We start from the raw sequence: 144,179 nt of genomic DNA on the forward strand, positions 1-144,179 counted from the left end.
GTAAAAAGACTTGTGGAGTATTACTCAGAATGGTTCAATTTAAAGAAAGCAATAGCTTGATTCTTAAGTTCAAAGAAGTGCAACTGCGTCTGAAAGGAGAAAGGCAATTCAATATACGGTCAGTCAATCTGGACACAACTCAGAAAGACAAAATACACAAATCACAGAACATATGAAGGAATACAAATCATCAATGAGGCTGAAGATACTGTCTCTAAATGACTTGTCTAAAGCAGAAAAGGAACTTATTCACCTCACTCAACTATAAGCTTACCCAGAGGAGGTAAAAGCCTTGCACAAAAAACAGCATGTAAAGAAAGGTAGCAAACTTGACCCAGTCATACAAGTTGGAGGAAGACTCAGCAAATCTGCTATGCCAGAAGACGCAAAACACCCTGCAATCATTCATAAGAATTCACATATTGCTACTCTCATTATCTGACACAGTCACAAAGAGCATAGACATTGTGGACGTAGCTACATGTTAGTTATCTCAGTTACGCCAGAAATACTGGATACCTCAGGCAAACTCAACTACCAGAAAAATAGTTTCAAAGTAAACAACATGCAGAAGATACAATGCGAAAACAGGAGAGCTAAAAAATGAAGTTTTTTTGGAGTTGATTATTTCAGACCCTTTCAAGTCAAAAGAGGACAAAGTTAGGTCAAGAGGTACAGAGTAATCTTCACTTGTTTAACAACCAGAGCTGCGCACATAGAGATTGCACATAGCTTCAACACTGATTCTTGTATACAAGCCATACTCAGATTTATTTGTACAAGAGGACAAGTTAAAATCTTGCGCTCAGATAATGGAAAATCTTTATCGGAGCAGAAAGAGAGCTACGAGAAACAGCTAAAACTCTTGAACAAGAAAATATTTGCAATGCTATGATGAAAAAAGAAATCAAATGGATTTTCAATCCACCATCAGCCTCTCATCAAGGTGGAGTATAGGAAAGACAAATCAGAAGCATAAGAAAAATTTTAAACTCAACACTAAACCAAAAAACACTTGATGATCAAAGTATTCATACAATGATGTGTGAAGTGGACTCAATAATCAATAACAGACCCCTCACAAAAACATCTGACGACCCAAATGATTTGGAACCACTCACACTTAATCACTTGCTGTTAATGAAGACACAACCTGATATACAATACAATACAATACAATTTATTTTTGTATAGCCCAAAAATCACACAAGAAGTGACGCAATGGGCTTTAATAGACCCTGGCTCTCGACAGAAGGCCTTGACTCTCTAAGAAGACAAAGAAAAAACTCCCAAAAAAAAACCTTGTAGGGAAAAAAATGGAAGAAACCTTGGGAAAGGCAGTTCAAAGAGAGACCCCTTTATAGGTAGGCTGGGCGTGCAGTGGGTGTCAAAAGAAGGGGGTCAATACAATACACAGAACAGAACAGAACAAAACAAAACCTCAATACAGTATAAAAATAAAAATTTTAGAAGTACGTAGCAGAATTTAACAGTAGATGATATCACATAATATGATTTGGATTTGTTTATAGTCCTGGAGACCCCATCCATGAAGCTACCTCCCCCATTTGGCCATTCCACAGCTGAGACAGCGCTGGGCCAACCAATCAGATGAAGGACCCCTCTTTCCCATGATTCCTGTGATCCTCCATCAGGGATGACTTTATCTTAGGCAGGCAAAGCAACTTGGCAGGTGGGCCATGGCACCAAGTGCCACATCTGAGTACCGAGAAGAGAAACAGAATAGGTGAGGGTGAGTAACAAATTCTAACTATCATGTTACTTCTGTTTTAGTGCTAATGACTGACAACAGTGATGCAGTCTATACAGGTAATCAGCAGCTCTAGGCAGGGTGTGCTAAACTGAAGTAGTGAGTCTTCAGCCAGGATTTGAAAGCTGAGACCGAAGGGGCATCTCTTATTGTAGCAGGCAGACCAGTAAACAGTTTAGGGGTCCTGTAACTAAAAGCTCGACCTCCCACTGAGCCCTGCGGCACATCATATTGAACTTCTGTGTATAATGGTGGAGTACTGTCAGCACATTTCTGTACATATTGGAATCGATTTGATAAATAAGAACTAAACCAAGCAAGCATGGTACCTGTGAGCCCAACATAATTTTCTAGCCTGTGCAGTAAAATCGAATGGTCAATGGTGTCAAACGCTGCACTTAAGTCCTACAACATAATTACAGTGGAGTTTCCTAAATCAGAGGATATCAGAATGTCGTTTACAACCCACGTTAGTGCCGTTTCTGTACTATGACCAGTGTGGAAACCAGACTGGAATTTCTCAAATAAATTGTAATGAATAAGGTGTGACTGAAGCTGATTGGCAACTACTTTTTCTAGTATTTTAGAGAGAAATGGTAAATTTGAAATAGGCCTATAATTATTAAGTATGTGTGGGTCTAGGTCTGACTTTTTAAGTAATGGTTTAATGACTGACACTTTTAGTGCTTCTGGTACTGTGCCATGCAATAATGAACTATTGATAATGTTTAAAATTGGCGCTGCAAGAACATCCATGGCACTTTTTACTAGTTTTGTTGGCACTGGATCTAGGGAGCAAGTAGTGGGCTTCATTTTAGAAATTAAATTTAAGACTTCATGCTTATTTACAGGATTACAATTACTAAAGTGCTGAATGCAATGTGCGGCAGGGTCTGCTAAGCTATTATGTGGTTTGTACTGTGATGCTGAGATCTGGGATCTTCTTTTTTTAATTTTCCCATTAAAGAAGTTCATAAAGTCTGTACTGCTAATATCTGTTGGTATTTTGCACTGTAGATCTGAATTTCAATTTGTTAATTTAGCCAATGTTCTAAACAGTACCCAAGGATTTTTATTATTGCTATCTATTATTGTAGAATAGTATTCTGAGCGAGCTTTAAAGAGAGCTTTTTTATATTTATTAACACTCTCTGTCCATGCAATTTGAAAGACATGTAGCTTTGTTGTTCTCCATCTGCAGTCCAGTTTTTGACACTCTAATTTAAGAGTGCGAGTATTTTCATTAAACCAGGAGAGTTTCTGTGCACTTTGATCACTTTTGTTTTAAGGGGAGCCACTGTGCCCAGAGCATCTCTCAAGGTCACATTATAATGTGATGTTAGCTGATCTAAATTGTTTTCCACAGTCGACTTACGCAAAGTATCTACAAATGTTGAAGCAGAATTACAATCTAGATGTGGCACTGTCTTTGTTTCAATCTGTGAGTGCGTTGGTAAGGGCATAACTAAATCAAATGTAATTATGTAGTGATCAGAAATAACTTCATTTAATGGAGTAATATATAAATTTTGAATTTCAACTTTGTAAGATAATTAAATCTAATGTGTGGTTATGATTATGAGTTGGACCTTTGACAATCTGACAAAATCCTACTGAATTTAACAAATAAGTAAAACATTTGCTAAAAGTGTCAGTTTCCACATCAATGTGTACATTAAAATCCCCCATCAGTACTACGTGATCATAATTTATTAGCCAAATCAGATAAATGGTTGCTAAATTCAGTCATGAACAATGAATATGGCCCTGGTGGTCTGTATACTAGCACTTTAATTGTTTGGCAATCTGTTTTAATATTTAAAATGAATGCCTCAAAGAATGTGAAGTCGCCTACATTTTTAAACGTGATTTGCATTTTGTTACAATGAATTATTCCAAGGCCTCCTCCTAGACCAGAATCTCTAGACTTATGAAGGAACGAGTATCCACCTGGTGACACAGATTCACTAAGCTGCCGACAAGTGAGACACCTATGGCGCACGCAGGAAGGAGCCACGGCCACCAACTCCAAGATCATTGGATACGACGACAACTCGCAGAGCCACGCCCACCAACTCGCACACGACGACGCAGAAAAAGTGGTTTCATTTATATTTGTCTGTCGTAGAGGCCACATGCACCTCCGACCCACGCTGACTGTTCATAGAGGCATGTTTCTCGTGGAGGTGAATCACCATATGCAGCGTGTAAAACGGTTTGCGAGGGGTATCCCATGGGATCCTTAAAACATTCCTTTACAACTGAGGTTAAAACACAATGAAGTAAGCAGTCTTTAAAACCGAGTTTTCGGTTACGACGCACGACAGCGTGCACCATAGCAAACTGTTTTACACGCTACATACAGCAATTCGCTTCCGCGACAAACATGCGTCTTCTTAGATGCTCCTGCACTTTGTACACACCCCCCTCCCACCAAAACCAAAACCGCACAGAACAATGAAAAGTCTACGTGAGTCACAGGTGCATCTGGACTGTGCAAAGACGACAATGACTCGAGTGAGAAGTTGGAGGTGGGCACATGAGCAGGCAGTGCATACTGAATGAGAAATCAGCACACTAGCATGACGGAGGGAGCGGAATGGACGTCCTTCTCCTCTCCTCCCGTTCCACCCTCCGCACCTGAGCGCTGCAGGACGATTGTTTGTTGGTTCGTTCCGTGCATTGTTACAATGTTGCTTTTCTTGCTGATTTATTACATTACCGATTTTTCAAATGTTAATTTTCTCCCTGTGCTTAAAATCATTAAAAAAACGGCCTGATTATGCGGCGTATGGTATGCCGCAGGTTGTCTAGTACACCTTATTTTTTGGTTATCAAGTAATTTAAGGTTTGTATCAAGACTAGATTTACTGGATGCCCCAAAACAATGATTTTGGGTAACAGCTTCAGGATAGTAACAGGTGGGATAAACAACAGCCTGTGATTTAAGATCGCATTACTGCGGCGTTGATGGTGCTCTACTCAGTCTGCCAGGCAATTTTGCTGCCATATTTTGGGATAATACATAAGATCCCCTCCAGTTAGAATGAAGACCATCTCTTTTGAAAAATCCAGGCCTTTCCCAAAAATCATCCCAATTGTTCACAAACACTATACTTTTATTTGCACACCAGGTTTCTAGCCAGCAGTGAAGGGAATGCAATCTGCTATAAATCACATCCCCTCTGTATAATCTTGGTAAGGGACCAGATACAACTAAATTCTTACATTTTCTTTTAGCTTTGGTGCATAGAGAGATGAAGTTCCTCTTTAATACCTCAGATTGCTGTGAATAAATATCATCAATGCCGACATGCAGCAGTAAGGTAGATACTTCATCGTCGGCGACATGGTCCAATGTGGCCTCTATTTCAGGAATCTTGGCCCCTGCGAGGCATTTAACATTAACTCCTGGTTTAACATAGTTTGGAATTCTAACATTCCGCACTATGGAATCGACAATTATGAGCACTTTATTGTGCTCAGGTTCCACAGGCGCACTGCAGAGTTCTGAGAATCTGTTCTGGGTCCGAATTGGTGACCTGGGTGCTAGGGGACTAAAATTTGGCTTTTTAGACCCCCATCTTACAGTTACCCACCTGAAGTCATTTCCGAAAATGAACAATACTCTCGAAGATGCTGTAAGCAAGTTCTATATATGGCAGACTTGTTTTGGAAAATATGGTGTAAAGAGTATTTACCAATACTTCAAGAACATCAAAAATGGCTTGCATTAAGAAGAAATTTTGAACCAGGGGATCTTGTTTTAATTGTAGATAAAGCTGCATCCCGCAATTCTTGGGTAATGGGGAGAGTCATCAAGAGAACCAGCACACTGGACAGACCCATGAATGAACTGTGCGGCACAGATCTACCGGGGTGGCACGGGGTGGCAATTGCCACCCTGAGAAAAAGCCTTGCCACCCCATTTGCCACCCCAGCACTAGTATCTCAGTGTTCTAAAAATAAAAGAGTTTCCTCGACCGATTCACAGCAGCAACGCTCTATTATGATGACATAAACATAGCATATACCCGTAAATAATAGAACAAAATCGTCTTTCTATTAAAGCGTAGTCCGAACAAACGACTCTTATGAACTGCTTCGTTTTAGTGAATCAAAGACATTTAGTGCAACCAGCGGGATCATCACAGACAAATTCCGGCATTTTTAACAAACCGAAGCAGTTAATTTTGATATCTTCGCGTATATCAATGACTAACAGTTTAACTGTAAACTATTTTCAAAAGTATGTTGTTCAGTAGCTTGCATCTTCAAGTCCGAACCTTTGATAAGTGGCGTCACGTGACAACAACGCCGTGTCCAGTCCATCGATATGCTGGAGTTGAGCAACAAAACCAGGTACTGAATTACTTTCATACTTAACAAATGAATGTTTAATTAAACATGTCTTAGTGTTGCCTGAGGTAGATGCTTTCTAGTTATATGACAACTAAACAGCAAGTATGTCTAATCAGTTCTATTTAACGTTAACCTGTATTACCTTGTTAGCTAGCGCAGCAATCAAAATATTCAATAGGAGCACATGAATTTACTGAGTTATTGTATAGTTTAATGTTTTCATATGTATTCATTAGGGAGGTGAAATTGTTCAGTGTAGTGTATGTTTAGAAAGCTATAAAGTCTAAACTTCATACTTGTTGCATCTCCCAGGATACTATGAAAAGAAAGGCTGACATCCAGAGTTTTTTTAAACCAAAAAGAAAAGGAAAATTAGAATCAGATACTGTGGGAGTGGAAGGGGAAGATAAGATAGAAAAGAAGTTGTGGAAGACAGAGGAGGTGATGGAGTGTTGGATGAAAGAAATATAGAAATGGATGACAAAGAGCTAGAACGAAGTGAAGAAGCAGAAGATATCCAGCATGAAGTGAGTGAAGAGGTGGAAGAAAGAGGGTTAAGAGAGGAAGAGAGCTCAGACATTGAAAGAGAGGAGAGAGCTTGAAATGCCAGCACCCTGTTTGTCAGGTGTCCATGGTATGTTGTTCATTGTGCTTTTCAAATATTTCTTTACATAAATAAAAAGTAAGCACAACCTATTTGATTTATTTAACCTATAATCATTTAAAGAACCATAGCTCAATGTATGTTTAACCTTGCTTATCGTGATTACAGTCAGTGTTCTTTATTAGATATTGTTGAGATATATGCCTAAAAAAAAAAAAACCTTTAGACAAAGGTTGCTGCAGTAGTAGCTGTACATGAATGATTAGGTGTTAAATGTTTCATACTGTAACATTTAAATATAAGTGATTTTTATTTTACTTTACTTCTAGGTATATCAAAATTTAGGTCAGAAGGCCCGACCCAGCCAAAACTTTGTTTTTGACTTAATGATCCATTGAGCTTTTGTATCAATGTGCAGTCTGCATTGTTTGTCATGCTTAGTAAATTAAACTTGGCATAGACTTTGCGTAAAACGCATAGGTTTGCGTAAAACACAAGGAAAGCCAAGCAAAATGACACCTTTTATTGGCTAACTAAAAAGATTACAATATGCAAGCTTTCGAGGCAACTCAGGCCCCTTCTTCAGGCAAGATGTAATACAGAAACTGAAGTTTCCTGTGTTTATATCCACACACTAGGACAAGAAACAACAATGGTAAATTTTTGAATGAAAACTCTTAAATGTAAAAAATTAATAGGTTCATTCAGGCTAAGATTAATTTAACAGGAGATAGAAGAACAATGTATGGTCAAGATCTTTAGATAAGATAACTGTCCAATAAAGTCCTTTGAAGTTTGTGAAGTTTTTCAAAACAATGCAGATCTGTAGTCAGGTTGTCTGTGTCAGTCTGAGAGATGCAAACAGTCTTCATATCTGGCTATAAAACTCTTGTCTCTGTTCAAGCCATGCTGTAATGTATTAAATTTTAACATGAGCTTAACTTCCCATTCTTTTCTCTCTTGCTGCGTTTTGAAGTTGCCCATAAGCACTGTGACTTTAAAGTCCCTCTCACAGTGTCCATGGCTGTTGAAGTGGGCCGCTACAGGAACATCTGTGTTGCCATGTTTAAAGTGTCACCTGTGTAAATTCATTCTCTCGCGGAGTGTTTGTCCAGTTTCTCCCACATAGAGTGTAGTGTCAGGACATTTCATGCATAGAATTAGGTGGGAAACATTCGATGATCTGCAGGAAAATGATCCCTTTATGTGATGTTCAAGTCGGGAGTTTGGTATAATTATATGGTCTGTATTGTAGATGTGGGAACACGTTTTACATCTTTTCTGTAGGCAGGGAGATGTGCCATTTTCTGTTGGTTCATTTAGGGAGCTTCGGACAATTAGTTGCTGAAGGTTTGGTGGTTGTCTGTATGCCAGGAGAGGAGGTTCAGGAAATACATTTTTTAGTGTTTGGTAAGGAATCCGACCATACACACTTACAGTACTCGGTTTGCAGAGCAACTTTGTTTTAGAACATCTGCAAGGATAAGAAACCACTTAATCCAAATTTTCTACAACATCAAGAAGAACACACAAAGAGAGATCCAAGACCTCATCCTGCTCCTTGGAAATGACAGTCAGGAGATGGTAAAGGAGCTCCATCGCTATTACAAAAGAATCCAGAAACTCCTTATTGTCAACAAAAAGAAAAAGCTACATAGATTACGAGAGAAAGCTGGACACTTAATAACAAAAAACAAAGAGCAACAGACCTGCATTGTTAATCTCTCCTCATACACACCAAATGAAGCAGAGATTTCAGTACTCACAAAGGGACTCTCATATTGTCCTGCAAAGCCCATTGACAACATCAGACTCTGCAGTGATATGGAAGAATTCTTCAGAAAACTCAGACTAAAAGAATTTTTCCACAACAAAGAGAACAGTAACACACAGGAACCAACAACAAGCAGTTACAACAACCCCACCAGTAAATCCACATGGACACCAGAAGCTGGCAGAAACCCCTCCCTGGATAATTATATAGACTGCTTCCGACAGAGAGTAAAAACAGGGATCTTAAACAGGCAGCAAAATCGGATAGAAAGCATCACTGGGGAAGAGCGGAGAGCTATACATTCACTAAGAGATAATACATAAATCATTATCAAACCAGCAGACAAAGGGGGTGCTTTAGTCATCATGAACACATCAGACTATATACAGGAGGCACAAAGACAATTGTCGAATACTATGCATTATTATAAACTGCAAGAAGACCCAACAGATCTCTACAAAAGGAACTAAAAAGATAGTAAGTAGCTTTCCTCTTGACATCAGGGATCAGGTAAACAGTTTAATTCCTGAGAACCCCAAAATGGGTTACTTCTACATGCTTCCTAAAATCCACAAAGAAGGGAACCCAGGAAGGCCCATCATCTCAGGAATTGGCTCCCTGACAGAAAAGGTTTCAGGTTGGGTGGAACACATTCTTAAACCTCTCGCCTGCAACACAACCAGCTACATCCAGGACACCACTGACGTCTTAAAAAAACTGTCTGCTTTGGGCCCCTTACCTGAGGGAACCTTACTGGCCACAATGGATGTTGAGGCCCTGTATACAAACATCCCCCATGATGATGGCATACTGGCATGTGAAACGTACCTCGGACAACATGATTTACCCACAAAGTCAGTAATAGAAATGATAAAATTCACTCTGACACATAATCTATTCTCTTTTGGACAAGATTGCTACTTGCAACAAATGGGGACTGCAATGGGCTGTCGGTTTGCACCTCACTATGCAAACCTATTTATGGCAAAATTGGAGGAAGATTTCATGTCAATGTGCATCTTAAAACCAATGTTATATCTCCGTTACATAGATGACATCTTCATAATCTGGACTGCCAGTGAGAAGGACCTCCTCCATTTTCATAATGAATACAATTCTTTTCACCCCAACATAAAGCTGAAGCTGAATTACTCAGAAACAGAAGTCAGCTTCCTTGACACCACAGTTCAACTGAAAAACAACACCCTTGTAACTTCTGTTTTTCACAAACCAACAGACAGACGGACCTACCTAAGAAGTGATAGCTTTCACCCCAAACATATAAGGCGCTCCATTATTTTTAGCCAAGCAATACGGTACAATCGTATTTGCTCAGACCCGACAGACCGGGATCAACAACTGCAGGAGCTCAGACAAGAATTCATCAAACAAGGTTATACCCCAAAACAACAGACACTCAAATACGAAGAGCTACTGCCATACCCAGAGAGAACCTTCTGGAATATAAAACAAAGACAACAAGAACGCATTCCCCTTGTTGTCACCTACAACCCACATCTTGAAACACTCGAAAAACTATAAAGGAACTTCAGCCAATACTAAACAACGACCAAACACTAAAAAATGTATTTCCTGAACCTCCTCTCCTGGCATACAGACAACCACCAAACCTTCAGCAACTAATTGTCCAAGCTCCCTAAATGAACCAACAGAAAATGGCACATCTCCTGCCTACAGAAAAGATGTAAAACGTGTGCCCACATCTACAATACAGACCGTATAATTATACCAAACTCCGACTTGAACATCACATAAAGGGATCATTTTCCTGCAGATCATCGAATGTTGTCTACCTAATTCTCTGCATGAAATGTCCTGACACTACACTCTATGTGGGAGAAACTGGACAAACACTCCGCCAGAGAATGAATTTACACAGGTTCCACATTAAACATGGCAACACAGATGTTCCTGTAGCGGCCCACTTCAACAGCCATGGACACTGTGAGAGGGACTTTAAAGTCACAGTGCTTATGGGCAACTTCAAAACGCAGCAAGAGAGAAAAGAATGGGAAGTTAAGCTCATGTTAAAATTTAATACATTACAGCATGGCTTGAACAGAGACAAGAGTTTTATAGCCAGATATGAAGACTGTTTGCATCTCTCAGACTGACACAGACAACCTGACTACAGATCTGCATTGTTTTGAAAAACTTCACAAACTTCAAAGGACTTTATTGGACAGTTATCTTATCCAAAGATCTTCACCATACATTGTTCTTCTATCTCCTGTTAAATTAATCTTAGCCTGAATGAACCTATTAATTTTTTACATTTAAGATTTTTCATTTAAAGATTTACCATTGTTGTTTCTTGTCCTAGTGTGTGGATATAAACACAGGAAACTTCAGTTTCTGTATTACATCTTGCCTGAAGAAGGGGCCTGAGTTGCCTCGAAAGCTTGCATATTGTAATCTTTTTAGTTAGCCAATAAAAGGTGTCATTTTGCTTGGCTTTTCTCTACATTCATAATGGCTAACACGGTACAACAACCTAGTACTACGTAAAACACAATAAAGAGAAGTTAAATATACCGTACCATCTCATTTAATTTATCTGACTTTCCAATCCAGATATCAGATTCAAGTCAATCACAAATCAGCCTTTATTTCATTTTTATAGAACAATGTAAAAATTTGCACCCTAGTGTATACACCGAATAAAGAATAGCATTCCTTGAATCCACAAAAACCATGCAAGGATGCTTGCTTCAGTGTTGCCACCCCTCATAATTTTAATGCCACCCCCTTGCCACCCCATGAATAATTTCCTAGATCCGCCCCTGACTGTGCCTGCTCCAGGAAGCAACAAATAATTAAAATGATTAATTTTACTTTTTGCATGCTTAATTTACATAATTGTGTTTGTGCTGTTAAAGTAGAACTTAAGCTTTAAGTTTCATAAGTTTGGTTTAAGTTCATTAAAATAGTGAAGGCTCTTAGTAAGTAATGTTAAAGTAATTGATTTCTGCCCTAACATAAATAATTAGGGGCCGGATGTATAAGAGCCATTTTCCTAGTTACATAAGAATCATAAATGTTTTACTAAATGATAGTGCATAATTTATGGGAGGTTCCTATAATCCCCATAAATAGAATTGAATTGGTATATTCTAGCTATTTCTAACTGCTCTGACTAAACATTATTCTTCAGTTAGTAACCAGCCTTGCCATATGTAAGGTGTAGAGGGCACATGGTTTTAAACTGTGCCCTTTGAGCTCTGCCTACCTTGTGTGCGTGTTTTGTGTGCCAAGTAAAATGTAAGGCAATGCGCTTAATTGAAAGTGCTGCGCCGTACATTTAAAGCGTACAGAAGAAGAAGTTAAGGACTTTTAAGTATAGAAATAACTAAAGGTTTACAAGAAGAGTTAAGTTTAGAGAAGATACATTTTTCCTTTTTTTTGTCTTTTATTCTATGTGTGTAACAACTTTTTTCTTTATACTTGTGTGGATTATTTGCTTTGAATTTTCACTAAATATTTTAAAATGAACTTTTGGACTTAGAGATTTCTTTTGGCACGCGCTTTACCCATGCTTGAACTCGCCTTACACCCTGGCAGCTACACCTTTAGTATTTGCACTTTGTGTCATTATAAGTAAATCACATAACCAACCTGTGCTGTCAGAGTGTCAGTGGGGGGTCATTGTCAAGGTTTGTAAACGTCTGTTTATGTTAGGCAACTTCAAACATTTGAAGATGAAAATAATGCAGTAGGGAAACTTGGTCAGCAGCTCAGACACTTCCACTCCTCATAATTCAAGTCTCACCTGGGTTTGTCTTTCTCTAGTTTATTCTAGTTTATTATTTATTTATCTAGTTGATTTTAGGAGGCCCAGGCCCCTCATGGACCCCGTGATCATCAGAGGTGACTGTGCAGAGGGTACAGACCTATAAATATCTGGGAGTGCAGCTGGATGATAAATTGGACTGGACTGCCAATACTGATGATCTGTGTAAGAAAGCTCAGAGCCGACTATACTTTCTTAGAAGGTTGGCATCCTTCAACATCTGCAATAAGATGCTGCAGATGTTCTACCAGACGGTTGTGGCGAGTGCCCTCTTCTACGCGGTGGTGTGCTGGGGAGACAGCATAAAGATGAAAGACGCCTCACACCTGGACAAACTTGTTAAGAAGGCAGGCTCTATTGTAGGAGTAAAGTTGGACAGTTTAACATCTGTGGCAGACCGACGGGCATTAAGCAAACTCCTGTCAATCATGAAGAATCCACTGCATCCATTGAACAGGATCATCTCCAGGCAGAGGAGCAGCTTCAGTGACAGACTTTTGTCACCATCCTGCTCCACTGACAGACTGAGGAGATCGTTCCTCCCCCACACTATGCGACTCTTCAATTCCATCCGGGGGAGTAAATGGTAACATTATTTAAAATTATTGTCTGGTTTACATGCATTTTTATTACTATTTAATTTAATATTGTTTTTTGTACCAGTATACTGCTGCTGGATTATGTAAATTTACCCTTGGGATTAATAAAGTATCTATCTATCTATCTATCTATCTATCTATCTATCTATCTATCTATCTATTCTTTCTTATCATGATGTCACAATCAGTTCACCCTTTTTTTCTGTTTTGTTTGCAGATCTCTCAGCTTGGGCAGATGCTGGGTGTTCCTGTCTCCTCCATCTCCCCAGTTAAGAACTACTCAACAGAGACGGAGCTCAGTCTTAATGTGGACATTTTGCTCCTGAAGGCCCTGCAGCAGATGCTGAGAGCCGCTGATGTCTGCTTTGATGATATGAAGCTAAAAGGCCTCACTCAGTGGAGCAGATCCTGATATTTTTATTCTGCAGTGCTTCAACTATTTGATTCCATTTGTCCATTTTTATTTTATAAATTGACTTAATCCATGACAGACTTGGGTAATTGGAACTTCCGTCCATACGCACACACACACACTGACTCACACAACGCCATTTCAGACACACAGCAATGAATCTAAGGGTTTGGGAGGATCTGGAGAAACCCAAAGAGACATGCAGAGGTAAAGTAAAGTCCACCTGTCCTTTCACAGACATTCAATAGCGTGTAGTAGTAATGTGGAGGTGCAGGGAATTCTATGATGCTGGTTCTCTGATTTAGGGTGGCACGGTGGCACAGTGGTAGCGCTGCTGCCTCGCAGTTAAGAGACCCGGATTCGCTTCCTAGGTCCTCCCCGCGTGGAGCTTGCATGTTCTTTCTCTGTCTGTGTGGGTTTCTTCCAGGTACTCTGGTTTCCTCCCACAGTCCAAAGACTTGCAGGTTAGGTGGAGTGGCGATTCTAAATTGGTCCTAGTGTGTGCTTGGTGTGTGTGTCCTGAGCTGCCCGTAGCACTTCTCTCTTTCATACCTACTACCCTGCTCTCTAATTGTTCCTCCTTCCTTTTCATATAATCAGTAAAACATTATTGACACTGTAGTAGGAATGTCTGCTTACATTTATTATCTTATCATGTATGTGCATTTCTAAGTACCTTACCAGGACCAAATTGCCAGGACAACATGGGGAGGCTTGCACCATTTATACTGTAGCAGTAAGATCTGTTCCCAGGGCAGAAAAAGTGCTGCCTAAAGACTGAAGTCACGTCTGGTCTCACCTCACCACACCCTCCCTTTAAGGTGAAGATGAGAAAAGAGTAGATGACTGGAGGTATAATTTGATACAGAAATCCTGAAGAACATCATATGCCATTTATGAGAAGCACTGAAGGGCTCCTGCATTTAACGCAGTGTAGAAAGTCTTCTATTAAATGGTGTTTACTCTGCCAAACCTGATTACATCTTATTTTGTACTTTATGACACTCTGTATCTATAAAGCTCGATTGTTTGTCTCTTTCTTTTTATATCCTGCTTTGTTCTTAAACACACATTCTTGAACTTTGTCACACAGGTACATGTCACAGATTTTGACATCCAACCATTGGCATTCACGTCCATGAAATGCCAAAAAGGCCACTTTCTATCTTGACAATTTCAGTTTTGCCCTTGAAATAAGGCATGTGGAAGTACTGTACATTGATATATTGGTCTCTTACTTAAATGTTTTTAAAAAACTGTTTTCTCAGTCAAAGAAATGAGTTTAATCCACACGCAAGGTGATGTATTATTTGTTGATGTCTTCTCCCTTCCCACATTCTGCCCCAGGCAATGCTAGGCAACTGTTATTAAATGAATACGGGCCACCTAATCAGTTGGACAAATCAGGTGATTTACAAGAAACAACAACTTAAATTCGGCTCCTGTAACACAAAAAACACTCTGGCGTGAAGTGTGCAGGTCACTTTCACATTACATTCTCTCTACTGGCAGACTATCAGGTAACAGACCTCGTCCCACCCACAACTCTCAGAGGTGTGTAAAAAGAGAGCAGCTCAGTGTCTGAGGGAGAACGTCCAGGAGAGTCAGAAGAGGTAAGTTCTGGTGACCGATCAGCTCCACGTTTCAAAGGGAGTAGCAGTGGCTGGGAATTCAAACAGAAGTCTGTACCTGGCGACTCACAGGCCTTTGGTTCATTGATAGTAATAATCTTCTTCTTCTTCTTCTTCTTCTTCTTCTTTCGGCTGCTTCTGTTAGGGGTTGCCACAGCAGATCATCTTCTTCCATAACTTTCTGTCCTCTGCATCTTGTTCTGTTATGATTGATAATAATAATAATAATAATTCTTTACATTTATAAAGTGCTTTTCTCACTACTCAAAATGCTTTCAGTGCTTGGATATCCTGGGAAGTGAACTCCCAACCTTATTACACATTGACAGAAACAGGACACGTAACAGAGAGACACATACAGCACTTTACTTGCTTTCATATTTAGTTTTAAGTTTACTGAGATTGCAGTCAGTGAAGAGGACCTTCTTACAGCAAAGCTGTTTTATATCATAGAGGTGATATTTATATACATACACTATATACTGTATATATTTAACACTCATGAGCCGACATGTCATTTGTTTGCAGAGTAACCGTCAGCTGTCTACTGAGCTCAAGGTAACATGGGAGGTGGCGGATCTAAAGGTAGGAAAATGATTTTAAAAATGGCCACTGCCATCTGCTTTACTTTATTCATTTGTTGTTTGAAAAACTGAACAGAAATGTATGAAAGTGACTGATCCTACATGGCCACTATCCCAACTGCTCTGTTATTTAGGACTATGGGGGACTTGACAAAAAACCTTATCTATAAGTGAAAGCTCTGTGGCCTCCTTTTTGGCTTTAAAAGATAAGCCGACTGGTTGAAATCACACAGCTGACCGACTCTTCTGACCTAAACAAGTGACTTCTGAAGCTTGTAGTCAAACTGTTGAAAAGCAGCAACAAAGGCAGTGTTCACATAATAGATAATTAGCACTTTATTTGTCTCTAGGGGAAAACAGCTTTTCGAGACACTCTAGAAATAAATGCACAAATATTATTATATTATAGCAAAAACAATATGAATAAACATCAAGAAAACTAAAAAGAAAGCAAACCTCGTATTTGGCTAAAGATAAAAGAGCAGTCCCAGTCCCAGTGAGACTCTATACAGGTGTGTTGCCATTGGTATAAAGGAGCCCAGTTGAGTTTCCTGACACACAGCTGAATAGTTCACTGGCTGAAAGTCCTCACACAGATGATGCACAGCACGGTACATAATGGCACTCAGTTTTGTCTTCTTTTCTCTCAGCTACAACCTCCAGGGGGTCCAGAGTGTGTCCCATAACTGAGCCTGCCTTACTAATCAACTTATTAATTTGGAGGGCATCTCTTTTGGTGATGTTACAGTATAGAAAATGGCACTGCCTATCACAAAGTTGTAGAACATGTAATGGATGTCAACATCCACAGTCTCCTAAGAAAAACAGGTCTGCTCTGATCTTTCTTCTCTAAATCCTCTGTCTCCCAAGACCAGTTCATCCAGTCATTGATGAGGATGAGTTCCAATAATGGTGCACCACCTCAACATGCAGTCCCTGAATTGTGACCAGGCATAGAGGCTGTTTAGTGCAGCCATTTCTTGGTGTTGCTGATGTTAAGTTGCAGACGATTCTCAAATTTCTCCCCCTGACTCCTCTCCTCTGTCTCATCCCCCTCATCAATACACCCCATAAGTGCAGAGTCATCTGAGAATTTCTACAGGTGACATGACCATCAGCAGTGTCTCTGTTTGCAAAGAGAGTGTTGACCTTGTTGAGAGGTTTACTTACCTTGGCAGTGACATTCACGTCTCTGGTGACTCTTCCTATGAAGTCAGTAGATGGATTGGGAGAGCATGGGGGTCATGAGGTCGCTGTAAAAGGGTGTGTGGCACTCCCGATATCTGCAAAAGGACAACTCTTTAGAGTCATGGTGTTTCCTGTCTTGCTATATGGTTGTGAGACATGGACGATATCCAGTGACCTGAGATGAAGACTGGTCTCCTTTGGTACTGTGTCTCTCTGGAAAATCCTTGGGTAGTGTTGGTTTGACTTTGTGTCGAATGAGTGGTTGCTCATGGAGTCCTGAATGAGGCACATTACCTGCATTGTTAGGGAGCATCAGTTACAGCACTACGGCCATGTGGCACGTTTCCCAGAGGGTGATCCGGATTGTAAGATCCTCATTGTTGGGGACCCAAGTGGCTGAACCAGACCAAGGGGTTGCCCACGTAACACCTGGCTGCGGCAGATAGAGGGTCATTTCCGGAGGGTGGGACTGGACCGTGAGTCTGCCTGGGGGGTTGCAAACTGGGATCCTGAGTTGTTCCGTTATGTAGTGGGTGCGGCAACATGCTGTACCAGTGCATGCTCCCCAACCTGACCTGACCTGACATGACCTGCTCTTATATTTATAGTCTGAGGTTTACAGAGGGAAGAGGGAAGCAGACAGGCCTGTTACTTGTGGTGCTCCAGTGCTGCTCACACAGTTCTTGAGTATCACAAACTACTGTCTGCCTCACAGATAGTCCATCATCCAGGACACCGTAGACTAATCCAACCACATTTTTACCCCTTAACAGGGATGGCTGGATGGAACTGAAGGCACTGGAGAAATCAAAAAGCATAATCCTCACAGTGTGGTCAGCTTTGTCAGCCTTGTGGAGCTGACAGATAATTGCATCCTCAACTCCAGTCTTGAATATTGAGATGGTGTTTGTGATAGAAGAGCGCTATATGAAAATCCCACCTTGTGACACCAGTGCAAGTGAAGTTTGATTTGCTTGCAAAGAGATTTATAGTAATGGTTTCAATAGATAGATAGATAGATTTACAGATTTATTTATTTTTCCACACTTACTTTGTTATTGGACAATCTGAACATAGGCTACCAATGTAGATATAATGAAAAGTTGAACTTATCCTAAATATTAGATTTTAGCCTTAACAATATGGTTCTATTAAATGCCAACTAGATGACACTTCTTGATTAATTTGAAATTCTTACCTGTCTTAATGTGCTTAAACATACAAATTGAACGTGCTCCAACATAATATACATACATACAGAGTATACAGTGCAATGTACAGTATAGTATACAGTATATAACATTTTTTAGGAATATGTACCTATATGAATGTGTATATACAGTGTATAAACAAAAATATATAATTAAGTTTTGTCCACTGACTGCACAGAAAGCAATTAAAGGTGCATTCCTCCGATGGCACTGCTTATACAACACTTGCACTAGTGTTTCCGTAATGCTCTCTGTTACATTTTTCATGTAAATAAACCCTATATGTATACAAAATGTATCTTAACTAATTTTCTAAATAAATAAATGAACACAGTCCAATAAAGACATCTACTGTATGGTTTCAGGCAACTTTACCTTTACCTTATTCTTTGAAATTTTGTTTGACATTATAAACACAAACACAGTAGAGTCTCGCTTATCCGACATAAACGGGCCGGCAGAACGTTAGATAAGCAGAAATGTTGGATAATGGCAGGTGTTAAGAAAAAGCCTATTAAATGTCAAACTATGTTATAATTTTACACATTGCGAACCTAATAATCATGTTTTACAACAAAACAACAGAATAAATTAACTGAAAAAATGAACTTACAGTTACAGAATTGTCTGAAGTTAAATACAGTATGTACTGTACTTAAACAGTTCAGTCCTGTGATGATTTAAAGACATTTTTGATTGTAGTCTGCTTTCCTGACGAGTGCCGCTTCTTCACTGTCAAGTCTCGCCATCTTTGCAGCATCATTATGTCGATTCCTGTAGCTTCTTCTTGTTGCTCAATGTAATTAATTGCAGTTTCTAGAGCCTCAACTCCGTCACTCATATAGTCAAAATCCGTATGAGCGTATATACTGTTTACTACAGCACTGTGACTGCGTGTGTGTGTGTTTGTGCTGTGACATGCGAGTCCCCGTCTTGCACCCGAAAACATGAAGCTGAGTCTCAGTACTTTTAGCAACACCAGCTTTATTCAGCTTGAAACAGCAACAGGGCGGTTATTTATTGTAGTGGGATCTGCCATTCTCCTATACACAGACACAGCAGTCAGGCAGGGTCGGGGGAAAGTAATACTGTGCCCTGCGCATTTATAATGTTCCTTGTATCACCCATTGACAGCAGGCGCTTATAGCATGTCCGCAATCTTTTCAGATTTGCTTTTATTGCGAACTTCTACAGCGCTGGGAGACTGTGATTGCTTAGGGATGCTCTTCCGCGTGTCGTCCCATTGGGTGGAATCCCACAAGGGTTTAGAAACTCACTCACACCAGCCATGATTCTTTTCAAAGGTAAAGTGCAGGTTAATTTGCTTTATGTATTTTTACTTTATATTTTGTGTTAATCATTTTTATATGAATAGTTTTGGGTTGTGAAACAAATCATCTGAGTTTCCATTATTTCTTATGGGGAAATTCGCATTGATATACTGTACTGTATGAGTGCTTTGGACTGCGAGCACATTTCCAGAACAAATTATGCTCGCAAACTGAGGTTCCACTGTAATTAGCTGCGGTAGAGTTGGGAGCAACAAAAAATAGACTACCCTCGTGCTCGCAACTTGCAGTTCTTGTTGCCGATTGATGTGTTTTTTTTTTGTTTTTTTTTTGTGGTGGGACGTCGGATAATACAGAATGTTGGATAAGCGAGACTCTACTATATAAGCATTCTAACAATTCCACCTTATCGTGGTGGAGGGGTTTGCGGTCCCAATGATCCTAGGAGCTATGTTGTCCGGGGCTTTATGCCCCTGGTAGGGCCACCCAAGGCAAACTGGTCCTAGGTGAGGGATGAGACAAAGAGCGGTTCAACAAACCTCCAATGAAGAATAAAACTTGGACAACGCTTTCCCTTGCCCGACGCTGGTCACCGGGCCCCTCTGGAGCCAGGCCTGGAGGTGGGGCTCGATGGCGAGAGCCTGGTGGCCGGGCCTGCACCCATGGGCTGCCGGGCACAGCCCAAGAGGTAACGTGGGTCCTCCTCCCCATGGGCTCACCACCTATGGGAGGGGCCAAGGAGGTTGGGTGCAGTGTGAGTTGGGTGGTGGCCAAGGCGGGACCTTGGCGGTCTGATCCTCGCTACAGAAACTGGCTCTTGGGACGGAATGTCACCTCTGAAGGGGAAGGAGCCTGAGCTAGTGCGCGAGGTCGAGAGGTTCCGCTAGATATAGTCGGACTCACCTCGACGCACAGCTTGGACTCTGGAACCAATCTCCTTGAGAGGGGCTGGACTCTCTACCACTCTGGAGTTGCCCCGTGAGAGGCCGAGCAGGTGTGGGCATACTTATTGCCCCCACTGGAGCCTGTGCATTGGGGTTTACCCCGTGGACTAGAGGGTGGCCTCCTCCGCCTTCGGGTGGGGAAGGGTCCTGACTGTTGTTTGTGCGTATGCCAACAGCAGTTTGGAGTATCCACCCTTTTGGAGTCTCTGAGGGGTTGCTAGAGGGCATACCTTCTGGGATTCCCTCGCTTTGCTGGGAGACTTCAATGCTCACGGGCAATGACAGTGAGACCTGGAAGGGCGTGATTGGGAGGAATGGCCCCGATCTGAACCCGAGCGGTGTTTTGTTATTGACTTCTGTGCTCGCCATGGATTGTCCATAACAACACCATGTTCAAGCATAAGGGTGTTCATATGTGCACTTGGCACCAGGACACCCTAGGCCTCAGGTCGATGATCGACTTTGTGGTCGTGTCGCCGGACTTGCGCCATATGTCTTGGACACTCGGGTGAAGAGAGGGGCGGAGCTGTCAACTGATCACCACCTGGTGGTGAGTTGGCTTCATGGTGGGGAAGATGCCGGTCAGACCTGGTAGGCCCAAACGTGTTGTGAGGGTCTGCTGGGAACGGCTGGCAGAGTCCCCTGTCAGAAGTAGCTTCAACTCCCACCTCCGCAGAACTTCAACCACGCCCCGAGGGAGGTGGGGACATTGAGTCCAATGGGCCATGTTCCGCGGCTCTATTGTTGAGGCGGCTGACCGGAGCTGTGGCCGCAAGGTGGTCGGTGCCTGTCGTGGCGGCAATCCCCAACCCGCTGGTGGACACCGCGTGAGGGATGCCGCCAAGCTGAAGAAGGAGTCCTATAGGACTTTTTGTCCTGTGGGTCTCTGGAGGCAGCTGATAGGTACCGCAGGCCAAGCGAACGCTGCTTCGTTGTTGCTGAGGCAAAACTCGGGCATGGGAGGAGTTTGGAGAGGCCATGGAGAACACTTCGGACGGCTTCGAGGAGATTCTGGTCCACCGTCCGCGCCTCAGGAGGGGAAGCAGTGCAGTGTCAACACCGTGATATGGTGGGATGGTGCTGCTGACCTCACTGACGCTAGGGTCGGTGGGAGGAGTACTTCAAGACCTCCTCAATCCCACTAACATGCCTTCCACGAGGAAGCAGAGCCTGGGGACTCTGAGGTGGGCTCTCCCATCTCTGGGACTGAAGTCACCGAGGTGGTCAAAACTCCTTGGTGGCAGGGCCCCGGGTGGATGAGATACCGAGTTCCTTAAGGCTCTGGATGTTGTAGGACTGTCTTGGTTGACACGCCTCTGCAACATCGCATGGACATCGGGACAGTGCCTCTGGATTGGCAGACGGGTGGTGGTCCCTCTTTAAAAGGGGACCGGAGGGTGTGTTCCAACTATAGAGGGATCACACCTCAGCCTCCCTGGAAAAGTCTATTCGGGGTTCTGGAGAGGAGGGTCCGCCGGATAGTCAACCTCGGATTCAGGAGGAACAGTGTGGTTTTCGGCCCTGGTCGCTGAACAGTGGACCAGCTCTTCACCCTTAGCAGAGTCCTGAGGGTGCATGGGAGTTTGCCCGACCGGTCTACATGTGTTTTGTGGACTTGGAAAAGGCATTCGACCGTGTCCCTCGGGAATCCTGTGGGGGTGCTCCGGGAGTATGGGGTACCGGACCCCTGATAAGAGCTGTTCGGTCTCTGTACAACCGTGTCAGAGCTTGGTCCGCATTGCCGCAGTAAGTCGAGCCCGCTTCCAGTGAGAGTTGGACTCGCCAGGGCTGCCCTTTGTCACCATTCTGTTCATAACTTTATGGACAGAATTTCTAGGCGCAGCCAGGGTGTTGAAGGGGTCCGTTTGGTGGACTCAGGATTGGGTCACTGCTTTTGCAGATGATGTTGTCCTGTTTGCTTCATCAGGCCGTGATCTTCAGCTCTCTGGATCGGTTCGCAGCTGAGTGTGAAGCGGCTGGGATGAGAATCAGCACCTCCAAATCCGAGAGCATGGTCCTCAGCCGAAAAGGGTGGAGTGCCCTCTCAGGGTTGGGGAGAGATCCTGCCCCAAGTGGAGGAGTTCAAGTATCTCGGGTCTTGTTCACGAGTGAGGGAAGAATGGAGCGTGAGATCGACAGGCGGATCGGTGCGGCATCCGCAGTGATGCGGCTCTGCATCGGTCTGTCGTGGTGAAAAGGAGCTGAGCCGTAAGGCAAAGCTCTCAATTTACCAGTCGATCTACGCCCTACCCTCACCTATGGTCATGAGCTATGGGTAGTGACCAAAGAACGAGATCGCTAATACAAGCGCTGAAATGAGTTTCCTCCGCAGGGTGTCTGGGCTTTCCCTTAAAGATAGGGTGAGAAGCTCAGTCATCCGGGAGGGGCTCAGAGTAGAGCCGCTGCTCCTCCGCATCGAGAGGAGTCAGATGAGGTGGCTCGGCATCTGATCAGGATGCCTCCTGGACGCCTCCCTGGTGAGGTGTTCCGGCACGCCCAACCGGGAGGAGGCCCCGGGAAGACCCAGGACACGCTGGAGGGACTATGTCTCCGGCTGGCCTGGGAACGCCTTTGGGATTCTCCCGAAGAGCTGGAAGAAGTGGCCGGGAGAGGGAAGTCTGGGCCTCTGCTTGCTGCTGCCCCGCGACCACCTCGGATAAGCGGAAGAGGATGGATGGATGGATGGAACAGAAGAACAAGCCATAAAATTGGCCAAAGATCTTCAAGCCCTGTGCTTAAAGGGAGGATTTTATCTTACAAAATGGATAAGTAATAGCAGAGCAGTCTTATTGTCCATTCCTGAAGAAGACATGGCAATTGATCAAAAGGACTTAGATTTAAGCCATGACGTATTACCAATTGAGAGGGCCTTAAGTGTTTTCAATGGTGCACACAGACTGACAGTTTCAAGCTTGATGAAAAGCTGCAAGATAAGCCTCCTACAAGACGTGGTATTCTGTCAGTGGTCAGTTCAATTTATGATCCACTTGGATTTTTAGCACCAGTTATATTGCCTGCTAAGAACAGTTCAAGTTCAACAGTTCAACTTTGTAAAGAGAAATATGGGTGGGACGAAGAAGCGGAAGTTAAGTACGTCCAGCAATGGAAAAAATGGATGGACTATTTGAAGCTACTGATGGATTACAGTGTAGACAGGTGCATTAAACCATTTGGATTTGGTCGTAAAATGTCTGTACAAATGCATCATTTTGGAGATGCTTCAGAAAACGAGTATGGCACTGTTTCTTAAATTCTCCTAAACAGATAAAGAACATAAGAGACATTGTTCATTTCTGATGGGGAAATCAAGAGTGGCTCCACTGAAATCTGTGACTATACCAATTTAGAACAAACAGCAGCAATGGTAGCAGTTAAAATAGATGAGATGCTAAAACAAGAACTTCAGATTCCCCTGCAAGAGTCAATTTTTTGGACTGACAACACCACAGCACTAAGGTACATTGCAAATGAAAGTGCACACTACAAAACCTTTGTTGCCAACAGAGTTACAGTGATAAGGAAGAACTCACAGACATTGCAATGGAGGTACGTCACATCTGACGAATCCTATAATCCAATTGAACTAGCAGAAAGATAATTTCAAAGTGCATTACATGCAGAAGATACAATGCCCAAACAGGCAAGCAAAAGATGGCAGATTTACCAGAAGATCATCTACTTCCTGACCAACCACCCTTTACCAACGTTGGAGTCAATTATTTTGTCCCCTTCCAAGTAAAAAGTGGGAGAAGCCTAGTTAAGAGGTATGGAGTAATTTTCACTTGCCTAAAAACAAGAGTAGTACATTTAGAAATCGTGTATAGTTTGGACACTGATTCCTGTATCAATGCCATATGCTGATTTATTTGCAGAAGAGGGCAAGTTAAAATCATACGCTCAGATAATGGAACAAACTTTATCAGTGCAGAAAGAGAGCTACGAGAAGCAGCTGAAAATCTTGACCAAAAAAAAAATTTGCAATGCCATGATGAAGAAAGAATTGGCTCCAGCAGACCCCCGTAACCCTGTGTTAGGATAAAGCGGGTTGGATAATGGGCGGATGATGAAGAAAGAAATCAAATGAATTTTTAATCTACCAATGGCATCCCACCAAGGCAGCGTGTGGGAAAGACAAATTAAAAGCATAAGAAAGGTCCTAACCTCAGTACTGAATCAACTGGCTATGGATCATGAAAGTCTCCACACAATGATGTGTGAAGCAGAATCCATCATCACCAACAGACCCCTTACAAAGGTATCAGATGACCCAAATGACCTAGAGGCACTGACACCAAATCTCATGCTACTGTTCAAGACACAGCCCAGAGCCACTTTTGAACCAGTTGACATTGTTCTTAATGTAGATACTCCTGGGTAATGGGACAAGTCATCAGGACAATGCCAGATGCAAAAGGAGCAGTCAGAAGAGTTTATGTGCAGACCAAAGCCAGCACATTGGACAGACCTGTGAATGAACTGTGCCTGCGTGCTTTATTTGCTTAATTGTGTTTGTCCTTTTACCGTAGAGTTCAACTTTACATTTAAGCCCATATTTAAGTTTTAAGTTTCCTAAGTATGGTTTAAGTTTATTAAATAGTTAAGGCTCTTACTAAGTAATGATAGATAGATAGATAGATAGATAGATAGATAGATAGATAGATAGATAGATAGATAGATAGATAGATAGATAGATACTTTATTAATCCCAAGGGGAAATTCCCATACTCCAGCAGCAGTATACTGATAAAAAACAATATTAAATTAAAGAGTGATAAAAACAAAAGCAGTGCAAGTTAAAAAATGCAGGGTGGAGAGTGCAAGGCAGGTATAACAGACAATAACTTTGAATAATGTTAACGTTTACCCCCCGAGTTGCATAGTGTGGGGTCTCCTCAGTCTGTTGGTGGAGCAGGATGGTGACAGCAGTCTGTCTGAAGCTGCTCCTCTGTCTGGAGATGATCCTGTTCAGTGGATTCTCCATGATTGACAGGAGTCTGCTCAGCACCCGTCGCTCTGCTACGGATGTTAAACTGTCCAGCTCCGTGCTTACAATAGAGCCTACCTTCCTCACCAGATTGTCCAGGCGTGAGACGTCCCTCTTCTTTATGCTGCCTCCCCAGCACACCGCCGCGTAGAAGAGGGCACTCGCCACAACCGTCTGATAGAACATCTGCAGCATCTTATTGCAGATGTTGAAGGATGCCAGCCTTCTAATGAAGTATAGTCGACTCTGTCCTCTCTTGCACAGATCATCAGTATTGGCAGTCCAGTCCAGTTTATCATCCAGCTGCACTCCCAGGTATTTATTGGTCTGTACCCTCAGCACAGTCACCTCTGATGATCACGGGGTCCATGAAGGGCCTGGTCCTCCTAAAATCCACCACCAGTTCCTTGGTTTTGCTGGTGTTCAGGTGTAGGTAGTTTGAGTCGCACCATTTAACAAAGTCCTTGATTAGGTTCCTATACTCCTCCTCCTGCCCACTCCTGATGCGGCCCACCATAGCAGTGTCGTCAGCATACTTTTGCATGTGCTGAAGGCCAAGTAAAGCATCTTAAAGTATAGAAACAACTGAGGTTTGACAAGAAAAGCTAAGTTTATTGCAGAAACATTTTTCCCATTTTTTTGCCTTTTATTCTACGTGTGTAACAACAATTTCTTTATTCTTGTGTGGACTGTTTGCTTTGAATTTTCACTACATCTTTTAAAACAAATTTTTGGAATGAGAGATTTCTTTCAGCATGTGTTTGACCCATGCTTGATCCTGCCTTACTTACCAGCAGCTACACTCTGATGTTAGTAAATATTTTCAAATTTTAATAAATTGCACTTAGGATTGAAACTGAAAGCACTTTTTACTATTAGTCTACCTTAGTCTCGACTTGACTTAAATGTAATCCTTATAACTTGAGACTTGACTTGAATCTTAAAGGTCAGGACTTTAAGTTTACTTAAAACTCCATATTTAGGACTTTGTCCCATTTCTGTTCTGAGGTTCCTCCATGTGGTGGCTCAGCAGACACTGTTCTTTTATATGCCTTAACTATCAACAGTCCATTTCTCATTTATTTCATAATTTAAAAAGGGAATCGGGCTGAGCCAAATAGCTGTGGACTGATAAGGTTAATCTGTTGATGGAAGCAATTATTAAGGAAAAGGCGTAAAGTATTAGACATAGAAAATTTAAAAATTTGAATAAAGAAGGAGGGTTTTAAAATTTGAAAGTACAGCTTCGGAGAAAAACCAACAGACATTAGCAGTGCAGACTTTATGAACTTTTTAATAGGTAAATTGACAATACAGTATAAGACCCCAGATCTTCATGTCACCTCAAAAACTTAATACTAGATTAGCAAACCCTGTCTTGTCTTGTACACACCAGTTTAGTAATTTTTATTTGGTAACAGAACAGGAAATCATAGCTTTAATTTCTAAAACCTACTACTTGTTTCTTAGCCCAATGTCAACAAAACCAGTAAGAAGCTCAATGGATGTTCTGGCAGCAATCATTCCAAGCCTCATTATCAATAGCTGATTATTGAATGGCACAGTTCCTGATACCCTTTAAAGTATGACATAATCTTAATAATTTTAAACCCGTTTCAAATTTACCTTTTTTCTCTAAAATACTTGAAATTTTAGTCACCAATCAGCTTCAGTCTCACCTCACACATCACAATTTATTAGAGAAATTCCAGTCTGGCTTCACACCTGTCATAGAACCATAAACGACACTAACACGTGTTGTAAATTACATTCAGATATTCTCTGATGAAGATAATTCCACAATAACTAGATTTAAGTGCAGCGTTTGACACCTTTGGTCATTCTATTTTATTACAGAGGCTGGAAAATGACATTTTTGGGGCTCTAAGGCACTGTTCTTGCCTGGTTTAGTTCTTATATATCAAATTGTTACCAGTACATAATTGTGCTGGGAGGACTCCATCTTTATACTCAGCAGGACTCAGTACTGTTTTCACTTTACATGATTCAATTTGGGAACTTTCATTAGAAAACGTAATGTTAGTTTTTACTCGTATGATGACGACACCCAGTTATACCTTTCAATCAGACTAAATGACATTTTCCCTATTTTGTCCTAAATTAACTGTGTCTGTGATTTTAAAGGAGTGGATGGATGAGAATAAATTGTCTTTGAATACAGAAAAAAACAGAAATGTTAGTTATTTGGAGGGAAAGATGAGACCACAACAACATTCTGTCAATCTTTGACTCAATTGGAATCACCATTAGTTTCATTGACTCAGCCCACAATCAGCGGGTTATCTTTCACACCAGCATGTCATTTAAAACAAACATTATAAAACTGGGATTGACTACTGCAAAGCAGTGTTCACTGGCTGCTCAAATCGTTCTTTATGCAGCTTTCACTTAATTGAAAATGCCACTGCAAAAATTAATACAAGAATTAGAAAGACCAAACTCATAACTCCAGTTCTTACTGTAAATCCTTACGCTGGGCCCAATTCAGTTTAGGGCAGATTTTCAAAAATCCTCCTTTTAACTTATAATGCATTAAATGGACAAAGCCCTGCTTACTTATCTGAACTGATTATTACTTAGAAAACAAAGTGTACATTTTCAAGATGGTTATGGCCTTTTGGCTGAGGTCCCCAAGACGATGACTTTATTTTGGTCTTTCTCTTTTTCAGTTTTAATGTAACCCTAACCCTACCCCTAACTCTCTGCTGACAAATGGTTATTATTACAACAACAAAAAGAACAACATTTATTTCTATAGCACATTTTCATACACACAGTAGCTCAAAGTGCTTTACATAATAAAGAATAGAAAAATAAAAGACACAATAAGAAAACAAAATAAGTCAACATTAATTAACATAGAATAAGAGTAAGGTTCAATGGCCAGGGGGGACAGAAAAAACAAAAAAACTCCAGACGGCTGGAGAAAAAATAAAATCTGTAGGGATTGCAGACCATTAGACTGCCCAGTCCCCTCTGGACATTCTACCTAACATAAATGAAACAGTCCTCTTTGGGTTTAGGGCTCTCACAGAAGGACTTGGTGATGATGGTCACGTAGATTTCTGCCTTTTAGTCCATCATTGTTGGAGCATCATGAAGCTTTGAGTAGGTGGAGGTGGCGCAGGCCACCACCACAAAGAAACCGGAAAAAGAAACAGAACAGAGAATTGGGGTCAGTATGGATTTTGGAGCCACTGTGAATATTTATTATGATGAACTGAACATACAGAGTATCAGGATTAAGTTAAAGTGAAGTTATGAGAAGGCCATGTTACAGTAATGTGTTTTCAGCAGTGTTTTAAAGTGTTCTACTCTATTAGCCTGTATTATTAAATATTATTTATTTATGTATTTATTTATTATGGCTACTGAGCATAGAATTTATTTTAAATTTGTACATGCCTTACATCATCTGGAGGTGATAGAGGTGAACCCTATTCCACCAAAAGAGTTAAAGCATCATGTCTTTACACTGGAAGGCTCCATAAAGTCAGCTATGCCAAATCCAAACATCTTGGAAAGCATAAAAACATATACTGAACAATGGCTTATTTGTATATGCATATGCTTACTGAACATTAAGAATCTGCTAGAGACGTGTTGCTTTCTGCACTACCTCCTTTTGATCCGATTGCTCTGCAAAAAGCTATTTTGTTTGGCAGAAAAAGGTATAAGAATAAATTAACATCTTCCTCCTTAATGTTATTTAATAATTTAATCTGCCAACATTCTCCTCAGGGCTCAGGACAATTAGACCACCCGCCCTCTGTTGCCTCACAGCCAATCCAGGACCCAGTTGTTTCAACTGCTAAGGATTCTGCTTTTGTAGAAATAGCTGAAAACACTTTCATGTCCTGCACCCGTATGTCTTCCACAACCTCTTGTTGTTTCTCCTTCAGTTCGGGGTAATGATTTATCAAAACCATCTTGCTCCACAGATTCTGCAGTGCCAGATGTTGGGCCTACAGACACAGTTAAACCTAAAAAACAAATAACACCAAAAAACGTTACAATTTCTAAAAATCAAGGAGAGCATATGATGAAAGATACAGTCTCTAAAACTGCTTCAGTAGACTGGTTGAACTTTGACTTCTCTCTCTTGAAGAAAAATACTAGAAAGTTTTCTGTGTCTGCTTTTCAAAAACCTTGCCTGATATTGGGAGATGACAATTTGATGTTGTTGGAAGACATTAAATATAGAAAAGATGTACAAACTGAGATGAGTTTGGGTTTACCCATGACAAATTTGATTAAGTACATAGAAGAAATTAAACCTCAGCTTAAGGTTAAAAAATTAATTGTGGCTGTAGGTGTTGCGAACTATGACAGTGAGGACATTAAAAGATTGGATTTTCCGGCTTTATATAAATTATTAAGAAAGCTCTTTCCAAAAGCAACTATTACATTTTCACCTATTCCTGCACTGGAACAACTCGGTCCACAACTTGCAAACAATGTACATATCATAAACAAAGTGATTTCAAAGTTGCCAAACTCCTGTCCATATCTAAATATTCCTTTAACTCAGATTGAAGTATTTAATAGGCACTTGAAATCGGACTCGGCTGTGGTTGATAGACTGGTGGCTGGCTAATTTTTAACAGAAAATATTTTTAGGTCCCTCCCCATCCCCAGCCCTTATCTCTACCCCCAGTGACTGGGGCTCTAATGTTAAAAATCTTGTTTTTAAATGCCTAATCTTACGATTTAAACTTTTTAGTCCTAATCTTACATTTTTATATCTTAGTCACTGGGGCATGTTCTACGCTGCCCCTTTCTAAACATAATTTTAGCATTTTTAACCCCTAATATTAATAGTTATTTTAAAGTGGGACACCCACCATTTGACTCGCTTTCATTATCTGGAAATAAATGAGAGAAAACGAGCAGCTCAAAGACCACTGGAGAGCTCTGACATTTGTTAATGAAACTAACATGGCCTCCAAGCCTATTGAATTAAACATTTTTAACTTTCATTTAATTTCTGAATTTTTTATAGTTACCAGCATTGACTAAAATATTTAGAAACATTCAATCCTTTGTATGTTGTTGTTATGTCCATCTCCCTTTTCATGTGGGGCTTGCTTGAACATCTTGGAGAAACTGGCTGGACAGGAGCTAGGTGTAGCTCAAATGTCATAAGACTCCTATGTAATTTGCCACATAATTTCTGAATCTTCTATGAATCTCTAACACAATGTCTTGGGTATTTTTGAACAATTCTGGCGATAAAGAAGATGAAATCCAGATGTCAGACTCAGGTGAATACCAGCAAAAGCAGAAATGTTCTTCCACATCTGCTACAGTTTTAATGTAAAGGAGATGGTTGTAAATGAAGCTCACACACAATCTTCTGCATCAGTTTTGATGAATCAGGAACAGACAATAATATACTGCTCACTACTATCTTTTCAATTACACCAACTTTCAGATGCTCGCCAAAGAACACACCATTACTTGGACCAAACACAACAAGTGCTGGAGATGTGGCATACACATCAGACCGTAGAGTGCACATTCAAAGTGAACAGCAGGATGTGCAGTCAGCAACATGTTGGCCAGAGTGAAGTGAACAATTGAGATAAAGATGCCAAGGAGATCAAATATGGTCAGTGCCACAGATGACACTATGTATGTTGACCTTCCATTGCAGTGGTTCCCAAGATGGGGTGTGAGATGGCATTTCAGGGGGTGTGACAAACAGGAAGGCTGCATTGAGATTCACCGAAATTGAGTGAGGTGGGTTGTCCGACTTTATCGTGGTGTCTAGCAGTGTGCCATCATTTGTAAGTCATTATTAGTTAGCGCTCCCATTCTATGATATGAAAAGAATCGAGCATTGCACGTGCAATTGTCACCTGTGAATGAACCACACAAATGCATGTTCTTGCAGTTTCCTTAAGAAAATGGAATTTGGTTCTTGCAATGGTCCATAGAGAAGGGCAAGGTTTAGTATTGATTTTGGTGCATGTCCTGATCATGAAATGTCACTGATGTCGAGGTTGAATTGATATTTTCCCATAGGGGTCAAGGGGGACTGAATTGGGTTCAACACCTGCTTCTACACTCAGCCCATTTCTCCTGCTGGCAGTCCTGGCAGTAGCATGGCAGTTTTAACTGTGTGCCACATCTCTTTTTAAACTGCAGTACAGGTGTTATTGGTGGACAAAGGTCGTCAACTGTTTCATTGTTTAATTAAGCCAGCACGTTTTGCTTTATAGGGGTCTACAACAACAACAACATTTATTTATTTATATAGCATATTTTCATATAAATAATGTAGCTCAAAGTGCGTTACATGATGAAGAAAAAAGAAAAAGTAAGAATTAAAATAAGACAACACTAATTAACATAGAATAAGAAAAAGGCCCGATGGTCAGGGAGGACAGAAAAAACAAAAAAAATCCAGATGGCTGGAGAGAAAAATAAAACCTGCAGGGGTTCCAGGCCACAAGACCACCCAGCCCAACATTGGGGAATTCTACCTAACATAAATGAACAGTCCTCTTTGTATTTCGGGTTCTCATGTAAGGACCTCATGATGATGGTCATGTAGACTTCTGGCTTTTAATCCATCAATGTAGGACATCACGGTGCTTTGATCAGGTGGTGATGGCGCAAGTCGCCACCACAGAAAACCGGAAAAAGAAACAGAAGACAGAGTAGGGGTCAGTATGGATTTTAGAGCCACCATGCATAGTTATGATAATTAATTGAATATACAGAGTATCAGGATTAAATTAAAGTGAAGTTATAAAAAGGCCATGTTAAAGTAATGAGTTTTTAGCAGTGTTTTAAAGTGCTCTACTGTATCAGCCTGGTGAATTCCTATTGGCAGGCTATTCCAGATTTTAAGTGCCTACCAGCAGAAGGCCGCCTCACCACTTCTTTTAAGTTTAGCTCTTGGAATTCTAAGCAAAGACTTGTTTGAAAATCTAAGGTTACGATTTGGAATATAAGAAGTCAGACATTCCGATATATAAAATGGGGTGAGATTATTTAAGGCTTTATAAACCATAAGTAGTGTTTTAAAGTCAATTCTGAATGACACAGGTAACCAGTGTAGTGACATCAAAACTAGTGTGATGTGCTCGGATTTTCTTTTCCTAGTTAGGATTCTAGCAGCTCCATTCTGCACTCGTTGTCACTGATTTATGTCTTTCTTGGGTAGTCCTGAGAGGAGTGCGTTACAGTAATCTAGTCGACTGTAAACAAACGCGTGAACTAATTTCTCAGCATCTTAAATTGATATAAGAGGTCTAACTTTACTTATGTTTCTTAAGTGAAAAAATGCTGTCCTAGTGGTCTGATTAATATGCGATTTAAAATTCAGATTACAGTCAACAGTTACCCCTAAGCTGTTTACCTCCGCCTTGACTTTTAATCCTAATGCATCAAGTTTATTTCTAATAACCTCATTATATTCATTATTGCCAATCACTAAAATTTCTGTTTTCTGTTTATTTATCTTGAGAAAATTACTATTCATCCATTTAGAAACACAGGTAAGACATTGTGTTAGTGAATCAAAGAGTCGGGTCATCAGGTGCTATTGATAAGTACAGCTGTGTGTCATCAGCATAGCTGTGGTAGCTCACGTTGTGCCTGAGATAATCTGACCTAACGGAAGCATGTAGATTGAGAAGAGCAGCGGACCCAGGATAGAGCCTTGTGGAACACCATATCGGATATCATGTGTCTTTGAGATTTGATTACCACAACTCACAAAGAATTTTCTCCCTGTCAGGTAGGATTCAAACCAATTTAAGACACTGCCAGAGAGGCCCACCCATTGACTAAGGCGATTTCTAAGAATATTGTGATCAATGGTGTCAAATGCAGCACTCAGATCTAAGAGGATGAGAACAGATAAATGGCCTCTGTCTGCATTTACCCGCAAGTCATTTACTACTTTAACGAGTGCAGTTTCTGTGCTGTGATTTGTTCTAAAACCTGACTGAAATTTATCAAGAATAGCAGGTTTATTGAGGTGGTCATTTAACTGCATAATGACTGCCTTCTCCAGAACTTTACTTAAGAAAGGCAGGTTGGAGATGGGTCTAAAATTATCAAAAGCAGAGGAGTCAAGATTATTTTTCTTAAGGTGGGGTTTAACTACAGCAGTCTTATGACAGTCTAAGGAAGACCCCCGTATCTAATGACAAATTTACTATGTTGAGAATATTATCAATTAACACGCCTGATACTTCTTTGAAAAAACTTTTTGGTATTGGGTGAAGGACGCAGGTGGAGGGTCTCAGTTGAAAAATTACTTTATATAAATCAGATAAATCTATCCTGGTGAAAAAATTTAATTTGTTTATAATAGAGTACTGGGGCTTAGGAGGGTCCGCAGTGTTGTGAGATGTATTATATTATTTCTACTATCATTAATTTTTTGATTGGAAAATACAGCAGTAGCCTCACAAGGAGTATTTTGGTGGCATTCTTTTGTGTTACCTGGGCTTAGCAGATGATCTATCGTAGAGAATAAGACTCTGGGATTACTAGCATTGTTATTTATAGTCTTAGAGAAATAGCAGCGCCTCTCAAGACGGACAGTGTTATTGTATTCTGTTATTTTAACCTTCAATATCTCATAATGGATAGTTAGTTTAGTTTTCCTCCATTGACGCTCAGCTCTACGGCATGTTCTTTTTAAATCAGACACTCTTTGGGTCTTCCATGGTATAGCAATGCTAGAAGATTTTTTCACTGTCTTTTCAGGTGCAACTCTGTCAGCAGCAGCTCTCACTTTAGTATTAAATTTTTCCACCTTACTATTTACATTATCCTCGCTATTGTAGTTAGCACTATAAACGGACTGATTGCTTAAAATGTTTGTAAGTTTTAAAGCTGCTGATGAATCAAAGAAGAGTTTTTTAACAATATGCTTCTCATGAATGTTTTCTATCATTATTTCTATATTAAATAGTAGAAGAAAATGGTCTGATAGACCGATATCAATGATCTGCTTTACATCAGCTTTTAGTCCTTTGCTAATTACTAAGTCTAATGTATGACCTGCTTTATGTGTAGGCTGACTAACAAACTGTCTGAAATCAAAAGAGTCCAGGAGGTTCATGAATTCCTTTACTTTTTGGTCACACTGATTATCCATATGAAAGTTAAAGTCACCGACTATTAAGAGTGTGTCATAGTTCGTAATTATAATTGACACTGAATCTGAGAATTCCCCCAAAAAATACACATTAAATTTAGGTCTATACATGGATAATACTAGAAAGTGAGAATCTCCATGAATATTAATGGCCAGATACTCAAAGGAATTGAATTTACCAAAACTGACATCTTTACACTATAACCGGCTCAAATAAATGTCTGCTAAACCGCCACCCTTCTTTCCTTGGCAATCCGCAAGTAAAACTGTAATTCGGAAAAGCAGATTTGATTAAAACAGCTGCACCGTCTGAACTAAGCCACGTTTCACTTAGTGCAATAAAATACATTTTTCTATATCTAATAAGATCGTTGATGAAAAACATCTTGTTGGTTAATGCTCTAACATTTAATAGTGCCATATTTAATGTTTCGGAGGAGCAGAGCTGAATTCTATGTGCATTATGGGTATTTGGAATAGAAATTAAGTTATAAATAAAATACGATATTTTTATTAGCGCCGCTCTGTGTGTATTTTTTATTTAATCTATAATCTGTTTTTATAGATTTAATTCATTGTTCACCTAAAGGTGTAATTGTAATTAAATTATTAGTGTTTATGCCACACTGCCTAGATTTTTTACGTGCATTGAGTTATTAGAGTAGTAATGCAGTGCACTTTTGCAGAAGACTTTGTTGAAGAATTATCATGTCCTAGCAAAGCAATAGCACTACAGAAGGGGTTAAGAGTAGAAATAGACGGTCAAGAGAGACAAATTACCTTAGGGATGTTTTTGGAGAGGACCCGAGCGCCGAATCTATTCGGATGCAGACCATCCCGCTTAAAGAAACGCGGCCTCTCCCAGAAGAGGTCCCAGTTGTCAATGAACCCGATGTTTTGATTCTCGCAGAAGTCTACAATCCCCCAAACCCCTTGCTTGTTGATCGTGTGTCATTTCCATGGGGTACTTAATTTTTCACAAGATACCCCAACCCTGGATCATCAAAGCTTTACGGGGGACATATTTACAAGATTATTGAGATTTATAAAGGTAAAGTGCTTACTTTATTTTTAATGTTCATGCACTGAGTTAAGAGTTTATTTTTTGAGTTAAGTTTGTTCTCGTGAAGTGCTGTATGTGTTTCAAAAATTAGAAATTTCACTTTCTCACCTTCAATTGTGATATTACTTTTGAAGGGGGTACAAACAGAAATCAAACATTTTGTAGGGGTGTGGGACACAGAAGAGGTTGGGAACCCCTGTTCCACTAGAAGAAAGCAAATCCTGTTTAGGATGAGTGACGTTTTAGGCTCAGTCCACCCTAATGCTTTGTAAAAGTCTGGCCTCCACACTGAAATGCTAAAATAAGTCTTTCCTAATGGACATGCATGGTGTTTCAGTCAAGTGTGATATTCTTTAAACAGTCAGTTAGTCCTTTTCTATCCCACTTAGTCCTGAACAGAGTCACAGGGGGAGCCTATCCCAACAAGCACAGGGTACAAGGGCGGAACAATCTTTGGACGGGGCAACAGTCTACAGCAGTTTTCTAAACAACAAACATGAAAAAAATGAAAATGCTGAAAATATGACAAAAATAAAAAGCATTTGAAGAATACACTAAACTGGACTTCTTGGTGTGGACCGAGGATGTTCAACAGCATTTAAAAGTAACAAATGAGTATAGATCAACCAAAACTATGAAAAATGCTGAGCGGGAGTCCTGCCAAAATAAATTTAGCAAAATATTTGAGTGTTTCAAAGCACATTACATGTTAGTTGATGCAGAGAAGTTAGAGAAAAGCAATCTGCTCATTAAAGATGAAGTCAGTTCCTGATCACATGAAAGTCATATGCCAACATTTCCAAAAAGCTCTATTTTCCCCATCCACGTTGCTATGCGATGTCCAGCATTTTAAAATATATACACATTGATTGGCTCTTAATACACCCAAAGTGATCAAACCATTACAACCAGTAATGCTGGACCTATGTCCAGCTAAGTCCACCTAAGGCTTCTGCGAGAATCAAAAGATCGGTTTCATAGACAACTGGGACCTCTTCTGGTAGAAGCGGCATTTCTTCAAGCGGGATGGTCTGCATCCAAATAGATCTGGATCTTATCCGAAAACATCGCTAAGGTAATTCGTCTCTCTTGACTCGCTATTTCTACTCCTAACCCTTTCCGAAATGCTTTGCTAGGATATGATAATTCTTCAACAAAATCTTTCCGCAAAAGTGCACTGCATTACTACTCTAATAATTAACCTCAATACATGCAAAAAATCTAGGCAGTGCGGCATAAATACGAATAATTTAATTACAATTACATCTTTAGATGATGTTGTGATGTAGGATTTTGCATATAACTTGATAAATGTTTTGTATGTCTTTATATATAATTTAGGCAAACCAAGTGGTGAGAGGTATTCATGTTTGCCTTCCCCCAATTCCCCTTTTATGACTGTCTCTTTGTAATTTTATGACAGGATTTGGGGGGATGTGTCTTAAACCAGTTTGATCTCCCACACAAAGCCAGGTTTGCTTAACATATGGTCTTGGGGGGGTTGAGGTGTTAAATGTACTATTTCTCTTATTGGTCTGAGGTATGGCTGTTTGGAATTGGCTTGTCTCAGAGGCCTTTAAGTACCATGATGTCCTATTGGTTCTAGGAATTGGAGAGAACATCTATAAATGTACTTGCTCAACCACATTTTCTCTCTAACTAACATATGATGAAGAAGCATCTCTCTTGCTAACCTGTGAGGATGAAGACAACACAATGAAGAGCACAGCTCAGCAGCCATATTGAACAGACATGTGGCTGAAAGCTGAGCACCAACGATGCCTTAACTAGAGACATTTTAAGTAACTGCAAGTCTGTGTGCCACCTGAATTACGCATCACCATTTTATCAGGTTGTATGGTTGCCAATATTCAAATGTACTTTGCATTTTGTTATTATTTCTGAATATTATCAGTAATACATTATTTTATGTGTAACTTAACTCCTGCTTGTCTTTTTACTACATCTAATTGCCTGAGGTTATAGATATAGAAGGGAAGGTGGGGAGACGTTATATAAAATAATACCTTATAAACAGTGGTAAGTCTGTGAGATTAGGCATTCTAAGGCTGCATATTAATAATACAATAGGGGAAAGTAGAGCAATACATATATTACTCTACCAAGATAAAACAATAAATGTATTATCGTGGTATTTCCCTCCACTTGCCCTTTTACCTGTTTCCTCAAAGGTAAATGTTCTCGCCAAGTTCAAGTTATCGGGTTGGTCTACTGTTGCACTTTAAGATGAACACACACACACACACACAGATAAACACACACACAGACCCTAACCACAACAGTGCTCCATGAATGACACACACATGCTGATTAACCCTTAGCACTTTAAACCACACAAGTGCTATAGGAATAACACAGCCTGTCATTCAGCACTTCAAGAGACTTACTTATTTTCGGCACGAACAACAAAACGATGTTTTAGTGATATCTCAGACCTAAATATTACTTTTGGTCTACAAGAATACATTTAAACATACAAAGACTCAGCACTCTTGACTATAGGCCATTCATCAGCCAAGAATACCTTCTTTCTCGTATTTGTTCCTTCTGTTGAGTATAGCCTTCACTCTCAGCCATATAAACCCTCAGCACAGAAATAATGGCAAAAATCCTGCTGTCACCAGGTGCTCAAAGAAATCTAACTTATTACTTCAATCACTCTAGACATTAAGACAAAGCATTGAAAGTTAAAAGCAGCATGGTATTTATTACAAGAATAATAATAATACCACAAGAACAAAGAATACTAGAAAATAGGTAGTGATAGGAAAGTCTGAATATATATAGTCTTTAGAAAAGCTTACGAAAAAGTTACAGATGACAAGGATGAATGTCCCAGGGAGGCGTTTGATTTAGCAATCGATGTTCATGATGCCTTTCTGACGACCAGGGCCGTCTTCGTCCTTTCCTCTTCTTCTCTCTTCTTCTCCCTTTGCTTTCTTTCTTCTTTTACTTCTCTCCTCTTCTTTCCAAACCAAGGCATATTTATTATGAAATGTCAAGCCTTGGTTTCACAACACATGCACCTGATTGGCTGGCTGTCCAAATGATTGATGAATTAATTCACTGTCTGTTTTCCCACACAACAAAACCTTTGATGTACTCGGAGGCATCAGTAGTTCTTCCTGTCCTAGGCCATAAAGCAAATTGTTGTTCCAGATGTCCATCCATCAATAGCCTGAGGTATCACCTCAGCATCCTTTCCCGGGCTATAAAACCAAATTAGCACGAAGCCATGAACAAGTGTTATAAAAGTAAGGTGTAAGGGAAGAAAACCTGCTTTAATTTGTTAATTTCATCTGTTGTCTTGTCTTGAACAAAATATAATGGAAACCAAAATTTACAGATTTTATACACCATAACACTCCACCCCTATTTTGGTCAGACAAACTAAAGATGAACTGTGAGTCCTTCAAACCCTTGGCCGTTCGGGTTGGTAGTGTGTTCCCACGCGCTTCCAGTCACCTCCTACTGCCCAAGTACTCAGTCCCTCAAGCAGATTTGGCTCACCAAGGACATTTGAAGTACTTCACAGCTCCTACAATTAGCAGAAAAAGAAAAATTTCATCAGCAGATGCAGTTCTTACACTAGGATCCCATCAGATATACCCCAAAATTTGCCATTGTCATTTCATAATGATTCCATAAGCTGATTCTGAATCTTTGGCTAGTTGACTCTAGTAATTCCTGTGTTCTGTTACTTCTGCAGCTCTTGTCTTTATTTCTTCAAATGCCAAAGATGCTGTATGCAAGATGGAAGCTGGATTGCCTAAATCTTAAACACCTATTCCAAGTTCAAGTGGTTTGCTAATTCCAAATTAGTGTCTGCCACATTACTGTGTTTCACCTAAACAATTTTAATTATTTACTCCACCCCTGGACCCCTAAACACAAGTCCATCTATCTAAGCTACAATTCTATACAAACAACAGAAATGTTTTTTATAATGTCTTTGCATCTGATAACTAAATACCTGGTCTTAGGAAGGAACACGTTTCCTCAGATGAGGTCTTCATCTCAACTATCAAATAAACCAAAGTAATTTCCCCTGCTCAATTTATTCAATCAGTAGAGAGATCCGACTGCTACCAATTCTGGCCAGAATAAATTGGGACATCCTGTATGGGGCATCAAGTGTCTTTCCATCCAACAGGCGGACACCCTCTCCTGTTCCCTCCTTGAGCACTAAAAATATTTTTGGCTTATACCACTACTTGGTGTTCATATGAAATGCCTCCTTCAACTCTTAGTGTCCTTCTCTAATGTGATCACTTTCCCGTTCAAAACTAAAAATTAATTATGACCTACTGCATTTTACATTATATTACATTTCCATAGTGTCATATGAATTCTCTAAGATAAACTTTGCAGTTCTGAACTCTGTTTTATACAGTGTAGGATACCAGTCTGTCAAAAGGCCCAAAAACCTCTAAATTTAGTTGCTCTATTTTGTTCTAAATTTTGTTCACGCTTTCTTTACTTTGTTTTTTTTTTGTAGCACACATTATTGGACCAATTTACTCACTAAATAATTACATTAACAAAACTGAAAATCTAACATTGTAGTTTAGAATTAAAAGCTGAAATGTATCTAATTAATTTAGCTTTAATGTCCAGTTCCTTATGTTATATTCCTGGTTTTATGGTTCCCTCTGAGACATGCACTTCCCCCAGTTCCTAACTATGGTAGCCATAAAAGGCACACTGGGTGTGAGGTGGTTTGTGGCGTGGCGGTTAGCTCAGCTGTAGTTAGAGTGGGACCAGCCTGGTGGAATCACAGAACTCAATGCCATTGCCACCCCTTCAAATGTAGCAAATGTTAAAGTGCACCCTGAGCACAACTCTTTGGAGGACCACCAGAGGAATGCTAACTGCCTCCTCGCTGAAGCATCACTTCCACAGTCACAGATACTGTTGTGCAGCTCCCTGCAGTGCAGCTTCTTGCCTCTAAGTGACTAAGATTATAGTCTTTAGGGCATCCAGCACTCCATTTATCCCCCTCTTTGTACTCACTTAGCACATTGCAAGCTTCTTTACTGCTTTTCCACCACTGGTCTTACACTCATGCCCCTTTACACCTTTCCATCACCCACAAAGCACAGAATATCTATGACACCCAACTAATGGGCCTCAAAAGGTGGAGGAAAATAGCCTGTTTCAAAGTGACCATTAAAACACAAGACACTATATTGACATTTAACCCACCCCAGAATGGACATCACTTTAAATCACCTAGTTTAGCCTAGTGGGCTATACACATCAATATACAGGCTACAAAAAAAAAAAAAAATAAAACAAATGCAAAATAAGGCATAACCTATCTGTCTAGGCCTTTTGGACAAAGTGATTCCCTCATAGTCTTTTTGATTGTCTTGATCATTGTTCTCCCTTTGGGTCCTATGAAATCCCTACAAATGTTTCCTAAACTACCCTGTCTTGCCCTTAGAAACCAGCTTCCCTCTGCATGCAGTACATCCCATGTTATGTGCTTATGGAAGAGAACACTTAGCTTTTATCTCTCAATGTCCAGGTGTCTTTTCCTCAGTCCAGTGCTCGACAATGGTGGTGATGATGATGCAGTCCTTTGGCCTCTTTCAGCAGAATTCTGATGCTTGCTTCAGGTCCTAGTATAACAATACATAACCTGTCTGACCGGCAGACAAGTGTATGTTTTCTATTTTAGCCGCCTTTGCCTCCACTTTATGCAGAGACGGCTTCTCTGTTTTGACTAGCGAACGCCTGTGATTCTTCACTCTCTACACCGCTGCCGCTAAAGTTTTAGCGAGAAAACACAGCTGTAACAGCTGATTCTACCGTATACCTAAAAAACTTTACAAATGCTGTTGATGCATGCTGACATGTGCCGGCTGTATGCCAGCATGCGATTACAGCATATTTGCCGCCTGTGGACGATCCATCCCTGTCTTTGAAAAATGAAACCAAACACACAAAAATGCAACACATGGTTTCTCCGTTAACCCTGCTCGCAGCGCCAAAATGTATTATCGTGGTATTTCCCTCCACTTGCCCTTTTACCTGTTTCCTCAAAGGTAAATGTTCTCGTCAAGTTCGTTATCGGGTTGGTCTACTGTTGCACTTTAAGATGAACACACACACACACACATAGATAAACACACACACAGACCCTAACCACAACAGTGCTCCATGAATGACACACACATGCTGATTAACCCTTAGCACTTTAAACTACACAAGTGCTATAGGAATAACAGCCTGTCATTCAGCACTTCAAGAGACTTACTTATTTTCGGCACGAACAACAAAACGATGTTTTAGTGATATCTCAGACCTAAATATTACTTTTGGTCTACAAGAATACATTTAAACATACAAAGACTCAGCACTCTTGACTATAGGCCATTCATCAGCCAAGAATACCTTCTTTATCGTATCTGTCCCTTCTGTTGAGTATAGCTTTCACTCTCAGCCATATAAACCTCGCAGCACAGAAATAATGGCAAAAATCCTGCTGTCACCAGGTGCTCAAAGAAATCTAACATTACTTCAATCACTCTTGACATTAAGACAAAGCATTGAAAGTTAAAAGCAGCATGGTATTTATTACAAGAATAATAATAATACCACAAGAACAAAGAATACTAGAAAATAGGTAGTGATAGGAAAGTCTGAATATATATAGTCTTTAGAAAAAGCTTACGAAAAAGTTACAGATGACAAGGATGAATGTCCCAGGGAGGCGTTTGATTTAGCAATCGATGTTCATGATGCCTTTCTGACGACCAGGGCCGTCTTCGTCCTTTCCTCTTCTTCTCTCTTCTTCTCCCTTTGCTTCTCTTTCTTCTTCTTTTACTTCTCTCCTCTTCTTTCCAAACCAAGGCATATTTATTATGAAATGTCAAGCCTTGGTTTCACAACACATGCACCTGATTGGCTGGCTGTCCAAATGATTGATGAATTAATTCACTGTCTGTTTTCCCACACAACAAAACCTTTGATGTACTCGGAGGCATCAGTAGTTCTTCCTGTCCTAGGCCATAAAGCAAATTGTTGTTCCAGATGTCCATCCATCAATAGCCTGAGGTATCACCTCAGCATCCTTTCCCGGGCTATAAAACCAAATTAGCACGAAGCTATGAACAAGTGTTATAAAAGTAAGGTGTAAGGGAAGAAAACCTGCTTTAATTTGTTAATTTCATCTGTTGTCTTGTCTTGAACAAAATATAATGGAAACCAAAATGTACAGATTTTATACACCATAACAGATGAACAATGTAGTAAATCTATAAAAACAGATTATAGATTAAATAAAAAATAGGCACAGAGCAGCGCTAATAAAAATAACTTCATTTCTATCTCGAATACCCATAACGCACATAGAATTCAGCTCTGCTCCTCCAAAACATTAAATATGGCACTATTAAATGTTAGAGCATTAACCAACAAGACGTTTTCCATCAACGATCTTATTAGTGATAGGAAAATTGATTTTATTGGCTTAGCTCAGATGGTGTGGCTATTTTAATCGAATCTGCACCTCTGAATTACAGCTTTACTCGTGCAGATCACCAAGGAAAGAGAGGCGGTGGTTTAGTAAACATTTACTCAAGCCGGTTAAAGTGTAAAGATATCAGTTTTGGTAAATTCAAATCCTTTGAGTATCTTTCCGTTGTTATTCATGGAGTTTCTCAGTTTCTAGTATTATCCGTGTATAGACCTCCTAAATACAATGCATCTTTCTTTGAGGAATTCTCAGACTCAGTATATTATAATTACGAACTATGACACACTTCCTAATAGTTGGTGACTTTAACTTTCATATCGATAATCAGTGTGACCCAAAAGTAAAAGAATTTATGAACCTCCTGGACTTTTTTGATTTGAGACAGCACGTTAGTCAGTCTACACATAAAGCAGGTCATACGTTACACTTAGTAATTACTAAAGAACTAAAAGTTGATGTGAAGCAGATAACTGCTATTGGTCTATCAGACCATTTTATCTTACTATTTAATATAGAAATAATGATAGAAAACATTCATGAGAAGCATATTGTTAAAAAACGCTTCTTTGATTCATCAGCAGCTTCAAAATTTACAAACAAAAGCAATCAGTCCATTTATATTGCTAACTACAATAGCAAGGACAATGTAAATAGTGAGGTGGAAAATTTTACTACGAAGGTGAGAGCTGCTGCTGACAGAGTCGCACCTGAAAAGACAGTTAAAAAAATATAGCATTATTATACCATGGAAGACCCAAAGAGTGTCTGATTTAAAGAGAACATGCCGTAGAGCTGAGCGTAAATAGAGGAAAACTAAACTAACTATCCACTTTGAGATATTGAAGGTTAAAATAACAGAAAACAATAACACTGTCCGTCTTGAGAGGCGCTGCTATTTTTCTAGAATTATAAATAACAATACTAGTAATCCCAGAGTCTAATTCTCTACGATTGATCGTCTGCTAGACCAGGCAACTCAAAGGAATGCCTCCAAAATACCTCCAGTGAAACTTGTGAGGCTATTGCTGTATTTTTCAATTAAAAAATTAATGATATTAGAAATAACATAGTACATCTCCCCAACACTGAACCATTTAAACCCCAGTACTCCATTATAAACAAATAAAATTCATTTACCAGGATAGATTTATCTGATTTATATAAAATAATTTCTCAACTGAGACCCTCCACCTGCGTCCTTGACCGAATACCAAAAAGATTTTTCAAAGTATTGGGCCTGCTAATTGATAATATTCTTGACATAGTAAATTTTTCATTAGATACGGGGGTCTTCCCAGACTGTCTTAAGACTGCTGTAGTTAAACCCCTACTCAAGAAAAATAATCTTGACTCCTCTGCTTTTGAAAATTTTAGACCCATCTCTAATCTGCCTTTCTTAAGTAAAATCCTAAAGAAGGCCGTCATTATGCAGCTAAATGACCACCTCAATAAACCTGCTATTCTTGATAAATTTCAGTCGGGTTTCAGAACAAATTACAGTACAGAAACTGCACTCATTAAAGTAGTCAATGACTTGCGGGTAAATGCAGACAGAGGCCATTTATCTGTTCTCATCCTCTTAGATCTGAGTGCCGCATTTGACACCATTGATCACAATATTCTTAGAAATCGCCTTAGTCGATGGGTGAGCCTCTCTGGCAGGGTCTTAAATTGGTTTGAATCCTACCTGACAGGGAGAAAATTCTTTGTTAGTTGTGGTAATTACAACTCAAAAACCTCTGATATTCTATATGATGGTCCACAAGGCTCTATCCTGGGTCCCCTGCTCTTTTCGATCTACATGCTTCCGTTAGGTCAGATTATCTCGGGGCACAACGTGAGCTACCAGAGCTATGCTGATGACACACAGCTGTACTTATCAATAGCACCTGATGACCCCGACTCTGTTGTTTCACTAACACAATGTCTTACCTGTGTTTCTAAATGGATGAATAGTAATTTTCTCAAGCTAAATAAAGAGAAAACAGAAATTTTAGCGACTGGCAATAATGAATATAATGAGGTTATTAGAAATAAACTTGATGCATTAGGATTAAAAGTCAAGGCGGAGGTAAAGAATTTAGGGATGATTATTGACTCTGACCTGAATTTTAAATCACATATTAATCAGATCACTAGGACAGCATTTTTTCACTTAAGAAATATAGCAAAAGTTAGACCTCTTATAACACTGAAAGATGCTGAGAAATTAATTCACGCGTTTGTTTTCAGTCAACTAGATTACTGTAACGCACTCCTCTCAGGACTACCCAAGAAAGACATAAATCAGTGACAATGAGTGCAGAATGCAGCTGCTAGAATCCTAACTAGGTAAAGAAAATCCGAGCACATTTCTCCAGTTTTGATGTCACTACACTGGTTACCTGTGTCTTTTAGAATTGACTTTAAAATACTGCTTATGGTTTATAAAGCCTTAAATCATATTATATATCAGAGTGTCTGACATCTTATATTCCAAATAATAACCTTAGATCTTCAAATGAGCATCTGCTAAGAATTCCAAGAGCTAAACTTAAAAGAAGTATATTATTCCTGGCTGCAAAAAATTCTTGAATAAATACAGAGATGTTCTCTATACCGAGTCCAAAACAAAACTGTCGATGGTTTTTCAAGATGGCAGTTTTAAGTGATGGGACAAGAAGTGACATAAGGGAACCAGAAGTGATGTTCTTCAGTAGTTAGAGTAGGTGCTAGAAGTGATCATTTTCTATGTGCTGGAACCAGAATTGATATTCTTCTGGGTGCTGGAACCAGAAGTAACGTCGTCTGTTTTAAATCAGAAAGGTTTTCCCGTGGCTGGTATTTAGAGATAACAAGAGAAGGTTTAGTGCATCCCGCCACCCCCTGGCCTGGCATGGAATTACCTTTGCTTGGTCATTACAACGTCTTCCTAGTCGCATATGTGTGACAATGGCTTTCTCATAACTTCATTTTAGTTTAATCCTGATGCTCTGTATATTCAATTCATTATCATTACTATTCATGGTGGCTCCAAAATCCGTATTAACCCCTACTCTATCTTCTGTTCTTTTTTCGGTTTTCTGTGGTGCCGACCTGCGCCACCACCACCACCTGATCAAAGCACCATGATGTCCCTACATTGATGGATTTAAGCCCAGAAGGCCACGTGACCATCACCATCAAGTCCTTCCATGAGAACCCTAAATACAATGAGGACTGATCATTTATGTTAGGTAGAATGCCCAGAGGGGGCCGGGTGGTCTCATGGCCTGGAACCCCTGCAGATTTTATTTTTTCTCCAGCCGTCTGGAGATTTTGTTGTTTTTTCTGTCCTCCCTGGCCATCGGACCTTACTCTTTTTCTATGTTAATTAGTGTTGTCTTATTTCAATTCTTACTTTGTCTTTTTTTCTCTTGTCTTCATCATGTAAAGTACTTTGAGCTACATTTTTTGTATAATAATGTGCTATATAAATAAATGTTGTTGTTGCTGTAATGGAAAACTTGCTGCAAAGAACATCACAGAACCACTGGAAATTCTTAAATCACCTGCTTCTCCCACAGCAGTGCCTACACAATGCTATCGCCGCTCATCTATGCTACCACACCCGCCTGTCCTACCGGTTCTGCAGTGCTGTGCTGCTTCTCCACTACTATCAGATAAGTATTGCCTAGTATCATGCAAAAATACTCTTGTGACAAACTCCTTCATATTAAACAGTTTGTCCAGAGCAAATGGTCTGACTGGAACATCCTAAAAGACATCGGAAATATGTACATCGCGGGTCAGGTTGCCGTTGCCGCCTGGCTGCGATTGAAAAGACCACTGGCGGCATTTGCTCAGGAATACGCCATCCTATTCATGACCCTGTAAATAGAAGTGTCAGTGTGCCAAACTTACAGTATGTGAAAATAAACTCCGGTCACGGCTCTGTGGAAAAAGAAGTCTCATCAACTAATATTGCATTGTTTAATTCGAGATCTCTTAATGGCAAAGCATTGGTGCTGTCAGAATTCATCATTGACACCAAACTTGATATGCTGTGTTTAATGGAGACTTGGCAAAAACCAAACAAATTTACGTCTCTCACAGAGGTGACACCTCCCAGATACACTTTCTTCACAGAGCCTCGCAGCTCAAGACAAGGCAGTGGACTTGCAGTAATTGTCAGAGGGGATTTACACATTAAAAGAATCCCAATTGACTGTCCATTGTCTTTCGAGTGTCTGGCTCTTAAAGTAATTACGGAATCAGGTCCTGTCTCACTCATTGTTATTTATCATCCTTCAAAATACAATGCATCCTTCTTATTTGATCTGACTGAACTTTTAACCCACTTCAGCTCCTTTTCTGAAAGAGCTATCCTTCTTGATGATTTCAACATCCATATTGATACCCCCACATCTAAACTGATAAATGAATTCCTCTCCTTACTGGACTGTTTTGACTTGACACAACATATTGATTTTCCCACCCGCTCTGGTGGTCATATACTGGACCTAATTTGTACTTCTGGACTATCTGTTGCCAACATTTACAGCACTGATTTGGGACTCTCTGACCATAAAGCAGTACTTTTCACTGTCTCACTTCCTTTCCCTCCTCTTACCTGTAAACGTCAAATTTCTTTCCGAAACCTTAAAAATATCTGTCCCTCTATCCTTTCTGGATCCATTTCTGATCTTTTACTGTCTTCACCTATTCCATCAACACTAGATAGTCTTGTTGACCACTATAACTCAGCCCTTCATTCAGCATTAGATAAAACAGCTCCTTTAAAACATAAGGAGGTTTCCTTTAAACGTTCAGCTCCTTGGTATAATTCAGAATTGCGATCTATGAAAGCAGCTGGCCGACGCCTTGAGAGAATGTCACGTAAGACTGGCCTCACCGTGCACATCCAGGCTTTCTCTGACCACCAAAGAGCTTACAGAGAAGCACTAACTGCTGCCAAGAACACACATTATGGCAGAATAATAGAAAGTGGCCACGACAACCCAAGGGTTTTGTTCTCTGTAGTTAATAATCTACTCGAACCCGCATCTGGTCCAACTACCTCCTCTACTGAAGTCTGTGAGGAATTCCTTCACTTTTTACGTAACAAAATTAAAGATCTAAATAATTCAACTAGCATAAATACATCATCTGTTTATATCTCTCCCTGTTTTCCCACTCCACATCCAGCTCCTTCTCTAAGTTCTCACCAGTCACATCTGCGTTTGTTAATGACCTGCTTTGTAAGATAAGGCCGACTACTTGTGTACTGGACCCCATCCCCAGCACACTACTTCAATCCTGCCTTCATGCCATAATCCTGACTGTTACAACAATAATAAACTCATCCCTTGACACTCGCTCTGTGTCACTCACTTTTAAAATTGCTTCTGTAACCCCAATGTTAAAAAAGTCTGGTCTTGATGCTGACAATCTTAACAATTTTCAGCCTATTTCCCACTTACCTTTCCTGTCAAAAGTTCTTGAGCATGTTGTAGCCTCCCAGCTCACTAATTACTTAACTTCTAATAATTTGATGGCACCCTTTCAGTCTGGTGTCAGGGTGCAGCACAGCTGTGAACTGCTCTGCTACGGGTAACCAATGATTTACTTATGGCAGCAGACTCTGGACAAGCCAGCATATTAATTCTGTTAGACCTGAGTACAGCATTTGACACTCGGGTCAGACAAGACATTCTACTCTCCAGAATGGAGAACATGCTGGGTATCTTTGGCACTGCCCTCCAGTGGTTCAAGTCGTATCTGACTGATAGGCAAGAGTTTGTTAGTCTTGGCAACAGCAGATCCAGCACAGCGCCAGTCACACAAGGAGCTCCTCAGGGCTCTGTCCTCGGCCCTCTTCTCTTTTGTATTTAAATGCTTCCCCTTGGCCATATTATTCGTAGCTATGGACTGGGCTATCATTTTTATGCAGATGATACTCAAATCTACTTCAACGTTAAAAGTGGAACTTCATCAGAGCTTTCTCAGCTCACAGCCTGCCTCAGTGAAATTAAAACCTGGATGGAGCAGAACTCTTTAAAATTAAATTGCAACAAAACTGAACTCCTGCAAATTGGGACTAAAATGCTGCTTAATAAAATGAGCTCCTTCTCAGTCCATCTTGGCGGTGATCTCATCAGACCTGCCATTTTTGATTCCTCCCTTTCTTACTCCACCCACATAAATCACATTAAGAAACTTTCTTACTTTCACCTCCATTACGTATCCCGTGTTCTCTCCTTCCTCTCCTTTTCTAATGCTGAGAAACTTGTCCTGCTTTTATCACATCCTGCATTGATTATTGTAACTCGCTGCTAGCAGGTGTCCCTTCTAATCTTATATCACAGCTCCAGTTTATTCAAAACTCAGCTGTAAGAGTCCTGACTCAAACCAGCAGAAGTGAGCACATCACACCCATCCTGCTCCATCTTCACTGGCTCCCTGTGTCTTACAGAATCGAATATAAAATCCTACTAATAACCTTCAAAGCCTTTAAATAACCTTGCACCAAACTACATCAGTGACCTTCTCCGTCACTATGTGCCCACCCGCCCATTAAGGTCCTCTGATTCTGATAATCTTGTTGTGCCCACACTAATCTACACTCCATGGGTGACAGCACGGCCTTCAGCTGTATAGCGAGTGCCCAGACTCTGGAATGAACTACCGAAATTAATCAGGTCAGCTGACTCCATCAATTCTTTTAAAAAACAACTCCAAACTCATCTGTTCAGGAAGGCCTTTAGCTCTCCCTGACTTTATTACCCTTCTCTCAGTTTACCTGTATGTCAAGATGTTCATGTAACCTGTATGTGTGTGCTAGACCATCAATTATGTTGTCTCTTAGGTTTTCCTCTGAATTTACTGTCTTAATCTTCTTTATTTATTTATCTGGTTTGTACAACACTATATACTGTATACCCTGCCATTCTGTCTTAAACTCTGTAAAGCGCCTTGAGCATGGGAAAGGCGCTATATTAATAAAATGTATTTTTATTAATATTATTAAAGCTTATGAAACCGTTTCTGGACAAAGACAGAGCCATAACAACAGTTGCATGGAGCTTCTATCTGCAGCTATAGACTCTTAAGTAGTGTTTAGATCTGGTCGGTGCATGTGCCCAAAAAAGAAGTCTGACTGCATTCTCATGCCATTGCTTGCATACTGAATTGTCAGAAGGCATTTAATTTGTGAGCAAGCCCTTGTTGATCAAACACAGGACGCTCTGCAGTCTACTTGTGACTTTACGCTGTAGGAAGATAATTACAAAAATCAAGGTAAATAACATTTGATCTAGCTTTTATATAAGTAACATAAATGATTCTTATGTAAAGATCATCACAGAACATAATCACAAACAGGAGTTTGCACGATACGTTGGCGAGTTCTGTAAGCCGTGTTGTTTCATTGAAGGACAGATGTGGAGCAGACTGACTGGCAGGATGATGCCGGACCTCTTCCTGCATCGAAACGGTGCCGTCTTTCGCCTTTACACCTGGTGCAGCTGTAGTGTTCTTATATGAAAGATCATTTTCCCATTGTCCTCTTTGATCTTTGAAAGGGAGGGACTGTAAAATGGTTTTATATATTCGTCCTCAAGACTGACCAATATTTTTTCTGTCATAGAGGTAGGTGGGAGGTGAGGAAAATTGGGCAGGTTCTGTTTAACAAAGCTTCTAATTTGAAGGTAGTGAAAGAAATGTGTTGCTGGAAAGTGTAATTGTTCGTAGGATGCAAAGACGTTGTCTATGTACAGATCTCTATGTGATTTAATCCCGAATGTTTTCCAAACATTAAAAACTGTGTACATTTTTGACGGTGGAAAAATGGTGTTCTCGCGCAGAGGTGCCACAGATAAAAGCTTCTCTATCTTAACATACTTCCAACATTAGTTCCACATTCATAGTGATTGAAGCACTATTGGGTTGTGCTCAGCTGGCTCACCACCTGTGCAATCTCAGTGAGACTGGGGGGTTCACAGCTAATTGGAGGATCAGCCTCAAGAATCATGGACCCAGAGATATCCAATGTCCTAGCTGGAGGATCAGCTTTAGACAGCTGCTCAAAGTAGCCAGCCCAGTGGGTCACAACTGCAGCGTCATCCGTAAGGAGCATTCCATCAGCAGCCCTGACTGTGACTCTCAGAGGAACAGATTCAGATGTGCGTAATGCTTTGATTCCTATGTAAGCAGAACGTGGGTCACTAGACCACAGATGGTGTGTCACTTGCTCATGGATTCCTCTAACAAACGCCTCTTTGTCTGCCCTCAGAGCCCTCACAGCCATCCTTCACAGTTCCCAGTACAAACCAGAGTTGCCATCAACCCTTGCGCTGTAACTCCTCTCGAGGATATCCAGAGTACCCTGCAAGATGAAACACCTCCTTCTGGGAACACCGTCAGAAAGAGCCTGATCTTGGAGTCTGGCCAAGTCCAGCCTCATTTTCCTTGCAGGTGGTAGCCTACTCGACCTAAGCTGGATCTTCAGAGTAGCAACAACAAGTCTATGGTCAGAATTCACAAACTGGGCACTTCTGTAGACCCTGTAGTTTTATAAGAGCCTCCAGACTCCTTTTCAACAGTTGAAAAGAGTGACATCAGACACCATCAGAAGGAGCCGATCAGCCACAGCAACAGCTACTCCCTGAGTATGACAGCCATCAGATCAACCAGACCAATAAAAGGTGTACCCATCTACAGAAATCTGGCCAGTCTCAGATCTGCACACCTCAAAGAGTGTCGTCACTGAAATATGGAGTTTACACAGCTCCTCTAACAGCAAAGGAAAATGATCATCATGTTGGAGATACAAGATGTTCCACACTCCTACCCAGATGAGCCACCTCAAATTGGGACCCAGGTGCTGCCTTCAGTGGGTGACGCCTCAGCACCCCACCAGTTCTAACCACCAACATGCCTGACCCCAGAGCCACTCCTGAGGAGAGCAGAAATGAGTCCTTTCTGTTGTCGCAGAGCTTTGTGAAGTATTTTTATGGTGGCTGGAGTTGCAATCCTTTCACCAACCCCCATGATTTCCCAGCAATTTGGAGGACCGCTTGCAGGAAAATAAAGTTTAACATCATTCAAAAATAATTAAAAATTTTAAAATAAATTTGATTACTACTTTTGGATTTGCCTTCTTCTGGTTTTCCATTCTGTTTCAACAATTTGCTTTTTGCATACATTTTGCATTGTTTAAATGTATCTATTTTTTCTTATTTTTTTAACATCGGTTTCGCCACATGCTTAGAAAAAAAGGTTGTTTGAAAATTGCAGCCCTATTGAAAGTGGTTAACACTCTTCATCTCCACTAACCATGATGAAGAAATAAAAACAAAGCAATAGGCACTGATGGGATCAAAGAATTAAAGCAAGGGTTAAAGGTAAGGTTTTTAAGGCAGCAATAAGTAGCAGGAATGAGAATGTTGAGATGGATCCATGGAGCTACAAAAGAGAACAGAATAAGAAATGAGAAATCAAAGGTACAACAGTGGGAGAGAAATCTAAGAAAGTGCCAGAAGGAAGGTTGAATTGGTATGGACATGTGAGGAGGAGAGACAATGAATATGTAGGCAAAAGAGTGATGGACTTGGGGAAGGCAAAGTGAGTGAGGCCAAAGTGAAGGTGGAAGAAGAAAGTAAAAGAAGGTCTGAGGGAAAATGTCTGAGTGGAGATGTGGTGCAGTCTGAGCTGCTTGGCAAAGGTTGACCAGGCACATGGACCTCACATAGAAGTGGGATAAGATAAAAATCAAGAAAATATTCACTGATGATATGGTGAATTTGACAACTTTTCATTTTGGCTTATACATTTAAACGAAACCTGCTGAATGAAGCCCATGGAGCAGCACAGTATAACAGTGTGGTGCTTGACATTCATCTGTGTCTTCGACAAGGGCAATGAAGACATTTTACTAAACCCTACAGCCAGATGTCTTCTGTTGTCTTTAGGTGAGATTTAACATTAAACAGGAAATCCAGCTGTTTTATAATCTCACAACAAAGTCATGTCAAGTGCAGCAATCCCATACAACTTTAGTTGACACTTATTAACTATAATGACTGCACTAGGTAGTCTCAGAGGTGAATATTTGAATTGGGGAGACAGAATTATTAACAAAATAAGGAAAGGGTCAAAGCCAGGAAGACAGAGATTTAAAAAACCTTCTCAGAACCTGACATTAGAATTTTAGATCAATGGATGCCTTGAGATACTCAAAGCCCAAAGAAGATCGAGGAATCACAGCCAAATCAATAGAAAAAAGTTGTAGTCAGAGCAGAAAGTAAATCACAACCAGATCTCTAAGAAAACAATTCACTCCTACTAAGTCTTAATTTTTTCTTCTATGTTGCCAACCTTTTTATCTTTAAAGAAATAACATCAAGTGCCATACAGTACACTCTTGGTCATTATGCCTGGCAACACTGCATTAGAAAAATAACAAAATAGTGGCCCCCCATATTTTAAACAAAATGGCACCATGGGAAAACATATTTCATATTTAACATCTTCAAGAATGTCCTAAAAAATGTTGGCCAGAGAAAGATAAAACCCTCAAAACAATATCTCCATTATTTTTGAAGACAACGAAAAAGGCTTGAAAAATTTGGAATATCCTTTTGACTTTTTGTGATCTTTTTTCTGGTTTTATTTAAACCCCCACACGTTTTCAGTACTATACCTACCTACAATAAGCCACTTGGCTTTATTCTCCTTTCGAAACCACACATTGCTTATCAGCTTAACATTCTGCTAAACCCCCAAAACCAAAGCTAACTTAACAAATTTGAGTATTTGTAAAAATAAATCATTTCAAAGCACATAGTAAGTGGAAGAGTTTGTCCTTAGTACTTATCGTATCTAATAGGTACAGTATATGCTTCTATTCAATGTTTTTATTATTTTCCATCGGTTTTAAATACTGAAATTGTCAAAATAGACTTTGTTGTCAATTGGCCATAGTTTAACAGTAATTAATAGACAGATAGTGCTGAGCTCAATTTATATTAATCAATTTCACACCTTTTTGTTTTCCTGTCTATTTAAACAATTCTGTGTCTTTATGTGTACTCCTAATGTAATTAGTTCTGTGTATTAGAATGTCCTGACTTATATTTTCTACATAAAATGTTTCTCAACTGTGCACAGTCAGGGTTTGCCTTGGACTAGAATGCATTTTCTTACATCACTAGTTCAAGAAAATGGCTATTTTGTAAGAGGCAGGCTAGATTCTGTTTACAACTCAATAAGAAATAATTAATCATTTATCTAATTAACAAAATTGATAATATTAGTGTAGTTATAATGGTATTGTCTGTTTATTATTGTTTATTATTTCACATTTTCAAATTCTATATCCTTAATTATGTGAAAAGGGTAAGGGACGTGAACCTTAATATCTTTATAAGCTATGAACTAATTACAGGGTAAATTCAGAAATTCAATAAGAATAATGTGTCCATTGACCTCATAATATTGTGGCCTACATTTCTTCCACAGCATCTTGCTTACATACAGTTTCATATATGTTAACATACATTTTCAATTAAAAAAAAATAGATTCCAGAGTTGCACTGTTGCTCAGCACAAAACCACTTCAGTATTTACTCATAAACACACTTCAATCAATCAATCAATCAACATTTATTTATATAGCACATATTCATACAAAAAAATGTAGCTCAAAGTGCTTTACAAAATGAATAGAAAAATAGAAGACACAATAAAAAATAAACATAAGTCAACATTAATTAACATAGAATAAGTAAGGTCCGATGGCCAGGGTGGACAGAAAAAGCAAAAAAACTCCAAAAGCTGGAGAAAAAAAAAAAAAATCTGTAGGGATTCCAGACCACGAGACCGCCCAGTCCCCTCTGGGGAATCTACCTAACATAAATGAAACAGTCCTCTTTGGATTTAGGGTTCTCATGGAAGGACCTGATGATGATGGTCACGTAGACTTCTGGCTTTAAATCCATCCATCATTGTTGGTGCATCATGAAGCTTTGAGTAGGTGGTGGTGGCACAGGCCGCCACCACAAAGAAACCGGAAAAAGAAACAGAAGAGAGAGTTGGGGTCAGTATGGATTTTAGAGCCACCATGAATAGTTATTGTGATGAATTGAACATACAGAGTATCAGTATTAAGTTAAAGTGAAGTTATAAAAAGGCCATGTTACAGTAATGTGTTTTCAGCAGTGTTTTAAAGTGCTCTTCTGTATCAGCCTGGTGAATTCCTATTGTCAGGCTATTTCAGATTTTAGGTGCATAACAGCAGAAGCCCGCCTGCCCGCCTCACCACTTCTTTTAAGTTTAGCTTTTGGAATTCTAAGGAGACACTCATTTGAAGATCTAAGGTTACGATTTGGAATATAATGTTTCAGGCATTCCGATATATAAGATGGGCGAGATTATTTAAGGCTTTATAAACCATAAGCAGAATTTTAAAGTCAATCCTGAATGACACAGGCAACTAGTGTAGTGACATCAAAACTGGAGAGATGTGCTCGGATTTTCTTTTCCCAGTTAGGATTCTAGCAGCTGCATTCTGCACTCGTTGCAAGTCTTTTTTGGGTGGTCCTGAGAGGAGTGCGTTACAGTAATCTAGTCGACTGAAAACAAAGGAGTGAACTAATTTCTCCGCATCTTTCAATGATATAAGAGGTCTAACTTTAGCTATGTTTCTTAAGTGAAAAAATGCTGTCCTCGTGGTCTGATTAATATGCGATTTAAAATTCAGATTAAAGTCAACGGTTACCCCTAAATTTTTTACTTCCGTCTTAACTTTTAATCCTAGTGCATCAAGTTTATTTCTGATAACCTCATTATATTCATTATTGCCAATCACTAAAATTTCTGTTTTCTCTTTATTTAGTTTGAGAAAATTACTATTCATCCATTCAGAAATACCAGTAAGACATTGTGTTAGTGTATCGAAAGAGTCGGAGTCACCTGCGGCCTCATGCGTAACGGCGTGTGTAAAATTCACACTAAAACAACTGGAAATGTGCGTATGCACAAAAAAATCTAGATGCATAAATCTGTCCTGCCTCACGCAACATGCTTCCTGCGCCATGTGTGACTTTCAATGATATCATTTATTGCAGCAGCACTGTCTGTTTCAAATGTACTAACCTTCAATTCCTGTCCTTCCTTTTCTTTCTCCAATTACCCAATCGCCACACAATCAGCTCTGTAATAAGCCATCTGTAAACTTAGAATGCCGATTCTTCTAAACTTTTAAGGAACATTGAAATATCTTCATAGTACATGTTTAATTATTCTATCCATCTATCCTTCCAGTGTCGCGCCAGCCCCAGCAAGAATACAGCGAGGCAGGAACAATCTGTAAATGGGACACCAGCTCATTGCTAGCGCTGCATCACCGTGTCCTCACATGTTTATTTATTAACTAGCAAAATACCCGCGCTTCGCAGCGGAGAAGTAGTGTGTTAAACAAGTTATGAAAAAGAAAAGGAAACATTTTAAAAATAACGTAAGATGATTGTCAATGTAATTGTTTTGTCACTGTTATGAGTGTTGCTGTCATCAAGGACTTAATTATCATTATTTCTTTCAATCAGCTTTGTATTTGTAGGATGTGTTGTGTTCAAGTTACAGTCTATCCCTGACCATCTCAACTTTGTTGTCAACCGTTGTAAAAATAACAGGTTTCATTCATCGAAGTGATCACTACCCAAATCGATACTCATGAATCTAAGATGTTTAACAGGCATTCCCGGTATTAAGTTGTGGATTTGCCTGCGAATATTTAGTGGCAGCGTGTCTATGAACGTAATTTAAACTTAAGCTTTACACCTTGCTTTTATATTGATATGCCTACAAAGGCTTGTTCAGCTTCAGAGGTTGTTCCTTTCTTACTGCGTCAATAAGCAGCTCGTCTTCCTCTTTATCTGACACATCACACACTGCATGCACAGGTTTACCTTTCCCAGTCCTGCAAAGTCAGTTCACGTGAGCCGCTTGGAGCACATGAATCGAAGGTTCTCTGCTGTGCTTGTGCAATCTCGTGCGATCTTGTGATGTCCACGGCTTTATTTAATGTTAGCTCAGACCTGGCATGTAAAAGTTTCTCTCGCACTTTTGCTGAGAAACAGCAAACACTATTCTATCCCTGACCATCTCATCTTCGTTTGCATAAGCACAGTCCTTCACCAGCAATTTTAACTCCGTTACAGCAATTTAAACTCCGTTACAAAGTGATCAAAAGTCTCATTTATACCCTGCGTCTTCTCATTAAACTTGTATCTCACGAATATCGTATTCATCGTAGGCATGACAAACGCCAGCGGCAGCCTGTCTATGAACTTAATTTAAACTTAACGTTTACACCGTGCTTTGTTTTTGCAGTAGCTGCACTTATGAATATGCTTGTATGTGTCACTCGCTTCATATTCTTTTGCTGCCTTCTCAATTGTGTAATGCTTTTTGTCTGCATACTGCGTTCACAGTCCAGTTCACGTGAGCCGCTTCGGAGTACATGCATCGAAGGTTCTCAGCTGTGCTTGTGCTCGTGCGATCTTGCGATATCCACGGCTTTATTTAATGTTAGCTAAGACGCGGCACTTGTGCCAAACACTAGTCTATCCCTGACCATCTCATCTTCGTTTGCATAATCACAGTCCTTCACCGCGTATATTTAAGCGGCAGAGTGTTTCTATTGGATTGCGCTGACGGACGGCCTTATATGGGCAGGCACGCAATTACGTGGGAGGCGTGACGATGAGGGACGCAACTCCGCCTCACATGGTGACCGAGCTGCAGGCTATGGCCGTATATATGTATGTAAGTAGGTTCCAGTTATGACCGTTATGCATAGAATTTCGAAATGAAACCTGCCTAACTTTTGTAAGTAAGCTGTAAGGAATGAGCTGACAAATTTCAGCCTGCCACCTACACGGGAAGTTGGAGAATTAGTGATGAGTCAGTCAGTCAGTGAAACAGGTTTCATTCATCAAAGTGATCACTACCCAAATCGGTACTCGTGAATCTAAGATGTTTAACAGGCATTCCCAGTATTAAGTTGTGTATTTGCCTGCGAATATTTAGCGGCAGTGTGTCTATGAACGTAATTTAAACTTAAGCTTTACACTTTGCTTTGCTATTCATATGTGTTGTGGCATCCGGCCGGGGCTTGTGCCTCCTCCAGACCGCAAGGGGGCCCACCCTGGTTATGTTGGGGCTCGGGTGAAGGGCTTGGAAGCCCAGCCCTGTAGGGGACACATGGCCACCGCCAGGCGGCCAAGGTGCCTGGATATCCTTGAGCTCCAGCACTCCGCCACACCAGGAAGTGCTTGGGGAAGACGACAGGGGACACCCGGACGGCTTCCTGCGCGCAGCACTTAATAATAATAATAATACATTTTATTTATACAAGGCGCCTTTCAGAGAACTCAAGGACACCGAACAAACAATAAATAAATAAATAAATAAAAGACATAATTATAAACAACTTAAAACATCAGAAAATCTAAAAATTAAAAACCAAACAAAACCACTATAATCAGGAGGAAGACGAAAAAGCCATTTTAAACAAATGTATTTTAAGTTTACATTTGAAAGATGAATATGATTTGATATTTGAGATCTGCAGGTAATGAGTTCCAGTGCTTTGGAGCAGAACGGCTGAAAGCTCTGCTCCCCATGGTGGTTAGACGGACGGGAGGAACGGTCAGATGGGTGGAGGAAGAGGATCTAAGGTTACGGATGGAATGGCAACATGTAGAAGGTCAGACAGATATGGAGGTGCGAGGTTATGGATGGCCTTAAAAGTTAGTAGCAGAATCTTAAAATCAATACAAAACTTGATCGGGAGCCAATGAAGCTGCTGCAAGACCGGAGTAATATGGTGAAAAGATGGGATTCCAGTGATGATATGTGCTGCAGAATTCTGGACTAACTGAAGCTTATGAAGAGATTTATTAGGGAGACCAAAGAGGAGTGAATTGCAGTAGTCCAGCCGAGAAGTGACAAGACTATGAACAAGAATGGCAGTAGTATGAGGAGTGAGGGAGGGACGAATGCGATTAATATTACGTAATTGGAAGTAAGCAGACCCGTGATGTTATTAATGTGACATTGGAAAGATAGAGTACTGTCGAGGATGACACCCAGACTCTTGACCTGAGATGATGGGGAAACAACAGAGTTATCAATAATAAAAGAAAGATTATTGGTTTTGGATAATGATGATTTTGAACCAATGAGGAGAACCTCAGTTTGTCACTGTTTAATTTAAGAAAATTTGAAGAGAACCAGGATTTAATTTCAGAAATGCAGTCAATAAGTGAGGGTGGTGGAAAAGAGGAGGTGGGTTTACCAGCAAGGTAGAGCTGGGTGTCATCAGCATAACAGTGATAATGAATTTTATATTTGCGAAATATATTGCCAAGCGGAAGAAGGTAAATAATAAAAAGAAGAGGCCCCAGGACAGAGCCTTGGGGCACACCAGAGGCGGAAGTCAGATGGAAGAGAGACGGAGCTGGATAGAGGACTGGAGGCGGCCAGGAGAGAGAGGCATTGTGAGGCCTGGACATTAGGGGAACTGTGCAAGAGGCACTGGGGTTTGTGCACTATAAATAATTATAAATAAACTTGTGTTGGGTGAGACTACGATGTTCGTCTGTCTGTGTCCGGGTTCAAGTCCACAGTGTACAAAGGCTTGTTCAGCTTCAGACGGTTGTTCCTTTCCTACTGAATCAATAAGCAGCTCGTCTTCCTCTTTATCTGAGACATCACACACTGCATGCACGGGTTTACCTTTCCCAGTCCTGCAAAGTCAGTTCACGTGAGCCGCTTGGAGCACATGAATCGAAGGTTCTCTGCTGTGCTTGTGCAATCTCGTGCGATCTTGTGATGTCCACGGCTTTATTTAATGTTAGCTCAGACCTGGCACGTAAAATTTTCTCTCGCACTTTTGCTGAGAAACAGCAAACACTATTCTATCCCTGACCATCTCATCTTCGTTTGCATAAGCACAGTCCTTCACCAGCAATTTTAACTCCGTTACAGCAATTTAAACTCCTTTACAAAGTGATCAAAAGTCTCATTTATACCCTGCGTCTTCTCATTAAACTTGTATATCGCGCATAACGTATTCGTCGTAGGCATGACAAACGCCAGCGGCAGCCTGTCTATGAACTTAATTTAAACTTAAGGTTTACGCCGTGCTTTGTTTCCGCAGTAGTTGCACTTATGAATATGCTTGTATGCGTCACTCGCTTCATATTGTTTTGCTGCCTTCTCAATTGTGTAATGCTTTTTTTGTTCAGCGCTCTTTGGCACTCTTGCGTGTTCTCTGCATACTGCGTTCACAGTCAGTTCACGTGAGCCGCTCGGAGTACATGCATCGAAGGTTCTCAGCTGTGCTTGTGCTCGTGCGATCTTGCGATATCCACGGCTTTATTTAATGTTAGCTAAGACGCGGCACTTGTGCCAAACACTAGTCTATCCCTGACCATCTCATCTTCGTTTGCATAATCACAGTCCTTCACCCGCGTATATTTAGCGGCAGAGTGTTTCTATTGGATTGCCGCTGACGGACGGCCTTATATGGGCAGGCACGCAATTACGTGGGAGGCGTGACGATGAGGGACGCAACTCCGCCTCACATGGTGACCGAGCTGCAGGCTATGGCCGTATATATGTATGTAAGTAGGTTCCAGTTATGACCGTTATGCATAGAATTTCGAAATGAAACCTGCCTAACTTTTGTAAGTAAGCTGTAAGGAATGAGCTGACAAATTTCAGCATGCCACCTACACGGGAAGTTGGAGAATTAGTGATGAGTCAGTCAGTCAGTGAGGGCTTTGCCTTTAATTAGTATAGATAATACAGATTATTTAAATGAAGTTAACATTTTATCTGTATAATGTAATAAACATATTTTGCTGCATTTCATCTTACAACTGATATCGTCATCATATGTAAATACGCGCTTTATAAAGTGGCTCAGGATGTGTAATATTATAACTGTATGGCAAGTTTACAGTGAGGTGATTGTACTTTTACTGTAAGTCTAAACAGTTCCACAAGGAGCACTTGATGGACTGATTGAGTTGCGTTTATAATTCTTGTGATGAAACTGTTTCTGAACCGTGAGGTCCGTACAGGAAAGGCTCTGAAGCGTTTGCTGTATGAGAGCAGTTTAGACAGCATGGCTGAAGAAGCGTGTTCTTGACGCTGTATCCCGATAATTCTCTTTCCAATCAGCTGCTGAGCTGTGATTCCACATGCAGATACAGTGATATAAATACTTGAGAGTAACAACACTAAAGCAGTTATGGTATTTGGAATAGTTTGGCCATTCTGTGGACCATTATATTGTTACAGGTTAATTACAATCAGATGCCTTAAACTAATAAACGATATTAATTTCAGTGTATTTGATAAAGCAATGTCAGGAATGTGGATATAAAAAAGAAAGGGAAACCACACTGGAACAAAAGCACTGCTTTGATGCTGGGTGCCGCCAGTTTGCAAAACCGAGCAGAGAACTTGTGTACGGCAAGGATTGAGCTAGTGTGAAAATGTGTGTGGCTATACGCCAACTTCAGTTTTTATACATTGCGATGTGAGCGTGGAAACAGGCGTACACAACATTGTTGTGCATACACACCATTTATACTGTACATGAGGCCCCAATGACATGAAAGAACAAAGAAGAAAATAATTTTTTGGAAGTAAAGGTTTAAAATAAATAACAAATTTCACATATTTCTGTGGTTCATTTATATAAACATTTGAAAATAACAAGTGGTGTGTCAACTTATTTTAAGACAGTCCATATCAGCAGTCTTGTGCGTCTTCCCACCTGGCACTGCATTGTTCTTCTTTCAGCAATGAAGACCTGAAGGGGTGCTGTGATTTGAGCAGTTTTCGCAATAAACATTGCAGTTGCCATGACCAAAGTCATCATCCTTACATTTTGTAAACTGAGTTTCTCCCTTATTCACTTATTCCCATCCTCCATCTCAAGCCATTTTAACTGTTCCACTCAGTTGATTATTATAACCACAAGTGTCCATGATGCTGCAATTGATTTTAAAGAAACACACGGACATCATCTGTTACCTGATTGAGACACATGGGCTGATTAAAGGAGTGTGGAGATCATAACAAGCCTGTGTGTGTTACACAAAAGCCACCCTGCTGTCACCATGAAGGCATGAGCCCATTTGACCATAAGCCTGCTAACTCTGACTTTGAAGGTGGTCACCTTTACCAAAAATGATAGTGATTTGTGATGACTGACATGTGGCTGTCCTGTAAAGTTGTGACTATTCATTAATATCAAATTACATCTAAACCTTTATTTAATTCACAGCTCAGGTGTACAAAGCTCCTTCACCACCACCACTGCCGCCTATGCTTGAAGAGCCATGGAGGGAGCAGGAATTCAACACAATGTGGGTATCTGCTTTCACACTTTGTCACTTTGTTATTCCTTTTATCCAGCTTTCCATGATGTGACTGTCTCTAATACAGCACATTTCATTGTCTGTCTATCTAATAACTGGTCATGGTCTTCTCTTTGATATTTAGAGATGCTTACTGTTGCCACCAGGATTTTTAACTCACACTGGTATCTTTATTTTCGAGTTCTTTGCCTAATATTAATTACATGCTTCTCAAGAATTTGAAGTTCTTTTTGATTTCTTTTTATTAATCAGAAGGCAATTAGCCAACAGTCACAAATAATGAAGGAGACAGTGGAACGTCAACTAAACTTCACGTTGTTGTGTGTGCCTTTAATAAAAGAGATTTGTGTCAAAAAAGAAAGAGACCTTTTCACCGTGTTCAAAACATTTTCTTGTTTTTTGCCATAAAAATAAAATATTAGCTAAAATTAATTCTGAGGCACAGATTGACTAGATATACAAAGAGCTCAATGTTTAATTTAAAAGGCAGTTTTCATAAATCCTAACTGAGAAATCAGCTGAGCCTAAAGCCTGCAGCCTCTGCCCACTTCTGCAGTAGAGGGCTGGTCAGCGTGAGTATGAAATACCTTTTGTTTCAAAATGTAATAAATAAAATAGCAATTATTAGATACATTTTCATATGAAAAATTATGTTATACTTCTTGAGCTTCTAGAAAGTTTTATTTCACCTTAGGGACAAATAAGGTATGTATATCTATTTATTTATCTATAAGACACTGTCCCTGGATGATAACAGTTTAATTAAGTTGTTAGGTTTTTAATGGGTTGTTTATTATGAGACATATATAAACAAAAGACCTGTGTGTGTGTGTGTGTGTGTATGGAGCAGTTCACTCTGCTCACACTCAACCACAGCCATGGGAATTGGTGTGTTTTCTATGGAAGATGCAGAAGCTTATACAAGTGTGACTTGTGCTTGGTGAGATGGTGCTTGCATGCATTTATACATTTTTTGGCACTTGCATGCACCTCACGTCTCATTCAACCCAAGCAGACAAACTCAGCTTTGCGGTACATGCACATTGTATGTTCACACAACGAGCTATCATAAGTTTGCCTGAGACCGGTTTCAGCCTGTCCTATTCAATTTGTGCCACAGCTGCACTCGACTACACATCAGTCTTAGGCAAGACATGACCTGTCCTGGCCCACTTAGCTGACACCTCTGCAAGTTCACCAGCATAATAAAACTGCTAGGGGGTCTTTGAGTTGTTTTTTGTTCTGATGACCACACACAGCTAGTCACAAGTAGACTGCAGAGCTTCTCATGTACATATACAAAGCACAGCGACAGCAAAAGTGTGACGTGCATTCTTTCTCCGATGTAGAACCCTCATCCTCATTTGAGTTCACCTCTGTTATAGGACGTCTTTATGTGAAAACAGCAGTGTCAGATGGGGGGGGGTAGGATTGTGAACGTGACTGAGAGAATAAAACTGAATAAAAAAAAACAAAAAAAGCTATCCTTTACAAGTATCATAAATTTACACTGGTGTGGTGTTATGGATCCATAGCTCGCTGAGCAAAGGCCATTTTTTAAAAAAATAATCACCGTACTTGCGGCGGCTTTGCGAGGGGGAGAAGTTGTTGTAGCAAGCCGCGGGGCGAACTGTGGTGTGGGCGTTTCTCACCGAGTGAACAGGTGAGGAACTGCCCACATCCGTGATTGGTCCCGTGGCTAATTTGCTGCAGCTGCTATGGCCCCTCGCATTATAAAAGAAGCGTGAGTCGGTTATGGGAAGAAAAAAGGAAAGTAAAGAGAAAGAGAAGGAAACGGAGGTTGGCAGCAGGAAGCAGTAAGGAGAGAGAGCGAGCAAATCAGTGCAGCAGGAAGTGGGCGAGCAAGTGAACACTCGTATGCAGCTGAAGGAAGCCAGGGTGTTTGGCCAACACCTGGGAGAAGTTGTGGTCGCTCCCGTAGCGTTTGATTTGAAGGGCGGGTGTGACCGAGAAGGTGCAGTACTCTCCGCGGAAGGTAGCGGAAGTCGGGACTTGGGACGTGGTGTTCCCTGTGTGAGAGCCTTGGTTGCAGTGAAATTCACAAGTCACTGACAGGGGGAGCTGACCGGAGCCAAGGATCGGTAAGACGACTGACAGTAGCAGGAGAAGCAGATATTGAAAAGGTCAGCTGCAGAGAGAGAGCGTCTCCCTTGTTGCGGGGCCCAGATGGGTGAAGCAGGAGAGACGCTAGTTTTAAAAGAAGGCACCGGGTTTGTTGTTGGTTTTTAAAGGCTGCTACCTGATGAACGTTTTTAACCTCGTTTTTAAAAGATTGTTTGCTATTTTTAACCTCCACGTTTTATGGATTATTTATTTAATGAAGAGTTTGGAAAGCACTGCACTTTATTTATTTGAACACTTTGTTTTTGGTTGTTGACTCTTTTTAATAAAAGCACTTTTCACATCTTTTTATGTCATCCCCTTGCTCAGTTGTCATTGCCTACACTGACTAGCTCACTCGGTGACATTATCGACGGTGTTGGGTTCAAGGGCTTCCAAATAGCGATGGGAGTGTGGAGCCAAACCCGCATCGTCACAACTGGCTGTTACAGACTGAAATCAAATGTATGTTTTTATTCTAAAATAGTAAGAATACGAGCAGCTCACTTCTCAAAACGGACTTGTCAGGAATCGAACACGTGAAGTTTTGATTACCAGTCAACAGTTCTTACCATTGCGACACCAAAGCGGTCGTATCAAAGGGGTGTCAATGTCGCACCCTAACGCAGCTTCTTTTTCTGCAGTTATATTCTTGAATAAGAGCGCACTTGTTTTGTTATACTTGTACCTTTTCTGAAAGTGTTTATTTGATATTTGGATTTCAGCCTTCACACATTGTACACTTCATGTCTACATTTTGTCAATTATTACTAAAATATGACAAACGTTTCTGTTTTAACGATGTGTTTACATAGTTTGTTATAGACACTGAACACAGATGAATTGCATGTGTTCCAAATAACAATATAGTATTTATAAAAGGTGTAATTTTGCTTGACTTCTCTCTCTATACAACTCCAAGCAACTGACACGCAGGTAAACAGACTTGAGCTGAGAAAACAGGGGGATGTCATAGCTGGCTGCTTGCTGCTTATTGACACATTTACAAGACAAAAGACACTGACGGAGAGATGCAAAGGGATTTAAGGTGGGACGGATTTACAAGTTTTTTCGTAGGCTCTGGTAATTCTAGTGTTAACAAATGGGAAGCTTTCTCAGTACAGTTACAGTATGTTAAATTATCGCTACATATTTTGCAAGCAAAACTGAATTGCAACTCTTACTGCCTTGATGCTTTTATCAGTTTCAATGTTGGAAAAGTAGCACTGAGGATCTTTGGTTGGCTACTGTCAACAATCAAGAAAAAGCAATAGAGAGGAAATGATTAATCAATAGGAAAAGGTTCTTGAATGACAAGTGAGGAATCCATCCTGAAATGAAGGCAGTTTGAAATATGGAGCACTGGCATGACAGTGGCCATTCGGAATTGTGTCATTCTGAGAAGTCTCAGAATAATTGGCAGTTGTATCAAAGATACGTCTTCATATAAGATGTTACTTTTCCTTTGTCAGTTACCACTTGTCACGTCATACTGACTTGTACTCTTTGTGTGAGTTTGAAGTGTCTGGGTTTTTCACAGTACACTGTGTGCTAAAGTGCTAAATGACACTGAATATTTAATTTTGTAAATAGCTGACTGGATGAAAAACAATGGGAGTGCAGCATGGTGGGCTCTTGCCCTTGAGTGTTATTGTGACAAACTTGCCACCATATGCTGGGAGTAATGGAAACTGTACAGTTTCGATCCACATGAATGTGTGTCTTTGAAATTAAAGCATTTTGTCCTTAAGTGAGAATCCCTCAAATTTTCCTCTGAATTCCAAACCACTCTCTCTACTTTTTATTACTTTGTCACATACAGGATAAAGAATGAACTTCTGGAAGAAATCCGAAACTACAAGACTCTGACAGAGTCAGTGGAAGTGCCCAGAATCCTCCTGATCGGGCAGGTTGAAGCTGGGAAAAGCAGCTTCTTCAATTCGTTGAACAGTGTCTTCAGAGGTCATGTGATACAGCAGGCCCCATCTGGGTTGGCAGTCACCAGTATAAGCAAAAATGTAAGTGAGGGTCAGAAAGAAGAGTTGAGCTGTGAAGACCACACCAGCATTTTGCTCATCTCCTACTGGCCATGCAGTCACCTCATTTATTTATTGCTGCAGATCACTGCTGGTCTCAGCCCAGATCAGGACTCAGCATGGCCCTCAAGCCATATGTGGTATGGAGGTTAAGGGACATGGAACTTACAAGAGACCACGAGCTTTGCTTGTTTATGCTCTACTGAGAAAGATGGGTACATCTAAAGAAGCAGGTCCCATTAGCCTACTGCTCTGTCAATATTCCTATCAAGTAACCAGAGTTCAAACTTCAGTGTTACCTCTTATTTGTGATGTGGCAGCTCTTCTGTTCCATGAATAGCACTCGTCTATGAACTTCTTACTGCTCATTTTTCATTTCATATCATTGTCCACAACTTATATGATATTGGGCCACAGTCTTAGCAGTGTGGCCCAGATGTCCCTTTCCTCAGCCACACTTGCCAACTCATATTGTGGCATCCCACTGTGTTTCCAGGCCATCTGGGAGGTATAATTCGCCATGCAGATCCTGGGTTTATCCAGGGTTTCCTCCCTGCTGGCAATGTCTATAAAACAGGTAGACATCTATTTAAGATGCCCAAATCACCTCATTTGGCTCCTCTTGATGTGGAGGGTCAGTGGTTCTATTCTGAGCCTCTCCCGGAAGTTGGTGCTTCTTACCCTGTCTCTAAGGGAGAGTCCAGCTACCCTATGGAGAAAGCTCATTTTGGCTGCTTGAACCCTCATTCTTGTTCTTTAAGTCATTACCCAAAGCTCATGACTATAGGTGATGGTAAGGACATAGATCCACTGGTAAATAGAGACCTTGGCCTTCTGGCTCAGCTTCTTCTTCCCCAGTACAGATTGGTATAGTGACTGCATAACCACATTTGCAACCCCAGTTCGTCTGTCAATCTCAACATCCCTTTACCCTTCACTCATGAATGAGACCCTGAGATACTTAAACTCCTCCACTTGAGGCAGTAACTAAAATCCCACTGGGAGAGGACAGTGCCACATTTACCTACTGAGGGTCATGACCTCACATTTGGAGGTACCAATCCTCATACCTGCTGCTTCACACTTGGAGTTCACATCCTGATGAAGGGATGGGATCTTAGAGAAGGCATATGAATGTTTTCCTGTAAGGACTCTCTGGAGGTTGCTGGGTGGACATGGGGTCCCAGGTCCCTTAATTATGGCTATTCAGTGCCTGCATAATCGCAGTGAGAGCTTTGACTGGAAGATCGTCAGCTGATGTGGGGTGACTAAGGAGCAGGACGATGTCATTGAGTGGCTTTCTGGCTTTCATTTCCCTTTCTTGTGAAGTTCTTGACTTTGTATTTGCACTTTCAGTCACAGCTCATTCATGCATTTATTTTAAATAAGCTGTGGAAGTTTGCGACTTTTCATTCACTGGATTCCTTCTTCCTTTTATAGACATTTGATCTTTTTTTGTAACTATTTTTGTTGTTTTGTAAAGCATTTTGAACTACTTATATGTATCACAATGTGCTTTACAAATAAATATTGTTGTTGTCACATGCAGTACCGAACATATACAGTTCTAGATGGAAAAGGAGGAAGGAAGCTACCATTCATTATGTGTGACACCATGGGTCTAGAAAGGGATATCAATAATGAAGGGATCCTTGTGGAAGACATCATCAGCATCATTAAAGGACACGTCCCAGACACGTATGAGGTGAGACTCGCCTGTCATTTTACTGATGTCAGTGTAAACTCATGATAAAAACTTACAGATTCTAAAGCATCATCTGATAAAATAAATAACTACTGCAAGTGAATGTGCCGTTGTGTGCTCCTTAAAGTGTACTGATGATGGTCACCATCAGCAGATGTCACAGATGGACAGTGTGTACAGCTCATTACCATTTACACAGAACATATTCAGCTTGATGTCTGATACGAAGTCCATGACTAAGGTGAGGCTTAAATGAAGACAAGGTGGCACCTGAACTGAGATGGCATTTAAATGAAGCTTTACAATGTTGCTCACCCTTCTTCTGTCCACTTTTTCTCCCTTTTGTCCCAAAATTCCTCTCACTGCTATGTCCACAAGCAGAAATTGAAATGACCCTTTTGTAAAATGTGCAGGCACATGTCTCATGATGGCAGGATCACCATGAGACACCTTCAGTGGGGTCATTGACCACAATTCAGAATATCCAGTCTCTTCAACTTTAGTCAGATGAATCCCTGTTTTAAGCAGATAAGACTTGTGTGTCACTCGGGAACACTACAGCCAGGTCTTGTGGCATTATGGAAATTTCACCTCTCACATTTCACCCCCAACATTTCACTCCTAATATTTTGCCCCTAATATTTCGCCTCCATGATATTTCTCCCCCACCCCAGTAACTTCTAATACCCACACCCAGACATTTTGAGTGTTGGAAATTTCTGGAAAAAATAAAGTGAATAATCGTTCTCAGCGTTCAAAACTGACTTTCCTAATTTAAACATTTTTGTAGCAAAATGATAAAAAAGTTAGCCATAGTGCATCACTTAAATGAAATGCTCTGTAAAATATATACATTTTTATTTTGATTAGATGATTCCAAATGATTTTACAAAAATTAATATCTAATGCCATTATGAATAAACATATGTGAAATACAATTATTTACTAAATTAATATCTTTGTAACTTTAATCTTCACAAAAAATAATTTCCGTTTATAAAATTATGATTAGAACTCAAAGTTGTATGCGATGCCTCTAAGGTAATCAGTTACATTACGATTTTCAAACTTTTGGGCTATTCCTTTGATTCTAGCAGAAATAGCAGCATACGTCTTGTTTTTTTAAAGCATCAATGAATCTGTAAATATTTGGGAATAATGTAGCACAAGTTTCCTGAAATCCCCTGTGCCATCCCTCCACATGAATGTTCTTATGTTGCTGATCGTTCAGCGTACATTCATAAATATTCCATAATTCAATTGAAAACATTGGTAATTACTGGCGTCTCTGTTGTCTTCTTCCAATATATGTTTCTTCAAAGTAGTTTGCAATCACCATGGCTTAAATGGGAAAGTCATCAGTTTCTATTAAATCTTCAAATTCTTGAATAACATTAGCAGGAGGAATAAATGCCAATGCTGGAATCATGCGGACCCAATGGGCAAATTCGTGGTCTTGTTCATTTTGGGCCTTTAAACGTTCATTCTGAACCTTTCACCAAACGTTTTTGTGAAAGATGGAAAAAAACTTCCGGTGTTTACAATTCCAGAAAATTCTTGTTGATAGGCTTGAATGACACTTAGCTCAAAATCTGTCATTAGTTGCTGTGGTTTAAGACCCGGTTATAGATTTTTAAATTCTTGAAGCGATTTGATGTGTGTCATTAGTTTTATTTGGCAGAAGTGCGTAGACCACTGGAATAACTGCAATGAATTTGACCACATGAATTATATAAAACTGCTGGATAATCAGTTTCGTTTTTCTCCATTTAGGCTCAGCTCTCCAAGTTCTCTTTAAATCAGACACTCTTTGGGTCTTCCATGGTATAGCAGTGCTGGAGGATTTCTTAACTGTCTTTTCAGGAGCAACAATGTCAGTGGCAGCTCTCACTTTAGCATTAAAATATTCCACCTTACTATTTACATTATTGTCACAGTTAGCACTACACATGGACTCGTTGCTTATAGTACACTACAGCCAATAGTAAACTACAGTGTACACTACAGCCAGGTCTTGTGACCCCACATGAAAGCTCCATAATTTTTCAGTTTGCTGTCCACTCCATCCTATGGGTAGAAACAATATGGCAGTAGGGGTGTCAAACTCATCGATGATGCTGGCTGCATTAAAAAAGTATTTGTGTTACATGCAGTCCACAATGACCTTGGCTTTCTCAATCCACTTTAATGTTCATTTGACATAAAGATTGTATATAGATAGATCTGTATATAATTAAGCAGATTACATTTATACCTGTCTCTTCAGTGTCTGATTACATTCATTTGAGTAGCACAGTGCACCACAGCTACTAAGCTACAGTTTGAAAATAAGGTGACACACCACACTGCCAGAAAGATCTTTAGTGTTATAGCATGATGACAAAGTTGTCACAATCTAATGAAGAAAGAAAGAAAGAAAGAAAAAAAAGAAAGAAAGAAAGAAAATTGATTTTGAGTTTTAATTACACTATTACTCAGCAACAATTGTTACAAAAAAACAAACACAATCTTTACAGTCAATAAACCCTCAAAAAGATATTTCAAAAAACACAAATTTTAAAAGTTGGTATTGAAATTACACACAAAAAAAGAGTTCTTCATTCCTAGTTGTACAAACTGCTTCATTTATACACCACTGGCTAATGAAACTTTGCAGGATAAAATTAATTTTATAGAAGGTGTAATAAAAAAGCACTCTTGCAGTAGACAGTAAACATTTTACCTAGATCAATTTCCTTTTCATTATTGATTTTTTCTTTCCTTGACTTATAATAGCCATTTTTGCCTTACCCAATAAAAAAATTGGCAGTCCTGCTATTACTCTTAATTTCCCTTCAATCAGGCAGTCCACAAATAAATACAAATTCCTTAAAATACAAAATCAAAGCATTAAAAATAGAATTAAGAGCAGTTAAAAGTGGCCAAATCCTAAAACAAAACAGAAAACAATGAATACCCGTCTCTCTTTCAGAACACAAAGGACACACATAACAAACCTGAGAATTAATGAGACACACGAATGAGTTTACAGCAGTGATCCCATGCAGGATCCTCCACTGCAGATCACCAGTCCTCTTATTTGGTGGTGGTCTGTACAGACTGCCCCAAACTCGGCTGTAATTCCCTAGCCCCCCCGAGTCTGTCCCTCCAGTGTGTGTTTAGAGACTTCTTGAGCCGACTTTGATGTCTCAGCTGGACACACAGTTTATAAAGTTCTTTCCTTTCTGGAGCATCCAGGTCAAGTGCTATGCAATCCAGTGTTGCTTCCTGTATTCCATCTTGAGTTTGGAATCTTAAAGTAACTACAAGGGTTGGAAACACACTTAGTGGTTCAGGAGTGTCCATATTTTTAAAATAGTCTTTTAGCATTTCTCTAACAAATTGTTAAATTATTAGTCTTAAAATTGTTTGAACAGTACACAGGCAGCACAGCTTCAAATTCGCCGTCACCTTGGTTGCAGTTATCCAGCTACTCTGTGTATCATTAACCAGACGCTTGATTTGTAATATCCCAGCATTCAATATCCATTGTTGCATGGACAAAAAGTCTACCGGGAGGTAACCTAGTATGGGCATTTGGCAGGCCCAGTACAGTGTATGAGACTCTTCCTTAAGGCTTACTTTCAATTGTTCCACTTAATCCAAAGATATGTAAAACACGTTTTAAAATGAGAAAAATAAAAGGCAAAGCCCTCACTCACTCACTCACTCACTCACTGACTCATCACTAATTCTCCAACTTCCCATGTGGGTGGAAGGCTGAAATTTGGCAGGTTCATTCCTTACAGCTTCCTTACAAAAGTTGGGCAGGTTTTATATCGAAATTCTACGCGTAATGGTCATAACTGGAAGCAGTTTTTCTCCATTTACTGTAATGGACATGAGCTTCAACGCCGTGGGGGCGGAGTTTCGTGTGACATCATCACGCCTCCCACGTAATCACGCAGTACATAGAAAACCAGGAAGACCTCAAAAAAGCGCTGAAGAAAACATGCATTATATAATTGAGAAGGCAGCGAAACAATAAGAAGCGAGCGAGTGACATATACAACCATATTCATGAGTTCTGCTACTTCGGAAACAAAGCACGATGTAAACCTACACTTTAAATTAAGTTCATAGACAGGCTGCCGCTGGCGTTTGTAATTTAGTGCCTGCCCATATAAGGCCGTCCGTCAGCGGCAATCCAATAGCAAACTGCCACGGGTAAATATTCACGGGTGAAGGACTGTTTTATGGAGAGGAAGATGAGATGGTCAGGGTGGTGTTTGACACAAACTCAGCGAAACTGCGAGAGAAAGTTTTAAGTGCCAGGACTAAGGTAACATTAAATACAGCCATGGACATAGCAGGAGATGGCACCAGCACAGCTGGGAACCTTCGATGCAAGTACACCGAGTGGCTCACGTGAACTGACGCAGTGCACAGATAAAAGCAACAGTTCCAAAGAGCTGAACAAAACCGAATTACACAATTGAAAAGGAAGCAAAAAATATGAAGCGTCTCATACATACAAGCATATTCATAAATCCAAAACAAAGCACACGTTGGAAAAAGTCAATGTCCCGCTAAAGGAAGACAGTGTAAAAAACCGTGCATGCAGTGTGTCAGGTCTCAGATAAAGAAGAAGACGAGCTGTTTATTGATGCAGTAAGAAACGAATCGATGAATGAAACCTGTCATCTTTACAACGATTGACAAACACGGAATGTAACTTGAACACAACACATCCTACAAATACGAACCTGATTGAAAGAAATAATGATAATCAAATCCTTGATGACAGCAACACTCAGTAACACTCACAAAACAAATACTGTATATTGACAGTCATGTTACGTTATTTTTAAAATGTTCCCTTTTCTTTTTCTAGCTTTTTTAACACACTACTTCTCTGCTGCGATACGCGGGTATATATATATGTATATATATATAACCCGATCTACATACTCGAATAATGGATACTTTATTCGCCATCAATGATTGTTTTGGTAAAGCCATACTCAGTGTATTCATTAGATGAACGGTAAAAAAGTAAGAGCGAGGGAGGATGACTCATTGAGGCATGCAGGCTGTAGTGCGTCAACTCTATCTGAATTGCGATCACATTTGAAAAATATATCTTTTCAAGTTCTATTTAGTCCATATGTGTCAAACTCAAGGGCCACGGGCCACATCCGCCCGTGTAATTATATCCGCCCGCGAGATCATTTTATATACTGTATTATTGTTATTAAAGCCGGGTATATGAAGCGCTGGTAACACAATAAACTACAGATCCCATAATGCAGCGCTTCAGCTGCCTTGCCAACACTAACGCGTTAATCAAGTCTACCTTATGATGCTGCAAGTTATTGCGAAGCTAGAGTTATTGCGCACTGAGTTTGCACGGCGCTTTGGTGACTTTGAAGAACAAAAAAAGTCCGTCTACATGCGGCTCGAACCTTGTGCATGTTTGGTAGCACATATCTGTGTGAGAAGCTCTTCTCAGTGATAAAGACTAACAAAACAGCACACAGGAGTCGCCTCACTGATGAGCACCTGCAATCCATCCTGAGAATCTCCACAACACAGAACCTCACACCAAACAGAAACGAACTTGTGGCCAAAAAGATGCCAGGCGTCCAGCTCTAAAATGACATATGAGCAAAGACAACTGAATGATTTGATTTGTTATTGCACGTAAGAGCGGGAGTCAACCGTTTTAACAAACAGCGTATTGCACTGATACGAAATAGCTGTGTGTGTATATATGTAGATATGTATGTATATGTATATATATGTTTATATATGTGTGTGTATGTATGTAGATATATATATGTATGTATATATGTGTATATGTATAGATATGTATATATATATATGTTTATGTGTGTGTGTGTAATATATATATATATACATGACAGCAACACTCATCACTCACAACAGTGACAAAACAATTACATTGACAATCATGTTACGTTATTTTCAAAATGTTTCCTTTTCTTTTTCATTGCTTCTTTAACATACTACTTCTCCGCTGCGAAGCGCGGGTATTTTGCTAGTCATTACATAAAAGATTGTTAAAATGCCTGTGAGAACTTTTGGTCTATATAGATGACAGGATTGCAGTACATAAAACTAGAGAATGATTGGAGAACCATATAGGAACAATAACACAGGAGGTATAAAGACTAAAATGGTGGCTAAAAGTATAAAACCGGTCAAGCCTGGCAAGGAAGAGAGTGTCACCTCTCACCTGTACTCAGGTGTACTGTTTGAGTGCCCGTTCAAAGCCCCCCACACGCTCTGAGAGGACACATAACTCTGTGGCTGACTGCAGGGGAGGCTTGGCCTGATTCCTATCCAGCACATCGTTGCCAGTGCAAGTGAAATTGCCCCCTAAAAAACATAATCATCTGAATCACAGTCATTAAGTAACTGAATAAGTTCTTTAAAAAAGTGCACTGTCTCCCTGCCTGTTATTGGAATGTAAACGTTAATAAAAAACAACTTTCACTTGTCCAACGCCACCATAACCTTAATTAATTGTCCTTTAATACCTTCAGTGAAAGACGTGGAGGTTGGAGACAAGTGCTTAGAGAGGGCGATCGCTACGCCAGCATTCTGTGATGACCTATGTCTAAAACACATATTGCCCCCCCCTGTAAATGACCGCGAAATCATTCCACACGTAGTGGACGTAACGATGTAGAATACCGGAAGTGTGAAGAAAATGAGGAACAGGTCCACATCCACAGTGCTGTGGGTTTCCTGCGGGTAAGCAACTGATAGGTGCCTTAAATTCAAGAAATCACAGACCTGAGCGATTTAAACATGGCCTCTACAGCCATTAACATTTAGACTCCCAATACTGAAATTATTCATTTGGAATTTCTGGCAATAAAACAAACAGCAAATGTATTGTGAAAATATGCAGAGAAAGTATTAATTTGCATGTCTGAAGTTTGAGACGCTGCACGTAACACTGACAACCGTTTTCTTAACCTCCACCCCTCTTCATCAGAAAAGCGCTCAGTCCCTGATCTTTGTTTCAGCAGTTTTTTGACCGAGAAAATAAACAATGGTATGGCAGGAAAAACGTCTTGCACAAATACTTCTCTCTTGCCCTTCATCTCTACCAGAAAGGCTCTAATCCATGCCAAAGTATAACCCTCTGTGATGTTGTTAGTGTCGTCAAGGGTCAAAAACGCATCCTGCAAGTCTCCCTCTTCCCTGCTATGAAGAACAAACAAGTGTTCTGTATCCTGCTCAGCGGACGTCTCCGTCACACTGTGCTTCTTAGACACGGCCTGCTCTCCAGTGTTTCAAGGCCTTTTCGTAGCTTTAGGCACCTTAAAATCGCCACCCTTTTCTATAAGTTGCATTTCTGTATCTCCCCATACACTCTCGATCATTAATTTGTATTCAGTCTACCTTATGGCTGTAGCTACACTGTCCTCACTTTTAACATTGCTGTCATCTTCTCTAATAACTTCATCCCCATCTCCATTTACATTTTCGCTACTTTTAGCACTCTGATCAGTTTCATTTTGAAACAATACACCATTAGACATTGCCCCAGGTTCGGTCTCTTGTGAATTATCAATCCACCCATCCTTTATCCAACCCGCTATATCCTAACTACAGGCTCATGGGGGTCTGCTGGACCAATCCCAACCAACACAGGGCACAAGGCAGGAAACAAACCCCGGGCAGGGCGCCAGCCCACCGCAGGTCTCTTGTGAATAAGATTAATTTTTTTTCTTCATCTCCTGTTACAGCTCTTTCTACCTCAGGATCAGGGGCGACACTTGTGTAGCTGTGAGCGATGTGTCCAGTGATACCACATTTAAAACATTTTATACGCTCCGTAGAAACAAAGATAACATATTCACAACCATCAATTTTAAACTTCATTTCTACGTTAATTTTTTTCATTAAATGTACTTCATTCAGAATCATTAAGACTGGTCTCCTAAAAGATTCAACGTGTTTCAACTGAGGAGCTTTGCACCCAATTGAGATTCATTTATAGGAGAGACTATCTGTCCTTAACAAGAAAGCTCTTTTTCCAGAGCTTCATTGCTGTAGATAGAAACGGTGGGACATTGGATAGAGTAATCCTTTTAGGTGTGGAAAGAGTAGGGTTGCCAGATTAGAAAATTAGAAATAAGGGACACTCTTAAAATCTCTGTATATTACTATATATATAAATTTATACATGCCCCCTACACCCAAAAAACATAAAGCAAGGATTTTAATGGGTTATGAGGAAAATCATTTGAAAATTATTTACTGAAAGTGCAATTCCATACACCACAGTTTGCTTCAAAACAGCTTCTGCCTCGCTTGATAAATGTCCATTCACTGGAATATTCATCACAAAATTTACACTTACGTTTTGGCATCTTGGGATGGATGGATTAGTTTTTAAGTTAGAAAAAGTAGTAACAACACACTTTGTTGCCAGTCATTGTATGTGGCAATGCTGATCCAGAACTGCACAGCAGCACAGCTGGAGAGCAAAACGGTAAGAGTATCGCCATCCTCAGCCAACCATAGCAACTTAACAAGTTGAAAACAGGCATCAAACACTCATTTCCTCGTTACATTTGGGTTATTTTCATCAAGAGAATCTGAGAAAAGAAAGTATAATTACTTATAAAGTTACAACTAAGTACCATAAGAAGGTAATAAAAATATATTTTTGTTATGAAATTTGAAAATGAACTAAATACGGGACATTTGGGTGTCTCTGAAAGGTCAGTATGTGACAGGGATAAAATAATCAAATATTGGACATGTTCCGTATATAAGGGACGTCAGGCAACCATAGGCAAGAGGATTTACGGGAGACAGACTATCTTTAATAATAACTTCATTCTCAACTAAACAATTTACGAGGTCAGTTGCAGCAGCAAACACCACCACTGCACTGCTCATTCGTGAGGCCAAGTGGATATTTTTGTATCCAATCACGTTACCAACAGGCAAAACACAGTCCTCTTTAGAGCAGGTGAACTCATGCGTCATCAAGCCATTTCGTGAGCTTTTGGAAGTCACCATTCTGAAGAGGGGCAACTCCCTGAGGAGGCCACACTGACCACCCTCAGTGTACACTAACCACCAGAAAAGCAACGTTAAAAGGGACAGGAACAAATGTAGGAAAATACAGTAAAGATGGACAAACCTTCAAACTCTCCTGCTCACTCTCTCAGTCCTCTCACAAAGCTCTGCCCATTCATCACACTTTCAAGAAAGAAAGAAAGAAAGGCACAATACGATAGACAGACAGATAGATAGATAGATAGATAGATAGATAGATAGTGAAAGGCGCTATATAATAGATAGATAGATAGATAGATAGATAGATAGATAGATAGATAGATAGATAGATGCTACTCTGCTCCTTTTTTTAAAGCTTCACAGGTGTCAGGGCTGCCCATCCATCAGTATTGACAAGTCTGTCCTGTCTATGATTTTGAGAACTGATTTTAAGCTTCTTGACCCACACACGCTTGCATTGTGATGTCAGATAATAATAACCCTTTACAAAGGATGCCCAGGGATCTTTAATGACCACAGAGATCCAGGACTTCAGTTTTACATCTCATTTGAAGGACGGTGTCAATTTTACACATAATTTCCCAGTCACTGCTCTGCAGTATTGGTATCCACATTCAGACCACAGGTTAAGTGCCCCCTACTGACCTCACCAACATTTAACAAGTTCATTAATTCTAGCAATTCAACACTGTGTGCTGCAAAATATACATTTGGATAAAGCAGTCGTCAGTTTTGTGCAAAAGAAATGAAAAGGATTGCTGTGTTTATTATTTCTTTTTGTATCACACAGTATAAAACAAGAGATTTGTCAGGGTCAAGGACTGTGTGAGCACCACTGGAGCACCATAAGGAACAGGCCTGTCTGCTTCACTCTTCACTCTGTACTGTACACTTCAGACTATAAATATAACAGGTCACTTGTAGAAATTTTTAGATGTTTCTTCATTTATGGGGTGTGTTGTTATGGGCAGTGAGACAAAGGAGAGGAGTCAGGGGGAACTTTGAGAATTGGCTGCAGCTGAACTGATTATTGACTTCCACCACACCAAAGACCATCTACACCTGGTTTCTATTCAGGGAGTGGATGTGGAGGTGGTCTACTCTTACAAGTACTTGGGCATCCACATCAGTGACAGGTTGGACTACATAAATGGCGCAGCAGGCTCTTTTCTCTTAGGAGACTGTGTTCCTTTAATGTGTGAAATGACATCCTTCACATCTTCTACAACTCCGTGATGTCCAGTGTGGTATGCTGGACTGGTAACATCACTTCAAGAAAGGCCCACCGAAATAACAAGCCATGGGATGCACTCTGGAACCACTTGAAGGTCATAGAGGAGGAGAGAATGAAGACAAAACTGAGTGCCATTATGAACAATGTTGCACATCCCCTCTCTGACACAAATACACTGAGAACTTTCGGCCAAAGAATTATTCATTAGAATAATTAAGTATATGTTAATTTTCTTACTTTTTAGTCATTCTGGCACTTAGAGATAAGCAGTCAAGTGTGAAGGTCTGAGCCTGGTGTGTGTTAAACTATAAAGAATTGGTAATAACAAGCAGGTGGGCTCCCGTGAAGAACTGTAGATGTGTGTGGGTGAGGACAGTGTGACTGTCTCATGTTAAACTGATTGTGTCTCTTCAGTTCAATCCCAAGGCACCGATAACCAGGAATGACAAGCGCTACAGAGAGGACCCCAGTCTGGCTGATAAGGTGCATTGCGTTGTCTTCGTAGTTGAAGCAGACAAAATCAACCTCCTCGATCAAAATCTGCTGAAGAAGTTTAAGTTAATCCGGGCCAAAGTGAACAACATGGGTGAGTAACTGTATCAAGGCAGAGGATGTTTGGACATTAATGAAACATTTTGAGAGCATTTTAATTTGTCATGCATAACTGGGGCCTTTAAATATACATCACCGCTGAAAAGTCAGTTGTTTGTTAATATCAATAAGACAATTTAGTGAAGTTTGAAATGTTTGATAAAATGAAATGCACCCAGCAGTCTATATTGAATGCTTATTTATATGAAAGTAGTGATTTCCTGACTTTGCTTCAGGATTGCAGATTAAATTTATTTACCAGTTCAGCTCTTTGTTGGAATGATTGCATAAGTATTATATCTCTCAGGAAACAGAAAGTTCACAGCTGTAAAGGTTGTATTGTATAGATAAGAGGATGATCTTCAGGATCTCCTGTAGCCATTCATTTCATGGTGACCCCCAGGACTCTGCTTCATCTCCTGTATCAGCTTACTTTACCGATGTCTTGTTCCATTTAAGATTCACCAAAGCCAGAAGTAAACAAACACATTCCTGTTGTTGACCATCATGTCTCCTCTCAATTAAGCGCAGAGATTTAACTGTGAAGCTGACTGCAGAAGCTGAGTGTTCCTAGACATTTTAAAGAGATAAGTGCTGTGATACTTGAAACATGCATCATATTGCTATTTAACGGATGCGGGAAGAGTGGACGAAAACACCAGGGGAGACCAGTTTGGTTTTATTTTGAAGCCAGTCATGCCTGCATTAAAGGGGACCTTCATATACATGTCTGGATGTTTTTTCACACAAGCAGGAGAACAGTATATAGGGCTTGTGTGGATTTGCACTCCCATCACATGCGGCCCAGTTTAAGAGTTAATGTTCGCGTTTCCTCAAAAGAGATTAAAGTGAGAGGGAAACAAATACTTTTCTGGTGTTTACCAACATGTCTCCTCTCAATTAATAGTGGAGTTTTAAGAGTGGAGTTCGATTACAGAACCTGAGCCTTCCTAGACATTTAAAGAGATGAGTGCTGTGTGACTTTAAACGCGCATCTCCATTGCTCTTTTACAAATGCTGAAAGAACCTTCAAAACACTTGGGATGACCAGTTTGGTTTCGTTTTGATGTCAGTCATGCCTGAATTAAAGGGAATCTTTATTTTCGTGCATGGCTGTTTTGTTGCACCAGCAGGAGTGGAGTATGTAGGGCTTATGTGGCTATGCAGTGCAGTGCAGTCATATGCAGTCCAGTTTAAGAGTTAATGGTCGAGATTCCTCAAAAGAGCTTAAAGCCAGAAGCAGATTAACACATTCCTGGTGTTTACCAACATGTCTCCTCTCAATTAAGAGCAGAGTTTTAACTGCACCCAGCAGTTTATATTGAAAGCTTATTTATATGAAAGTAGTGATTTCCTGACTTTGCTTCAGGATTGCAGATTAAATTTATTTACCAGTTCAACTCTTTGTTGGAATGATTGCATAACTATTATATCTCTATTAAAGCCAATTACAGAAGATGAGTTTTCCTAGACATTTTAAAAGAGATAACAGCTGTGAGATCTGAATCGCGTGTCATATTGCACTTTTACGGATGCTGGAAGAACATACGTTACACTGAGGATGATCAGTTTGCTTTCATTTGGAATCCAGTCATGCCTGCATTAAAGTGAACCTTAATATATGTGTCTGGCTGTGTTGATGCACTAGCAGGAGTAAAATATATAGGGCTTGTGTGGATTTGGAATCCCATCACATGCGGTCCAGTTTAAAAGTTAGTGATCGCATTTCCTCAATAGAGACTAAAGTCAGAGTAAAACAAATACTTTCTTGCTGTTTACCAACATGTCTCCTCTCAATTAAGAGTTGAGTTTTAACTGTGAATACGATTGCAGAACCGGAGCGATCCTAGACATTTTAAAGAGATGAGTGCTGTTTGACTTGAGAGAGCATCTCCATTGCTCTTTTACAGATTCTGTAAGAACCTTCGAAACACCTGTCCTTCCAGTGTCACGCCAACCCCAGCAAGAATACAGCGTGAGGCAGGAACAATTCATGAACAGAGCGCCAACTCCTCGCTAGCTCTGCAGCACTATGTCCTCACATGTTTAATTATTAATAATATAGATTATTTAAATAAAGTTAAAGTTTTATCTGTATAATATAATCAACACATTTTGCTGCATTTCATCTTAAAAATGATATCGTCATCATATGTAAATACACGCTTTATAAAGTGGCGCAGGTTGTGTAATATTATAACTGTAGGAGCAATTGATTGAGTGCGTTTATAGTTCTTGTGATGAAACTGTTTGTGAGCCGCAAGGTCCGTACAGGAAAGGCTTTAAAACATTTGTCTTATGAGAGCAATTCAATAGACAGCATGGCTGAGGCAGCATATGCTTGATGCCGTATACCGATAATTCTCTTTACAATCAACTGCTGTGATTCACACTCAGATACAGTGATATAAATACTCCGAGTGGTGCAGTGAGAGTAATATGGAGAAAGATGATCTGCTGTGGCAACTCCTAACGGGAGCAGCTGAAAGAAGAAGAAGAAGGTGCAGTGAGAATAATAACGCTAAAGCAGTTCTGGTATTTGGAATACTATGGCTATTCCCTGGACCATTATATTGTTACAAGTTAATTACAATCAGATGCCTTAAACTAATAGATGATATGCAGCTAGTTTCAGTGTATTTATAAAGCCATGTCAGGGATGTGGATTTAAAAAAGAAAAGGTAACCACACAGGAACAATAGCACTGCTTTGACGCTGGGTGCCGCCAGTCTGCAAAACCGAGTGGAGAACTTGCGTACACTAGGGTTTTAGCTAGCATGAAAATGTACGTGGCTTTACGCCAAGTTTAGGTTTTATACTTCGCGATTTGAGAGTGGAAACGTTCTTATGCAACATTTTTGTGCGTACACATCATTTATACATGAGGCCACAGAAGTCCTTCCAAGAAGAACAAAGCTGCTGAGCAGAAGTGGAGGCGAAAAGGACTGTGCTTGGCATGTTTTTATTTTGCTGCTGTGGGGAGCGAAGAGAAGAGCTTCCCCACCTAAATAAACGTGTTTTGTGTGGCAAACTCGTATCTCTGCCTGTCTGTGTTGGGGTTGGGGTGGCTGGAGCACCCCTGGGTTTCACAAGTGCCATCCCAGATGGGACTTCCAGGCCGTCTGCTGGCAGGATCCCCAGTTTAAATAATTCTTGTGGCCGACCCAACACAGCAGCATGAGGTGTGCATATGCCATATGGCAGCAAAGAGCGCACACATAGCAGCAGCACAGTGGAATGTGACAAAGGCCTACAGAAGCACTGCTCCCACACTCACCTACCATCAGAAGGTTGTTTGTCGATCCCAAACACTTACCTCATAGATGGCGAGTGTTCGGATCCGCTGTTATGGCCAAAACACGCCGATCCATAAAGCGATGGTGGGGTAAGCTCAGAGAAATTGGCCGAGGAAGACCCAAGGCCTCTGTTCTCTGAAAGGCAAGTGCTGGAGAAGGACCGCCTGGACTCTAACGTCCCCATCAGGACCAATAAAAGGGAGGAGGAGACGGTCCATGAAGCAGGTAAGGGATTGGATGGTGTGTGTCAGATACCTGTGGGTGATTGGCTGAAGAACCCCTGAAGGTGACACAGGAGTACCTGAAGAAGAAGTATTTTCACCTGAGGCAGGAGGATAAATTTGTGCCCCTATGTATAGTTTTTTTTATTACTAATAAGTACTAAATAAAAATAAATAAATAAATGATTTTGAGAACAACCTAAATGTATTAATTATTAAATAAAAAAAAATCAGAGAATGCAGTAATAGTACAATAGTAATAGCAACATAAAATTGCACATGGCGGCACGGTTGTGCAGCAGGTAGTGTTGATGCCTTGCAGTTAGGAGACTCGGGTTCACTTCCCGGGTCCTCCCTATGTGGAGTCTGCGTGGGTTTCCTCCCACAATCCAAAGGTCAGGTGCATTGGCCATCCTAAATTGTTCCTAGTGTGTGCTTGGTGTGTGGGTGTGTGTGCCCCGCGGCAGGGTGGCGCCTTGCCTGGGGATTTGTTTCCTGTCTTGTGCCCTGCGTTGGCTGGGATTGGCTCCAGCAGACGCCTGTGAACCTGTAGTTAGAATATAGTGGGATGGATAATGGATGGATGGAAATGCACATATCTTAAAAATAAAATCACACAAACCTTAACAAAAGAAAAACAAAATAAGCATTACACATGAGATGAATTAGAATATTACACATTTTAATATTTGAGACAAAATAATATCAATAATACTTTAGACAAAACGAAATTTAATGTAATTTCAATGAATAAATAATTAAATAAATGCTCAATATAAAATCTTTTTTTAAGTTTTACTTTTCTTGCTTCTAGTGAAGCAAATTCATCAATTATTGTATCTAAATTAATTTGTTTTGTCAATTCCTGTTCGACTGATAAAATTGACATATTTGACAATTTTTTCTGAGCAATTGATGATCTTGAATGTTTTGATCAATTTTAGTTTACTAAAGCGTCTTTCACCAGAAGCTACAGTAACAGGTAGCGTTAGGAATATTCTCAATGCAACTTCTAAATTTGGATAGGACTGAACTAAACTTTATTCATGAATCGTTTTTAAAAGATCTAAACTTGTAGTTTCTTTAAGGCCTGGAATTAATGTAATTGCCTGATTTTTAAAACTGATTATTTCTAAGAATTCCACAGAATGTATATTGTTTGGATTTTTAAGGGATAAATCACAAGTTGCTTTTCTTAAATTTTCTGTATCCATCACCTGTTAAAACTTCGAAATCAGATGAAATCCCATATAGTTTTTCATATCTCCATCTAAGTTGTGATATTAAAATATTTATTACTCCTTTCATTTCTACTGTAAATAAATATTTACCATTATAAGAAACTGATTGCTGAGATTAATCATCTAATTTAATGATTTTTCTTTGATTGTTTTCAAAATCTGTAGACAATTCCATTTCTGAAGCCAAATTTTTACTCTTAGAAACAATATTTTTCCATATGGTGTCTCTCATTTGCTGCAAGGAATTAGATAATCCTTCTATAATATGTGAAGCCTTAATTATAGTTTTCATTTTTGATTGCAAAGTTTTGGTTATTTTATCAACTTCTTGCAATATTAATTTCCATGTAGATAACATACATAAGAATTTAAAATGTATTTGTTTCAATATGCTTTTAATTTCAGCGCATTGCAATGATTGCTTATTTTTCAAATCAATTAATATCTTATAAACGAGTGTATCGAGTGAAAGCGTCCAATACAAATCATCAGTTTGCTTAAGGTATTTGACGAACATTGCAACATACATTTGGCTTTTTTCTTTTTTTATTTTGCAATTTATTAATTTGTATTTTTCATCAATTTGGCGCCCTTTCCCATTGTTCACCCGAGGCAAGTGCTTTGTTTGCCTCACCCTTGTCTCGGCCCTGCTCTTCACCCACATAAAGGCAGTGGTACAGGTTAGTGTTTCCTTTACTGTAAATAAAACCGGAACTCCAAGCGAATTGTACCTGGATATGATGTCTGAAGGGAGATGAGCAGCGGCAAGTCCATCATCAGATGTGGATGTAATGACCAATCGTGCGGAAGAGAGGAATGGTCAAGGCTCAATGTCAACTTTATTTATATAGCACAATTAAAAAACATAGAAATGCTGTGGCCAAAGTGCTTTACAATAATAGAAGAACAAAAACATACAATTAACATAAATAACATAAATAGAAATAAAATAAATGAACGTAAATAAAATTAATAAATAGAAGTAATGTTACATAATGACAATGAGGAAACCATCAGTATTACTGAAGGTCACAGAATGCAAGTGAATAGAAATGAGTCTTTAATCTCGTTTTGAATTGTAGACGACTCCTTTATGTGACGAGGTGAAGAGTTCCACAGGCGAGGGGCAGCAGCAGCACAAGCCCTGATTGTCCCCCTTAGTTTTACACTTGGGACGAGGGACAACAAGAGACAACTGACCAGAAGATCTAAGCACTCTGGATGGCTGGCGTAAAGCACACAATTCAGATAAACAGGCAGGAGTAAGTCCATGTAAAGATTAAAAAGCTAGCAATAACATTTTAAAATCAATTCAAAAACTGACAGGCAGCCAGTGTAAAGAAGCTAATGTTGGAGAAACAGAATCAGACTTTCTCGCCCCGATCAGAAAGAGAGCAGCAGCATTCTGGACCAACTGTAACCTGCGTATCAGAGATTTGCTAATCACAATTTCTGTGTCACCCTGTATATATGTATTGTATGTAGTGAAGAGCAACGAGGCTGATTCCAGGGCTACAGGGGTTGAATTATGAAGAAAGATTAAAAGAGCTGAGCCTTTACAGTTTAAGTAAAAGAAGATTAAGAGGTGACATGATTGAAGTGTTTAAAATTCTGAAGGGAATTAGTACAGTGGATCTGTTATTTTAAAATGAGTTCATCAAGAACATGGGGACACAGTTGGAAACTTGTTAAGGGTAAATTTCGCGCAAATATTAGGAAGTTTTTCTTTAAACAAAGAACGATAGACACTTGGAATTAGAGAACAGGTAGTGTGGCAGACAGTAAGACATTAGGGGCTTTCAAAACTCGACTTTTGGAAGAAATAAGTGGATAGGACTGGCAAGTTTTGTTGGGCTGAATGGCCTGTTCCAGAGTGTTTTAGTGTATATAACTCTCTCTCTCTCTCTCTCTCTATATATATATATATATATATATATATATATATAGTGAACGCTGGGCCGGACACACACAGACGGACAACATATTTTCAACCCACACACTGTTTATTTACACTATTTACAACTATGAATACGTGCACTCACGACCCCAGTGCCTTCAGCACCGATTTCCCCCAAGTCCAGGCCACACAGTCCTGTGCCTCTTTTCTCCTGGCCGCCTCCAGTCCTTCCTCTCGCTCAGTCCTCTTCCACCCGACTTCCGCCTCTGACTGAAGGGAGGCGGCCCCTTATATAATGCTCCCGGATGAGCCCCAGGTGTTCCCGGCATTTCCTCCTTAGCAACGCCCCAGCGTGGTGGAAGTGTCGGCTGTCCTCCTGGCAGCTCTCCGGCGCCACATAAAGTCTTCCCCCCAGCACTTCCTGGTGTGGCGGAAGTGCTGGGCTCCAGGGACAATTAGGCACTGGGGCGCCGCCTGGTGGTGGCCACGGGTCCCTACAGGGCTGGGCTTCAAAGCCCCCTACCCGAGGCCTCCTGCATAACCAGGACGGACGCCCCCTCTCGGTCTGGAGGAGGCACACGCCTCCTCCGTCTTCCAAGCGCCCCGGCCGGGCTCCATCCCGCCAAAGACCACACGGGTAAACGGCATCGGGCGCCGCTGGCGGTGACCACGGGTCCCTACAGGGCTGGGCTTCCAAGCCCTGTACCCGTGGTCCCCAATATAACCAGGACGGACGCCCCCTCGCGGTCTGGAGGAGGCACAAGCCCTCCTCTCCTCCTCCTATATATTGTCACAAGAACGACACAAAAACATCATAAAGGTTTGGGGCAGCCACCCGTATAATGGGCCTTGGCTGCAAAAGGAATTTGAAATAATAGCGAGATACTCACAAGACTGAGTCCAAAACAGAACTGAAGCTGTGAAGGCAAGATAGTGGCTTTAAAGGGCAGTGTAGGAAGTGATGTCATCGGGACTGGAAGTGAAGTCACCAATAGTGCCGTACCTGGACATGTTGTCTGTCTGGGCTTTAGTGACATCATCAGAGGTGCCAGAAACGTACAGGATTTCCTGAGAATTGTCTGCAAAGGATTGAGAAAGACAGTTAGTGCACCTTGCTGCCCCCTGGTCTGGTGTTGAATTACTATTACTCAGGCCCTTTAGCCTTCTCTTATTCGCACATGTGTGACAAGTAGTCCAGACCCATTGGGTCAGGTGTCTCTGACTGAGACGTTGTGAACTTGAGAGGGGCATGGGGAGAGCCCATACGATGAATTAGTGAAAACTTACTAGGTTGAAGGTCAAGAGAGCACCTGGTGACCCACAGATTCAACTCCTTGTGCAGGGTCATCCATTTTAAGGGTACATGATCCGTAAGAGTAAACTCACGGCCCAAAAGGTAGTACCTCAACTGTGTAATCACCCATTTAATTGCGAGGGCTTCTATTTCCACCGCCGCATACCTGGTCTCTCGATCCAACAGTTTCCAGCTCAGGAACATGACAGGGTGTTCAACACCATCGATTAAAAAGGAAGTGAAAAATCAAGCACTTTCAATATTGGTGCTGACGTCAGGGCCTGTTTTAAGTCACCAAATGCAGCCTCTGTTATATAAGTCCATACCACAATGTTAGATGCCCTCTTCTTTGTTAAATCACTCAAGGGCGCAGCTCTCTCCAAAAACTGAGGTACAAACCAACGGTAATACCTGGCTAAGCCAAGAAATACTTGGACTTGCTGCTTAGTTCGCGGATAGGGCCATTTCAAAATGACATCTATTTTTGACCAGTGTGGCTTTACGGTACCTCAGCCCACCAGGTAGCTAAATAGTTGACTTCTTGTAACCCAAAAAACACCAAGCGTCCATAATACAGCTTGGACCTGCTGTAGGTGTTCATTCCTTGTGCTAGAATAAATAACGAAGCTGGAAAGTTGCAGGTGCCCCGTGTAACCCAAATGGAAGGACACGATACTGCCAGTGTCCACTAGGGTTGCTAAACGATGTCTTGACCTTTGCGGAGTCCATTAAAGGAACCTGCCAGTACCCCTTCGTCATGTCAAGTGTGTTCATATAATTTGCCCGTCCAAGCCTGTCTAGGAGGTTGTCCACTCGAGGCATTGGATAAGCATTGAATTGGGAGACTTGATTTATGCGGGTTATCAGGGTTACTAACCAAGACTATTGGACTGGACCAGGGACTATGACTCTCCTCTATAACTCCTAAGTCCAGCATGCATTTGATTTCAAGCTACATTTTTACATTCTTTGCCTCGGGAAGATGATAAGGGCACTCTTGGACTATAACCCTGGTTTCTCTCACAATGTCGTGGGCGATCAGAGAGGTCCTTCCCAGCTTTTCGTCTACTGCCTCCGGGACAGACAGGATAACTGATTCAAACTCCCGTCTCTGTCTCGATTTTAATTCTATACCAAAGTTAAGTATGTTGGTCTAAGCAAAGAATGAACGGTGCTGATCGGATGAGGGAACAGGATCCCTTTCCTTCCACGGTTTCAGTAAGTTCACATGATATATCCGCTTGTGCCACAATTATAATGGTGAGCCTGTGCTGCTTGCGCCTCCTCCATGTGACTTTTTAGTATAGGTTGAATTTTCCCAAATCTATTGCATAACTGCACAATATACTCCAATATATTAGTAGAAGAAAGAGCCTCTCCTTCTCATCCTTCTTTCAAAATATCCAATATGCCCCTGGGTTGTAATAATACAAAAGGATGAGAACCCTGTAGAGGCTTGTGAGACTTCCCAGTAGGCAAAGAGAATGAAGGAGAGGGGCTGATCCCAATTCCTCCCATCCCCACTGACCACCTTACGAAGCATTTGCTTAAGAGTCTGATTAAACCTCTCAACTAGACCGTCAGTTTGAGGATGATACACGTGTTAAGTGTTCTATTTTAAGTAACTTGGCCATCTCCTTGAACATCTCTGAGGTTAAAGGCATCCCTTGATCCATAAGGGATGCCGGGTCACGCAAAAACCCCTACAAGTTCCAATGCGATAACCTTAGATGTAGCTAAAAACAAAGGAACAGCTTTTGGATATCTGGTTGCATAATACACGAAAACTAATATATATTTGTGACCTCGAGTTGAGGTCTCCAGGGGTTGTACTATATTGACGGCAATCCTTTCAAAAGGGACATCAGTCAAGGCAAGGGGAACGAGAGGAGCATGGCCCCTCCTGGGAATTTGTTGTAAAAAAGATAAAATAATATATAATATATAAAATAATATTTAAAATAAATAAAATAATATAAAATGATATGTAATAAAATAAAAAATAAAAGATGTTGGACAAAAGATACAAAAATGGTTAACCTCCTCATTAATTCCCGCCAAAAGAATCAGAGCTTAATACACTCTAAAAGTTTTTTCGCTGCCCAAACGGCCTCCTAGGAGGTGGGGGTGTGCCAATTCACAGACCTGCCGCTGGTGGGTTTGTGTGATTAACAACAGTTTCTACACCTCCCCCTCATGCTCCACGACCCAATATCTCTATCACAAAGCAAGGGCCCTGTGGCCTGGGCTGATGAGTGAGTTGACCATTGACTAGCACAACTGCAATCTCAGCAAATTTTAGGGAGTGATTGTTCCATTGCTGTCTCCTTGAATTGAAATTGAATATCAGAGAAAGGGTCCAGTCTGACCTCAAGGGGTGGGGATTGATCCCGATTGGTCGAGGCACTGGGTGATGACGTTTCCACCTGCAACAGTCCAGGAACCTCCCCATCTGCCTCTTAGTGCTCTCTGCAGGCTGAGTACATGGCATGCAGACAGCTTGAGATGAGTCATTGCCATCTATTATAAGTCCTAAATTTGGTCTTGGAGTAGTCAGTACTATACTGCATTTATTGTTAGACCAGTCATGCCCAAGAATCACAGCAAAAGGTGGTTTAGGGAGGACCGCTATGGGGAATTTTCTCATTGATCCTTCTTGGCTGATGAAACATAGGGCGGTTTATATTGTCAGATTTCTCCGTGTATACAAGTTATACTGGTCTTTATTTTTATCCACTGTCGCATTAGTACTTATCAGCGATCAACAATGAATATGTTGCTACCGGAATCAAAGAGGGCTTCGACTTTAAACCCAGTAACAATTACTACCCCCACATGGGACACCGTCAGGGGGTTTGAAAGTGCACATAACTCTCCTCTCTCTCTCCACCTGCATTCCTCCTTATTCCAGAGTAAGTTGTGTGTCCAGGGATCTGGGAACTCCGATACAAGCTCTGGTTTGTACAGAAGAGGCAGATTGTGTGGGACATAGTCCCCATGCTGTCCGCTAAAGGATGGTTCTGCTCTCCCAGATTGGAAGGCTGTCTTGGATATTTCAACAAGCTTGATTAGCTTGTCCATGTTTCAGAAGTCTCCCCAGACCAGCTGGGTGAAATATTCAGGAATATTCTCTAAAAAGAAAAAACAGTCAACTTGCTGGACTATCTGAAAAGTAGAGCTCTCAAATGGCCTTAGCCATGAGGCCACTATTTCCCAGAGAGCAAAGGCGTGCCTCTGGGTCAACCGCTCTGGGTCAGATTTGTAGTCTTTTAACTTTTCCACCTGCAGGCCTGGGTATGCCCCACATTTAGCTGGGACCATGACTCCAGTGGGGAGACAAGCTCTCTCCTCTGAAAGAGCATAGCGCATCCCTGTTACTTCCTCCGTGGGAACCAGCCCACTTCTGTGTGTCTCTTCCACACTCTCCTTTTGTCTTTTTATTGGCCCGGTTAAATACATTGGATAAATATACTCAGAAACTCTGCCCCAGCACTCTCGCACCTGGTTATGCCTCAGGTCCGGTCCTGGTTTCTTCTGGGCTTTATTTATCCTGTCGACTACACCACTGTGTGCAGTACTCCGAGATGAGAGTAGGTTAGGGTGGTCAAATCTGTTAAAGAAGTTTAACTGTTTTGCTCTGTCTACGTCTCTCTCGATGGTGGCACCCCACTTCAGACTGCAGCCAGTGATGATCTTCATCCCATCCCACACTTCCTTCATGCTGTTATTCTGCAACTTCTGCTCCAGCTTTCTCCTGTACTGCTCCTTCACCTCCCTGAGCTGGACTTGGAGTTCCTTCTGCACACGCTTGAGCTCATGCTGATCACTGCCTTTAAAATCCCTTTTCTTCTATATATATATATATTGTGATAAAAACACAGACCAGACATCATAAAAAGGTTTGGGAAATCCACCCATATAATGTGCCTTGGCTGCAAAAGGGATTTGAAATAATTGTGAGATTAGTTCAAAATTAGTTCAAAACAGAACAGAAGATGTGGAGAAAAGATGATGGCTTTAAAGGCCAGTGTAGGAAGTGGTGTCATTGGTACCGGAAGTGACGCCATCAATAGCACCGGACATGGAAGTGATGTCTTTGAGGGGGCTGGAAGTGTCATCATCAGAGGAGCCGGAATCGGAAGTGACGTCATCAGAGATGCCGGAAATGAGCGGGATTTCCCGAGAATGGTCTGCAAGGGATTGAGAAACACAGTTAGTGCACCTATATATACTATATATATATATATATATATATATATATATATATATATATATATATATATATATATATATATATGTTGTGGAGTACAGCCCAGACACAGACAGGCAGACATGTTGTTTCACCACACACGTGTTTATTATCAACTATTTTACAAAAGTCAAGTGCACAAACCCAGTGACGCAGCACCAATCACCCCTTCAAGTCCTGGCCGCACAATGATGCCTTGCTCAGTCCTCAGATCGCCTCCACTCCTCTCCTCCAAGCTCCATCCACTTCCACCCAACTCTTGCCATCGACTGGAGGGAGGCGGTCCCTTTTATCCGCACGGATGAGCTCCAGGGGCTCCCCAGCAATCTTCCGCTGACACGCCCCAGTGTGGCGGAAGTACCGGCTGTTCTCCCGGAAGCTCTCCGGGTGTCCCTGCTTCTCTTCCCATCAGCACTTCCTGGTGTGGCGGAAGTACTGGGGTCCAGTGTTCCCAAGGCACTGGGGCACCCCCTGGCGGTGACCACGGGCCCCTACAGGGTTGGGCTTCCATGCCCTTAACCTGTGGCCCCCAAAGCAACCAGGGTGGTGGCCCCCATGTGATCCACGGTGGGCGTAGACCCTCCTCCGGTCCCTGAAGGCGTCCCGGCCAGGTCGTTACCCCTGGCATCCTTGACAATATATATATATATATATTGTCACACAAGTGCGAATAGGAGGCAGCTGAAGGGCTTAAATAATGGTAATACCACATCCAACCAGGGAGCGGCGAGGTGAACTGACTGTCTTTCTCACTTCCCTGCAGACCGTTCCCGAGAAATCCTGTCAGGTCCCAGCTCCCTTAATGATATCACTTCCAGGTCCGGGGCCCTTGATGAAAGAACAAACAATGGTGTAGAAATAAAAATGCGTCACTTCAAAGATGGGGATGAGTGTAACATAGAGGGATACACATTTTTAGGAAGGATAGACAGAACAGAAAAGGAGGTGGGGTTGCTGTTTATGCCCCCTCAATGATAACAATTCTGGAAAATATTAGGGACCATTTTAGGAGTGTGTTATAGCCTCCATGATGATATTATAGTCGACTTTAATTATCCAAATATTAACTGGGATCACTTCCTATATGGGCCTTTAAAGCTACCATCTTACCACCAAGAAATCAGCTCTGTTTTGGACTCAGTATTGCAAACATCGCTCTCAACTTAAAAAAACCTTTTGCAGCCAGGGATAGTTATATAAGGCATATAAGGTGGCTGCCCCAAACCTTTTTATGATGTCTGGTCTGTGTTTTATCACAATATATATATATATATATATATATATATAGAAGAAAAGGGATTTTAAAGGCAGTGATCAGCATGAGCTCAAGCGCGTGCAGAAGGAACTCCAAGTCCAGCTCAGGGAGGTGAAGGAGCAGTACAGGAGAAAGCTGGAGCAGAAGTTGCAGAATAACAGCATGAAGGAAGTGTGGGATGGGATAAAGATCATCACTGGCTGCAGTCTGAAGTTGGGTGCCACCATCGAGAGAGACGTAGACAGAGCAAAACAGTTAAACTTCTTTAACAGATTTGACCACCCTAACCTACTCTCATCTCAGAGTACTGCACCCTCCATCCATCCTTCTGCTGATACCAGCATAGGAGAGACATCCTCACCCACAATTACAGCAGCACAGGTGAGCAGAGAGCTGAGGAGACTTTGTGCCAGCAAAGCAGCGGGTCCAGATGGAGTCGCCATGACTGCTGAAGGCCTCTGCACTGGAGCTGGGGAGTCCTCTACAGCACATCTTCAACCTGAGCCTGGAACAGGGGAGAGTCCCGAGGCTTTGGAAAACATCTTGTATCACCCCAGTCCCAAAGGTATCACATCCTAGTGAGCTAAATGACTTCCGGCCTGTCGCTCTGACATCACATGTGATGAAGACCATGGAGCGGCTGCAGCTTCACCACCTGAGGCCACAGGTCCGCAACGCCTTTGACCCTCTGCAGTTCACATACCAGGAGAAGGTGGGAGAGGAGGATGCCATCATCTACATGCTGCACCGATCCCTCTCCCACTTGGACAGAGGCAGTGGTGCTGTAAGAATTATTTTTTTGGACTTTTCTAGTGCCTTCAACACCATCCAACCTCTGCTCCTTAGAGACAAGCTGACAGAGATGGGAGTAGACTCACACCTGGTGGCATGGATTGTGGACTATCTTACAGACAGACCTCAGTATGTGCATCTCAGGAACTGCAGGTCTGACATTGTGGTCAGCAGCACAGGAGCGCCGCAGGGGACTAGACATTCTCCGGTCCTGTTCAGCCAACATACATCAGACTTCCAATATGACTCGGAGTCCTGCCACGTGCAAAAGTTCACTGACGACACTGCTATGGTGGGCTGCATCAGGAGTGGGCAGGAGGAGGAGTACAGAAACCTAATCAAGGACTTTGTTAAATGGTGTGACTCAAACCACCTACACCTGAACACCAGCAAAACCAAGGAGCTGGTGGTGGATTTTAGGAGGACCAGGCCCCTCATGGACGCATCAGAGATGACCGTGTGCAGAGAGTGCAGACCTATAAATACCTGGGAGTGCAGCTGGATGATAAACTGGACTGGACTGCCAATACTGATGATCTGTGCAAGAGAGGACAGAGACGACTATACTTCCTTAGAAGGTTGGCGTCCTTCAACATCTGCAATAAGATGCTGCAGATATTCTACCAGACGGTTGTGGCGAGTGCCCTCTTCTACGTGGTGGTGTGCCTGGACAAACTGGTGAGGATGGCATGCTCTATTGTAGGCACAGAGCTGGACAGTTTGACATCTGTGGCAGAGCAGCAGCATTCTGATAAAAAAACAATATTAATTAAAGAGTGATAAAAACGCAGTGCAAGTTAAAAAGTGCAAGATGGAGAGTGTGAGGCAGGTATAACAGACAGTCACTTTATATAATATCCTCTAGTGGAATTGAAGAGTCGCATAGTGTGGGGTCTCCTCAGTCTGTCAGTGGAGCAGGACGGTGACAGCAGTCTGTCTCTGAAGCTGCTCCTCTGTCTGGAGATGATCCTGTTTAGTGGATGCAGTGGAAGCAAGGAAAAACATTATTTGTTGGCTTAAGCACTGATAGAAACAACAAATGAAAGTTGAACGAGTGATGCAGAGTGGAGGAGAAACTCGAAAGTTCAAACTCAAAAAGTAATACAGTGCCCTAAATAAAAAAAAGAAATTGTCAGATATCAAAGTCAACGTGAAAAGGCGAGTTGTGGCCCACCATCTGAGTGTCATATGGAAGCATATTAGGGTACAGAGAAAAAAAAAATAGGGACACAGTGAAAAAAAAGGTTGAAATGTCCACTTTAATCTCATAGTTTATTTTGTCATTAAAGTAGAACATCATAAATTTAATCTTAAATTCAATGTTAAATTTAGTAGAGTTTCTCAGATCCCAACGCAACTAATGTAGCACGTAGCACATTAAATGTTTTGCATTCTATGTGTTCTTCTATGTATGTGAATCACTACGTGCTTCTTAAATGCGCTTCCTCTCACGCTAACAGACCACAGAATACATTACATTCATGACATTACAGCTCTCTGAACAATTTAAATACTAAGATGTATACTTGATATCTTTTTCATGATGAAATGATCTAAAGCAGTGGTAGCAATGAGCTGGCACCCTGTCCAAAGATTGTTCCTGCCTCCAGCAAGATGTTTGCTGTGCCGTGCGTGACCCTCAATGAAATCATTTATTGCAGCAGTCCTGTCTCTTTCAAACATACTAACCCCCAATTCCTGTCCTTCTTCTTCTTTCTCCAAGTAACCAATCGCCACACAATAAGCTCTGTAATAAATGTCAAACCATCTGTAAGCTTAGAAAGCCAATTCTTCAAAACATTTAAGGAACATTGAAATACTTCATAGTACATGTTTAATTATTCTATCAATCTATCCATACAGTCCCAGTAAGCAAGCAGAGTGAGGGAGGCAGGACCAATACCTGGACCGGGCACCAGCTCATTGCTGTGCCACTGTGCCCACATGTTTAATTATTAAAGGTATACATTTAAATGAATTTATCTATGTAATGTAAATATACATACTTTAACGCATTTCATCTTAAAAATGATATCAAGAAGATAGCTCTTGTAAATCTAAATCGACTTAGAAGCCAGTCATCATTATATGTAAATACGCACTTTTATTGAATTGAATTGAATTCCTTTATAGTTATTGTATGGTACAATGAGATTCAATGCAATTCAGTACAATAAACATGTACATATAGTGCAGATAGTGCAAGTGGTTCATGAAGTGGTTCAGGTTGTGCAATATTACAACTGTAGTGCAAGTTTACAGTGAGGTCATCATAAACAATTTTAAACTGTTTCTGAACCTCAAGGTTTGTGCAGGAAAGGCTTTGAAGTGTTTGCCAAATGACAAACGTTCAAATAGACTGTGTGCATTGCTGAGGCTGCGTGGGCTATAAATGTTCTCTGAAGCTGTATCCCAATTATCCTCTACTCTTTTTATACAGTCCGATGTAGAGCTTTCCGATCAGCTGCTGTAGAGCTGTGATTCTGCACTCAGATACACTGGGTTAAAATACTCTGAATGATGCACTGAGAATAACAACGGTAAAGCAGTTATGGTATTTGGAATACTTTGGCCATTCTGTGGACCATTATATTGTTACAGGTTGATTACAATCAGATGCCTTAGATTTATAAATGATATGCTGTAAATTTTAGCGTATTTAATATTGCCACATTAGGGATGTGAATCTAAAAAATAATAGGAAACCACACAGGACCAGTAGCACTGCTTTGATGCTGGGTGCCACCTGTTTGCACCGAGTGGAAACTTGTGTACGCACAGGGTAAGGCTGGTGTGAGAATTTGCGTGACTTTATGCCAAGTTTAGTTTTTATACATCTCGAAGTGAGCGTGGAAATGGACATACGCATGCATACCCTTTATACATGAGGCCTCTGGTGAGCAGTTGCGACATAATACACTTACATTCCTGCTATTGCACAAGTTGTTATGAACCATGAGACATACACCTCCACCTTTCCATTTGCCAGACTCCTTAAATAACAAAAAGATGAAGCAAATATATTTTATCAATGCCTTTCAGAATTTTTTCACACCTGAATGAGATCCACATGCAGTCTTCTCTGCTTAAGACTAAACTAAACTCTTTGAGTTTGTCACAGTAGGACATATTCTTAAGTCCCATAATGCACTTGATGGCTCTGCATAGTTTCAAGTATTGCTTTGTTTGTTGTAGCATGTTGACCAGAACTGCACACTGCTCTCTGCATTATATAGTCTGAACTAAACATTCATTAGTTTATATTTAAGTATTTACAATATAACCTAACATTTTATTTGCCTTTTTCATTACTATTGTACATTGCATAGATGATAAACATATTGTCTCAACATAAATCATAACCTTTTCAGAGGTTACTTCCTCTAGCTCAGTGTCTCCCATCTTGTATTTATAATTAACTAGCTGTGCCCCACAGCTCTGCCAACGTAATAGTGAAACAAGACAGTGAGGAGGGCCCTACTGGGCTTCCCACTCCTGATGTCACACTTCCCCCTCCCCTCGGCCCGCAAACTCAGTCTCGGATTAGCGTGAATATATTGCTCCTCCAAGCCAACTATGATTCTTAGTTTGATGAGAGAAGTACCAAAATCAACCAGAATGTTCAAGAAAATTCTAGAAAAAAAAAACCCAATCTAAATCCATTAAGTAGTTCTCTTGTTCGATAGCTAAATGGAGGTAAGATATGCACCAAGGCTGGAGCATGAGTGAGGAGGGTCCCATCCTCCTCCCCTCGACCCGCTGTGTGTTTCTCTGATTCGCGCAAATAAATCAGTATCGCAAGCGAACTATGAGACATAACACAATGAGAGAAGTCACAAAATCAACTGGAATGTTCAAACAAGTTACAAAAAAAAAAACCAATCTAAATCTGTTAAGTAGTTCTCTCATGAAAAGCGAACAGACATACAGACAGATAGACAGATGTAGGATTTTATATTGTGGCACGCGGCTTGGGGTGGTACCCAGCCGGGATTCCCAAGAAGACCTGACGAGGGCTTACGCCTCCTCCAGACCATGAGGGGGCGACCGCCCAGTTTGCGTTGGGGACAGAGTTTTGAATCTCAACCCTGTAGGGGCCCGTGGTCACTGCCAGGGAGCACCCCATGCCAGGAGAGCCCTGGACCTCAGCACTTCCGCCACACCCAGAAGTGCTGGGGGGAAGAGGACCGGGGACACCGGAGTGCTTCCGGGTACACAGCCGGTGCTTCCGCCACACAGGGGAGTGCTGGCGGAAGATTACTGGAGGACACCTGGAGCACATCCAGGTGGATATTAAAGGGGCCACCTCCTTCAATTCGATGGCTGGAGTCGGGTGAGGAGAAGGACAGAGCTCAGAGGAGAGGAGTGGAGGCGGTGAAGAAAGGCATTGTGTGAGGGCCTGGACTGAAGGGTGATTGGTGCTGTGGCACTGGGGTGTGCATGTTCACTTTAACTGTAAATATAACTGTAAATAGATGTGTTGGAAATGTTGGAAGATGTGTGGCCCTTCACACTCACTATTGGACGCTCCTATAGAGAAACCTTACACATACAAGCGCATGCACGCACAGGTGCTCACATGGTGCTTTCATAAGTATGACTTGGACATCTTCAGCACATGACCTAAGGCTGTGGTTGGCCCTAAATGCTTTAGTAATTATTACTGTGTGATTGTCACCAAATATATATCTTCATGTACCTGATGCAGCAATGTTTTTGTCTTGTGGTATTTTTTTTTTTTTTGTGTTTCCCCCCTCTCTTTCTGCAGGTCTAGAAGCGGATTCTGGTTCATTTATTGTTTATTCTATACAAACCCCCCCCCCCCCTTTACCTCCATCTCCTCCTTTTCTCTCTTCTTTTTCTTTCACTTTTGTCTCCGTGTCCGGTTCGAATCTTAAAAACATCTGAAAATATTTCTAATAAAGTTTTGGTATCAGGCGTGACGTCAGCAGAAGCTGTAACGCTTCTCAAGAATAGAAGCTTCACAGCCGAACAGGACACGGTTTAAAAAAAAAAAAAGTAAATAGATGTGTTGTGGTGCATAAATGATGTCTGCCTGTCTGTGTCCAGGCTGTTCCCCACAATATATATAGAAATGTTGCCCAATTTGCACTTTTCTAAATTAAATGCATTTTCCAAGTGTTCACCCAATTCTTGGCTTGTCCAGGTCTCTCTAAGTTCATTTTGCTGCCTCTTCCATGTCTGACATTGCTCTTTTATTGTCATTTGCAAGTTTACCAACTACAGAAATATTTATGACATCAATGTAAATCAGAAAAAGTAACCTCCCTGCATGTTCTCCCCGTGTCTGCGTGGGTTTTCTCCCTACAAAGTCCAAAGACATGAAGGTTAGGTGCAAGAATCACCTTTTCCACCCTTTCAAACGTACGCAGTTTTTAATATCTGGAAAATATTCAGGATTAAATCACTAAGGGCCGATTTATACTTCACGCTCAGAACGCGTGCGCGCCCGCATCATGGCTGCCACACATTCCCTGCGTTCATTTGAAGCGTCCTCTGAGCAGGTCCTCAGAAATTAATGCGACTCGTGCACGAGTTGCAGTACCAGCAAAAAGTCAGGGGGCGCAGTGTACTTAAAGTCGGAATGTGACGTCAGAGTCTCTGTTTACTATCTACATGTGACAGAAAGCCTCTATGCAGATCCTACGGGATGGATACTTCGATGTGGTGAAGCAAAATGCCGACATACAGATGCATTCGTGGTGCTTTTATATTCAAGCATCGCATATTCCCGATCGTAATGACACAATACATTTTAAAAGTCTCACAAACCATCTTTTGTGCCATCTTTTTTTTTTTTTGCAACTTAACAACAGCAACATAATATATAGCGCTGTATTTGAGCCACTGGGAAAAAAATAAAGGACACGAACGTGTATTTTGTGATTAAAGTGGAAATTTCGGCTTTAATCTCGAAATGTCTACTTTAACCTCGTAGTTTACTTTATCATTAATGCAGACCATCGTAAACGTCATCCCAGTTTTTAATTCGCTACGAGCTTCTTGGACCTTACAGCAGCGGCAAGCAGCAATAGATCACCACACAGAACAAATTAAATGTATGATATTCCAACTCTCTGCACATTTAGAATCTTTAGATTTATACTTGATACCACTTTCATGATGAAATGCATTAAAGTGTGTATGTTACATTTTACAGATAATTTCATTTACATAATGAATACTGTTAATAATTACACACATGGGGGTGACACGGTATGAGCGTAGCACTGCTGTCTCGCAGAGAGTTATTTTGCTGGTATTTCCTGCTTGAATTCAACACTGTGCTCTGGTTTCCTTCCAAAGATATGCAGATTTGGGGATTTGGTGCCGCTAAAATGACGTCCAGGGATTGTTTCTCAGTCGTGCTCAGTTCTTGCTGGAATGGACACATCCCTGGATTGATGGATTTAATCAATAAACATAATTTTCAGAGATATTGCGGTAAGGTGTCATCAGAATTTAATGAGTGTTTTAGGCAATTCACAACACAGAGAAGCCGAACATGTTCTCACCGTGATAATATCTCGTACTGCCACCTTGTGGATTCCTCCAGATTTACGTAAAGTACGTGCGCAAGTATGAACACTACAATGCTTGCGTAGCAGGAGTGTCCGCTGCAGCATGTGTCACGTTGCGTGAAGTATAACTCCAGCCTTAGAGATCTGTACATGGACAACATCTTTGCATCCTATGAACAATTACACTCCAAATTTAACTTTCCAGCAACACATTTCTTTCACTACCTTCAAATTAGAAACTTTGTTAAACAAAACCTACCCAGTTTTCCTCACCTCCCACCTACTTCTATTCTTGAGGACTCAGACAACATTTCTGCAATATATAAAACCATTTTAAAGTCCCTCCCTTTCAAAGATCCAAGAGGACCATGGGAAAAGAATCTGTCACTTAACATCTCAGTAAAGGAGTGGAAGGTAGCAATGTAGAGAATTCACTCAAGCTCCATATGCACAAAGTGTACAATTATTCAACTTAATATTATATAAGTGCATCTGTCTCGCTTAAAATTATCCAAAATGTTTCCAGGGCAAGATCCAAGCTATGAACGTTGCAATCAACTTCCAGCCTCACTGGGCCACATGTTTTGCGCCTGCACCAAATTAACATCATTCTGGACGAAAATCTTTAAATGTCTATCAGACAGCGTTGGTGTCCCAATCCCTCCTAACCCACTAACAGTTGTGTTTGGTGGGCTCAGAGAGGGGCTTCAAGTGGAGAAGGACAAACAAACTGTGATTGCTTTTACTACACCCAAAGGGCTGCATGGGAATTGCAGTTCCAATGGGCAGTCCTGCTAAGTTTCATGGGAGCTGCCAGAGGGAGCTGTGGGGAGAAGGCTTCCTTGTTTTATGGAGGTTTGCCTGACCAGGAAATGCATGTAATGTGTTAGCACAGGAAGTACTTCTGGGTCTGGTATAAAAGAAGTAGTCGGGTGTAAGTTGGGTGTAAGTGGACAAAGCTCACCGAGGAGGAGTAAAGGGGTTAGGGTTAGGGTTAGGGTGAGGGTAGGAAAGTAAAATGAAAGCAAGAAGAGAAGCATTTATTGTATGATGTGTTCAGCAACAAAGCCTGTATTGAAAGGTACTTGTGCAATAAATAATTTGATTGCACCGGGATTGTGTCTGTACTATTGTGCTGGTATAAATGATCATATCAAAATTACATTTATTTAAAAAAAAAACTCCTCTAGTCTATCAAGTGCCATGGCCATTCACACAGATAATAAATCTCTATGTATAAAATGTTAAGGGTTATCTGTCTGGCTTGCAAAAACTTCATCTTGATCTCAGTGACAGCTTATGCCATGCATAACACTACCCATGAAGTGGCCATGAAATGTGCCTTCTGATTCTTCACACTACAGGCAGCTACACAGCAGAGAGCCTCATGGAAAGCAGCAATGCAGACACAAACTGTAGCTTACTGGAAAACAACCACAGGGAGCTGTGGTGAAAGTGAAGCATATTGCACAGGCTGACTGTTTGGTGCAAACACCAGTTGTACACTGCAAGTGCAATAGAAAGGGTCTGTAAAGCACTCTGTATGTCTGACAGGTAAACAGTCACAATGACATTGGATGGCAGTGAAGGACATTGCCGTAAGCTTGCAGGAGTGACCTGTGGTGCTGTGTCTTGTGAAAGGCTCATGTCCCACCTTTCTTCTTCAATTTGAGTTTTTCAAGTAAGTAATAAAACCAAATAACAGCTGCAAACCCAACACCTCAGCAATTAACAAACTGGAAACTCAATATTCACAATACTCAGTCCTATGACATACTGTAGTTTTGAATAAAGAAAACACATATTTTAGAAATTTGACAGTAAAGATGTCCCAAAATGTCAGAAAAATCTCTCCAGATGACTTTGTGCAGAATGAGCTCAGTTTACTTGGCCCAGTAGCACAAAAGACATCCAAGCCCTTCTTATTTGACTGCTGATGGTGTCTGCTTCTATTTGAGTTATAAAATAAGTGGTTATCCTTAACCATAATCCTAGGTGAAAGTGATTTTAGTGTTGACAATGTCAGATCAGTTGTGAGGTTCTGCTGAACAAATGATGGTAAGAAATCCACATCAGTGAAGAAGGTCTGCCATAGGCCTTGACTTCAGAGGCCACTGAGATTAATCGAACTACTGAAGAAATGGAAATGATGTAATAATCTTATGGAATAATAATGAGCAATCAAGTAAAATCTAATTATTTAATAGTGTTAGTTTGAAAATAAAGTCTTTCTGAAACCCCTTCAATGGTTCAACAGTGTCATCATCATCCTGTTAGGCAAGAATATAAGAAAGGGGAGAAAAAAATCCAGATTACTTACAGACTGTTGTTTATTTATTTGTAACTTATAACACTAATGTCTGTCATTGATAAGAACAGCAATGGTTAGTTGGTTAAGAACCCCCCCTTTTAGGACTGAGTCTATTTGTAATTTTACGACAGAGTTGTGGGAAGTGCCTGAAACAAGTTTGGCAAGTGATTCTCTGCAGGACCCTCTCAATCAGCCCCCACAGGAAATCCAGACTGCCTAGCTGGCAAGCTTCACCTTAACACATGGTTTCGGTGTGAAACCATTGTGTCGCACCAGAATTCCGTAGGTCTAAAGTTTCCTGAAGCCATCAAGTACCATGATGCCCTGTTTGCTGTAGGGTTTGGACAGGAAACCTATAAATGTGCTTGCTTCACCCCTCACTCTCTCTTACCAACTGATGAAGAAGCATCACACACACCATGAACTGAAAAGGACAACGCAATGAAGAGCACAGCTTGACAGCCATTTTGAGACAGGCATGCGGTCTGTTCTGAAGAAAGCTGACCACAAACGAGGACTTAATTAGAGACATTTTAAGCAACTAACAAGTCTGTGTGCCGCCTGAAACTACATGTCAGCATTTATCAGGTTGTATGGTTGTCAGTGTTCACTTGTACTTTGCATATTGTTATTGTTTATGAATATTATCAATAATACATTATTAAAATTGTAACTCAACTCCTGCTTGTCTTTTACTACACCTAATTGCCTGAGGTTATAAAAGTGGCAGGGAAGGTGGGGAGAAGTTATAAAGTACAATACCTTATAAACTGTGGTAAGTGTGTGAGATTTGAGGCATTCTGACAAAGGCTACACATTAATAATACAAAAGGGGGAAGTAGAGAAAAATATTACTCTACCAAGGAAAAACACAGGCTCTCGTCTCTTTTCTTGCAGGGATTCCTCTGCTCGTGTTGGTCACTAAGATAGATAAAGCCTGCCTTGAAGTTACAAAAGACCTAACCAAAGTATATTGGAGCCGCTACCTTTATGAGAAGGTGAGTCAAAGAGACTGACTGGGGTGCTGGTTGTCATAAGTGTGATGTGATCATAAGAAGTAAAGTAATAGAACATGCAAACGCAGCCCACCAAATAAGTAGCATCTAGAGATTCTCTGTCACATTGCCAATTTTCTTCTTTGCTACTCATCATCACAATTAATTATCTGAAACTGAAAGTGTTCATTGGTTATAATCAGAGATTCTTTGTTGTTTGATATTATTAAATTAAAGTTTTTTAAATAGTAAAGTCTCTACAATTATTCAAGTACCCTCCAGGAGCCCAGACCTAATGCTGGTTGACAGGCGGACTCTTATGTCTGACAACATGTGACTATCATGTGGCAATTCTTTAGTGTTAACAGTGCAGAGGCAGTGAGACAGTGTGAAGGGGACATACTTTAGACCATTCAGAGACAAAAGAGAGACACTGCTGAAGATTTGTTTTGTCCACTTGTCTGTGTTACCAGTCAAAAATGTGTCCAAATAATGGGTTCAACAACAGCCTTGACTTACCGTATGCGTGTGTTTTTTAGAAAATCTCCCAATGTGTCCCTTAGTCAGTGTTAAGTGACAAACACAAAAAATTAAGGTGGGCTCCCTGTCTGCCGCTGAATTCAATTTGTCCAGATCATCCTGAATTAGTGTCACCGTCACAGGGATCACCACGTCTCACTAGCTGGGCCTGTCTTCTACATCTCTACAGTGGATAAAAAACAGTTGTGGTCCTAACGCCTTACACTTTTGTGTCCTTCTGCACTCGTTTTTCTCAGTTCAGACTGATTCTCTTCCTTCACATTGAAACAGACATCCATGTTGAATAAACATTTATTCAGCAGAGATGGGGGACTCGAGTCACAATTTTCAGGACTTGAGACTTCCTTGATTGAAGTAAGAAAATGACTTGACTTGACTTTGACTTGAGAGTAAGTGACTTGAGACTTGACTTAAAGTGGAAGATTCGACATCGACAATGACTTGAACTTTTAAATATAATTCGTTTAATAAAATAAATTAATTTAATAAAATAATTATGACTCAGCAGCACCATAATTGGCGCCTGCGCCCTTTGAACTAGACCGTACTAACAAAAAAAGATTTGCCAGATGCAGAGAATGCAACGCGAGAGTATCAGACACGACAACCACAACATCAAATTTCATCCGGCACTTCAAAAACCACAAGGAAAGGTAAGAAAGTCGAATTCTTTATAGTCAATTTAATAAAACGATTACTAATTAATTAAATTAATCTTTTCTGTTTGTCATAATTTGGCTTTGGTTGCATGTTTTTTTTATCAGAAATGTAATGATCATCTCATAAATAAAACGCTATAACGTTACCAGTGGCGTAGCCACATTTTAATGTTGAGTGCAACTTGAAATGAAAGGGCTTCTCGATATTACATGTAAACTATAATGTCTATATTTAATGTGCACATTTTCAAGCGTTTGTATGGACTGACTGCGTGTGGTTAGTTGAATGGCAGCTCGTGTAACGTTATACTGCATGAAAATCTAAGATGAAAGCGTCTGTGCAATCACTTCTCCTTCAATAACTCGTTCAGAACGTTTTGGTCATACAGACAAGAATAATTTCATCGTTCGAATCGGTTACGTTAAGTGTCTATAATTTTTTTGTGTACACTCACAATAACAACAAAATGTTGTGTGCTGTATAACAATGAAACCAGTTCAAACAGAAAACAAATATATCAGATTATATATTATGTATGAAACATGTATATTGCGCGTCCACCGCAGAGATGACGATTAAGCTTCATAACTTCATCACTGGGCTATATTAACATACATTATATTTATATTCTGCTGAAATGAAAAAGATCCGTTCATTTTAATTAACGAGATTTATCACTAACGTTAGATTAAAAGGAGTGGATAAATCCCCTACAGTTTGAATTTCCAAAATGCAGTTTAAATGCAGCTTCAGAAGACTCTAAACGATTCCAGCCGAGGAAGAGGAGTCTTATCTAGCGAAACAATCAGTTATTTTCTAAACAAATGGACAATTTATTTACTTTTTAACCTCAAATGCTGGTCTTGTGTTGTCTCTGCGCAGTCTGTGTGATTCGGGTAAATACAGTCTTAGATTGCAGCAAAAGTGCAGACCCAGTGTTTACACAGTTAACATGTATAGAAGCTCAAATGCCCTTTACAAAAAAAGGTAAAAACAGCATTGCAGAATGTTTTTGACATTAAAGATATATTGATTAAGATTAAGAAAAGAGATTGTTGTTTTTTTGACATCTATTAACTGTATTTACCCGAATCACACAGACTGCACAGAGAGGAGACAAGACCAGCATTTGAGGCTAAAAAGTATATAAATTGTAAATTTGTTTGAAAAATAACCAATCATTTCGGGCTTTCTGAAGCTGCATTCAAACTGCATTTTGGAAGTTCAAACTCCGGGGCGCCATACATATCCATTATATATAGACAGAAATCCTGAAATGTTTTCCTCAAAACAAAAAAAAAAACAATTTCTTTATGACTGAGGAAAGAAAGACATGAACATATTGGATGACAAGGGGGTGAGTACATTATCTGTACATTGTTGTTGTCAAAGTCAACTAATCCTTTCAGATTAAATTGCATTATACATTTTAGACTGGATTTCTTAGTTTTAAACATTTTGTGTAAGCAACACAATTTTATTTTCAGATATTAATGTAGTACAGATATGCATATAATTTAAATATAGCAATGCAAATAAGATACATAATATATGTCTATAAGTTCATCTTTTCTGTAAAAATTTTTCTGTGTAAAAATAAACGTTTCGAAAATTTAACCTCTGTTTGTTTTAGTACTGCAACTTGACTTGACTTGGCTTGAAACTTATCAGGACTCGACTTGACTTGCTTAGGGTGAACCCTTGACTTGACTTGACTTGCTTGATTTGTCTTAACTGTGACTTGAGACTTGACTCGAGACTTGATGGTTAACACTTGAAACTTGCTTGGACTTGATCATATGCGACTTGTCCCCATCTCTGTTATTCAGTCAAATTTGATTGACTTACAAGACAAACTTTGGTTTGTTCATTCAGTATTTACACATTGTGTCTCCATGATTAAGTCACTTAACCAACTTGTACTGTCAGAGTGTCAGCGGTGGAATCATCTTCAAGGTTTGAAAGCTTCCATCTTAGTTTAAACACTTAAAGATGAAAATATTCAGGAAACTCTACCAGCAGCACCCCAGATATTTCCATCCATCATAAATCAAGTCTCACTTGAGTTTTCCTCTACTTCACCCTTTTTCTCCATTTTGATTCCAGGTGACTCAGCTTGGACAGATGCTGGGAGTTCCTGTCTCGAGTATGTCCCCGGTTAAGAACTACTCAAGAGAGACGGAGCTCAACCTTAATGTGGATATTTTGGTCCTGAAGGCCCTGCAGCAGATGATAAGAGCTGCTGATGCCTGCTTTGATGATTTGAAGCTGAAAGGCCTCGCTCAGCGAAGAAATTCCTGATGTATTTTATTTTGCTATTGTTCAATTACTTGATTCCATTCAAATAAAAATATTTTTTTTTACAACTTCTTAATCCATTACAGGGTTGGTTAATGTGAATTCCAGTCTACATGCACATTGAGTTGCACCAGTTAATCCAAGAATATAGGATGACCTGAAAAAGCCCACAAAGACCTAGAGAAGACATGCAAAGTTCACGCAGGCCTTTACAGTCATGAGGGAGCAACACTAATCTGTACACCAGAGTGCCAGCTGTTTCGATTGAGTGAAGTTGTAATGTAGAGATGTAGAGAACTGTTTGATGTTAGTTCTCTAAATATTTGACACGTTTATTGCCTTACTTTGTTATCTTTCCCATTTCATTTTGTTTAACATAGACAAGAAGTGGGGCGGCACGGTGGCGCAGTGGTAGCGCTGCTGCCTCGCAGTTAGGAGACCCGGGTTCGCTTCCTGGGTCCTCCCTGCGTGGAGTTTGCATGTTCTCCAGTGTCTACGTGGGTTTCCTCCAGGCGCTCCGGTTTCCTCTCACAATCCAAAGACCTGCAGGTTAGGTGGATTGGCGATTCTAAATTGGCCCTAGTGTGTGCTTGGTGTGTTTGTGTGTGTCCTGCGGTGGGTTGGCACCCTGCCCAGGATTGGTTCCTGCCTTGTGCCCTGGGATTGGCTCCGGCGGACCCCCGTGATGGATGGATGGATAGACAAGTAGTATTATGCTTATCTTGTGATTTTAAGAATTAACTAATAAAGCATCTTGTATTAAAGCTCATTGTAGAATAAACTGTTTAAATAAATATTACCTTAAACTGATATTTCTAGAGTCTGTGTGTTGCTGTTTTCATCACAACCTAAAGTCAGACACTTTGATTGTATAAATCAAAAAACCATCCACACTAAAAAGATTATAATGTAATACGCACTGACGTTGCACAACCTGGTGACTCTTCTAAAAGCAACAACATCTGCCAGGTTATCTCAGCATCAGTCCAAATGCAGGAGCCACTTCACTGAGGATGGACGACACAGATTGAGAGGTCAGTCTGAACACAGAGTCATTGAATAGCTCACTAGCACTGCCGACCATTGCCTTTCTGACAGCCTCCAGGGTACAGAGGCATGAATTTAAAGCAAAAAGGCGCTGTAACATCTTCAGGTTCACTTTTTTAATTTGTGCAATAAGTAAATTACTGCCATAGTTCACTGTGACTGTCCTTTGTACTAACAGGGTGAGGATGAGTAGTGTTATCAGCTACTTCCATCTGTCTATTTGTAACTGAATTGATGAGTATGTAGCAAAGCTCATTTAGTGTGATTTGGTTTTCTGCTCAACACACAGGCGCAGCATTGCTTGGCAAGAATCAGCACATCTACTCAGTGCCGTCCTTGCCTTAAAGATGCAGTGCTTATTTTTCAATAAAGGATCAAGTGATTTCAATCACATTTTCATCTAGTAACATTACCGAATTTTGCATAATGCTAGTATAATCCATCCATCCATCCATCCTCTTCCGCTTATCCGAGATCAGGTCGCGGGGACAGCAGCTTGAGCAGAGAGGCCCAGACTTCCCTCTCTTCGGCCACTTCTTCTAGCTCTTCTGAGGGACTCCCAAGGCGTTCCCAGGCCAGCTGGGAGACATAGTCCCTCCAGCATGTCCTGGATCTTCCCCGGGGCCTCCTCCCGGTTGGACGTGCCCGGAACACCTCGCCAGGGAGGCGTCCAGGAGGCATCCTGATCAAATGCCTGAGCCATCTCATCTGACTCCTCTCAATGCGGAAGAGCAGCGGCTCTACTCTGAGCTTCTCATCCTATCTTTAAGGGAAAACCCAGACACCCTATGGAGGAAACCCATTTCAGCCACTTGTATTCGCGATCTCGTTCTTTCAGTCACTACCCATAGCTCATGACCATAGGTGCCTTATGGCTCAGCTCCTTTTTCACCACAACAGACCGATGCAGAGCCCGCATCATTGTGGATGCTGCACCGATCCGCCTGTCGATCTCACGCTCCATTCTTCCCTCACTCGTGAACAAGACCCCGAGATACTTGAACTCCTCCACTTGGGGCAGGATCTCACCTCCAGCCCTGAGAGGGCACTCCCCCCTTTCCGGCTGAGGACCATGGTCTCGGATTTGGAGGTGCTGATTCCCATCTCAGCCGCTTCACACTCAGCTGCGAATCGATCAAAAGAGAGCTGAAGATCACGGCCTGATGAAACAAACAGGACAACATCATCTGCAAAAAGCAGTGACCCAATCCTGAGTCCACCAAACCGGACCCCTTCAACACCCTGGCTGCGCCTAGAAATTCTGTCCATAAAAGTTATGAACAGAATCGGTGACAAACGGCAGCCCTGGCGGAGTCCAACTCTCACTGGAAACGGGCTCGACTTACTGCCGGCAATGTTGTACAGGGACCGAACAGCTCTTATCAGGGGGTCCGGTTCCTCATACTCCTGGAGCACCCCCCACAGGATTCCCCGAGGGACATGGTCGAATGCCTTTTCCAAGTCCACAAAACACATGTAGGCTGGTTGGGCTAACACCCATGCACCCTCCAGGACCCTGCTAAGGGTGTAGAGCTGGTCCACTGTTCCGCGACCAGGACGAAAACCACACTGTTCCTCCTGAATCCGAGGTTCGACTATCCACGGACCCTCCTCTCCAGAACCCCCGAATAGACATTTCCAGGGAGGCTGAGGAGTGTGATCCCGCTGTAGTTGGAACACACCCTCCGGTCCCCCTTTTTAAAGAGGGGGATCACCACCCCGGTCTGCCAATCCAGAGGCACTGTCCCCGATGTCCATGCGATGTTGAAGAGACATGTCAGCCAAGACAGTCCTACAACATCCAGAGCCTTAAGGAACTCCGGGCGTATCTCATCCACCCCCGGGGCCTGCCACCAAGGAATTTTTTGACCACCTCGTTGACCTCAGCCCCAGAGATGGGAGAGCCCACCTCCAAGTCCCCAGGCCCTGCTAGTATAATACCATTTTTAAAAATGGGTATGTCAGGTCAGGACAGGTTGGGGGGCATGTTCTGGTACAGTGTGTTCCTGCACCCACCACACGACAAAACAGCTTGGGATCCTGGTTGGCACCCCCCAGACAAACATGCAGTCCAGTAACAGCCAGCTGTTACGAGGCCGTCCCCTGCAAGCTGGGTCACCCTCTGGTAATCATGGCTGTTATATATATATATATATATATAGATCAGCTAATATCACATTATAATGTGACCTTGAGAGATGCTCTGGACACAGTGGCTCCCCTAAAAACAAAAGTGATCAAAGCACATAGAAACTCTCCCTGGTTTAATGAAAATACTCGAGCTCTTAAATTAGAGTGTCGAAAACTGGAGGGCAGATGGAGAACAACAAAGCTACATGTCTTTCAAATTGCATGGACAGAGAGTGTAAATAAATATAAAAAAGCCCTCTTTAAAGCTCGCTCAGAATACTATTCTACATTAATAGATAGCAATAATAAAAATCCTAGGGTACTTTTAGAGCAGTGGTTAATTTAACAAATGGCAATTCAGATCAACAGTGCAAAATACCAACAGATATTAGCAGTACAGACTTTATGAACTTCTTCAATGAGAAAATTAAAAATATAAGATCCCAGATCTCAGCATCACAGTACAAACCAAATACTAGCTTAGCAGACCCTGCACATTGCATTCAGCACTTTAGTAATTTTAATCCTGTAACTCACCAGGAAGTCTTAACTTTAATTACTAAAATGAAGCCCACTACTTGTTCCCTAGATCCAGTGCCAACAAAACTAGTAAAAGTGCAATGGATGTTCTTGCAGCCTATTCTAACCGTTATCAATAGTTCATTACTGCATGGCACCGTACCTGATGCACTAAAAGTGTCAGTCATTAAACCTTTACTTAGACCTAGACCCACACATACTAAATAACTATAGGCCTATTTCAAATTTACCATTTCTCTCTAAAATACTAGAGAAAGTAGTCGCCAGTCAGCTTCAGTCACACCTTATGCATTACAATTTATTTGAGAAATTCCAGTCTGGCTTTCGCACTGGTCATAGTACAGAAACGGCACTAACACGGGTTGTAAATGACATTCTGATATCCTCTGATGAAGGAAACTCCACTGTAATTATGTTGTTGGACTTAAGTGCAGCATTTGACACCATTGACCATTCTATTTTACTGCACAGGCTAGAAAACGATGTTGGGCTTACAGGCCCGTGCTCGCTTGGTTCAGTTCTTATTTATCAAATCGATTCCAGTATGTACAGAAATGTGCTGACAGTACTCCATCATTATACACAGAAGTTCAATATGGTGTCCCAGGGCTCAGTACTGGGACCTTTACTGTTTTCACTTTACATGCTTCCACTGGGATCTCTCATTAGGAAACATAATGTTAATTTTCACTCGTATGCAGATGACACCCAGTTATACCTTTCATTTAAATCAAATGAAGTTTCTCCGATGTTGTCTTTAATTAGTTGTGTTAGTGAATTAAAGGAATGGATGAATGAGAACTACTTGTCTTTAAATACAGATAAAACAGAGATGTTAATTGTTGGAGGGAATGACGCTGATCACAGCAATATTTTGTCATTTAACTCAGTTGGAATCCCAATTAATTTTACTGAATCAGCCGCAATCTAGGAGTTATCTTTGACTCTAGCATGTCATTTAAAGCGCATATTACAAAGTCGTCCAAAACATGTTTTTTCCATCTTAAAAATGTTAGGAAATTAAGGCGCTTTCTAAATAAACAGGATTGTGAGAAATTAATTCATGCATTTATCTCTAGTAGGATTGACTACTGCAATGCGGTGTTCACTGGCTGTTCAAACTGTTCTCTACACAGCCTCCAGTTAATCCAAAATGCGCTGCAAGAACTTATTACAAGAACAAGAAAATACGAACACATAACCCCAGTTCTTAAATCTTTACACTGGCTCCCAGTTAAGTTTAAGGCAGATTTCAAAATCCTCCTTTTAACATATAAAGCATTAAATGGCCAAGGTCCGCTTACTTGTCTGAACTTATCATGACTTACAAACCTGAGGCACATTAAGATCTCAAGATGCCGGTCTGCTTAGGATTCCAAGGATTAATAAAATAACAGTGGGAGGTCGAGCTTTTAGTTACAGGGCCCCTAAACTGTGGAATGGTCTTCCTGCTTCCATAAGAGATGCCCCTTCAGTCTCAGCCTTTAAATCCCGGCTGAAGACTCACTACTTCAGTTTAGCATATCCTGACTAGAGCTGCTGATTAACTGTACAGACTGCATCTCTGTTGTTAGTCATTAGCACTAAACATAAGTAACATGATAATTATATTTGAATACTAACCCTCACCTATTCTGTTTCTGTTCTCGGTACCCAAATGTGGCCATTGGTGCCACGGCCCACCTGCCAAGTTGTTTGCCTGCCTATGGTAAAGTCATCCCTGATGGGGGATCACAGGAATCATGGGAAAGAGAGGTCCTTTCATCGGAGCAACGTTTCAACCGTGGCATGGCCAAATGGGGAGGCAGCTAGATGGATGAGGTCTCCAGGACTCTAAAAATATCCAAACCTAATTATGTGATATCATCTACTGTTAAACCGTACTTCTAAAATTTGTATTATTATGCTGTCTTAAGGAATTGTTCTGTTCTGTATATTGTATTGTATTGACCCCCTACTTTTGACACCCACTGCACGCCCAACCTACCTGGAAAGGGTCTCTCTTTGAACTGCCTTTCCGAGGTTTCTTCCATTTTCCTACAAGGTTTTATTGGGAGTTTTTCCTTGTCTTCTCAGAGAGTCAAGGCAGGGGGGCTGTCAAAAGGCAGGGCCTGTTAAAGCCCATTGCGGCACTTCCTGTGTGATTTTGGGCTATGCAAAAATAAACTGTAAACTGTAAATAAATATATTGTGAACCTCGCCCCGGACACAGACAGGCAGACACGTTAATGTCACCCACAAACACATCTTTATTCATCTTTTTCTCTTTTATAATTCCGCTCACCAACCCCAATACTCCTTAGTCCAGGCCCATCCAATGCCTTCTCTTTTCTCCTTTTCTCTCTCTCTTTCTCTTTCTTTTTTCTTCCCACCGCCTCCTTCCTCCTCCAGACGTTGCCACTCTTCCACCCGACTCTTGTCAATGACTGGAGGGAGGCAGGCCCCTTAAATGGGAACCCGGATGGGCTCCAGCTGCTTCCCGGCAATCAGTCCTAGCCACACCCCAGTGTGGCGGAAATGCCGGCTGCGCACCCGGAAGCCGTCTGGGTATCCCCTGTCGTCGTCTTCCCCCCAGCACTTCCTGGTGTGGCAGAAGTGCTGGGCTCCCGGGATATTCAGGCACCGGGGCGCTGCCTGGCGGTGGCCACGGGTCCCTACAGGGCTGGGCTTCCAAGCGCTTTACCCGAGGCCTCCTGCATAACCAGGACGGACACCCCCTCTCGGTTTGGAGGAGGCACACGCCCTCCTCTGGTCCTCCAAGGCGTCCTGGCCGGGCTCCAGTCCCGGCCAAGGACCACACGGGATAAACCGGCATCGGGGCGCGGGTCCCTACAGGGCTGGGCTTCCAAGCCCTCTACCAGAGGCCCCCAACATAACCAGGACGGACGCCCCCTCTCGGTCTGGAGGAGGCACAAGCCCTCCTCTCGTCCTGCGTTATATATATTATAACAAAAAAATCTTGGGTCAAGACGTGATCTTCTCAGAAGACACTTTGATATCCTGTGAGACGTCACAACCTACTTACAGACAATTTAAAACAAGATGACGGACATCTAACATCTCAGTTGTTGGAATGCTTTTGGCAGAACACTTCATGTGCTCACAGCTCTTAAAAATTTTTTACATTCTTGATGACACGTCAACGACTAAGCAAAGAAGAAAGAGCAGTGTGTCGAAAAGAGCCCCAAAAGTGTTGGAGAGAAGATAAGGCAAAAAAGAACAATAATAATTTATGTGCAAATTCTGAAAATAAGGAAAGTAATAATCAGCCCGGACCAAGAGGAATTAAAAACCTCTAGGTCAAGTCAGATACAAAAGACTTAATAAAGACGGTCAAAAACTTTGGCGTGATTCACATGTAGAGTGGGTTAGAGATTATGAAAGTAGTAAAATTGAAAAGTATCAAAAAAAGATAGTAAAGATCACATTAGCACAAAGAAATGTAAATTATTACTCAGTGAAATAACAGAACAGCAAAAAGAGATTGAATATATGGACATACTGTAGGTGATATGTCAGAAGTAGTAGATATTGTTTGGCTTTAAAGTTTAAGTCGGAGACTTGTAGATCGTCTAATTTGTGTTGCCATCAGGGAAAAGTATTATTTCTTCCAAATGAAGAGGCGTATCCATGAGAATTAAAAGATCTGTTGTTTGGTAAAACCGAAATCCACAGACATTACAGGCAAAATATCCGAGTCTACAATAATCTTTTCGCCTTTGTATCATTCAATGCTCAAAACGTAGATTTACATAATAATGGACCATACGTTATGAGAATCTGTGGTCCCTCAACAATTAAAGTTACGACAAGTTTAATTTTGAAGAAACCACAATTCAGTCAGGTTTATATTTATGATCACGGTGATGCAACATAGAATCGAAACGGTGTTCGGTCAAATCAGAGCATACATTTACATGATTGAATTTCAAAAACGGGATTTGCCTCACATGCATTTATTAGTTACTTTGCAAAATAAATTAACTGCTGATGATATACGTAGATCGGTTTGTCTGTGCTGAAATTCCAAACCTATACTGAATTACGGTACAAAGTCATTAAACACGTCTCAAGGACCACATTTAAAAGATTCAGTATGTTGGGACTCAAAAGCGAAAAAGTGTTAAAAGAAATTTCTAATTCTAATTCTAATTTCAAATTATTATGAATATGTTCTTCTTAAGTTCTTCTATATTTATATTTAGAAACGGAAATTATGTATGACCACAGTACATATTATAATACAGGAACTAATCACTTCGGTTGTGGACGCCATTTTTAGATCATCTTTACAAATTTTTATTATTTGTGTGAGAGTTATTTTACTGATATTGAAAAGAAGTAAACACAAACACGCCGATCTATCCCATAGAAGTGCGCCCCGCATCGCCCTCTCCCAGTCCTCATCTCTGGACTCCAGTGCTGAGCCGTCCGCCGCCAGGCTCGTTCTGACAGAGAAGTTTTATTTATTCGTCCAAGTGACTAACTTTTTTTTAATTGGCAGTACTTGATAGTAGAAGAGATGAAGAAAACCGCTTTTCGTCTTTCTACTTTTTAAGTGCGCCGAGCTGTAAACAATGTGAAGACGAGACCACCTTCAGTGATGAGGGGTCGTGAGAACAAAATGGACGCTGGGAGGAGCGTAATGTCGAGCTGCTCTGCCGGGTCGAGAGCTGTGCAGTTTTGGGCAGCGTCCTCTCTTCTCGCACTGTTTGTGACACTTCAAGTGCCCCGTCAGCTCCTGGGACAGTGGAAGTCTTTGTGAATGAGTGTAATCGGTGCCATCGAAGCGTGACTCTCTTTGTAAATTGTGCTGCACGGCTACTTACTTTCCCTTAAGGTGAGTTCAGGTCACTAAAACCCCTCAACATTCAAGGTTGCTTTTGTGATGAATTCTTTTCAGAAGATGGAGGGTTTACATCTAAGAAGATCGACCAACCTCCTCATGTAAAGTATTGGACTTGGGAATTGTTTGGACCTTCTGCCCGTTAAGCACGGAAGGGCAGCGTCCACATTTCTCAGAATAATTTTTCTCTTAAATCACAGGCACGTAGTGCAAAGTTGTCAAGCAGGTGGTTTACCCAAAACTGCTGCAGTACTCAATGTATCTTTACTTCTTAAATGTTAATGTTTTACTGTTTAATATTTTATACACTTCTTATATGTTCTTCAAATTCTTTTATTAATGTTTTACTACTTAATAACTGTGGACACTTTTTGTAAGGTGTCGTTTTCTTGTGACTGAAGACAGAGAGATATAATTAAAGTTAGTAAAAATCCTTTATTGATACACACCAGGCAAAGGACAAATGTCAGAGAAGCACAGTCCTAGGACACCGCCCTTCATCTGCACCGAGGGGCCCGTGTCCACCATTCTTATAGGTCTTTAGGACTTTAGTTACATAAGCATTATCAAATAATCTAAGGGTGGAGTACATCTGTTGGAGCCTGATGAGTCCAAACCCATTAGACGCCCAAGAAGTAGCACTTGTCTTGTACACTGTAAGCATGCAAGCCTGCATGACTCCTACCACACACCCCGTAGAACATGCTTTCTGTCACGTACATTCAGATTTGTCAAGCACAAGTTATTGACCTATATTTTTATTTTTTTCCACATAACTTGTTTCATAAATACTACATTTAATTTTTATCCCTTGCACTCAGTGAGTGAAGCCACTGGGTAATCACCTAGTTTATATATACTAGCTGTGTAAGCCTGTGCTGTAAAAGCATGAGGTCCTAGAAACTATAGAAATCGTCAGAAAAAAATGAAATGTAGAGATGTCAGGTAATTGAAAAGAACTACTTTTGGCATCTCTCTCCTAGGAGGTTTTGTGTTGTCAACGTGCTCACATCGTTTGTGCATTAGTGGCTAAGCGACTGTCTTTCTTTGGAGGTTTCCTTTTGCTGGTGTGCTTGCCTTACTTGTGTATTAGCAACTGGAGGAATAGTAAAAGGAATACTGTTTTGCTAATCTGCTTCTGTATTAGCCGCTAAGCAAGTGATTCTTTCTTCAGAGGTTTTGCTTTGTCGACGTGCTGGCCTCACTTGTGTATCCTCAGAGATGGAGCCCTTACCCCGACTCCACCTCTCACTTCCGGGCCATACAGACACACACACTTCCACGTGTAGACGTTTTTTTTTATATATATATGCATATAGATATTCTTGCACGTCAGAGGGCCAGTCTCCAGGTTCATCCCAGCTATATAATCCCACCACAGGCTGGGAGGGGGCACTGCTGCTAAGTGTGTTTTCTTGCTTTTGTCTTTCCCATTCCTGAGAAACTGTCCAGTGAGGGCAACTGACTCTGTCCCTTCTGGTTCCTGGGCTATAAAAGCACAAAAATCCAGAAGGAGGCATCACTTCTAGACTGAGCAGTCCACTAAGCGGAGCTCCTTTCTCATGTCTCCGTCTCTTTTCCGGTGTGGTTCCAAGTTGGTGGAATGGGCTGCTCACCTCCATCCATACTGCTAGCACCCTCAATGTATTTAAGAAGCAATTGAAGATTCAGCTATTTGTGAATATCATCTATCCACGTAATTGAAAGGAAGAAAAAAGGACTTTGCTCTGCAATACTTTATATACTTGGGGGTTAATGCACCCCTGGACACCAAATACTTTTTTTGCTGCACTTTTTAAGTAAACGTCACAATTCACAAAGAAAATCCATCCATTATCCAACCCACTATATCCTAACTACAGGGTCACAGGGGTCTGCTGGAGCCAATTCCAGCCAACACAGGGCGCAAGGCAGGAAACAAACCCCGGGCAGGGTGCCAGCCCACCGCAGGGCACACACACCAGGGACAATTTGGAATCGCCAATGCACCTAACCTGCATGTCTTTGGAATGTGGGAGAAAACCCACGCAGACACGGGGAGAACATGCAAACTCCACGCAGGGAGGACGTGGGAAGCAAACCCAGATGGGTCTCCTAACTGCAAGGCAGCAGTGCTAACCACTGTGCCACTGGGCCGCCCACAAAGAAAATGTGAAATTTTAATGGAACACATTTTTTTTCATGCAAAGAGCATCACAAATACTGCAACACTGATCATTTTACGCACTGCAAGTAAAATGTAAAAAATATTAAAAAAAAACGCTGGCACGATATGTAGATGTCACTACACTGGTTACCTGTGTCATTCAGGATTGACTTTAAAATACTGCTTATGGTTTATAAAGCCTTAAATAATCTTGCTCCATCTTATATATCGGAATGTCTGACACCTTATATTCCAAATCGTAACCTCAGATCCTCAAATGAGGGTCTCCTTAGAATTCCAAGAACAAAACTTAAAAGAAGTGGTGAGGCGGGCAGGCGGCCTTCTGCTGCTATACACCTAAAATCTGGAATAGCCTGCCAATAGGAATTCGTCAGGCTGATACAGTAGAGCACTTTAAAACACTGCTGAAAACACATTACTTTAACATGGCCTTCTCCTAACTTCACTTTAACTTAATCCTGATACTCTGTATGTTCAATTCATCATAAAAACTATTCACAGTGGCTCCATACTGACCCCAACTCTCTCTTCTGTTTCTTTTTCCTGCACCACCACCACCTACTCAAAGCATCCTGATGCACTAACATTGATGGACTGAAAGCCAGAAGTCTACGTGACCATCATCATCAGGTTCTTCCATGAAAACCCTAAATCCAAAGAGGACTGTTTGACTTATGTTAGGTAGATTGCCCAGAGGGGACTGGACGGTCTCGTGGTCTGGAACCCCTACAGATTTTATTTTTTTTCTCCAGCCTTTGGAGTTTTTTTTTGTTTTTTCTGTCCACCCTGGCCATCGGACCTTACTTATTCTATGTTAATTAATATTGACTTATGTTTATTTTTTATTGTGTCTTCTATTTTTCTATTCTTCATTTTGTAAAGCACTTTGAGCTACATTTTTTGTATGAAAATGTGCTATAGAAATAAATGTTGATTGATTGATTGATTGAAGGTGCAACTGCCGCCATTAATGAAATTAAGTAAATCACCGAGTCAACTGTGCTTGAAATGGCTGCACACGAGCTCACAGAGGTAAGCGCCAATGCTGGCAGGCCAGTCTAGTGCAGTGGCTGAATCTCAGAGACTGAGATGCTGCAGTTCTGCAGGGGTTGGCAGTGGTCATGAGCTGACTGCTCAATGAATGTACGGTATGGACTGATCAGCTCCTGCGTGCTGGCAAATTGTACTGGGAAACAACTTTAGCCAGTTGCAGAGTTCCATTAATTTATGTCACCAAATATACTCAGCTCCAGCATGCTTCCAAATTGCACTGCAAACTGACTTTAGCCAGTTGCGGCGTTCAACGAATGTACTTTGCCGAATATACTCGGCTCCGGCATGCTGGCAAATTGCATTGGAAACCGACTATAGCCGGTTTCAGCGGTTTAAGGGTTAAGTTTAATTGCTTTATTGATTGTAAACTTTGATTGTAAATGAATGAATTATTACATCTTCACTTGTGGCAATCAAATTTTGTTACCTCGCGCCACCTGCTGATTTTCTAGGCTAGGGTAAAACCATCTTCTATATGGCACTTTTTTGTTCTTTCCCAGGTTGTGCCCTGCGTAAGTGTGAGATTTTTGTTATAAATCCCAGTTCGGCTCTGACCACAATATTCCCAAAAACTCCTTAGTGACTGCAAGATCAGCAATACATTCACTGCAGAGACTTACAGCAGGCGTAACAAGGCTCTGAGATGCTACGTGTATGAATGGGTATATACGCTAATGCCCATTGGATTAGTTTAAATAACATGCAAGTGTTGGGTTTGTGAGAAGGCGGTTGGGGCACAGAATTCAATAGATATTATTCAGTGTTGGCTTTCTTTATTGCAGCCGTGCTCTCTGTACAAAAATGTATTTCTAAGGTTATGAGGACGCTTATGGGCTAAAGAAAGGACCCCCATTAGATTAACAACCTTCAGTTCCTGATCCTCCCTTTTTTTCTTTCTTGCTTCTCCACATAATCAATTGCAACACAATTGCAAAAATATCTCTGTGAAAGTAAAGCAAGGTAAGCAACCTTACAACACCAAGTCTTCAAAGGTTTTAAAAAACATAGAAATATCAACAACTTCTACATACTGTGATCATCAGAGGTGACTGTGCAGAGGGTGCAGACCTTTAAATATCTGGGAGTACAGCTGGATGACAAATTGAACTGGACTGCCAATACTGATGATCTGTGTAAGAAAGGTCAGAGCAGACTATACTTTCTTAGAAGGTTGGCATCCTTCAACATCTGCAGTAAGATGCTGCAGATGTTCTACCAGACGGTTGTGGTGAGTGCCCTCTACGCGGTGGTGTGCTGGGGTGGCAGCATAAAGAAGAAAGACGCCTCACACCTGGACAAACTTGTTAAGAAGGCAGGCTCCATTGTAGGAGTAAAGTTAGACAGTTTAACATCTGTGGCAGAGCGACGGGCATTAAGCAAACTCCTGCCAATCATGAAGAATTCACTGCATCCACTGAACAGGATCATCTCCAGACAGAGGAGTAGCTTCAGTGACAGACTTTTGTCACCGTCCTGCTCCACTGACAGACTGAGGAGACCCCACACTATGCGACTCTTCAATTCCACCCGGGGGAGTAAATGCTAACATTAATTTTATTTTAATTTTTTTAATTTTTATTACTATTTAATTTAATATTGTTTCTTTGTATCAGTATGCTGCTGCTAAGTATGTGAATTTCCCCTTGGGATTAATAAAGTATCTATCTATCTATCTATCTATCTATCTATCTATCTATCTATCTATCTATCTATTATATAGTGCCTTTCATATCTATCTATCTATCTATCTATCTATCTATCTATCTATCATTCATTGTTTGCACTGGTTTGTTCCATTTAGGGGTCATGCATATGCTATATAAAAATAAATTGAACTTGATTGGCTCAGTGGTTAGTGCTGCCCCATGACAGTTCCTGGAGACTGGTTCAAATACTGGCCTGGGGTCTTTTCCTGAGGATGTTCTTCTCCTGCAGACTGATTCTAAACTGTTCCATTGAGAGTGAGTGTGCCCAATGATGGGTTGGCACCCCAAAAGGGTTAGTATTTGCCTTATGCCCAACACTGCCACACTCCTAAATATAAAGGTGCCAAAGTAGTTCCACAGGAGCACTGTTTCAAAAAACCATCCATATGAAGTTTCAGGAAAGAACCTTGGATGATAAAATAGATGACAACAACTATGAAATGCCAGTGGGCTTACAATTTTTAAAAAGACTCTCACTGCATACAGCAACACCGACTAACACTCAATCTGTAAGCAGCCTGTTAGGTAGCCTACACTTTCTGTTCTGTCCACAAGTTAGGAGCCTCTTCACAGTCCAAAGAACCAATTTAGTATGCAGAGAACACGTCCCAGAAAGAAATGGGTCAAGCAATGTGGAACCACACAACCCAGTAAAGTACCATTAAAGAGTCAGGACTTTTAGGAGTACAGGATGGGCTGCAGCTTCCTGTGACACTAAATGAGGCTGAACTTGGCCTGGTCAAAGACAACATGCAGTCTGCACTCTCTCCCCATGTCACCTTCTTTTCCTTTGGGCCCTAGAAATGGAGTCGTTCTGCATGAGGACACTCTTTCAAATGCTGATTCTTTAATGGAACATTATGGTTTCTTTACTGGATTGTGTGGCTCCTTGAAGAACCATAGCTTGAAAAAAAGCACCATTACATTCCAGAAAGGGTTCCTTGGACATGAAGTTGGTTCTTCTTGCTTTGAAAATCTTTCTAATATGTAGGAAAAAACAGAAACTGTGAATGTATAGTCAGCTGTCTAGTAGTACAGTGACACATTAAGAACACCTGAAATAAGTCTGTGTGGTTGTAGGCAGTGAGAATCTTTTTAAAACCAGGAGCCAACTCTGTGATCATCTATTTGTGGTTATTCACAATATGGAGCCTGTTATGGATTCAAATAAATCAAAGCTTCTTTCTGGATCCTTCAGGTTTATGGAGACCAGAAATGGTTCCTCTGTGGCATCGCTCTGAAGATCCGCTCTGGCACCTTCATTTTTAAGAGTGTGTAAAAGCTGCACCAGCAGATGAACTCCTGTTTGGTTTCCTCTCAGTTTAATTTTATAATTACTAATTTATGAACCCAGGATATATCTGACATCCATCTATCCCATCCATTTTCCAAACCGGCTTATCTGTTGCAGGGTTGTAGAGAAGCTGGGGCCTATCCTAGAAAGCATCAGGCACAAGGCAGGAGCAATCCTTGGGCAGGGTGCCAGTCCATCACAGGGTGAAAAGACACACACGCTCATCATGGACCATTTTAGCAATGCCAGTCCTCCTATCCTGTGTGTCATTGGACTCTGAGAGGGTACCAGAGCACCCAGATGAAACCCACCTGGACACGAGGAGAACATGCAGACTCCACAAATAGAATATGTGGGGTGTGAACTCCAGTCTCCTTGTTACAGGGTAACAGCGCACAGCACCACCCCATGACTGACACATCATATAGAATCAGCTCGATCACAACGACACTTTATTTCATACACAGGCTGCAGCTCAAAGTGCTTTACAAGACGTCAAAGGCAAAATTACAAGAAAAGAAAAAAACAAATTAAAATTAGATATGAAAAGTAATGCAGAAATAGTATACAAGAATAAATAACGCACAGATACATAAGACAGAAACAGATTAAAGAGAAACAGAGTCCTTACATATAGATATTTATTTATTTATTTATTTATTTTTAAGTCTCTAAATGACAGTCCTGCGGTGGGCTGGCACCCTGCCCTGGGTTTGTTTCCTGCCTTGCGCCCTCTTTTGGCTGGGATTGGCTCCAGCAGACCCCCGTGACCCTATAGTTAGGATATAGCGGGTTGGATAATGGATGGATGGATGGATAAATGACAGTCTGATGAGAAGGTCAGTTGGCAAAGGGTGGAAGAAAAAATTTGCATGGGTTCAAGGGGGCACTAAAGACTAGCCAGCCCCCAATAGGCCTTCTGCCTAACATTAAAGTGCTAAAGTCGTGTTTTTTTTTTTCTTAAGGTTTTGACTTGGAAGATTTGATGCAGTGGGTCTCATGGCAGGTTATCTGCTTTCATTCAGACTTTCAAACATCACAGGCAGCTGCACAGGTTCAGGTGGTGGGGGGCATTCAGAGCAACTGGAAAATAAAAGAATAGGATAAGCATAACTTCTTCTTCTTCTTTTGGCTGCTTCCATTAAGGATTAAAAAAATATAAAAAGGTTGGACACAAATATGGACAGGGAGAAACAGTTTTCTGATTTGTTTACCATCTTAGCATTTACCTTTTGTGTTATTTCATTGAAGGAGCGCTCGTCAGGACGTGAAAGCAGACAAGATGATCAGACACAGACAGACATCTTGTGCTTTCTAAGGAACCAGCCGCCCATCCTGGACTTGCTCCTGCGTTGCACCAAAGAGAAGCTGCAGCTTCCTGGGCCTGTGAAGTGACCGAATTGTTCGAACGAATGAATGAACGAAGCCGAACTTTGGGCAGCCTGTATGTAATGGAAAAGTGCCCCCCCCAAACCCCCCAGGCACAGCAGGTAAACCAGGGCGCCACTACTGTCATCTGTAGGTCCTGAACTTGATGTTGTTATATATGTCTCGCCACGCAAAAACAGATGAACGTGATGGAGAGAAGCGGGGCGAGCTGTCGTGTGCGAATAGGGACTTTCCTGCAGACCCGAAAGTGAAAGTGTCGGGAAACCAGCGGGCAAGTCCACCTCGAGCAGAACAGCAGTTTCACTTTCCGTCTGCAGTGGTGCCAGTCAAAGCGGGGAGCTGGTGGTGCCCCAGGACATTCGCACAGGTGAGTCTGTCTTCTAGGATTATTGCGTTTATTTCACGGGAGACGCGGCGCAGTGATTAGCGCTGCAGTTTCCTTACAGCTGCAGGAGAACGGGATTCGACAGCCTCTCTGTTTGTGCTCGTTATTAGATTTTACTGGGCGGTTAAATTTTCTGTCCTGGAATCGAACGGAATTCGGTCCGAGGTTTGATTCTTTTGTCCCGTTATTGAAATAAGCTTCCCTGTGGAATTCAGTGTATAGTATGGTGCAGCGCATGCGCAGTTACGCATAATTGGTACTAATGTATTCGTGCTCGCTTTCTATTCCACGTATGCTCCGTGCCAATCGCCCTTACGCCAGTCGCCAATGTTCACGTCGTGCAGCCGGCTGTTCTGCTTTTTACTCACGGTATGTGTCGCGTGGAAAAAAGTGAGTGGAAACGGTGGATTTGAAGGAGACAGCGGCGGAAACTTCTCTCTCCGTCAGCCGAGAATGCCGCACTCTAAATGATCTCCTTTCCAGCCTTTTCAGCCGTTACTCAGCGCAGATACAAATCAAATGTTTACATTTTTTTAAGATTATGGAGCTCAGAGCTATTTTACTAGTAGCACACCCAGTGCTATTTGAATAAATCAAAGGCACGTAACCAGAAGGGACGAGGCGTGGATATTTGCTACTGACAACCTAATCATGTAGATCAGGAAACTGTTTTTTAACTGCACTGAAGAAGAGCCGATCCAGTCATGGCGGAGGGCAGCCCCTCTACTAACATCATAGGCTGCCAGTTACTTAACTGATTACTAAGCAATAAAACGTTATTAATTTTTATGGAAGGAAAGTGCTGTGTGTGATCATTTGTGATGATGTGATTCAGACATACGTAAGTAGGCCGTGACATTAGGACGGAACTGATATGATGATCATGGATCATGAAAAGCATCTATGAGGGTGATGTGAAAGAGATGGCCACAGGACTCCAGGACATCACAGACACCGATGTTCTGTATGTGATGTTATGAAGGTGATTTCAAACTAAAAACTGCTAGAAATCTGACTCTGCATTGGCATCAAAGCCTAAAATTCATACTGCCCAGGGTGACCAGATGTCCCAGTTTGACTGTGCGTGCCATTGACCTGAAAAATAACTTAAATATAACAATATGTGCCAGTTTTAACAAGCTGCCATCTAAGGAAGTTTTATTGACAAGGCTGAAGTTACCTGCTTGTTTGCAGCTCCATATCTGATTGCACCCAGCCGCTTATTCAGTGTTAACAGAAAGAAATCTGCCTTCGTTAAAATGTAGGAGAGCTTTGCCAGGCCCAACGCAGGTACCGGAGTGAACTGGACTGGCAAAGTTGGCACACTCCCATATCTAATGAGTGGCATTTACTGTGATGTTTAATTAGCAGATTAAAGGATACAAATGGCCCTGGGCAGGGAAACACATAACGGCATCTTAACAAAGGTGTCTGTCTTTCTATAAAGGTGTGGAAATTATGGCAGGCCAACAACATTTAACACTTTACAGTGCCCATTAAACATCACAAAAAATGTAATTTATTAGATAGCAGAGTGCCCTGCAGTGGGTTTCCTACCTTGCACCCTGTGTTGGCTGGGATTGGCTCCAGCAGACCCCCGTGACCCTGTAGTTAGGATATAGAAGGTTGGATAATAGATGGATGGATGGATTGATGGATAGCAGAGTTTGCCAACTTTGCCAGTCAATTTGGCCCAGGTACCCATCTTGAGTTGGGTAAAAAGTCAGCTGAAGTTTAACAAAGAAATCTGTGTCTTCTTTAAAACTGTAAAAACTATGGTGGCCCTTTGTCATTCTACCCCTGTATAGTGCCCAATAAACACCATAGTAAAATGAAGTTGTGTTTTATAGAAATAACAGTACACCCCTTGATGAATCACCGATGAATCTTCCAACATCTCAAAAAATCAGAAAATATTCCATAAACTTTACGTGACACTTTCCTTTTAAGATCTGTTGTGAATCACAACTTGGTGCAACACAAATGCAGACAGCATTATTTAAGACCTCTAATTCAAGAACCTTTGCCGTGTGTTGGTGACGACTTTACACGCTCAGAGTGATTACACTCCAATTTTATTTTTTTTTTTTAGTGATCGAATTTTTATTGATAAAATGAAAAAGGAATGGCACAAAAGAAATAATAAGTGATTTTTGGGCTATAAGAACAAATATGAAAACACCATCGCACCCTATCTGAGACAGCAATTCAAAAAATAACAGATGGAAAAAAACAGTTAATGGGTAAAGTGGCACACACGCCACACAGAAGAACAAAGCAAAGCAAGCAAAAAAGAAGCTGGTTAAGTTGGCAGATGATACCAAGAAAGGTGGATTGGCAGGTAGTTGAGAATCCATTGAATCATCACAGAGGGACTTGGGCAGCAGACAGGCTTGGGCAGATTTGTGGACAATGAAATTTAATGTCAGTAAATGTAAAGAATCGCACATAGGAAGGAAAAATATTAGGTTTGAATACACAATCAGAGGTCTGAAAATCGAGAGTCCACCTTATGAGAAGGATTTAGGAGTCACAGTGGACTCGACAAAAAGTTTCCCAGTCCTGTCCACTTAATTCTTCTAAAATAACATCACATTGAGTTTTGAAAGTCCTGCTGCCACCAAACTGCTCGGTCACTTATTACCATTTGTCTGTGGTTCTTGTGTTGAAGACAAACTTCCTAATGTTTGTGCAAAATTTACCCTTAACAAGTTTCCAGCTGTGTCCCCGTGTTCTCAATGAACTCATTTTAAAATACAAGTCTTGATCCACTGTACTAATTCCCTTCATAATTTTAAACACTTCAATCATGTCACCTCTTAATCTTCTTTTATTTAAACTGTAAAGGCTCAGCTCTTTTAATCTTTCCTCATAATTCAACCCCTGTAGCCCCATAATCAGCCTAGTCGCTCTTCTCTGGACCTTCTCTTGTGCTGCTGTGTCTTTATGGAGACCCAAACTGCACACAGGACTCCAGATGAGGCCTCACCAGTGCATTATAAAGGTTGAGCAGATCCTCCTGTGACTTGTACTCCACAGATCAAGGCGCTATATAACCTGACATTCTGCTAGCCTTCTGAATGGCTTCTGAACTCTGTCTGGAGTTGATAGTGACAAGTCCACTACGACTTCTAAATCCTTCTCATAAGGTGGACTCTCGACTTTCAGACCCCCTGTTGATATCCTAGATTACATGACCTTCATTATTATTTGTTTTATATTGGTCATTTCACGTTTGTTTCCACTTTGACATTAAAGAGTCTTTTTTTCTGCTGTTCAGTGTTATATAAACTAAATTGAATCCACTTGGATTGTAAGTTGTATAACAATGAAATGTGAAAATGTCAGTGCTGTATATATAGTACTGTACAGAGTTTAGACATACTGATGCCAAGTTTGTTCATTATTTTGTTTGTTTTTCTTGTTATTATTAATTGTTCCTTATATTATAACCCACTTAGCACTAAGTTTATTTGTCGTTCTTATGTTACTGTTTGACGGCACGGTGGCGCAGTGGTAGTGCTGCTGCCTCGCAGTTAGGAGACCCGTCTGGGTTCGCTTCCCGGGTCCTCCCTGTGTGGAGTTTGCATGTTCTGTCTGTGTGGGTTTCCTCCGGGCGCTCCGGTTTCCTCCCAAAGACATGCAGGTTAGGTGGATTGGCGATTCTAAATTGGCCCTAGTGTGTGCTGGGTGTGTGGGTGTGTTTGTGTGTGTCGTGCGGTGGGTTGGCACCCTGCCCATGATTGGTTCCTGCCCTGTGTTGGCTGGGATTGGCTCCAGCAGACCCCTGTGTTCAGATTCAGCGGGTTAGAGGATGGATGGATGGATGTTACTGTTACAATACAGTATATTTTCTTTGTAATTAATATTTCCAGTCAAAGGTTACTTTTCCAGTCTCCTTCATGATTCTGCTTTTTCTAGTACAGTGTGGGACAGAGCCAGGCCTAAGACATGAGCACAGTCTGGCACAGCACACACACACTCACACACACACCCGCACACACTCACACACTCACAGTCTTACAGGGCTAATCTGAAGACTCCATTTTTTTTTTTTGGATGTATGAGGAAGTCATGTGGACTTGAGGAAAGAGTGTAAACCTGAGCAGACAGTAGAGACATGAGGCAGAAAGGGTAACCATTGTATCCCACATGTCAAAGCAAATGGCTGTTGATTTAAAATGAAGTGTGTCACTAGTTTATCGGTCATGTTTGCCTAAGTTTATGGTGATATATGTCTTTGTAAGAACTTAACATCCCTGAGTTTGAGAACCAAACAATAAAAAATGTAAAATAACAAAAAAACATCAATGCAGGCGGTCACTATCTGTATATAAAATGTCTTAATTGGACACAGGTATGGTGTTACTAGTGCGTTATATATTTTAAGCATAACGTCCCTTGATTTGTATTCAACAACTTTTATGATTTATCCTAACCTCTTAACATTGCCTTTTCAATTGCGTCTGTGCATTTCTTACTTGATGAAAATGTTGGTTCAGCATAAACCCATAACTAACCTTTTAGGTTCTTTTATTAATGGGTGATGGGAGGAAACATCTAACAGCTCTGTACCTGTTACCTGTACCCTCTTACCTGTCTCCTTGTTGTACTCGGTGTATTCAACTCACTGGACCCGTAATGGCAGACTGCTCACTGACTGGAATGTCTTTACCTCCAAGCCTTTACTTCACCCCAGTGTTAACACCAATAGGGGACTTCACAAGTGTCCTTAAGGGACCACAGCTAGACACGGAATGGACAATAGAGCTTCTGGTCCTGCTAGTAATACTCAGACAAGGACATTAACTTTTAAGCTTTTTCTTGCAAATTGTATCAATTTGCAACAAATTCAGTAACAGCAAATATATAGAATCATATCTCCCATGTGTTTTAACTCTTCATCCAGTTGCAATAAGGTGCCGATGACCATTCCATTCCCAGGTGGCTTGCAGGTTATGTGTTCTCAGGCAACATGAAGATACAGCAAGTAAGAGAAACAGACAGACAGAGGACCCTTTGGAAGTTTTTAAAGCAGTGTTTGGGTTTCCTCTAACATTTTTTTTTTGTTTTTTCTGTCCACCCTGGCCATCGGACCTTACTCTTTTTCTATGTTAACTAATGTTGTCTTATTTTAATTTCTTATTTTGTCTTTTATTTTTCTTCATTATGTAAAGCACTTTGTTCTACTTTTCTGTATGAAGATGTGCTCTATAAATAAATGTTGTTGTTGTTGCTATTGACACACAAATTGAGGTGTTCGGTATTTCTAAAATTCTTTTTGCTTGTATAATTTCATCTCATCCACAACCCTGTGGCAGTGCTGATATGCGGGGACAACTTGATCAGCATGCACTTTCAACATAAGCTGGCAGAAGCAGAAAGCTCTCATCAAAGACGAGTTGGACTTGTTGGAGTCACTTAGCACGAGATTTACTGAGAAGAAGCTAAAATGTGAAGCCACAGCCGTTGAACTGATTAGGTAAAAAGATGTCATCCAGTAATATTGCCAGATTTTATCAGAATTTCACCCTGGTCCTTAATGAGTTACAATAACCAATTATTTATTGTTTAAAACAATGAAATCACCAGGTAGAAGCAAAATTTATGACAATAGGAGAGAGTAAAGTAGCTAACAATCCTAGAGAAACCAAATTATTAGGTGGGAGTTCTGCATCTAGGGGTCTAAGCCATACCACAGAAGTCAGAAAGAGCCTTCCATATTTAAAAAAAAGTCTTTAAGCATGAAGTTAAGTTGAAGGAGACGTTCTCATGAACCTGTTTATCAACATGTGCAGTATGATGTGAAGTATGTTTTAGCTCTGAAATCTGATGGATGCTGAGATTTGGGTATCTATGAAGACAAAGCTTAAAGGGACTGTAACAGTTCTGTGAAAACCAAATATAACACCATAACAACTTCAGTACAATTAGAAAATGTTTGTTAGCTTCTTTTTATTAGATGGTCTGGAAAAGCAGCCCCCGGGCACAGACAGACAGTCACCAAATGTCCAGAAACACACACATTTATTTCTTTTAAACACGTCTGCACCAACAATATACTGTGTGTCTTTCTTCTCTTTCTCTTCTCTCACCTCCACTCCCCTCCTCATAAGCTCCGTCTCCTTCCTCCCAACTCTGGCTTGTCTAATGGAATGAGGCGGCCCCTTTAATAGTGCCCCGGATGTGCTCCAGGTGCTTCCTGATAGACTATCGACGTCACTCCCTGGAGTGGTGGAAGTGCTGTATTCCAGGGCTCCTTAATCCTCCACAAGGCCCAACAGGGATGAGCTTCCCAGCTCTGTTCTCGTGACACTCCTGCAGACCAGGGCGGCTGCCCTCTCGTGGCCCAGGGGAGATATTTTCCCCCTCGTGGTCCATCCAGGCATCCCAGCTGAGTACGGTCCCCAGCTGTTTGCCACAATGGTTATGTTTTGAGGGATAAAATACAGAGCCCACCTGACAGAGATTTTCTCTTCCAGGATTGAGCTTTATACATGTAAACCATGTGAGGGGTTGAAATATGTAGCTAATTCATTTATACAGAATACTAATACAAAATGGGGAGAAGTTCACACTTAATGAATTTGTGAGCATGGGAACCGTAAATGAACAGAACTGAGCAGAATAAAAACCATTACTGGGCTAAGGTGAGTCATGTCCTCGGTTATGTACCTCTGTTAGTTTGTCCACACGTGACCATGTGTTCACTGGCGATTTATGTTTTGTAATGTGCAAATTTAGCATATCCTCTTTCTTCAGGTTTAACTCCTTAATTTTAATTTTCCTCATGCTTAAGGTTTAATTCTTAATTTCAAGAATTTGGGCTACTGGTAGCCTCAATAATTAACCTAAATAATGAAAGAGAAGGTAAATTATCTATTGTCATGATGACCAAAGGTATGTACATCCAAGAAAGGTTTAATTACAGTCATTCAATAAACTATGAGAACACTTTGAAGACCTTCCTAAACTTAAAACGGCAATAGGAGTCACCTGGTAATAAAAGGAAATCAAAAAATAAACGAAAGCAGGTCCGTATCAGAGAGTAAGTCAGCCTTCTCAATCACTGTGAGCATCCCCAGCAGTATGGAGTCCCAAGAAGAATGGAACTAATCAATTTATTGTGGATTATTATTAATTGTCTATTTATTACTATCTATTCAGTTGCCTATTATTTATTTTTAATTATTTATTTATCTATTATAGTATAGTATAGTTCTTTACCTGTCTTTAACTTTTTGTGTCAGTGTATGTTGTGTATGGATAGTGTGACAAGCCACCTGACTTGACTTGACTTGATTATCCTTCACTTAATAGCAGGACTCATCTTGATGCTCATCTTATGACTAAAGTTCAAGAACATAATAACATTGTGCACATTTTAAAAGACTTTTATCTTCCAGATAACATTGAATAAGTAGCTGGCTGTACAGAAATGGCCAACTTATGCCTCATAACTGGTTGTTCTGAAGATATGTAATGATCTTCTATGTCAGATAGTAACTGTGATCAGCACTGGAGATGAAACTAAACATCAGTTCAAGCACATGTCAGCAATGAATGTTGGCCATTCCAGTACCAGAGCTGGGTGTCAAACATGGTTGGAAAATCTTCTCAATATTATGGCACTGATGAAGCATGCCTGACCTCCAGGAGTCTTAAATAAAGTAGACAGAGGCAGGAGAATTTCCCTCAGAAAGACTGTTGAAAGTAGAGGAGGAGAGAAGTCGCAAAGTCATCGAGATATCAAGCATTTTAAATAATGATTATATTGAAGGAAAGCTCTTATCAATATTTGTGCAGGTTGTAAGCAGCTATGCTGGTGCCACAGTCAGAGTAGCTAAATAAGGGAATGCTGACGTGAACAACACTTTATTTCTAAAGCACATTTTCATTCAAACGGTGGAACTTAAACTGCTTTACAAGATTTCAAAGAAATAGTTATGTGCGAAGAAAAGCAAATTAAAATTAGATAAGAATAACATTGCATAAACAGCTTACAGTAATAAATAACAAACACTTACTTAAGACAGATAATATGCATAAGAGATTTATTGTCAACAACAATTCATTTTTTGTATAGCCCAAAATCACATAAAGAGTTCCGCAATGGGCTTTAACAGGTCTTGATTTTTGACAATTCTCAAAAAAACCCTTGTAGGGAAAATAAACAGAAGAAATTTTGGCAATTCAGAGAGAGACCGCTTTCCAGATAGGTTGTGCGTGCAATGGGTATCAAAAAATCAATCAATCAATCAATCAATCAACATTTATTTATATAGCACATTTTCATACAAAAAAATGTAGCTCAAAGTGCTTTACAAAATGAATAGAAAAATAGAAGACACAATAAAAAATAAACATAAGTCAACATTAATTAACATAGAATAAGTAAGGTCCGATGGCCAGGGTGGACAGAAAAAACAAAAAAAAAAAACTACAAAGGCTGGAGAAAAAAATAAAATCTGTAGGGATTCCAGACCAAGAGACCACCCAGTCCCCTCTGGACATTCTACCTAACATAAATCAAACAGTCCTCTTTGTATTTAGGGTTTTCATGGAAGGACCTGATGATGATGGTCACGTAGACTTCTGGCTTTCAGTCCATCAATGTTGGTGCATCATGATGCTTTGAGTAGGTGGTGGTGGTGCAGGCCGCCACCAAAAAGAAACCGGAAAAAGAATGAAAAATGAGGTAAATACAATACACAAAATATAACACAAGTACCCCTCTTCACAGATCTAGATGGCCAATCTATCATTACCACCACAGCAATACAATATAACAATACAATAGTAGTCCTGGAGACCTCAGCCATCAACCTGCCTCCCCCTAATGGCCATTCCACAGTTGAGTCAGTGCTGGACCAGCCAATATAATGTAAGGACCCTCCTACCCAATTATTTCAGTGCTCCTCCATCAGAGATGACTTTTTCATAGGCAGGCAAACAACTTGGCAGTAGGGTGTTTGAATACTGAGAAGAGAAACAAAATAGGTGAGGGTTAGTAACAAATGATCATGTTACTTCTGTTTTAGTGCTAATGACTAACAACAGAGATGCAGTCTGCACAGTTAATCAGCAGCTCTAGTCAGGGTGTGCTAAACTGAAGTCGTGAGTCTTCAGCTGGGATTTAAAAGCTGAGACCGTAGGGGCATCTCTTATAGTACCAGGCAGACCACTCCACATTTTAGGTGCCCAGGAATTAAAAGCTCAACCTCCCACTCTTATTTTATTAATCCTTGGAATCCTAAGCAGACCAGCATCTTGAAATCTTAATGTGCAAACTGGTTTTCTAAGTAATGATAAGCTGGACCTTGGTCATTTAAGGCTTTATATTTTAAAAGTAGAATTTTGAAATCTGTCCTAAACGTAACCAGAGTACAGTTATGTGTTTCTATTTTCTTGTTCTTGTGATAAATCTTGCAGAAGCACTTTGGATGAACTGGAGGCTGTATAAAGAACAGTTTGAACATCTAGTGAACACCACATTAAAGTAATTAATCCTACTAGAAGTAAATAAATGAATTCATTTCTCAGTATCCCACATATTTAGAAAATGCCTTAATTGCCCAACATTTTTAAGATGGAAGAAACATGATTTAGAAAATTTTGTAATGTGCGCTTTAAATGACATGCTAGAGTCAAAGATAACGTTGAGACTGCAGGCTGATTCAGTAAAATTAATGGTGGTTCCAGCTGAGTGAAATGATGACAATTGGCATTTAAAGACAGGTAGTTCTCATCCATCCACTCCTTTAATTTGCTAACACAACAAATTAAAGACAACATCAGAGAAACTTCATTTGATCTAAATGAAAGGTATAACTGGGTGTCATCTGCGTACGAGTGAAAATTAACATTATGTTTCCTAATGAGAGATCCCAGTGGAAGCCTGTAAAGTGAAAACAGTAAAGGTCCGAGTACTGAGCCCTGCGGGACACCATATTGAACTTCTGTGTATAATGATGGAGTCCTGTCAGCACATTTCTGTACGTATTGGAATCAATTTGATAAATAAGAACTAAACCAAGTAAGGACACTGGCTGTAAGCCCAATGTCATTTTCTAGCCTGTGCAGTAAAATAGAATGGTCAATGGTGTCAAACGCTGTGCTTAGGTCTAACAGCATAATTACAGTGGAGTTTCCTTCATCAGAAGATATCAAATGTCGTTTACAACCCGTGTTGGTGCTGTTTCTGTACTATGACCACTGGGTAAGCCAGACTGGAATCTGAAGATGGCTGGCGACTACTTATTCAAGTATTTTAGAAAGGATAAACTTGAAATGGGTCTATATTTATTAAGTATGTGTGGGTCTAGGTCTGACTTTTTAAGTAAAGGTTTAATGACTGACACTCTTAGTGCTTCAGGTAATATGCCATGCAATAATGAACTATTAATAATACTAAGAATAGGCTATGCAAGAACATCCATTGCACTTTTTAATAGTTATTTTGGCACCAGATCTTTGGAACAAGGAGTAGGTTTCATTTTAGAAATTAAAGTTAGGAACTTCATAGTCTGTACTGCTAATGTTTGTTGGCATTTTGCACTATAATTCTGAATTCCCATTTGTTAAATTAGCCATTGCTCTAAACAGTCCATGAGGATTATTATTATTGCTATCTATTATTTTAGAACAGTAGTCTGAGTGAGCTTTAAAGAGAGCTTTTTTATATTTTTAAACACTCTCTGTCTATGCAGTTTGAAAAACTTGCTGCTTTGTTGTTCGCCATCTGTGCTCCAGTTTTAGACACTCTAATTTAAGAGCTCGAGTATTCTTAATAAAGAAGGGAAAGTTTCTGTGTGCTTTGATTACTTTTATCTTTTATCCAGATCATCTCTCAAAGTCATATTATGATGTGATGTTAGCTGATCTAAATTGTCTTACACATTTACATTTGATGTTAACTGATCTAAATGGTTTTCTGCGATTACACTTGACTTACTTAAAGTATGTATAAATTTTGAATCAGAATTATAAATTCTGAAAATTTCTGAATTTCCCCTTGAGATTAATAAAGTATCTATCTATCTATCTATCTATCTATCTATCTATCTATCTATCTATCTATCTATCTATCTATCTATCTATCTATCTACAATCTAGATATCGCACTGTCTTTGTTTTAATATGTGAGTGCATTGGTAAGGACGGAACCAAATCAAACATAATTAAGTAGTGATCAGAAATAACTTCATTTAATGGAGTAATATTTAAATTTTGAATTTCAACTTTATAAGTTACTAGCAAAATACAGCGGAGAAGTAGCGTGTTAAAAAAGTTATGAAAAAGAAAAGGAAACATTTTAAAAATAACGTAACACGATTGTCAATGTAATTGTTTTGTGACTGTTATGAGTGTTGCTGTCATCAAGGATTTGATTATCATTATTTCTTTCCATCAGGTTCGTATTTGGAGGATGTGTTGTGTTCAAGTTATATTCCGTGTTTGTCAACCGTTGTAAAGATAACAGGTTTCATTCATCGAAGTGTTCACTACCCAAATCACTGCACATGAATCTAAGATGTTTAACAGGCATTCCCGGTATTAACTTGTGGATTTGCCTGCGAATATTTAGCGGCAGCATGTCTATGAACTTGTGGAATTGCCTGCTAGTATTTAGCAGTAGCATCTCTATTAAGTTGTTGATTTGCCTGCGAGTATTTAGCGACAGCGTGCCTATTAACTTGTGGATTTTTCTGCGAGTACAGTATTTGGCGGCAGCGTCACGAAGTTGTTTCTGTCTAGCTGCATCAGAAAATGTACCACGACGTCTGACACACTTCCTTTTTACTGTTTTCTCACAGCTTGGATTGCTGCTGTCATAATGGGTTTGAGTTTCATGGTTTGTTTCAATTACGATGGTATTTGCAGGACTTGTTGTGTTGAAGTGACATTCGGCATCTGTCAAGTGTTGTAAGCATACAACCGGCTTCATCAATAACTTCACATCCAGCTTTTGAGAGTTTAAACATTCATAAACATCAAAGTGTCCACTACTGAAATCGTCACCTGAGAATCTAAGATGTTTAAGAGGCATTGGCGGTTGTCCAAAGGTGTAAAATATTTGGCCATTTCGGTACACTTGAAAGCGACAACCGAACAATTCAGCGGCAGCCATCAACTCACATGCAGAACCATAGGTGAAGGGCTTAAGCATTTCACTCTTCTATGGCTCCTGTGTAGTCTAATTATCTCCTGTACGTCATCAGTCCACACCTTGAACCTGTCCAGTCATTCAATACATAAGACACAATGTTCCTCCGGATATCAAGAGTGAGCCTAATATGGCCGTGCAATATGTAACACAGAGAATGGAAAAGGCAGGTGCCATCTCCGGGCATGGAAACCACTCGGTAAGTGACAGTTCTTTGATCGATGGTGATCACCTCGATAGACATGGTAGTAGTATAGGGGCGTCACTATTATACATCATCAGATTTTGACAGGTGTATGTCCCGCCCCCCTGGCATTTCCGGTACCCACCTGCTGCCACCTGGTTAATGGGCATTTCCCCCCCGCGCTCTGATCTCTGCCTGTTGTCGGGTGCGCTGTTTGACCGGCATTGGACATTTTGTCAGTCGTGCGCAAGGAAAATGGTCGGCCGATCTTAGCCTTGATGCTAAAACTGGGGCTGATCATCTTTGTGATCTGAGACGGACCTTTGGGAGCCTGTAAGGTGTCATAAAAGGTAAGTCATCAATGGGCCGAGCTGACATTCTGCTCCTATCTGCTTGCAGCGCCCGGGGTGTGTACAGAGAGTACAGAGAGCGTGACTGACAGACCCCGGCGAGAGGACGTACAAGAAAACTTTAGAGAATCTATGACACACCCAAGGAACCTGGCAGTACAGCCCAAAACACCCCTTGAGCATCCCAATACCTCACCCACCTTGTAAAACCATGCCCTTTATAAAGCAAGGCATATTTCAGATACCAAAAGTGTTTTAAAACAACAAGTTTTATTCAATGATTCAAAAAAAGATGCCAAAGTGTCTTAAAAACAACAAATTTTATTGAAGCAAAATTCCAAACATAGCAAAACAAGATCTGGTCTTCACTTTGAGTTACAAATTGTTTGCTATACATTAAAATTGTTTAAAGTATGAATAAAAGCTGGAGAAACAGCCGTAAAATAATCACACAAGCTCATTTGTATACCTATTTGCAATTCACTTGAAAGAAACAAAAACACAAGAAAATGTATACATATATGAGTACGCAAATGAAAATTGAAAACCAGGTCCAAACCCATCAGTGAGTCGGTAATACACCTAAAATAAAAATGTTTAAGCCAGCACATACTTTATATATTTGTATTTCACTAAATTATGTCAGCCTATTTTCTCTGTTTGGAACAGAGCCGATCACATAACGCTGGTCTTCACAGGCTGAATCAGTTTTGCATATCCATCACTGAGTGTCTCTCCCTGCTCAAATTCAGTTATAATATCATCCACATCAATCTTGATAGCTTTATGAAAACAAGGGAGATTGTACATTTTAACAAAGCACGCACACAGGACACAAGTCTATCTTTTCTAGCCCTTTTGAGCATAAATAAGCTATGTCTATATGCAATAACTGGTTTAGTGAACCAAATATTACAAAATGTGTCCATCTGGTATGTATTTTTTCTCTTGACATTCCATATATTTTTCCACTAAATGTTCAACAGAGCTAAACACATAAGCCCAGATGACTGAGCGACCAATATGGTCATAATGAATCTTTTTATTAGATATAATATAAGGAGAAACCTTCTATAGGTTGCATTACGTGTCACGCTGGGCAGGGACATGGTTTTCATTGTTCTAGCTGTCGAGTCTCGGCTCCTCTGACAACAGAAACAAAACACAAACAGTTAGCCGACAGAAAATACAACGCAAACAGATCTTGTTTAGCATGGATAATGCAATTTGCTTAGGTTTCTGTAAATTAATGTTGGTTTTAAAAAAACAACAGTAATGGTGATTAGAGACAAGTTCAAAAGCTGCTGTCCGAATCTTGGACTTTGTTGCATGGTCTTTTGTATAAGCCGAAAGTGTTTACTTCAGCAACAAACTGCTTCAGACAGTTAAGAGTCAACGATCAATTACCAGTAGCAAGTAGATTTAGCAGAGACGTCTTATTATTCAAAATTCAATGATGGATATAAAATTTATCCTCACTTGTATCGATGTGCTCTCAAAATATGCTTGGGCTGTGTAAGTAAAAGGCCAAGACAGGGAAAGAAGTTTCTCTGGGTTTTAGTTTGATCTTTAGACAGGGTCGAGTTCCTAAAAAGCTACAGACAGACCAAGGCAAAGAATTTTATAACTACATTGGTACAAAAACTTCTAAGACAGAACAATATTGTACATTTGTCACAAACAGCGATGTAAAGGCCAGCATAGTAAAACGGTTAAATAGCACCCTAAAATCCAAAATGTGGAAATATTTTACATATGCCAATATTTTTCGGTATATAGATGTCCCGTCAGACGTTCTGCAGAGTTATAACCACAGTTTACACACCACAATTAAAACAAGACCTGTAGATGTGACTCCTGAAAATACTCTGAGTGTTTGGAAAACAGTCTATGGTAGGGCCGGGCAAAGAAAATCTACTCCGTGCACTTTGAAAATAGGTGATCATGTCCGAGTTTCAAAATTAAAAAGTGTATTCGAGAAGGCTATGAGCAGTGGTTTACAGATGAGATATTTATTATCGTGGACTCTTTTAAAATGGATCAAACCTGTCTAAAAACTAACATTACGCAGGTGATGAAATTCAAGGGAGATTTTATGCAGAAGAGTTACAAAAAAATAAACCCCAATTCTAACCAGGTGTACCGCATCCAGAAAGGTAGAGGTAGAAACAAGCATGTGTTGGTAAAATGGCTTGGTTGGGACAAGAAATTTAACAGTTGGGTCAAGACTTCAGAAGTGAAAGACAAGGAGTTGAGAAACCAAGAAAAAAATGTCTAAAGTCAGAAGTGGATTTTCTAAAACACTGCTGAGTAATTCATCGGCCAGAACTTTTCCCAACACGACAGCATCATTAACCGTTCAGGTAGCCAAGACAATAAAACTGCCCAGAGACTGGGAAGTGGCACTGGTGGAACTGACTTACCCACAAATGTTCAATTCCATCACCCAGGAAGCACAATTTACACAAATGAATGAAGAAACAAGAGAGCATGAAGTGACAGACTCAGAGACAGGATGTACAAGAAGGTTTTAGAGAGAGAATCTATTACACACCCAAGGAAACTGGCAGTGCAGCCCAAACACACCATGGGCATCCCATTACCTCAGCCACCTTCCAAACCATACCTTTATAAAGCAAATCATAAAGTAAACACCAAGGTGTCTTAAAAACAATAACTTTATTGTATATTTCAAGGACACACAGTTTGCACCCTTTACCTCATGATCTAACCCAACCCATCTGTTATAACAGGATACATAAAGGGAGAGAAAAAAAAAAAGATATCAAGGTGTCTTAAAACAACAAGTTTATTGAAGCAAAATTCCAAACATAGCAATTAACACGTAGTTTTTGCCTTCAGAGTTACACACTGTGTGCTATACATTATATATTTTTTTTAAATGTATGAATAAAGCAGGAGAAACAGCAGGAAAATATTCACTGATACATACAGTATAGGATGTGGGCATCATAAATGTTTATGTTGGTGTAATGCACTCCTAGACAATAATGTTTTGTACTGTATGTTGCAAACTTCATTGAAAAGATTTCTTGAGCATTCTGTTCATAAATTTGTCAAAAGAGACTTTGGGTAAATTACAGTATGAAACTGCTTAGGAAAATTATACAAACAAGCTTGTGTGAATGAGATCAGTAACCCATTTGAAAAGAAACAAAAACACAAGAATTGTATACAAGTATGAGAACACAATCGAATTGCAAACCAGGTCCAAACCTATCAGTGAACCAGTAATACCCCTAAATAAAAGTGTTTAAGTCAGCACATGTTTAATATATTTGTATTTCACCGAACTATGCAAGTCTATTTTCTGTTTGGAACAGAGCCAACCACTAAAAGCTGGTCCTCACAGGCTGAAGCAGTTGTGAATAAGCATCAACGGGTATCTCTCCCTGCTCAAACACCGTCAGAACATCATCCTCCACCTTTCTCTTGACAGATTTAAGAAAACAGGGGAGATTATACATTTTTAGCATAGCACAGACACAGGACACAAGTCTAGCCTTTCTAGCCCTTTGGAGCATAAATAAGCTAGGTCTATAAGCCCAAGAACGTTTTTAGACAGGCATAGATCCAAATTACCTGTTTAGATTTCTCTGGTTCATGTTCTACCGACTGGTTATCTTCTATAATGATGACACCGGTCTCTGCTTTAGCGGTATGTTTTGTTGTTGCAGAATCCATGTTTTGCTTCTTTCTAGTAAAAGAAAAGAGATAATGGTGTGTCTCGGGGATGGACCAGCAAGCTCCAATGCCACGAGGGACCAGCGAGAACGCTCGACTGGCCAAGCGACACAGGGACTATGGTTAGCGTAGCCAGTTAAAACCTTGCAAAAGTAGTGGACTCAGCCAACCAACTTCAGCTCGGCCAAAAGAAATGTTAGCTGTTAAACAAGCGTTGGTGTCTCCTTTCTGACTTGGACAGCGGTGGACTCAGCCGACCTGCTAGGTCTCTGTCATAAGGAGATGGCTACCGGTGCTTGGTTTTACTCAAAGGAGAGACAGAAAATAAAAGGAGAGGAAAAAAAAGAAAGAAAAAAAAAAAAACACAGCACAACTTACCCAATTCTTATTATTGAGGAGCCCGGGCCTTTGGGTCCAAATATCTGTACTTAAATATGCTTTTGGGCGAGGCTTTTACAACGCTGGGGCCAATCAAAACGTTTTAAGAAAAGATTTTTTAAGATAACCCGCCAACATATTTTTAACCAATCAACAAACACATGCCGCATGTTAAGCTAGCCAATGGAATTACACCATGCTGGTTCGGGCGTGTGCTGAGTGCATCCAGCGCTTCCCAAATTCAGAACCGCCAATCAGGATACACACCAGGCAGCTGGGATGTGAAGAGTCTCTATGGCTAAAAGGCGACCGAAAAAAATGTGTGAACTGGTCTGTCAATGAAAACGGTGTTAGCATATGAATTTAACAGTAACAGACAAAATCTTTATAATACTGTACATGCAATGGTGGCGCACTCATAGGGCAGCCGCTCTCGAACCCAGGAGATCTGCTTTTGCGATTGGGGACGAGAGCAAAAATAAGACAGGTCTTTTTAAGTGTGTATCTATCTATCTATCTATCTATCTATCTATCTATCTATCTATCTATCTATCTATCTATATTATCATGATTAAAATATTAATGTATGTTATTCTAACATAGCCCCATACACAATTAGTAAAAAAAATATATATATATATATATGGAATGCTCTTCTTGTCATTCTTAATAAACACAATTTAATTTATAATACGCCTAGAAGTTGGTAAGACACGCTAGGGCTAATGGTTTTGTAAATAAATAAAAATCCGGTAACGCGTTAATATTTATATATAAGTCATGAATGTGTGTACACGTTTAATTAGTCTTTTTATTCCTGGCATGATTAACTTCCATCCATCCATCCATTCTCTAACCCGCTGAATCCGAATACAGGGTCATGGGGGTCTGCTGGAGCCAATCCCAGCCAACACAGGGCGCAAGGCAGGAACCAATCCTGGGCAGGGTGCCAACCCACCGCAGGACACACACAAACACACCCACACACCAAGCACACACTATGGCCAATTCAGAATCACCAATCCACCTAACCTGCATGTCTTTGGATTGTGGGAGGAAACCGGAGCGCCCAGAGGAAACCCACACAGACACGGGAGAACATGCAAACTCCACGCAGGGAGGACCTGGGAAGCGAACCCGGGTCTCCTAACTGCGAGGCAGCAGCACTACCACCGCGCCACCGTGCCGCCCATGATTAACTTGTACCTTTAAAAAGAAGAAAATGCATTATTTTGGTGCATAGCACCCATTTATTAAGTAACTAGGATATGTTAAGGAAAAAGAAGCAGCTTTGCTACTCTGTGTATTGGCCCGTGGCGCATGCATAGAGCTGTCGCTTTCTAAATCAGCAGATCGGGGTTCGCACCTGGGCAGTTAAATGTGACATTGACTCTTAAAAAGTGTATGTTATTATGACCTTACATTACGGTGTGTCATTCTTTTATAGACACATAAATGAAAAGGTAAAATGGAATTCTCTTGTTGTTATTCTTAATACGCGCAATTTAATTTACGATAGGCCTAGAAGTTGGTAAGTCACGCTGGGGCAGACGGTCTTGTAAATAAATAAATAAATAAAAACCCGGTAACGCGTTAATATTTATGTGTATATATAGGTCATGATGGTGTGCACGTGTAATTTGACTTTTTATCCCTGGCATGATTAACTTGTGCCTTAAAATAAGAATAAGAAGAAAAAAAAAATGAACCAGAGCCACGGATGCGTGTGTTGTCCGGTGGCGCACCCGTAGAGCTGTCACTTTCTTAAGCTAGGGGAAATGGGTTCGCGTCCGGGCAGACAACAAAAATAAAACATTGACTTTTCAAATGTGTGTATGATTATGCATTACTGTATGTTATTCTATTATAGCCAAGTAAACTAAGTGGTCAAATGGAATTCTAGCAGGAGTTTGAAATGAGTAATAGATTTGTACTCGCGAAGGCAGGTAGGAAGAGCATTCCAAATTTTAGGGGCCATCACACTGAAAATTCTGCCACCCATAGTTACTAACCTGTATTTAGCTACGGTGAGTAAATTAGCGTCACGGTGATCTTAAATCCTCACCCAGGGTAATCCGAAACACGTTTCTAACGGTTCAAAATCGTTATAAATAATTTTTCTTTACAAAAAGTAACACTCGTCAGGGGGGCACTGGAATCTGTAGCTGCTCTTTGAGATGAGGCGAGTGAGTGTAGAGGGCCTTGTTGGAACATTCTAGATGTTCCCTATTACATAAAATTAAATGATAAAATTCATTGGAATATACGTTTCATCGTCTGTCTATAAGTGGTAACGGTGGAACAATCCAGAGGTATTACATATAATAAATGATGCAATTTAATTGTAGCATCTGTTTTACAGTTATGTTTCACCATGTGTCCATAAACGATAACAGCTGATTACGTCATGTTAGGTGGTTATTGGTCTATTATATATAACATGGACGGAATTACACATTAAATATTTTATGCATTTTGCATTCCTGGAGCATTATGGCTCGCTTCTTAGATTCGGATGAAACTGATGATCACCTTTCCGATTGCCACAGAATTAAGATTTGTATATTATATATTCATGCATAATTAGTGAAAAAAAAATAAAAAAAAACTTACTTTGTCTCTGTCTGGTGATTGCTCCCGATGGGGATATAATGCTATTTGTATGTACAAAGTCAATTTTAAAATACCGCCACAATATTTCTTACCAGGATTTTCAGCACGTGAGAAATTGCTTGAATCTCTATTGATGACTGTCTCGCCGAAAAAAGAGCACCATAAAGCAACCCAGACATGTCTTAACGACATTATTAGTATGACAACATCTTGGCAGATACCAGGTACGAAAACAAAACAAAAACAAAATAAATAAATAAATAAACATTGGTTGTTTAACGAATCCTTTCATTGTTAAAACCGATCTGGATGCTGTAAGTATTTGTTCAACCAACAAGCAGTGGGGCCTGTGTTCAGTCCAGGGCCGCTGTTCATTGCTTGGAGCTCAATGCACCGCAGCGATAAGACCCTTGCTGGCCAAGGGCCTCACAAATGGGCACACGGTAGAAAAAGAGGATATCTTTTGGTTTTCTTCACTTAAGGATATAAACTCGTGAAATTGTAGTAATATATTTTTTCTCCAGCGCACACCTTGCAATATAAAAGTGCTGCAAACACAATCTTATTCGCTCTTATACAATACTAACACGTACATCCGTTCACTCAGCTCGCCGATCCCCGAAGGGCCCCAATAATCACACACGCCCATCCACTTTTTCTACCGTGTGCTTATTTATTTACAAAACCATTAGCCCTAGAGTGTCTTACCAACGTCTAGGCGTATTAAAAATTAAATTGTGTTTATTAAGAATGGCAAGAAGAGCATTCCATATATATATATATATATATTTTTTTACTAATTGTGTATGGGGCTATGTTAGAATAACATACATTAATATTTTAATCATGATAATATAGATAGATAGATAGATAGATAGATAGATAGATAGATAGATAGATAGATAGATAGATAGATAGATAGATACACACTTAAAAAGACCTGTCTTATTTTTGCTCTCGTCCCCAATCGCAAAAGCAGATCTCCTGGGTTCGAGAGCGGCTGCCCTATGAGTGCGCCACCATTGCATGTACAGTATTATAAAGATTTTGTCTGTTACTGTTAAATTCATATGCTAACACCGTTTTCATTGACAGACCAGTTCACACATTTTTTTCAGTCGCCTTTTAGCCATATGAGACTCTTCACATCCCAGCTGCCTGGTGTGTATCCTGATTGGCGGTTCTGAATTTGGGAAGCGCTGGATGCACTCAGCACACGCCCGAACCAGCATGGTGTAATTCCATTGGCTAGCTTAACATGCGGCATGTGTTTGTTGATTGGTTAAAAATATGTTGGCGGGTTATCTTAAAAAATCTTTTCTTAAAACGTTTTGATTGGCCCCAGCGTTGTAAAAGCCTCGCCCAAAAGCATATTTAAGTACAGATATTTGGACCCAAAGGCCCGGGCTCCTCAATAATAAGAATTGGGTAAGTTGTGCTGTGTTTTTTTTTTCTTTCTTTTTTTTCCTCTCCTTTTATTTTCTGTCTCTCCTTTGAGTAAAACCAAGCACCGGTAGCCATCTCCTTATGACAGAGACCTAGCAGGTCGGCTGAGTCCACCGCTGTCCAAGTCAGAAAGGAGACACCAACGCTTGTTTAACAGCTA

The 144,179-nt window shown here is 40.7% G+C and overlaps 1 protein-coding gene across 3 annotated transcripts; it reads left to right on the forward strand.

Moving 5' to 3' along the window:
- The first annotated feature begins 14,834 nt into the window (after positions 1-14,834).
- Positions 14,835-107,053, forward strand: LOC120515047 (interferon-induced protein 44-like). Of its 3 annotated transcripts, none has more exons than XM_039735753.1 (8): positions 14,835-14,853; positions 15,493-15,549; positions 62,201-62,282; positions 66,238-66,433; positions 68,001-68,156; positions 78,853-79,024; positions 103,025-103,125; positions 106,429-107,053. In XM_039735753.1, exons 2-8 carry the CDS (start codon positions 15,528-15,530, stop codon positions 106,621-106,623), a joined length of 924 nt encoding a protein of 307 aa, XP_039591687.1. In that variant the 5' UTR covers positions 14,835-14,853; positions 15,493-15,527; the 3' UTR covers positions 106,624-107,053. The 3 variants fall into 3 exon arrangements, with proteins under 3 accessions (XP_039591687.1, XP_039591686.1, XP_039591688.1); XM_039735752.1 differs by lacking the exon at positions 14,835-14,853 and adding an exon at positions 14,862-14,946; XM_039735754.1 differs by lacking the exons at positions 14,835-14,853; positions 15,493-15,549; positions 62,201-62,282 and adding an exon at positions 65,434-65,463.
- Positions 107,054-144,179: the final 37,126 nt, after the last annotated feature.

The sequence above is a fragment of the Polypterus senegalus genome, chromosome 14 (genome assembly GCF_016835505.1).
Source record: "Polypterus senegalus isolate Bchr_013 chromosome 14, ASM1683550v1, whole genome shotgun sequence".
In the NCBI taxonomy this organism is placed as follows: Eukaryota; Metazoa; Chordata; class Cladistia; order Polypteriformes; family Polypteridae; genus Polypterus; species Polypterus senegalus.

Coding starts and splice junctions, on each gene's coding strand:
- LOC120515047 (XM_039735753.1), top strand. CDS start 15,528: ATGGGAGGTGGCGGATCTAAAG. Junction 15,550..62,200: donor GGGAGGTGGCGGATCTAAAG/GTAGGAAAATGA, acceptor TTTAATTCACAG/CTCAGGTGTACAAAGCTCCT. Junction 79,025..103,024: donor GGCCAAAGTGAACAACATGG/GTGAGTAACTGT, acceptor CTTTTCTTGCAG/GGATTCCTCTGCTCGTGTTG.